We start from the raw sequence: 144179 nt of genomic DNA, 5'->3' as shown, positions 1-144179 counted from the left end.
GCTACTGCACAGTGAGAGGTCACAAATAATTACAGGCCAACTTTGTAAAGCATACACAACTAATCTGGCAGGAAAATAACCTGAAAGCTTTTTAGCCTGTTCAAGCTAAAAATAAAAGAAAAGAGAATTTTGTCACTTGCCTCTTAAAGTTTTTGGTTTGGGTTTTATATTCTGAGGAATTATTGAAAATTGTTATTTTATAATTGTTTTCTAGTTTTTTTCTTCATTTATATTGTTTTATTAATTTTAAAACTACAGTTAAAATAGAGCTAAGCAAAAACAGTTCAGAAAAATGTTCATTTTTTTCATACCCACATTTTCATATATGTTCTTAACTTCCTTTTCTCTGAGCAATCTTCATGACCTGGGTTGAAGTTGAGCACATACATTTGCAAAGCAGAACTGCCACCCCCCCCTGTATTTTCCTCTCTCCCAAACGAAAATTCCTCCTACCCCATGAATGTGCTTTAACATCCTTGTTTTTCAGAAGGCTTTTCGTGAGCACATCCTGGAGCCTCTCATCCCAGTGTCCTGCCCTCTTCCCACTCCTAGAAGATGCTTCTCACACTCAGACTACCCCAGCAACTTGCATTCACACTGTGAACTGGCTCAGACAACTAACGTGCCTGGGCACAAACCATGTTTCAAGTCATTTTTTAGGCTAGTTCAGCCCCATAGCTGATTCACTGAACGATGGCAGAAATGATTTCCCAACCCCAAAGGAAAAGTGAGTGGGAAGGGACCAAGTGGTGCAACCTGTTCAGTACCAACACTGAGTTATGCCACCCTAAAGTGGTTTTCCAGCTAATTATGATAGAACAAGTGATACACCAATATCAGGCTTTTTTTTTTCCTTGCTTTTTTTTTTTTTCTTGTGGTTTTTTTTTTTTTTTTCATCCTGACAAGGCCAGTTTTCCAAGAAGGAAGATGAGGTCTTATCCCACTGTGTGTTGTTTGTGCTCCTGCAATGCTGCAGGGCTTGACATAGGCTGCATGGGAAAGGGGCCACCACAATCACCCCATGCTGGGGCTTTCCTCCCCTTCCTTCTCAGATCCAGTAAACATATAGTTACAGGGCAAAAAGCTGATATGTATGCTTAATTTTTTATGCTGAATTAATTCTCATCCAAATCAACAAACTTTGTATACTGTATGTACATTTCAATTGAGTAAAGACCTTAAATGGCAGAGCTGGGCTCACACTCTACAAGAAATTCCATGGAAATCATTTTGGCATAAACTCAGTATTTAATCTGAACTGTGGCTATTGCTGTGAGCCAAGAATATCCAAATGTCACATATTCTGCTCCAAATTCTTCCTAATATCCATTGAAAATTTCATACTATTTTCCAGATAAACATATTTTAATCACCATAATTTGATCAAATGCAGGAATACACCACAAAAAGGAAAAATATCATCCTCTGAACATCATGGCCCAGCAGGCAAATGAGCAGTATGATATTTAAACTGTGAAGTAATGTGCACACCTACAGCACAAATATTCTTTATCAAGTATCAAATTATCATGAAGGTGATAGCAGTCAAAATATGTTGTATAACCTCTTGCAATCAGTGAGACAAATTCCAACATAAGGTAAAAAAAAAAGGATGAGATTCTCTGTTTCCCCTCAAGGCTGATTTTCTGCTCTTTTCCAAATGGAGGGGAGCAGGTGGAAAAGAGTTCATTCAAAAAATAAAGAAAATTTGTGGAAACTCAGAATAAACACCACCATTTAAAAAAAGTAATCCAATTCTGTGTCATAGTGTATGAATAAATACAAATATTAGCAAGAGATGCTGGAATGCAGCACCAAACAGTTGTGTGGCAAGTTGTATTCATTACAACATTGACAAAGAAAAATAACGGGGATGTTTTTACTTTTCACATTGCTATAATTTTATTCAAGTCATTTGTGTGAACTCATAGGGAAAAAGACCATTCTGGGTCTTTATTCAGCATTTTACAAGTAAGGGGAGTTTCATTACTGTTATTATTGCTGGCAACAGATGTGCCAGCAGAACAAGGGCAGTAATTCTGTATGTACATGTGTGTGTGTCCCTCCTTCAAATTTATTTTTACTGCATTGTGGGTTATTTAGTAACACTAATAGTTTCTTACATTGTAACCAAGAAGGTAAATACAATATATAAATAAAATTAAATTAAATAAATCAGATTTTTTGTGTCTCGTTACAGATAATAAAAGTGGTCATGAGAGTGACCAAAGGAAAAAAATTAAAGTCAGTAATTCAAAACACAGTCATCATGCAAATTCATCACAGTATGAAGTTCCTCGTGTCATTGGTAAGCAAGCTCAATAACTTGTTTAATGAACTCAGTCACAGATGGAGACTACACTGGAGACTTTTCAGAAGCAATTCTAAGTCCCTCTCAAAAAGTAACTGTGTCAGGCATTTGGGGAATGAAACTCACACAAGAACCCACCTTGAGAGGACAAAGAATTGATTGCAGGTGTCTGTGCCTCGTGCAGCAGTTTGTCAGAGCGAAAGAAGTAGGTAGGTAGTAGGTAGAAGTAGTAGGTAGAAGTAGTAGGTAGAAGTAGTAGCTTGTGCCTGAAGTGGTACAATTTGTTGGTTCCTGCTGGTTTCATTCTGGGGAAAATAAAACAACCATTTCTCAGGCAGGGTCCTATACAGTTAGTTAAAGATAGGAGTAGGAACTGAAAATAGACTGAGCTCCAGTCCTTTCTGACAATAATCTATGGTTTGTTTTGTTTGTTTGTTTGTTTTCCTCTCTCTCTAACCCCTCTCAAAACAATGCATGCCAAGAGGAAGTCACCAACAGATCCTTACCCAAAATCCGTGCAGCAGCCAGCAGCTAGCAGCCAGACTGCCTGCCCAAAACACGAGGCAGTGTGGTGCATCCTGCCCACGACAGGCTCCCGCGGACAGACTCCCAGCCTGGGCTCCCACCTGCCTGCCAGGCATCCACCCCCAGGACCTCTGCTTTCCGCTTTGTCTTAGCACATACAGCATGCTGCTTGTGGTGGAGCTGACATTTTATGGGCTCTTGGCTCTAATGCTGGTTTAAGATCTTCCGCGGTCTGCAAAATACCCTCTCAAAGGCTTCAGGTCATTGATTTTCCAGGGCAATTTCCCTGTGCTCGGCTCAGCACTCAAGTCCCATAACCCCACAGCCTGCTCACCAGCCCCAGCAGCAAGTTTCTTTTCCTACTCATACATCAAGCATGTCCAGTTTCAATGGCAGGGCCAGAACCATGCCACCAGCCGCATTTTGTGCAGGAGCTGGTCCCCTGCAGGGATGAGTTGTCAGCCACCCCATGAAATGTGCTCTCGAGGGTCTCCCATGCCCCAGTCCAGGCTCGCACAGAGGTTTGGGCAGAAGCTGGGTCAGCACCCTGCTGCATCCACTGCAGAGCTGCTGCTGTGCTGGGGACAGCTTTAGGTAATTGTGGCCACAGGCTTGGATCTAAATACCCAAGTCCACTGACATCTTGTTTTCAGGCACCTGCCTGAAACAAAGATCATTCAAAACAAAAACACAATTCTGAAGCCCAGACTCCCTGAATCCTGGCTCAGACATCCTTTCTAATAAATTTTAAAACAACGTTTTTATTGCTGCTGTTATTATTTGGAAAGTTTAATTTGATCCTCACAGTTCTCCCTGAAACTTTCACATCATTCAATCTACGAATTCTTTTTGGCAGGGAAATTGCAGTTGCTGTTTTGTTTTTCTTCTTGAGGGAACAAGCTCTGCTCTTTCTTTTTCTTTTTCTTTTTTTTTTTTTGATGTTGATAAGGACATTTCACATATCACTGGTGATGCAGGCCTGAAGCCCAGATCCAGCACAGAGAAATAGCTCCAATCCTTCATACAGGATGAGGCTTCAGGTTAAAGAACACTACCAAATCACAGGCTTGCCAGTAAAATTCCTTTTTCTGTGATTTTGCTGCAATGAAATAATCTCTTGTTGAAAAAATATGATGAATGATAGGGTTATTTTTATTCTAAATTTTATTTTATTTTTTATGATGCAGCCATCAGCAAAATGAGGATCCAAGAGCTTCAGTGTTTAAAGCCAGAAGGAATTATTTGATCATCTAGTCTGGCTTCCTAAATATCATAGGCCATTAAGTTTCATGCTGGTATCTTATATTAAATCCAAAGGCTTTAGAAAAACTAAAGAATTTCAGGAGCTTGCATCTTTTGAAGAGATTAAACTGCATGTTGCAGGCAGAATACCAGAGAGACCAAGCTGGTGCCTGAGGACCCTGGAATGGCAGAGAGCTGATTAGGTGAAGGATGTTCCCAGAAAGTAAATAGTGCCCTCATCGCCGAAGAAAGTACAAAACCTCTTTGTCAATCTTCCCTGGGAGTTAAGCTGCATTTCTACCCCCCAGCCTAAGTGGTCATGTTGGTGAGCAAGACAGCCTGTCTAAACACTGAGCATCAGCCCCAGGATGGAAGGGTTGGGCCATTCCCCCTCATTCAAACCTTGCACAGGCGTGCTGGGCCTGATCCAACACATGCAGCACCTGTCCCCAGCCTCCAGTGCTGCAGGGGAAGGCAGGCAAAGGGAAAATCCAGTCTAGACTGGGATGCACAAGTATTAAGGAAATATTCCCCCCCATGTCCTGATACGAAACTGTCAGGAAGGTTTGAGTAACAAAACCAGGAGCATACTGAGCATGTCGTGGGCAAAGAAAGCAACCTGTATCAGCAAAACAAAGGGCAATGGGGCAATACAGTCTTGCTGACTTAGAAACAAAGACACCTCCAGCACAATCAGCCCAGCACTCCCACAGAGTCTGTAGCATTTTGCTAAGACACAGCATTAAAGCCTCCCTTTTAAGAAAGGTTTCTAGGAGATCCTTTTGCTGATGGGAAATCAAGTTTGCATGGAGAAAATCAATTGAAAGAATTGACTTCAGTTCCTCAGTGATGCTGGCTGGTGGTAAGAGGTGGCTCAGGATCCACCTGACACAACCCCATGAGTACCCAGCCCCCTCCATCCTGCTGGCTCCAGGTGTAAGTCGCCAAGGGTGGTGAACTTGGTGTTCAGGTCACGCTATAAAGAAAATCTTTTTCATATTCACAGCTTTTGTCATCTCCATAATTTTAAAAGTTTAAGTGAGAAATCTGAATATATTTGACAATCAGCCACCAGAGCGTATCGAATATCATAAATTGAGTGGGAATATGTACAGGAGAGTTATCCCCTAGTGAAGACAGCAGAGGAATGATCATCTTGTTTAAGTATCCAAAACAGCCAAAACGGAAGTGTATGTTTGTCAGATATTCATTGGCTCCATCCTACTATAGGCTTCAAAAACCTAGCATGAAACTGTGCTTTACATTTTAGTGATTGCTAAGGAGTAGAAAGATCCCCCAAATCCAGAAGATGGATAAGGCATCAGAAAGGCAAATGATAGCCAGATGGATATGGACAGACCTTCATTATAATCATCTCACAGTGAGGTGGCTGCATTCAACAGAATTGCTCAAGGGAAGAACTTGAAGAGCTACTTTGTCATCTCACTGCATCAGGACCCATTTTCTTTGATTACAGCTACAGTCTGTATGCTCTGCTGATTCAGGAACTCTCAATGTATTTCTTAAGTGCTATTTTTTGATTATTGAGCAAGGATAAAGTAAACAGTAAATGCTCTTGGAGTATCAAAGACATTCTTCTGGATGATAAGTGAGCAGGAGTCACACAAGTCTGGCAGGCAACCACGGGGTACATAAAGTATAATATTCCATACTGTTTTGAATGTCCCATTATCATCAAGGGATCTTCATGCACATTTGCAGTTAGTCATCATCCACTTTTCTTACTGTCTTAAAGAGCGTTAACCCACGTGAAAGCAAAACACAGCAGGATTCAAGTTCCTGAAAGAGCAAAGGAGCAAGGTCTCTACCTGATATATTGAATATTCAATTACTCTTTACTCAATTAATTTCACAGAGCTGGAAGGGTGTAGTTTATGCTAGGGGCAAATCGACCTTAACACATCTTACCAGTATCTCTGCAGAGATCAGACCTTCATTTGAACCCTTGGCTCATTTGTCAGCTTTGTACATGTTAGAGGAGATGACTCTGGGCAGCTACACCAGTGGGCTGTGTTATCACATGAATTCAGTCTTCAAGCTCCCTGAGCAACGTGGTGCACTGCAACAAGGATGTGACTGGAATTTGGTTCAGCCTGCAAACAAATAAAGGCTAAATGTCATCTGGTGCTTCAGAATGAAAGAAAATAATTCCTTTGGACAGACTGATCTAATTTTATCAGCATTGACTTAAGTGGCAGGTCAGGGTGAAAGTCCTTTGAAATTTCTGTGTTAGAGCAGGAGAGATTTGCCAGTCAATACAGAAATAAACTCTACTCAAGATTTATCTTCTCTGACAGATTATTAGGATATGGAATCCGTAGGTGAAATTTCATGGCTTGCGTTACACAGGAGGTCAGACTAGATTATGATAATGGTCTCTTCTGAACCGAAGAAATATCCATTACTGTTATCAAAGAGGAGAACATGTTGTTTTAATGCTGCCAAAAATAAAAAAAAAAAGATTAAGAAAAAAAAGATGAATTTAATGAAGAAAAGAATACTGCATTAAGAGTGTAACATATAATTTGTTTACTATCTTTGATGTTATTTCTCTACTCTCACCAGATTTTGTCTGTGCTTTACAAGAGAAGAAAACACCACAATCTTCCCCCCACCCCCAGGCTCTGTTTCCACATAAATCAAAGAGTGACCTCAGCTCCACACAGCTAGGGTCAAAGAGCTGGGATTGCAGGTTGAAAGCTCATAAGCCAGTAAAGCTATTTCAGTTGTAACATGCATGAAAAAGAACAGATCTGAACAGCTGTTTACACTCTGTAAAACCTCTAAAAATCTTTTTCTATGTTTTGTCAGAGCTGTATATATAATGTATATTTATATATAACATATTTTATAAATTTCATCGGTGCCTATTCAAAAATTTTCTGTACACAATGCAGGCAAATATTCTGTTTGATTTATTATTTGATATTCTTTAGAAATATCCATAATGGGTCATTCTTGATATTTATATGCATACAGTTCATTGCAGGCCAAACTCAGTAATATATATAAATTCTGAATACTATATCCTTTTCATATGTGACCAGGGAATGACTAAACTATTCCTACTCTGCTACTGTGAAATGGACTAAACACTTGCCTCTTTTGCACAGTAGGTGAAGAATGACAGTAAAGGAATGCAGTTCTTTTTCAGAGTTATGCTACCATAGCCTCCTCCTACCTCTTAGTAACTGGGGAAAAAAAAAAAAAAAGAAAAAAAAAAAGTCTTATTCTGAAACAGAGCTGGCTTGCCATGGATAAAACTCTCCATCCTCGCTTACTGGCTCCAGCTGCATTCAAACACAACTGGGGAGACCGTGATCTTGGAGTATTAACAAAACTGACTTGCTACCTTAGTAATAGAACTAGTGAAAATTGAACTTTTCTGCAAACAAATGATTTTCATCTTAACTTTTTTAGATTTTCTGAGTTGTTAGTGAGCTACCTAAAGCTTGAGAAACATCACTTTTTGTGTGTCAAGAAGAAAAAAAAGTATTATTTTCAGAGATCCATCTTTCATGTTCCTAGGTGGCAGTAACAGCTAGGACTGCAATAGCATAACTTGGATTTGTAGACTATCTTCCATTCTACAGGCGGTGAATGAAAAAATGGTTATTAAAATAGCACATGTAAAGCAATAGCACGTTTTTACCCTGTTCAAAGAGAGAGATCAAGAACATAAAACCAAGCCTTTGTAATTCTGGTCTTTGTAATTCAACCAATTCTTTGTAATTCACAACAATTCTTTGTAATTCACAAGAGACTTCCGGCTTACTGTGGTCCATATAGCGTCCCTGTCTCACATTGATCACCTTAGGCACTGAGGCAAACCTCACCAAACTTCAGATCCATGAGAAGATATCAGAAGCTACTAGCAGAGTTTTGTACAGGAAATCAATCCACCTTCCCATTCTCATCTGCCAAATCAAGCTATGCGTCAAAGCAATCCTTCTTACTCCCTCCAGGTACCCAACAGAAGCCTCAAAGCAATGGATAGGGAACAGTGGTTGTAACAGGACAGATGCTCCCAGAGCAGGCTCAGATCCAGCTACAGTCTGAGGAGCTCAAAGCCAATTCTGTGAGCACAGCTCAGAAATGCTTGGGGTAAATTTAATGAGAGGCTTTTCTTGATGAAAATTGGCAGCTGGTGACAAGTTCAGTGATTTTGAAGGGATGTATGATGAGGGAATATGCAAACAGCCTTAACAAGGACCTGCTCAGATTTTGTGTGTGTCTCTGTCTGCACAACAACCCTGATTAGGTAAGGATAATAATAGCTATTTCTCTTCAAAGGTGTACATCTGAGCTGGGAGGTTTACATCTCTGCAATAGCACAGAATAATTAGGGTTAAGCATCAGTGCTTCCAAAACTGGGTCAGGTAGCTGTTTGTTTATTCTCATGCCATTAAAATCCTTGAGAAATTTGCTACCTTTTTTTTTTTTTAAGGCAGTAAAGTATAGCACTGATATCACAACCTTGGGCTGCCACTCATTTCACAGGATCCATTGACTTCATAACCTCTAATAGAGACAAAAGTATCTTAACACACTTCATTTTAGCTAAAGTGGAAAAGTAGCTAAAAAAGTGTCAGATATTATGTTCCTAAAATTGGAAATTAAGTCATTTGGACAAACTGTGAGACTCTTGTCTCGCTCCCTGGAAATCAGAAGACAAAATGTCAGCTATTTTCTCTAAAAAAGGAAAAACAGGCTAGATGCTAATTCTTGACTGCTACTGCTCACCGGGGATTGTTTTACTGCAGATGACTCACATAGCAGACATCTTTTATAAATACAGATTCTACATTGTCTTTTAGCAGCATGTTGTCAAGGACCATGATCAAAATCATACCCTTATTTCTATTTTCAGGATTTATTATGCACCTGCAGTGTCCTTGGATTAACTTGCTCCAGAACAAGGCTTTGAAACCACCCAAGTAATAGTCCCAGACAGTTCACTTCACTTTACTGAACACAATGCAATCTGGGAGAATTGCAATCCTCCTCCAGTGCAAAATGAACAATAAGGATTAGACAGATTCAATTATGCTGTGCCTTTTTTTTTTTTTTCTTTTTTTCCCCTTAACACTGAAGCTCTCTCTTGTTTCCCAGTTCCGTATTTGGAGCAATAAGAAAAAGTATAGGCAGCTGCACATGAAAACAAAGTCATGAGCTGCTTTATTCTTTTGGTTGTTTTTTTTTTTGGTTGGTTGTTTTTGTTGTGTTTGTTTGTTTTGCTTAGTCATTTCACATATTGTTGTGTTTACTACAGGATATTATGGCAAGAAACGTCTTGTAAAAGTGCTCTGGGGAAGAAGAAACCTTTACACAAAACACATAACCCACAGAATGTGTATATTTAAGCCATAATTAGGGTGCTATACACTTCTCACTCTAGCTCTCCCTGTCATAAAAATCTTGGTTTGTAGGAAGCTTAAAAGCAATCAGATTTGAATATCAAACTGCAAAGTGAGTCAAAAACACAGAATAGCTGGTCCCAAGATGGGTCTCATCTTCCCCAGCTACATTTCACAAGACTGAAATTTGAAAACTTTAGCACCTTGTACACCAAGAACAAGATAGGCTATCACATATAGGATTACTATTGCCACAGGCACTAGGCGCTGCATGAGTACTCACATAGCTGAAGACAGAAGGGATTCTTCCATTGTCCAAAGGACTCTTTTTAATATTTTGTTCATTTGAATGCTTTACAGTGACAAGGTCTGCTCTCCTCCTGTTGCACTGACATCTGCTTATCAAAAGCCTAGGACAGAATCATAGAATCACAGAATGGTTTGAGGACTTGAGTAGGAAGGGACCTTAAAGATCATCCAGTTCCACACCCCTGCCATAAGCAGGGACGCCTACACCAGACCAGGTTGCTCAAAGCCCCATCCAGGCTGGCCTTGAACACCTTCAGGGATGGGGCATAGACAGCTTCTCCGGGTAGACTGTTCCAGTGCCTCACCACTCTCTGGGTGAAGAGTTTCTTCCCTATATCTTCCTTATATTCTTTTGATGCAGACTGACTCGTGTCCAACTCCAAACTTTTCATGTTTTCAAAATTTTAAAGCTAAGTTTATAGCTACAAGGATGACATGACCACACCGATAAAATGGTTGACTTGGAGGCTTTAATTGTTTGTTCCTTCAAAAAAAAAAATGTTTTCTCAAGTAAGACATACTTAAACAACAACACATATACAAAATTATATTGCTTTTAACTTTAAGTAGCAGAGTTTCAAATCTTGTTAATTTATAAACGCTTCCACTGCATGTGAAAGTAATTAGCACTAAGGTTTATACCAGACAGTGCTGGTGTTCTTGCTTGCCTGTATCTCCCCCAAACTGCAAATAGGCTTGGACTGCAGTCTGCAACAATTGCAATTACTACTCTGGAGTGGTCCAGACATGACATCTCTGAGCAAAGAGCTGCAGGTGTGAAGTTTCCTATTGGTTTTGCCAGATCAACTAAAGCAAACTAGGAAAATGTGTCCAATGCACTCCCTGTTAAACCTTAAACCAAACCTTAATCACCAATTAGGAGAATGACAAAGTTCCAGACCACAGCATCATAGCAGCTTTCGACAGAGCTTGCCCAAATCTTTCTAACCTTTCAGAAAATAATATATTTCTGTTTCATACAAGCTGTTGTGTGAACAATGTTGAAAGCCCTTGCCCAAGCACCAGACTGGGACTTTCCAATTTGTTAAGGTGATTGGCAACATGTGTTCTGCTGGCTTTCTACTAGGGTTATGCCCATAGATCACTTGATAGTTGTGAAAATCCCACCTCATTTCAAGTCTATGCCTGGTTTTGGTCATTTAAAAATATTTTCAAAATTAAAAACAAAAACAAACAAAAACAAATATGCTGCTGCCTGGAAAGACCGAAAAATACTATGTCCAGTGTTGGTGTCAGTTCCAACTATGTAAGCCAGTGCTTTGACACTTGTCTGGTTGAGATCAGCATCTTCATTTTATCAGAGCTGGAACCCCGTTTGCCACTGTTACTCATAAGGACCTCAGTATTTTTTTCTTCACCTGGTTATTTAGTATTTCTCTTCTCCTACAAAGAGAGGCCATTCTGCAATGCTCATAAAAATGTGCTACATATTTCAGGCACATTTTACAAGTAAACTGTCCTGGATGCAGAAAATCTTTGATCAGCCTCTTTCTTCTCAGTTTAAACATCATGTTTCAAGTTATCACAATGAGCAATCAAGCATTGATGGAAACTTTTCATTTTAATTACACTCAATGACTCCTCTAATTTCTGTATTATTAATTTTCTTGCAGGCAATATTAGAAAAACAAATTTCATATTGTGACAAAAGTGCAATGTGAATAAGCTCCATGGAATGGAAAGAGTTCTGGGAGCTGAGCAAAAGAAAGGCTTTTTTGCATCTAGCCTTAGGCAATTTTCTGGTTGGCTCTTTCATTTTCACCTAACACCTTTGAACACGAGGCCCTCATTTTCTGCTCACAAACCACAAACACTTCCACTTTCAAACCGTGTGTCCCAGTGAAGACTGAAAATTAATGGCTATTTCTGTCATGTAAAATACACTGTTTGGGAAATTTAGAGAGAATCCTGAAGTCAAAGAAAACTTTATGAAGAGAGAAATGTGAAAGAACAAAAGGATGTTTCAAATAAAACCAGAAGCTGTTTAATATCAAACTATTAAAATCTGTATGTCATTAGCGAGACATACCCCTCAGCCAGACCCCAAAGTCTGGAAGTTTTAATAAACTCATACTTATGTTTCCATGCCTATGTAAAAGCCATGGACTTCAATGAGGCATGTCATGGTGTTTGCTTTAGGTGTTTTTCTGAATAGAAATGATTTTTCTTCCAACCATGATGTAAAAAAATTTTTTTTTGAACTTTCAGTGGGAAGTTCTGAGAAATCACATGCCAGATGAATTTCTGTTCAATAAGGCAGTTGCCATCTTCAAAAAATGTCTTGAAGCACTCCAGTCTTGTGACAACAGCTGCCTGAGTGATGTAGCAATGCATGTGGTGAAATAGAGGGCCATGAGAAGCATGCTAAGATATGTTTAAAGGATATGGTTTAGTGATGGGACTTGCTAGGTCAGGTTGATGGTTGGACTTAATGGCCTTGAAGGTCTTTTCCAACCTGGATGATTCTATGATGGACCTCACCTGAAAACAGTACAGGATCTGTGGTCCAGGCTAATGAGGTATGTGATATTGCATAAACATATCCTGTGGCTAAGCTTATCTGAGAATTTGTAATTAGCTGAACTGATGTAACCCATAAAAAATGTTATTCACATGGGCCTTTTTCTGTTTTTAGCTGTTTGCTTTAAGCAGCAGTCACTTGATACTAGGTGGTTGCTGTTTGTGGAAGCAGCTATCCAGATCCCCTCTGCCTCAGCGTCCCATTTGTGATATAGATAGCATTGATACTAGTGATGGAGAGGATCTCAGAGATTATACAGAATCTCTGTGCAGATTGCCTTTACATCATCCCACTCTTCAGATCCCTTTCTTTGCCAGGGGAGTGCAAAGGGTGACACACATGGAGCTGGACTTGCAGGTGAAAAGGCAGTACAAGATACAGACATGCTTTGGAATATTTGGATGAAAAGCACCATAGGAATACAAGCAATTGCTTTTGCTGTGTGTTTTGGCTTTTAATTCTAACTACTGATGTGTTCACATGAAGTGTGTTCTCTGTTATTTGCTGGCTTGCATGTCTAAATGAATCAGCTGATATAGGACCTTTGGTCCAGGTGTATTTTGCTTCTTGTGAGAGCACCACATCAGAGGTTAGCTGAGCACTTGGTGGCCATTTAGCTCTTATGTCTTCCTCCCTCATGAGAGTACCTATGGCAATTAAGTATCGCACGGTGGTCGGGTTATAAAACACCTACTATTGTCTCTTCCATCAATGTACACTACATGAGTCCTTGCAGCACTATATTCAGGGGCTTTGGCATTTCTGCATCTGTATGTTAATGACACATTTCAAATGAGAATTTTTCCTCCTGTTTTCTTCCATTAGTCACTTTATAATGCCCTGAAAAGACAGGCTTTTGATGCAGTCCTGCTGGCATGGGGAGGGGGTGGCAGGCAGCAGATAATGGCTTTGACAGCTTTTGAACAGGAGCCACTCAGCAGTAAGTAGTAAGCCCAAAATGTCAATGGTATGTCCCTTATCACAAGGTGTCATTATAGCTCTCCTGCACTAAGCAGCTTCATTTGGTAATTCTCTCACACAATCCCATTCTTCTTGTATAGAGTCATTATCTGGGATACTACTTCTCTCTTCTGTTGCAAGAAAAATATGAGGTGAGCCTTATTTTGGGAAATAAAGGAGAAAAAAAAAAAAAGAAAAAAGAAAAAAAAAAGACCAACTAAACCAGAGAAAAGTTTCACAAGTTTCAAAATGAGAAGGCATGATCACAGCTCAGTGGAACCATAAAAAGCTACACATTGCAGTAACTGATCTGAAGTCCTCCTTCATGTTTCTTCTCCAGCAAATGTAAATGGTCATGCAGAAAGGACTGGGCAAGGCAGTAGTTTGGACCCAAGCATTGCGTCCACACTACAACTCATTGCTGCTCTAATTAGTGGTTTTATGACTGTAATAGGAAAAAGGAAGAAAGATATAGGAGTAGGCTCAGGCAAAGGCTGATAATTGTCTAAGTGAATATTAAATTTACAGTGTTTATGCTGAAGCCAGGACACCAACAAAATTAGGTACCTACTCTGAAAACCGTTAGTGACTCATTAAACCATCCTATAACTTTATGAAAAGCTATACATTTGTGGTGAATCTGTAGTCTGATTTTTTTTATTTTTTTTTGTGCTAGAAGGCAACTGGAAACTGCTGATGAAAGAGGAGTATTTTTTCTGCTGTTGCAGCTATTTACAGTGTGTGTTTCAAATAATCTTTTCCCTCCATTACTCCTGCAGAACTGACTTATTTGTTCATTCAGTGAAATTTAACTCTCAAGTGGCTCCCTGGTCTCTGCAAGAGGATCAACCCATCTGAAGTCAGCACCAGCACTTTCAAGAAGCAGATGTGAACTACTCTCAGGGATTACTTTCAGCTCTCACTTTGTTCTCTACTGTCTATTTGAAATGTAACTTTAATAGAATCAAATGGCATTTGTCCAGGACTATCTTCAAAGCATATCAGACTCAAAGCAAAAAAGGTTACAACACAGCAACTCATCCAGCTTCTCTCATCGCTGAAAGACCTTACAGATGTTTCTGAGATGTAAGAGATTAGGAGAGGTGGAAGTTTTATACGAGGGGTTGGGGTGCTCTTGGGAGAGGCTATGGCAACATGGCTCTGTTGTGAGACCGCAGCTGAAGAGGCTGTACTTGGCCAGAATTTGTGAACAGGGCAGTCAGCATCAATTGGCCACAGAAAGATCCAAAGGGAAAAGACTTTCATGCAAGTCATAATGAACTCCTATTTCCTTTCCAACTGTAAGGGGAATATATCTCAAGTTACTGTATATTAACAGCAACACTGCTACTTGACAATTACTTTACAATAGGCTACAGTCTCAGCCACATTTTCTTCCTTTAGCAAATATATTCTCATAGTAAAAATTGCAAGGGAAAAAGAGAAATTACAAGTCTGAGCATAGTGACTATGGAAAAGATATATAGAAATTAGACCTTCATACAAAGAATGTAATTTTAAGCTTTAACAGTCACTGGCTTGATGTTGCAAAATGCCTGAGACAGATTATGTTAATCACATCTTGGCTGCATACAAAGAACAGAGCTGTCTCGTTCTCCTGGCCACAGTGGGCTTCTAATCTTTTTCATACTTTAAGATGGCACATTTTTGAGGATACCTTGATAACTCTAAAATAGTGTCTTGGTTCTGGGTTTACTTAAGATTTTATTAAACATATTTATTGAAGAAAATGGCAAAAATCTCACTGGTACCATGAAACTGAAGTTCTACCTGGTTTCTACCATCGTGCTCTAATGTTCTGCAACTTATTTGGCTTTTCCCACCTTAAAATGCATTAAGGTTTTTTGTTGTTGTTTTTGTTTTTATGTCTTTTGCATAGCAAAATGAGACAGTCTTCATATGCCTAAAACACTTGACCAGGTTTTCTTACTTAAGTTTAGACTAACAATTTTAGTTTACTCTAACAATTTTAGACTAAAACTAACTCTTAATTTAACCTAATTTGTCACCTGAAAAAACAAACAAACAAACAAACAAAAACACCACCACAAAACAGGAATTCTGAATATTATGTTATGATGCTTTCTCAAAATTACTCATTTCTTTACAGCTATGTACAGTCCCCTGAAATATCCAGCCAGAGTACTTTAAATTCATGCTTTAAATTCAAATGCATTATCTTTCAGGTAATCACTTTCTGTGCCACTTTTTTTTTTTTTTGAGTTAAGTTTTCTAAATACTGTGGCCATAGGTGTCCACAGCAATCTGCACCACTGGTGACAGAGATCACGGCTCAGTCCAGACCTGAGCTCTGTCTGGAACCATCCTCTAAAACCATCTCCTGTAAAGCTTTCTCTCTCCAACAGTGAGAAGCTTTTTTATTTGTATAAAGGAATTATAAAGGAATGGGAACATTATATATTAAAAAAAAAATCCATTGAAAATCCAAATTCCATTGAAATTGTGTTAAATTGACTGATGATCAAGTGCTGATTAAGTGCTGTTAAAAATCATACAATCTAACCTTGTTATTTACCATAAATGTATAAGATAAATCCTAAACTGCTGCTACATTAAGGTTGTGTAAAATCAGTTCTGCTACATGAACTTCCAACATATTGACTGAAGAACAAATGCTATCAATGACAAGGTATTCATGGACGTATTGGCCATTGCAATATCCCATTGGTTACAGACAGCCAATGAGACATTATCCATGGGATTTCAGCAAGTGAAAAGAGCTTTAAAACAGAGATGGGAAATAAAATAGGATAATAGAAAGTAACTGCAGAATGACCACACATTGATTCAGCTTATATTTGAAATCAAAGAATAAATATGAGTATGCCTTTTGCTAAGGATTTGGATTTCAGAAAAGCAAATTTAGACAAGCTAAGCAAGCTGATTAGTAAAATCAGCTGGACTGAGATGATAGAGCATCTTGACTGTGGAAAGAGAAAGGGATTTTCTACTGTCTGAAAAGCTAAAAATAACAAAAAAAATTACCCTCAGCCAGAAGAAAAACTTATAGAAAGGGGTTCCACAGTTTTTGTCTAAATAAATATCCACCTTTAAAAGGATTTTTAAAATATATTATAACCTTAAAAAGTATATAAGCAGAGGATAAAAGGATATAACCAAAAAGCTTACAAGAACTAGAAAGGGAAAATGACAGATCAGTAAGTAAAGCTAGATTTCACAGGTCAAGACATACAAGGGTAAAAAAAAGAACTGCCATCATTGATCTGAGTTAGATTCTGCAAGCAAACAGCAAAATGCCCTTTGGAAATACACAGCAGAAAGAAACAAGGGGAAAACTGTTTCTGCTAGTCCTGATGGTGGAGTAACCTGTAGATTAAAGATTATGTAGGTGTAATGCCAAAATTAAAGGAGTGATGCACCTAGATTTTCAATATGGATGGATGCAGTGACAACAAAGATAATAAATGGAGTGGAAATAAGGATATGGAAATTAAAGCTACTGCCCTGGAGAAGAAAGCAAAACTCGAGGAGAGTGGCACTTTCAAATTAGCATAGGGAGGGGGGAAGTGGGAGTAGTCTGCTTGCCAGAAATAAGATCTGGCACATGATGTAGGAGCATTTGTGAGCCATTTTTAGGAAGGGTTCCAAATCAAATGTGGTAACTTATAAACAGAAACTACTTACGAGGAGAAGGGAAGGGGGAAACAAGATGAGAAAACTTCTCCAAAAATGATCAAATCAAGTGTCAGTCCATTTATTCAGCTTTAGTATTATGACCTTACATCATTTTTGGAAGGAAAGGAGAACAAAAGACAAGGAGATAAACAAGAAGTGGCTTGCTAATAGCCTAATTTCAGTAGTAACTAACTATTAAATATGAGTGCCTCCTGTTTTTCCTGCCACTCCTGGCTCTGCTATAGTCCAGCTAGTTCCCTGAAAAGCCCAGAAACAAGGAGAGCACAGGAAGCAAAAGCATGTAGCCATGCAAAGCATGTATCCTCTGCCACTTGTCTTGTCATTGACATTGAAATCTACCAGTCACTTCCTCCAGATACACTTAAACTGGAAGTTTGTATCAGAGACTTTCTTCTCCTAAAGGTTTTTTGCTATGTTCTGGAGTCAAGTATTTTCAACCACATCTTTCTTTCATCCTTTCCCACTGATGTTCTCATACTATTCTGTATGATGATGCTTCCTATTTCTGTCAGTGATGCGTTTGTCCTATTTGTGCAAAGGTCATTAATGAAAATTAACAGGGTCAGATCCTCCAGGAACCTCCTGCATCTTTAAAAGCAGTGTATGTTCTCTGCAGTCAGTTCCTTGCTGTGCTCTGTTTCCCTGTGGTAATTCCAATATCTCCAACCAGACTGCAGTACTGAAATCTAAAACAAATGGCACTTAAAAGTGGTACGGAACCCCTAAACTCTTACTGAAACTGTCAGATCATTTCCAGCCTTTATCAGGACTTGTCTCTGTATCTGTTTCCAGCCCATAAGAAATGTCTATCATACAAACTAATAAATGTTTTTGTAGCAAGAAGGAGACTCGGGAACGTGTTTAAAATATAGAGACCTGGTTGTTTTGTAAATAAAGAAACAGTCTTCACCCCAAGTGCAATACATCATGGCAAAGGCTGAAAAAAATAGAACATATAGAAGCCAACAGTTAAAGACCAGAAAAAAAAATCAGGGCTTTCCACTGGTGTTTTTTCTGTTGTGTGTATGTCACGGTTTGCTGCAAATACGACTGCTTCCAGGAAAGGAAAGGGAAGTGCCTGGAGAAGAGATACTTGTTTGTTTTACACATGACAAGAGACCCTCACAATAAGCCTGGATGGAGGCATAAGCATCCCAGCCTGACCTCAGCTGAGCCTGCTTTGAGCCAGAGGGCTGGACTAGGGCCCTCCAGGTGCAACCTGAACTATCCCATGGTGCTGTGAGGCTCCATACACTGCCATGACCCTGGCCCAGAGCACAAGCAAAAAGACACAGCTTGCCCAGCAGGGGTGAACTTGCTGCAAAGTGCACCTCTGGCTGCAAGGTGAACCCTGTCTCAGGCACTCCTCTGACCTCCAGACCCCTCCTCAGTGGAAGGATGCCCATGAGGTGTTTAAGGGGCTCTATCACAGCCCCGTGAGACCCAGCACTAGTTCTGTATAGGGCCCGGAGCTGCATGAGGTGAGCAGTAGAAACCACAACACCAAGCAAAGCTGACCTCTGCCAGATGCCTACTCTCTGAGTACCAAACAGTATCCAAGTAAAAGCCACCCTAAGGCTGTTCTGACTCTCATGCAGTCCCCCGTCAGGTCAAAAAAACACAGAGAGACGTATAAAACTAACTTTTACTCATTCTATCACTGCAGACATGTGCTTCCAACTTAGCACAGAAAGGGGAAATGAGGACCAGTGTATTGCCTCTCTCCTTCCTCAACTGCCCTGCCTTCCCTCCTAGAAAGCAAGAAAAGAAAATAAAGAAATCAAATAAACACCAGATTACAGGTCTACTGACCCCCAGGGATAATATACAATGAGACAATAAACCTGGAGGGATTGGTGCCAAGGTTCAGTCCCCTGCCCGCTGCTTCTTCAGGTCTGCTGCATGACTTGAAGAGAGAGTGAAAAGAGAAAACTCCATTTTGGTCAATGCAGCTCTGCTCCAGCAAGTAGCCCAATGCCTGAAGCACCCCCTAACAACCCACAGGTGTATGCTGTCTAGACAGACACTGAAAGACAGCTGAAGAAATACTATAATAAATCCCAAAGGTTCAAAAAATGTATTCTGAAACAGCCAGTAAATTGTGCATACTGCCTTAGAGGAAACTTTGGTGTACATATTCAAAGAGGGCTTTCTTGACCCCATTTGAGAGAGCTGGTTTGTCTCCAAGGCTGCTGAAGTCCCAAGGATGTGTCTGAAGAGTCAGGAAGGAAGCAGAAATAAAGACCTTTCTGATACAGAAAATGAAGGCCTGGCTGGGTACGTGTTACCAGCTCTCACCCCTGCCACAGCAAGTGTTGCTTACCTCTCCTGAGGGTGGACAAGGGCATGAAGGGAAGACTCATCCTCCTGGAGAATGACAAGGGAAAGTGTCACATGCTCCTTAACTGAACAGGAAAAAAGATTTAAATCCAACTACTTGTCCAATGATATATGGCTTCCATAGAGTTGAAAATTCCTTAGGAAAATTCTTAATTTGCTCTTCTAGTTTTATTTTCTACCAGATGACCTAAATTAAACAATTTGTCTGAATGGCCTTGGCATTCATTTCTGTCTTATTTTTAGCCATTCAGTGCTTCATGGGTGCTTTTGTTAGGTACCTGACGACCCCACGGTCTCTGGACATAGTGCCTATGTACCTCATGATATACTGTGGCTGCACAGTCAGGAAGACTCATTGCTCCAGAATAGTTTAGCTCATTTCAAACATTTCTATTTCTTCTTTAAAAAGCTAAACCCCAAATACTGGAATTTGCCTCCAGGTAAAAATCTGTTTTCCCATCATTTCTACCTTTAGTTTGATAAATAGAAAATGAAAATGAGAACCTCTCTGCAAAATGCCAGTTACTTTGGCACAAAGACAGGAATGAAGGCAGGCTCATTTTGAGCTTATTTGAAATATTAGGGAACCAGGCAATCCCTCTTGGTCCTTTACCTAATGGGGCTTCTCATGACCTGGTCCTGGTCCAGACCACACCTGCAGCCCCAGGGCAGGGGGGTACTTTAAAACCAGTGGCTGCTGTTGAAATATTTGTGACAGTGTACTAGCTGATTAGAAAAGAAGTATCTGGTGGGAAAAATAAAGATTAAAAAAAAAAAAAAAAGGTACATAAAATGGTACAATAAAAAAAAATGGCTCAGAGCTGGCCCTCACCCCCTTTGATTAAACTGTCAAGAGATGTTCTTATATATATAACATACAGCATGTCAACAGTGTGGTGTTTGTCTTTAGCTCAGTGGCACTGGGAGGAAAGTATTTAGCTGACTGCAAAACAAAATCACAAAATAATAGCAGGTGAGACCAAAGTCACAAAACCCTCCCTTCTGATCTGGAGCTGTACAGTGCTTGAGAAATAATGAAAAGTGGAGTCAGAAGTACCTTTCTGATCTTGGGGCTAGCCTTGGAAGGCACCACAGTGCCACAGGCAGTCTGGCATCAACACAGAGGTATGGCATTTAGGAAACTGAGATGTACCTGGCTGAAACCATAGGTTGCACTGCTTTAGCTGAAGGGGAGCCTGGCCAGAACACAAGGGCTAAAACTAAGCTCACAGAAAATGTCATTGGATCTTTAATTACTGAAAGTAGGCAGCATCTCGATCCCTGGATGGGAAGGACAGGCGATACACACGTGTGCAGACATGTCAGGTATGCCTCTGTGCAAAGTTCAGTTGCATTCACAATAAATTTTAGATCATTGTCAGCCCTCCCTTCATTTGTGTCAGGTTATCAGATTTAGAGAGGACACTTGGCAATTATATTCCAAATTCAGACTTTATTTCCGTAGCTTACCTTAAAATAAAAATATTTAGTTTTTTTTTTTGTCAGAATTAGAAACATAAAACATGATTTTATAGCTGCAAGAAGGCATGCTTTCTGAGATGACACTCTTTTATGCAGAGAGTTCATTCAAACACTGTGGCAGTTTGTTTCAAATAACCAGAGGGCTACATTCAAGAAACAAGATCCTAGGGTTGCTTAACCTCTCAGGAGCAAAGAGGCATTGCCACCTTCCTGAAGCCCACGGCTCCCCCTCAGCCTTCCCAGCAACATGCAGTGGAGGGTTGGACTCAGGTGTGAGTGAAGGAGCAGAGGGAGCAAGCAGCAAGGAGAGTGACATTTCATTTTATGCTGTCCCCCCAAATATATGGGCATAGTGCAAGATCACATTGTTCAGCTCACTTTCACAACATGCAGGTGGGAGGCAGGTGGAATATAATTTCATTAGCCATGACCTGCAGTCTGCAATCAGTTGCTCTTTCCAAGTGTTTTCTATTGCTGTAAAATAAGGTCAGGAGATGCCGTGTTTATGTGGGGATGCTTTAACCTCACCTTCTTGGGGTGCAAGAAGGACCACAGAGACCACAGAGGAATAGCAGGCTCATTGGGTTGGTGGGGATCTGCATGCACTCAATGCAGATTTGTGTTCACAAAATCTTCTTCACGCTTTTCTGTTTTCCAAAATTTTGTCTAGGAAAGCAAATGTTACCGCTGCTAAATGAAGTACATTGAGGTAAACAGACTGTCATGGTCCTTCCAAGCAAAAAGAAGTAATCCAGCCACTGGGAGCTTTTGCCCTGCTCCAGCTGTTTGCTGGAACATTTCACATTAGAACAGACATTTGCTCTTTAGGCCCTAGTTGTTGTTTTTTTTTTTTTTGCCCAAGCTGGGTAATACCAAAAAGGTAAACATCTGGAGCATTTTCTTTCATGAAAGGATTTTGCAACAGTGGGAACATGGTGTTTAAAGTATATCTCATTTTCTGGATTGTTTGTTTTTAATTGCTTGCATTTACTTAAAATATATAGAGAGAAATTTATTTCCTAGTGCACTTACTGTCTCTGCTGATTACTGGAGGATTCAAAAGAAATTTTTGGACATTAAGCTTTTTCTGAACATTAATGATTTTCCCTTAGTATTTTATCATATATTACATACAATAGGGAAACGATTCCTTCTTCCTTTCTTATGTGGGAGTCACACAGCCCAAACCATTGCACTGAATCTAGGGAGTAAAGCCATATGAACCAGCTCTGTAACCAGGAACAAGGAAAGCTCAGCTCTCAAGGTATAGAGAATGTTCACAGAACATCCAAGGAGAGTCTCTGATTTCAGAGTTCAAACCTTCAGACTTTGAAATCTTCAAGACTGAACTGGGATTTCAACATGGAGCAGAGAGTGTGTATTGGTGTTCTGGAGGGAAGCAAATTGGGTGCAACTGTTGATATCTGCTGTTTGGGGTCTACAGCCGTGCATTTCTATGAGCTGAACATGAACACAGCTTGGTTCAGAACAACCCAGTTATTGGCTTATTGCTGTCTCTGTTCATTAGTGCCAATGAGTATCATACTGCTGTACCACAAGCTGGTACAGTGGAAATCTGGTTGCACCAGTCCAAACTCAAGCAGTAGTGGAGCATTTACATGAGTTACAAGTTTTACTCATGGACCTATTGGAGACACTGTATCAGGATACAAGAGAGAAAACAAATGGAAATTGCACTCCATTTTACTCTGTGAATATCAAGAATAAGTGAAATATTAAGGTAGGGTTGTTATAGCAACAGGATAGTTACTTCAAAAAATCCCCACAATCTGGTTTTTACAGAGATTGCTCCAACAAGGTAACGTTTGAGGGGTGAGGTAGTGTCTTTCAGTAAAACAACTGACACGATGGCAAAAATATATATATCAAACAAGTTTTGGACATATCAGCCTTCTTGAAGAACAGTTCGTGCTCTTGAACATTTGTCTCCTTTAACCAGTTATGTCAATTGCCCTCAGAAGACCTTCACATAAAACTCTTCTTACTTATGTCTTTAGTGTGTCCTGGCTACAACAATACACCTGTGATAGCCTGCCACAATGAGATGTACAACTGCTTTCGGAAGTACTGTGTGGTGGGAGAGTGTAGTTAGATATCTACAAAAAGCCTTTGGACAGGACTTATAGTGTCTGCCTTCAATACATACAGAGTCCAGCTCAATAGAAATATAGAAATACAGTGACTGTCACAGTAGTTTCCATAACAGAACAAGCAAACAACAACAACAACAACAACAAAGAGAGAGAAGAGAAAAAAGAAAAAGATTGTCTAATGTATGTTTCACCTTAGTTATTGTATTTATGAAGTGGTGTTGGAAAATCCTGCAGCAGCAAATTTGGGTGGGAAGCGAGCTGTAGAGCCTAGAGGGCTGTATGAAAAAGTAAGATAGAGTATGCAGGGAAGGAGAAGAAGAAAGATATCCAGTAAGAACTAAGGAGAAGACCATGAAATGAAAAGAACTTGGAAAAATGTTGAAGTCTAGCTGGCAAAAGGGGAGTATGTTGAGTCACTGTTGGGTGTAGGCACAGAGTCAAGAAATGTCAACATGAGTAATGCCTCTTCCATGTCAAGTGCTGTCTCACTTCAGGGAGCAGTGATAAAGCTGCTTTGGTGATACTCATTGGACCTGGTAAATATAAAAACTGAATTTGACTTTACGATCTGCACCACAGCTGTGTACTCCTGTTCTGCATGGAAATAACCTGAGTTCTTCAGGATCTGGTTTAATTCATTTTTCCATACAGCTTTGCAGAAAATAACTCAATGACTTTTCTTACTTTTTTGCATTACTACATTTTAAATATTTGTTAGCCTCTATGCATAATGGGCCTTCCACTTTGCTAAGCCAGTACACCAGCTAATGCCAAGAGACCAGTTAAACCCTGAGAGAAAACCTGACCAGAGTCCAGGACCAGCCAGTACAGGGAAGGAAATCCCAGTAGGCGCCAGCACCAGAACTTGTTGAGGAGGAGATTCCCCAGCTGGGCACAAACAACAAGATTCAGTTTTCAAGCAACAAACCTGTATGATGTACATATACACTCACAAAGTGATCCTTGCTGTGTGCACTGGCAGCATTATCCATATTTCTACCAAAGCTGGCTCTGGATGTAGGTCCATGCCAAGGGAATGACATATCCTCCCACTCCCTGGCTCTGCATCTCGGTGTCTCTCCCTTTATATCCCAGACTTGCAGCCATGGAGAAGAAGATGTGTGGCCATCTGTGGGTAGCAAAGGAGGACCTGTGCTGGTGTGCTGGCAGCAGTGTGAGCTGGGCTGGGAGCAAGCAGCTGGGGAAGGAGAGCAGCAAGGGTCAGAAACGTGCTAGCTGCTGCAATTAAATCTTCCCTGGAAAGGAATTCAATGCCCTGGCCATGGGAGTGACATTAATTTTGGCAGAGGTATTCAGCAAAGGCTGTGCTAAATGGTGACTGATTAGGAGTAATTTGGCTCAGAGTATGACACTGTAGATGTGAGAAACTCTCTGAAAATTTCAGATGCATTGGATAGGGAAAAAAAGTGCAGGAGATGCTTTGTGAGGAATAAGAGCTTCAGGTGAGCTCTTAGTGTGGAGCTGGGGTTAACCTGGGAATGCTATGCCCCACCACTGCCAAATTGGCATGGGACACAGTGAGCAGAATTAAACAGAGATTTGAAGTTTTCAGAGCCCTTCATGGGGTCAGCTCTCCTTGTCTACATCACTCAGAGCAGCTATCTCAGGCTGCACACCAGCCAGGCTGGACATTTTTCAAACTCTTCCATGAACAAAACGGTAATGGACCCATTTTCTCCCAGTACTTGTTCTGTCTGAAAACTGCAGCTTTTAAGGCAATGTCATGAAGTCCATTTAACAGCAAAAAGGAAAAGGTACACCTTTCTCTCCTTCACGTCTTGAGAAGTTACCTTTAATTTAAACAGAGGAGACAGTGCTTCAAGGGATGAAAACTCAGTAAATTGTTCACCTGCTCTTCCCTGCCTTGCCAATGTTTTCCTGTGTGACATCTTGTAACTGGTCAAAAGTTTTCCCACTTGCTGACCTGGGATATGTTTGAGCGGATTGATCTCACCTAGACTGCACTCCTAGTTTTGGTGCGTGATACCCTTAAATTAAAGGATGCTTCACTTTGCGCTTCAGCTATCATTTTGGAGATGCCCCTAGATTAACTTCTAAACAAGATGGATGAAACAGTACAAGGTGCTACTTTACATCCATCTTGGAGGGAATCATAATGGAAGACACCAAAATACAGCACATCAGACACACCAGCATCTTTTCACTTCTACAGGGCCACAGCTTGCCAGTGTCTCACCAATGTCTCTGCAAGTGCAGTCTATTTGGAGCACATAGAAATATTAGTTTCCGCATCCCTGTTTTAAAGACACTCTTACCCATCTGCAGTCAGCAGCTTCCTGTCTTGATGTTTACAGCAATAAAAATGCTCTTTCCAATTATTTTGAAAAGGCTTTATGGCATAATGCAGAGCTGGTAAATGTAATAATGTTGGTACAGGTGTAAAACTGAAAGGAAAATGAGTAAATGGACCCATAATTGCCCTTCAGCCCTTTGCTTCCTTTTATTTAAGTGGTGCTTTGTATACATTAGATATGAAAATGAAGGACTGCAGATATTCTGATTCAATTTTATTTAGTATTAAGTATGTATTTAAGGCAAGTCCTTGGGATGTTAAAACATCTTCAGACAGAAATGTTTTAATAACTGAGGACAGATTTTATCAAGCCATTAAATGACCGAACTAAAAATTGAATGATTAAAAGGAAAAGAACATAGATGCATTTCTAATTTCAATCAAATCATAGTGCTTCTCGTGGTTGTTTTTAAACCTGAAAAGGCAAGCTTTTGCTTCCCAGTTTTCTTGTTTGTACCACCAAAATCTGACCCCTAATTTACATTTATGTGCTGTTTATGCCTGGCCTTCTTAAGCAGTTATGTCAGTAATCACAATCATTGTCTTTTCTTCCACACTGAGCTTGTGCAGTTCCTGATCGGACATGAAGCATTTCTGTAGATATACCAGAAATATATACACCATTATAGTGTAACAGAACTTTATAGTAAGTCATGGCCTCTATAAAAAACATACCTAACCATACCATCCAAAGCATTTTTTACGTGTGTAATTTGGCATTACTTTTAACACACATTGAGGTAATTTCATATTAACAGCAGTGTGTTTTACAATCATAAGAATAGCATAATTAAATGATAAATTATGTTTGTTTGTTTGTTTGTTTTTCTGGTATCAATATTTTCTATCTAAGCCTTTTTTTTTTTTTCCTGGAGAAATTAGAGGATTACAAATATTTTTTTAGTGTGAGTTTTCTTTATCATTTTTCTTTTACTTCTACATCTTCCTGTTGCTAGTGTCACCATAAATAGATGCAGCAGTTAATATTACTGACTATGTATTATACCTGGAATTAAGCAATTAACCAAGGTGTTTTTTCTTAATTAGAGAGCAAAAATGATGTGTTTTAAACTGTGATATTAGTCATCTCTGCGACCTTAGAGAAGCAAGATGGCAGTCTAATTCTTCATTCCTGTGAAGTCTCCCTACAAAATTAATTTCATGGAGTTCCAAGATCAAAGCTTCTCTGAAATTATCTAAGATTACAAAGATGTCAAGTTCATCCACAACTCCCCTAAGCAGTTTCCACCAAAAAATAAAAAAATAAAAATAAAAAAAGCTGACCTAGCTTCTCCCTTTTTTTGAGAGTGGAAGTATAGCCAGATGGCCTATTCCTGGAGTTAAAAAAAATATTTCTATAGCTTTTAGCAGTAGTACAACTATCTTGCCAACAGCTCTGCAGGCAGTTTAACAACCCTTGTAATGCTGCATTACTGCATGCTTGGGGCTGGAGGCTGGTGTTGACTTTGGATCGAGGATCTTGGTTTGCAAAGGGAAACACAAGCTTTCTTGCTCAACATCCAGCAGCAAGTTGCTGAACCCAGAGATAGGGTACCACGGCTTCAGTCTGGGCATTGAATACAACCCAAGGTAGTTAGGGGAGGTGACTGGCCTGGAAATACCCAGGGATGCAAACCTGGGCCCTGAACAAACTGTTGAACACCATAAATCTCTACAGCAACCCCACTTTATATTCTTCTTTGGAAGCTACCCCTTCATACAATAGTCTTTCTTCTCCTGCTCCTCTTCTCATTCCTTCTGCCTATTGCCGATCATTTTCTTCTTTCTTGAAAGCAGGAGCTTCTGTTCTCTGATTTGAATATAAAACTGTTTACCTGCCTACAGCTGTTTTGTTTTGTTTTGTTTTTAAGGAGAATCACCATATTTATTTTAACTGAGTATAAATTCCCAGGCTTTGATAATGTACAGCACTCTGAATTTTCACATGAACAGTAAAAATGAAAACAGTAGGTCTTTTTGGAGTTGCAAGAGCAGAAAGAAAAGGTTAGGATGCCAACTTGTTCAGAGTTCTTAAAAAGTAGCAAAACAAAATTTCTTATTTGACTACTTGACTGGAGGACAGCAGCAACAACACAGCATCTTCATCTGGCATTGACATATCTGAGAGACTGGCTTCTTACAAAAAGGCTTAGAGGGAGAGGCTTTCCCCTCTTGTGCTGGAGAACATCAGAGAAGATGGATATTCAATATAGAAGTTTGTCCTGATCATACTGCTCATTAAACATAGTTGTTCATGAAAAATCTGTGTCCGGAATCCTGAGATAAGTATTTCCAATTAAATCTTAATGCAATTGTGTAAGTCTGGAAGGAAGCAAAACCCCTTTCATTGATTAAAGACATTGTAACATATGGCTTTGCCATCTCCTTGACAGTGCCTTTTCACACTTGTCAGCAGGAGAGGATCTGTCACAGGAGTCTAATAGTTTGGGTAAATTACTAGAATATCTTTAAAACTTTGGCTGTAAACTAAGGGATATGGAAACTGCAACTTTTTCTGTAATAGATCTATTGTAGCTATAAAAAGATGGAAGTGGCTTTTGAATTTAGGTTGAAAAAAATGTAGGCATTGACCCCCCAAACACAATATAAGGTCCAGAGTCTGCTTAGCACATTATCCCAATTTCAGCAGCGAACAATAGAATGTGCTTACCAAAATTTATATGAAATAGGGCAAGCCAGGCATGGACTTTCCCTGTCAGCTCTTCCAACCCTCCATCATAGATTTTGTATCCAGTCCGTCATTTAGGATATAGCTGGCCAAACAAGACGCCAAAGTTTTACTGCCCTTGAGGTGTCACATCCAAACAGTAGCACAGTCCAGCCTTGGAAGACCCCTCTTTGCAACTCAGGGCTGTTCAGCATCCCCTTAGTGTTTGCCCAGCTCAGTATATACAAGCTGGAAATAAATAATGAGCTGAAAAGATGAATTCTGGGACCAAGAATTTTTGTTGTTTGTTGTTGTTGTGTTTGTTGTTTTTTTTTTTTGGGGGGGGGCTGTTTTTTCTCTCTAGGATTTATGGATTAAATCAAACAGTGATCTCTGAGGCTGCAAGATCATTGTGCTTATTTGAAAAAGTAATGCACAGTTCTTCTCTTCCTGCTTGATTTATTGCCTATGAATATGAACCTGTGTGTGGGTCTTGTCGCCTGATACATGTGTTTTAGTGATTAGTATAATATTAATTGACTATTAGAAAATGTGCATTTGTTTCACAGCCAAGCTGCAATACAAAATATATTTCCAGCTGATTTATTCATGATATTTTTTCCTGTTTATTAATGTACAAAGTTCAATACTATTACTCTTGTTGAAGTCAGTGGGATCACCCAGACAAAGGAGCTGTTTAGTATACATGGGGTTATCAAACAGCCGCCTTTGTGAACAGCTTAAATTTAACAGAGGTTCTTGCAGCAGCCAGAGATCAAAGCAAGATGTGAATAATGAGAGAAGAGAGGGATGCTGCTGAGCTAGACAGCAGCAGGAGGGGCAGGAAGCAGGGCGTGAAGGATTTTACCAGCAAAAAAGGGTGTGTAGAGTTATGGTGTAGGTGTGAGGGGAGAAAGGACCAAAGGGGAGCTGACTGGAGGTGAAAGGAAACATGCCAGGAGATCGGCAGTAGAAAGAAGTAGAAATAATGGAGAATGGAGGGGGTGCCTGGTGTGAACCTTGCCTACCACTTCCCACCTTTAATCCAGGCAGATTATAATCTTGCCTATCATGCAAAAAGGGCATTGTGCCCTGACTTGCCAGCTGCAACGAAATAGACAGATGTCATATTTTTTTAGGTTAGCAGTTGCTTCCTTGAAGGTTTTTGGTTCTTAATCAGTGAGGAAAATAAACTTTAAGAAATGAGTTGCTTATAAAAATATATTTTAGTGTAATAGTTAAGTATAAACTAGCAAATTCCTGGAAAATGAATATGCAGAGTAGGTAAAAAGAATATGCATGCTTTCAGAAATAGTTACGGGAAGTGTTCCTGAGCTGAGGTTTGACGAGACTCACCAAGCAAGGCAGTTGTAAGCAGAGACAGGTTGGAGGTTAAAGCTGCCCTACCCTGTTGTTATGAAATAGTAAATATAAGATAAATTCAAATACTAAGGTAGCAACCCAAAAAGTCCACGAGGAAAATGATAACTGTGTTCAGCCCAATGCTTAAATAGTGTGCAGGAAGCAGCAGAAGGAACAAACTGACAGAGAGGATTCCCTTGGAAAAGAGAGTCAGAGATTGCAATAGCAAATCAGCCATCAAATACACATGGAGAGGCAGCTTTATACATCCGTACTTCCTCAGGCTGTCTTAGTTACTGGGACATTGTTCCTTAATTTCTTGTCATGATTTGGGCAAGACATGCATCTCTGCTTGAAGGGCTTCACAGAGATGTACAAGTGCTTTGTGCGTGTTTTAGGAAAACTGACCTTCAAAGGAAACACCACAGCTTTCAGAAAAGGTCTGAGAGTGTCAGCCTGGGGCTGTTCAGAGCTTGGGAACAAACTGTCACCCTTTGCAGGGACCAATGCTGGGGATGACAGTGCGGTCCAGCTCATCAGCAGTGCCAAGTGCACACTTTAATCATGCAGAAATTAGACATATGATGAGGGCAATGAGAACCCTCTAATGGAATAATTGCTTTAGCATGGGTAACTGATGCTGTTGGTGCTCGATGGTGCTTGGACTGGCACTGAGTCCTTGCTGCGCTGGTGAATCAGCAAAGTAGTGAAAGACAAAAGGGCTACCAGTCTGTGGAAATTGAAGCCATTGGAGCAGCTGAATGCATTAATGCCAAAGAGATCCTTGTTTCAAAAATGTTGACAAAAGCAGGAGGAAAAAAACACCAAATCACCTGCTGCTGAGTTCCTCCAAAGCTGGCAAATTAGGAGTTTTCAAATGTATTGCACCAATGTCTGATGATCAAATGTCTCCAAGATGCTGACATGAATAACACTTAGCTTGAAATATCACCCTGCTCTTCTCTTGGTTTCTGGGTGACATAAATACGTCAGAACAAGCACCAGGTAACACAGGTTAGCCAAGGCACTGCTGCAACTCAGATCCTGAGACTGTTGTTTTTAGAGGATATCGGTCTTATTTCTGGCTGCAGAATTTTTGTATTCTTTCCTGCATAAAGTGTGTCCTTTGTTGCATATTGCAATATCTTTATTGCTTTATAGTAAAGAACTACATCATCCATTAGCAACATTAAAAAAAATAAAATACAAATAAAGTATGTGTACATTTACATATTTATATTTAACAAGGAAAGTGTTATATAATTGGCAGGGTAATGAAGACACTTTTTCTCCAACAAGAGAATGAAGCTTAATGACTACAAGAAGTTTATTTTGTGCAGAGCTTACATGCTGTTAAATGTAATGTGAAAGTGGAAGAACAGTCAAATTTCACAGTAGGGGTCCTAGCCAGGAATTTGATTATATGTTCACGCTATAAATCACTATGTAAGTTCCTACAGTTGGAGTATACAAATGTTGTAAAAATTTACTAGACTTTAAAATGTCTTCCTGAATGAAAATACAAGAAAAACAACAGACAACAAAGCTCATGCTGCAAATATGTCCTGTAAAATTGTTATTAAAAGCCATTTTTTGGAGAAGCAGAAGAAAAATGAATATAGATTCAGGCAATCCAGGGAGAATTCAATGGTGAAACTGAACTCCAGGGATTCATTTGGGCCCTAAGTTATCACAGCAGTAGGAAGAGGAAATCTTTGAGTTGCAAATGGTGTTTGATGAGCCTGAAGCATCATCTTGATGCATGCTTGACTGACACAGCTACCACTGGGGTTGGTCGGGAGCAATGGGGTATCACATCCTTCTACAACGTTGCTAGGGCAAGTTGTAGGGTGGTCACTAGTAGGGCAAATAATGAGAGCCAGGAAGCTCAGGCAATTTGTTCTCCTCCTCTGAGGTGTTAACATCATCCCTCAGTGCATCCAGAAAGGAAACTGACTGGCAAGGATGCCAACTTATTAAACTTCAAGTTGTTCTTAAAATCTCAGGTTCCCCCTCAGCCCCTCTTACATTTTGCTTCTATCCCATTTCATTTTTTCCTCTTTCCTAGTCTTTCTTTCAGGAATATATTCTTTCAGGAATATATTTTATGTTCTACCTCCCCTCCCCCCCTTCTTATTTTCTGTTGTAAAGAACATCATCTAATCTTTTCCTACTTCTGAGAAACACCCAAGTTTCCTCCTTCTAAGTGTTTTCTTCTGCTCCAGCTTAATGTACTTACCTATGACAATTTGTAATACTGTTCTACACTATGTGGTTTCAGTTCAGTGAAATGCTTAAGTGCTTAAATGCTTTTCCATACAGCAAAGCCCTAATACGCTAATGGCCAAGCACTCATGCGAGTGTTTCCTTCAGTGAACACTCTATAAGCCAAACTAACCGAGCCAGAAAAGTAGTTTTTGCATACTTTGGCTATAAAGTGCTTTTCACCACACTACTAAAATCCAGCTAAACATCAATAGTAAAGAATCACAAATTACATTTTCTACAATATTTCATGACTTAACAAAAACTACAACTAGACAAAAATATTTGGTGTCATGAAAGATATTTGAGTATAACAGGAAAGTTACATTATATGTTAGTTTTAGAAATAATATCTGTTATTTCAGCCAAAATTGCATTGTCTGTGTAAGCAGAAGGTATTTTTTCCTCCCAATTTCTCCTCCTTTCAATAAATCTCTGTGCCAAGTACAGTGCAAAAAGTGGCCCTGATTTCAGCTGGTCTACTCACCTAAGTGAAAATTACTTTGTTGCATAGCACCTACAGTGTTGGGTCTGCAGGCTGAATTGGGTCTTCACCCTGTGAGAACTACACAGGAAACAGAAAACTTCACTGCTTTTCTTTCACCCTGAAAATTTCACTATATGCAATTTGTAAAGTTATACATATATACGCATTGTACATATAAAATCCACAAATATAACTTGGAATATATAAACTGGTTTTGTACCTGTGTGGTACGAAATACCTTGAATACTGGAGCTGAATTACCAAGACACGTGGACCCTCGTCCCTGTGTGGGCTCCAGAGTGGTGCAGGGTACAGCTGTCCCTCAGCGCTGTCCTCTAAGAGATCTTCAACAGGACATGGTGAATTCCTGGTCCTCTCACACTGCCACAAACAGAGTTTTAAAAGGCACCCATCAGTCAGCTCCATGGCAGCTTCTTATTCCATATATTTATGGAAGAAGTTATGTTTAGCCCTGCTTAGAGATGAGATGGAGATGATGATGATCACTTTCCTGAGAAGCAATACATTCTTCTTAGTAAAGCCATCAGAACCATCAAGTAAATCTGCAGTGCAGTATATAAAGTAATTTCAGGCATGCATATTATTTACTCAATTGCCTGTAACAAGCCTGGTTTGTTTTTGATTATTCTGTCAGTCAGTGTTTTAGAAATACTGATTACATTTCTTCTGAAAAATATATCCCATCTCTGTCATGCTGACACTTTTTTTGAATACAATTTTTCAGGTTACTGTAAAATCCCCTGAAGTCTCCACATGTGCTGAAGGTAATCAGCTAATGAGCTACTTCATACAACAAAGTCTCACATTTCTCTTTGTTTACATACACCATTTTGTTGGGAGCAAACACTTTCTAGGGAGTATAGGAGTGTTCTCAAAAACCCTACATCAGTAAAATATTACTATGCACGCAATGACCAAAAAGGATCTGGTCAACCTATCATTTTATTGAATTCTTGAAACTAAACCTTCCATACAGCATAGTGGTATGAATTCCAAGAGAATGAAATTGTTCACAACAAGATAATCCTTTAGCAGCAGAGAGTATAGATTTTATTTTATTTTTTCCTGAAACTGAGCTGAAAAATAATATTTCTGAACTGAAACCTTGCTGGCTTTTGTTTCAGCACAGAACAAACGGCTTACATCTCCATGATATAGTAACATTTTCTCTTTGAGAGAGAGAGAGGAGTATGCAGCTTACAATAAGAAAAAATGGTAAAAATATATTTAAAATTAAATAAAATTGCATTTTCCATTGTAATTTATGGACTAGCCTGACTTCTGAGGAGCCCACCAACTTGTTTGTCTGTCACTTATTCTTTTGGAAACTGCTTCCTGCAGAATGTTTTAAAATAATAAATTTTAACTCTGAAAAATTCAAATTGCATTAAAGTTTTCATTAAATCCTCATAAAATCGTCTTTAGAAGATTGCCAGTGCCATCATTTCAGCTTGGAATAGCCAAAATCAGCAGTTGTTTCTGATGGGTGCCATGTAATTTATTTTCTTCAATTATAAAATTCTGGGTATTCTCATTTTTATAACTTGAGAGAAATTCAATTAAAAGTCTTTCTTCTTTCCTAAATATAAAAATAAAACATTTAAGAGCACAGAGGAAATGCAGTCCTGAGCCCTCTTGCTCAGGGATGAGGTATACGTTTTATATATTTTTTAATATTCTCAGCATGAAATAACTGGAGTCATTTAAAGATGTTGATTGGAGAAATACTGCTATTTCTGAAATACATCTTCTTTGGCAACTTCCTTCACAAAATAAAAATAACGTAAGAAGCCAACAGCATTCCACCAGATGTCATGGAAGAAGGCACAGCCTTACAGTGTTCCCCCTTATCCTGCTCTTGCTGCTCATAAGCCAGTGATGGCTCCTCATTTCTCTGCACCCTTCTGAAGAGGGATATCAATCTAAAGGCTCTCCTGAGAGGTCCTCAGAGAGGTTGGGGAGTTCTTGGATTTAAGATGGAAGAATTAAAGTAGATTGATTTTATTTATATATATATATATATACACATATATTTTTTTTAAGGATGCAAGAGTATCTGCTCTCACTTTTTTTTTTCTTAGCAGAGTAGCTGAATTTACTTGTAGTCCAGTCACTTGCAGTAAAAGTCAAGTTCTTTGCCTAGTTCTTTATCTTGTTTTAAAGCCAATTGTTTTCTTCTGCCAGCTTGTAATTGCACTGAAAGGTGAATGTCTGTGAGTGTGAAAGAAGCTTTTCTATCATTATGTCTAATGGCTGTTCTGCTCTGCTGGTGATTATTCAACTACCTCTGATGTTTGCTGCTCTTGGCGGCAGTTACCAGAAGACTTGCAGCAGTTCGGGGTTTATTTCCTACATGTCTTTCACAGAATCATATGTTTTCTGTTCCAGCAAAATATCAACATCTTAATGCAATTTACTCCTTTGATTAATGGAAGAGGTAAATCCACCCATTTTTCTCACTTACACTCATTTTATTCAATAAGCTACAGTTGTACATATTTAAGAATATTTGAATTGATAACACATTTACTTTTTAATCCCGGTGTGGAAAATAAAGCATTTTTATCTAATTAGTCTCACTTTTTCCTACTACCTGCTACAGGAAAAAGCGGTATTAGGGGAAAAGAATTTTGCAATAATCAAATATATTTGGCAAAGTGATATTTTGTTTCTGTGCAGTTGCTGTGACCCATCGTGAGGCAACTGGATTTTGCCTGCCACAAGTAAGAGGTCTGCCATTGCAGAATTTAAAGGATGACGCTGTCTTTGTGAGTCCTGAGGCAGTGCCCAAAACACCACCGTCCACTTCAGAGACCAAAATTCACATTCCCTAACTAGTCCATTTTTAAAGTCCATTTAAAAAAGTAGTCTTTTCCTGCAAAGACAGTATAATTAAATGATTCCTTAGTAAATGTGACACTGGCCAAAACTAGGCCTGGTATTTATGGAGGCACTGCCACAGAAACAGGTGGAGAAATTCTTATGTATAGAATATACATTTGATCCTATCAATACTGATGGAAAGTATGAGACTGCTTTTTACCTGACTTCTTGACATCCTAAATACTTGAATTAGAATCTTCAGCTGCGAGGGGGACTCACCCCCCACCTTCGGTTTTAGCAGACACTTTTACACTTAAAGGAGTTTAATTTCTTTGAGCCTTAAAGATAAAGTGTTTTGCCTGAATTTTGAGCAGGAAGAACTGTCTCTTACTGAATAAGTAATGACTCAATACATCTTAATCAGAGCATATGTCCTTCAGAGACTCAAGGTCTTGTGAAATTTAACCTGCAGCCCATTTGTAATGTCTGTTTGACAAAGTTCAGCATTCATTTGGTACAATCAAAAATGCAGACTCATTTTGTCAACCCTTATGTCAGACCCTTATGCATTCTCTGAAGGACAGAAACTTACCAGACCAGATTTCTTTCTTGTCTGGTTAAAACAGGTATCAAATGTATAATTTCTCAAAGCTGTTACACTCCTTATTTACTACATCTTTTCTTGTAAAAAGTCTATTAATAATCTATTTCTGTACCCTGTCACTGCTCATCAAGGGGAATGGTTTTGGTACTGTTTTGTTATATACTTTACACGGAGCTCGGTATCTTTGACCCCAGTTTTCCGTGACATTAGAAATACTTGTTCAAGTGCAATCTCTACTGCAAAGTTTTTAAAAGACAATTGTTGAAAGACAACTCAATTTTCAACATTTAATTTGTTCCACCTCATGAACTTCACTTTTCTTCTCTAAGAAGTCAATCTGTTAATTAGTTCAACTGCCCATTCTTATTCAATGAAAAATAATTAATCCTCCGAAAACATTTCTTCACAACATTCTATCAGAAACTATCCATCATTACAGAGTGTTTTGCTAGTGTTTTGCAGAAGACTTCAACATACCATGGATGTGGTCACCAGCGCCTTCTGAATCCAAAGTGCTGCAGCAGAAACTGAGAACTCAGCAGCCCAAAACCTTCTCTGAAAAAAACAGCCATTTCTGTAGAGCAAACAAAAAGACAGGCACTTCATCAGGAAAGACACAGATTTGCTTCTGGATGAACTTCATTATGCTGTAAAATGTTCCTAAGGACTGACTCTGTGGGTATGAGCAAGAGGCTCAAAAAAACAAATTGGGCCATGCAAATGAATGATCTGTCACTCACCCTCCCTCGGTTTTAGTGCAGCTTGTGGGCCTCACATGGGGTTTGCTGAGATTTAAGGTTCTGGTAACATCGAGCAGATTTTTTTGTAAAGGCTGGAAAATTTCATGCAATCATTAACCACCTCTTGCTGCTTGGCATGCTGAAATAATAAGGGTAATTGAATAACACACTTTTGGGTGTAAGCTAATTGCCTGCAGGGCTCTCAAAGGATGTTTCTTCCCTGTACACCACCTAGAATAATTGGGTAGGTAATAGGCATTATGGGAGCCTTCTACCTTCCTCAAGAATATCAGTGCAGAAAGCAAAATGTCAGGTTAGATGAACAAATGTTTTAATCTGCTATGGCAAGTCCTCTGCTCCTGTAGTGCTGTGGTGAGCAAGCAGTTGGACTGCAGGATATGCACCTGCCATTATGTAATGACGTCCTGGGCAACCTGGGTCTTTATTTTTAACCTGAAATGCCAGCAAAAGCCCCCAAAATCTCAGAATGCTCATCTCTATGGCAACCTCCATGCAAAGTATTGTTCAGTTGTGAGTTAATATGTATTTATGCTTAAATGAGAACCAGGAGTGACTATTCCTGGTTTTACAAGCACACCATCCCCTGAATCCCTTTAATCTTCTCTGCATGCTTCTGAATGTCAGGTAATGGAGAGGCACAGTGTGAGCTCAATTAGTTTAAAATCTTATCAGTGTAATTGGGCAGGATGAGCTGTATTAGCTTGCCAAATAGGACTCAACACTTTGAAGTTATTTACTCAATTTTATATTATTCCAAATGCAATTAATTGCATAACCATTAGTAACTAACATTAATTAATTAATGGGGTTTCAACATAATTGCATGTGATAGACATCACCAAATGAGTCCACCGAGATGGCTGGAAGGAAGGGGATTGCTGCCATGAATACCAACTCTCTCCAGCAGAATCACCCAAAAATCATGTTCACAGATGATTAAAAAAATGGCCAATGCTAAAGACGACTCTAGAGCATGTAGTGCCCCCCATATGGCCTCAGCATGACAATGCTGTGTGTTATTAAATCAGAATAACCTTGCTGAAAACAGAACTCTTGAGAGTTTCTCTCTGCAAGAATGACCTAACTACTTTTCTCTGCATTAAACAAACAGCATTTCATTGACTGCAACAAATTTCTGCCCCTTTGAACTATTTTTTTTCACTAGGTAAACGTTCTTTGCTACAATTTCAGCTAATTGGGGCTGAAATCCTTCAGTGTTTTATGGCATTTGCTTTGGGGATTACTTGCCAAGGACCCTGCCCATACCTGTCAGCACGTCACTGCTCTGTTGCCTCTCATTCACCCCGAGAGCAGCCTCCGGGGGAGAAAACTGAGCACATCGGAGGTATGTTGTGGGCTGCCATGCTTGCTGCCCTGTTTTTCTGCAGAGAACAATGGGGAAGCTGCACACAGTCACATCACTGACCATGCAGCATTGAACAAAAGTCCCAAAATACTGCTGCTGCTAAGCTACTAGCAGTGCCATCGTAGCAGCTGGAGCCCCTGAACATCTGTGCTCATGTGGTCCTGAACCACCTTATTCCCCAGGCAGACTGGGATGATCCTGACCCATTTGCTGATGTGCCTGTCGTGCATTAACAGGGTACTGCTGTTATGATCAACACTTTCAGCAGTAAGCATGAATTTGACAGTCGTGACTTGGGCTATCTAGGGAGCCTGGGTTTTGGCGGGATGAGTATGTGGGTTGGGAAACAATGGTACCCACTGATAATATACAAGGAGTACCTCTGAGACTCAGAAAGCGTCTCCTACCTAAGGAAATTCAGAATCAGTTAGAAATTAATGGGTATTTATCAAAATACTAGCTCCAGGGTGGGATAGGTAGACAGGATACCCTCCACACAATACCTATAATACAAACAGGCTGAAAACAGGTAGGGGAAGAGATGAAGTGAGATGTTAATACGTTCAGAAATTTTTATTAGTAGTTGTTCATTTTTAGCTACACTTTTATCTAAAGGTTCCCCGCTGTTTCTATTGCATTCTGCCTTGCTTCTGTCTTTCACTGTGGGCCACTGTTGTTACACACAATTAAACACATTTCCTGCTTGTGCTCCTGAGACTGTGGCAGCTGTACTTCAACAGAGGGTGAGGACAGACCAGATGGATAGAAGGTGAAAAGCTGTCAGTCCTTTGGGATGGAAGATGCCACTGAAATGCAAACAGAACCTATAGTTTATAAGAAAAATAATGTCCCGACAGTCTGATGAAAGACTAACTCAAAAACCCCCTAGTCCTTCCAAAATTAAGATCTGGGAAGACTGATAGGTATGCATTGTCAGACACTTCATCATTTTTATCCTTCTATAGCTTTGTGTGTGTAAGAAACCATACCAATATAATCCGAATGAGCAAAGTCACCTTCCTTGGAGCTCAGTTTCATTTTGACCAAACAGTAGAAATGAAAATGAAAATTCCACTTTAAAAACATTTAAAAAAAAAAAAGACATCCTCTCTAAGGTGGAAAAAAAAGTCTTCAACAGCCCCACAAGGAAAACTCTTTAAAACTGTCACATACATCCTTAAAAGTGAAGCCCGGAAAGTCAGGCTGCTCAAAACCTTATGGGGGTTCTCCATATTTTTTTCTCAAAGACCAACAGAATCTGCAGTGTATCAAAAATACAACAAATGCATAGCAAGGGAACACTTGAGAACAGACGGAGAGAGGGGTAACAGCTGAAGTCAAGTTAATTTGGGAGGCACTTTAAGAGAAACGTACTGGAAGCATGTGAAGGCTGTTACAGCAGTTCTTCTGGGACTGCCAGTTCATTAGTAAGTAATGAAAGAAGGTGCTGATGTGTTGATCAACATTTAAATCCGTAATATTTTTGGGAAAGCATTGCTATCAGCTGTATCTTTTACTTCTTTCTTTGTATACCGCATCTTTTTCACATGCGTGCATTTGTATTTCTTACAGGCCAGATGCTGCAGAAAACAGTGCTAAGTCCCAGGATGTCAGTGAAACTTTCCGCCTACACTACAAAGCAGGGTACGATCCTGTTTTCTTGTGTTAATCTTTGTGATCGTCTTTTCCTGACCAAATTAACCACCTGCATCAGGGTGTGAACACCCCAGTCCCAGCAGTAAGCAGTGCTGCATCTAGCTGGTTCAAGCTGTGACAAAACCAATGAGCAGGGCGAATGTCTGCTCCACTCATGAATTCACAGCTCTACCCTTTGTGATTAGACTGCAGCAAAGATTTCCAGTCAGCCAGCTTGACAGTCTTCTACTAATTGACCATGAAATAATACAGATAAAGGGCGGTTTGTCCAGGAATGACCAAATCAAGCGTGGCAAATATTGGCTGAAACAGTATTTCAGATTTTCAGGGTTTGCCTGTATTTTTCCATAAACACCTGATACATACTCAGCATTTGCATTCTCAGCATCCCCGCATGCTTTACAGACACACCATCCAGTTGCAGCAGTGAAAGGAACTTGTTGCATCGGCTGCTCTACAGAGAACTGAAAATTTTGTCCCTGCACAAAACCATACAAAGAAATCTGAGTTTCCACAGGTACTAATTTTTTACCCAGTTTTGGAGAGACAAAAGAAACAAATCCTATGTCACTGAGGTCAGTGTCCTGAAATCTGCAGGGACAGAGAATGAATGAAGATGGAGGAAACCAAGCCACTTGGTGCTACAAGGTGCCCTGGGGCCACAGAGCCCTGTCCCAGCTCTGCCCTGCCATGCACAGTTGAGGCAAAAGCCTTTTCAGGTGGGCATTGCAAGAACCTGTCCTTTCCACAGCAAAGGGTTTTCCCCGCAAAATACTACCTGGGCATCTGGCCTCCCTTTTCAAGATCCCCCATACGGAATAATCACAGAAATGGGGTGAGATATGAGGAAAACTGTAGGAAAGTCTCATCCATCCTTCCCCTTCATATTAGATGTTGTGATGTGAAATATTATGATAGGAGAATGCATTATTCTATCAGGAATATCTCAGGGGAGAAATTAGAAGAGAAAATAGCTGAATTTAAGAAAATCTGCCAGTCACAAAATGGCTACTTGCAGGGTAAACAGCTGCTTTTTGCCAAATGCAAAAGCATTATCATATACTATAAAAGACCAAGCCCACGGCAAAGTCGTATTGTAAACATCGCAGAACTTGATATTTAAAACAGGATCTTCATTTGTGTATTTCTGGCAAATACCATATATCATGCATATTTTTCAGTCAGTGAGACACAGAACACAATAAAAAAATCTGAAACAGCATTTTGTGCTTGGAACTGTACATAGGCAGCAGGCTTTGGTGCATATGTGGGCGACTGAGTCTTTTATTGGGATGCCACAAACACAAAGATCTGTAAAGCCAGAGCCTTTTATTTCTACCTTCTTGGTGCTGCTGGGAACACTTTGACAAAGTTGCCAACCCACACAAGCCCAAGAGTGTTTGCATATTTTCTTCTCCTGGTGCGCTTTGCCTCACTTTCTATGACTTTCATTACATTTTCAAGCTGGTTTCTCCATTTCTGCAAAATTAAATAGCGAGTTTCATTGCAATATCCCAAATACATTTTGTGACAACTCTCACAAACTTACTCATATAAGGGAGTTCACATTATTTGTTTAAACCTTAATCTGCCTCTATATTTGTGCCAGGCCATAACAGCTGCCATTTCTATAAACTCCCCCTAATGCCAGCCCCTGCTGACCGGTGCAGCAACACACCATGGTGAGTAATGGGCTCTCTGCACTGACTTGGCTCTATTTTTCTCCCCTTCCTTCTCTCTGAGGGCAAGACATGCACCATGCAAGGAGTCAGGACCACCGGTCAGGACCAAAAATCTGTGGCAGCAGGCATTCAGTAGCTTAGGCCTGGGATATTTAAAGATCATTTACAGCGCTGAGGTGAGGGGTCGGTCTCTGTTGTGAGGCTGTCATCAAATCTGCTCATGAAGGCATTTTCCACCAGGAGAGTGTGGCCTGTCTGTGCAGGACAGAGATTGCAATGAACTCCCTCAACTGAAAAAACATCCCTCACCGTGACATCCACTGTCAGGTTTTCCCTGTTTTTCAGTGATGTGTTTCCTGAGGGACTTCAGCCCAGTTCAGGATTCCCCAGCTGTGGCACCAGCTGTTTGAAGGTGGTAGATGAAGAGTGTGGGGATGGTTGTAAAGGCACTTGTCTTTCTCTTTTCTCTTTACTTTGTGTCTTTCCCCAGAGCTATCAGTTCTGGAAATCTACCAGTAAACTGGTGTTGTCAATGACTGTCCTGCCACTAAAGGTATAGCTTTCTCCTTTAAATTTTTACTTAAATGATTTGGTTATTTGGTGGAAAGAAGAAAAAGACATCAAGAAAAACAAATTCTTCACATTATAAACTCGTAATATTTCTCCATTCTGAACTATAGCTTTTGCTGGCTGTTTTTGAGTATCTTGTATGGAGGACTAAGAAGAAGAAGAGAGGAGACATTTCCTATTTGGTGAGGCAACACCCCATCTTCCCTCTCTCTGCTGCAATATATCTTTTCTTCGCCCTGTTTTTCTTCTTTCTAGCAAACGTTTGCAAGCTGTTGAATAAAACACAGGTTGCATGTATACACTTTTTTGTCTGTTATGACAGATGACAGCCCCAGAAGGAGATGAGATCCAAAAGCCCACCTAGGTTCTGGGGAGTCAGTGCTGCCAGCTCTGAGTGCTTGCACACAGTGCATCCATTAGCCACCAGGGACAGGATTTTCAACAATGCTCACACTAGACTGTCTAGGCTTCACAGCACAAATACCACTTGTTGACTTTGAGTTACTTATTATGTGAGCAAATGCCACCATTTCCCTCATTTCTGAAATGCCAGAAGTTGTAGTGATATCTTTTGCATAATGAGATATGCAAAATATATAATATTATGTATAATGTTCTCATGAGAACGCTTGCTTTAGAAAGGAGCATAAAATGCTCCTTTAGAGCTCCTTTTTTTTAATTTTTTTTAATGCTCCTTTTGCTCCTTTAGAAAGGAGCAAATAAAATTTAGAAAGGAGCATAAAATAAAAAAATAATAGAAGGCAAGAAAGAGGAAAAGCACAAGAGAAGTGTTGATGGTGGGATCTAGAAACTAGGTTGAGAAGGAGTCTGGTGTTGCGCTACCTGGTCATCAAGATGTTTTTGACTTGTTAAGGCTCTTTAAAATAAAGTGTCTTTGTGGGCAGTTGAGTGTCTAGGACCACATCCTGATAGATGTTGTCTTGAAACATTTTTGGCTGAAAATTGAATCAAGCCTACACTCTCTTTTTCTAGGTCAATATTTTAAACCCTGGATAATCACAATGAGTGCTACAGCCTCCACACCACCCTGCAAGACAAAGGAGAGGTGTTTACCTGAAGTGCTTCCCCGCTTCCCCACTCCCCCACAACCCCCTCCCAACTCTAGGGGGAGGCATTGGATTTGCCCTCAACCTTTTATTTTCTATTAGATACCTCCAGGTGACTCCTCATTCAACATATAGATGGCATGTGGAGCTGGGACACCTAACACTGTAATAATCTAACTCTATTGGTCACTAAAACTCATTATATTGACTGGGTTTTTAGCTGTTAATTAAAAAAAAGGGTGGGGGGGAAGCTTATTAAGAAAGTTCTTGCTGCATGCTCTGTAGTTAGGATATTACAGTGTCTGCAGGCCACATACCCAGAAATAAAGCTTTGATGAAAGGGATGGGGACTGGGAAAAGGACTTTGGGAAGCTTTAATCAGAGGCATTCTCAGGCACATACGTGAAGATTTTCAGTCTTTTAAGTCACCGTCCTTTACTTCTAGGCCTTTATCTATGCATATACTTATCAGGATTTTTACAAATAAAATAATCCACCAGAATTAGAGTAGTGCAAGTACCAGAGGAGCCACACAGCAATGCTCATGTAATGGTTGCTTTCACTTGGTCGTTTAATCACTCACAAGCCTGCAGGATTTTTGCATCTTCAGGCCTCTGTGGGACTGCCAGCTGAGTGTGCATGCTCACTTTTCTCCTCGTGCTGATTGCCTCTGACTAGGGGCAGTGAACAAATGGAAACTGGAGGTAAGCAGGAGTTAGAAGAATGCAAGGTTTGTGGGAATGGCATGCACACTGTATTTAATGCCTTAATATGCCTGCAGGTTTTTGATGCAGCACGTAACAAACAGGGATAGAGGGAAAAAGGTTGTCTTTAAGAAAACAGGTTTAGAAGTGCCTTTTAAATGTCTAAACCCAAACAAAGGCTCAGAACAGGGAGTTCCGCTTTAAAACAGAACAAAATTAGTTTAGCTCCACAGCAAGGATGCTGGAGCCCTCATGTTCAGCAAAGCATTTGCAGATGGGCTTGTGTTTAGGCGTGGGCTAAGGTTTTGTTTACTCCCATTGAGCTTCATCAAGCATTTAATATTCTGTTATGTGTGCGCTTAACAGAGCACATGCTTCTCTGGTGGAGAAGATTAATTGCACTCTGTATTCTTCAGTACAAAAACTAAGGGGTATGAAATGATCCTCAAAACAAAATAATGCGGCTCTTCCTCCACTGCGCAACAGACTCACACAGTTTCTTGCCAGAGGCCACTGTGAATGCTTGAAGCTTATGCCCATGGGAGGCAGAGCAAGCACTTCAATAAAGATGTATTATAGATTGCTAACAGAGAAAATGCACCAGCTCTAGAAACCCCTTAAACTATAAACAGTCAGAGGCTGAGGGAGCAGCCTCGTGTTTGCTCTGTTCCAGCCCTGCCTTGGGCTTCTACTTGCAGCCACTGTTGGGGTCAGGGTGGGTCCTCAGCATGAACACTACAGCATAGTCACTCTGTAAGTGGATTGCTCTGAGCAGGTATGGCCTATGGGAGAGCAATATAATAATAATAGTAATAATAATAATAATAACAATAATAAATATTAATAATAATAATAAATGTTAATAATAGATATTAATAATATTATTAATAATATTAATAATATTTTAGGAATACAGAAGCCAAGGTTAAGTCTCCAATCCTGTTTCCAGGATATCCCAGAGATGCAACTTACGTTTTTGAGCTGATAAAACAAGGTAGCTATAGGGATGACCACAGAAATCAGAAAAGTATTGCTATTCTGACAAGCCACCAGGAGATACCAAGTACAAAGTAAAGCAAACTCAAGCTGTGGGTGATCAGTTCTTGTTGACTGTTCTCACATAGCCATCCACTTCCCTGTAGAAGCTCCACCAAACAGAGTTTCTTCAACTTCTGCCACTTTACCAGGAGGGATATGGAAGAAAGGAAGTAGAAGACTAGAAGAGTAAATTTGTACAAATGAAAATCATGTTCATTCATAACACAACAGAAATATAGCTAAAAATTGCAGGCTTACCCCAAGATGCTGCAGAGCTTATCTGTGCTTCCAGCCGTGGTGTATCTGACCTGTGCAGATTTATTCTGTCCATTTGCAGCCCTGAAAACTCCAATCTTTGATAGGTTTTCTCTTAATTTAATTTCTTTTTCAGATAGGCATGTGGCACATGAACATGGATGCTTAGACAGCTCTGCTGTTGTGCACTGCAGAGTTTTTGGATATTGTGTTAAAAACGAAGTGGGAGAGGTTCCAACACCTATTATCACTCATTCCCTTGACAAATGAAGTGATTTCACTTCACCACCTCGCACAGCTTGCTTGAATCACAGAGTCATGCAGTAAGCAAGTGTCTTTACCCTTTTCTAAGAGCTGATGACTCACAGCATGTGCTGGGGGCATTTTGGTTACAGCAATCCACCAATTTAGAACTCATCTCATCAAAAACCCAGGTAGAGTATGCAGAAAAGCACTTGGGCACCAAGTGTAAAATTTTCAACGTGAAATCCCCAGGACTATTCTTGTACTCAAATTTCCACAAGTGGCAAGTGGTTTGTTAGGTCACTTTCTATCTAAAGGAGGTGTCCCTTGAGTGGAGCATTTCAGTCCATGGGAGGGAAATTGTTTTCCCTCCTGTCTTGTCATAGAAAAGCAGATCAGTGGCAGGATAAACATTCTGGTAGCTACTGCTTTCTCACTAATGTTCATTTTCAAGGGTGGTGTTGTGGTTTGTTTTTTTTTTTGTTTGGTTGGTTTTGTTTGTTTGTTTGTTTTTTCTATCACAAATTTTAACACCATGAACTTTGGGTATTTACAGCAGCACAAAAGCATAGCAGTTTCAGCAACAGTTTCAAACCTGGCTAATTTTCTTATTTTCTGTGCTATCCAAGCATGTGTTTTAGCCTAGAATATGAGACAGCAGAGAAGTAAAAGAAGATAACTGCACATTCTAAGCTCAGTAATGCTCCAATAAACAAGGATGTTCATCGAAAGCACAGAAATTACCTTAAATATATATAATTTATAAAATTTCTGGTAAGATGCTTCAGGTTTTTTTTTTTGGTTTTGTTTTTTCTTTAATCTGGATGCCACTGGAAGACACACTGAAATTATTGCTACTCAGGAATGTAAAATAAGAACCATGTTCACAGCTAAAATAATGTTATAGATTTCAGTTCCATAAGCAGAAATGCACAAATGGCATAACTCAGCATTTTCTGAAGTGTACTCAAGTCATGTTCCCAGCAATCAAGAGAGACCTAATCAAATTTTTTCCTCTCAGAAATAATGATCTTGGCAGATTTTGTTGAATAGTTTGCCAGGCTTTGCTATTCCGGTGGATATCATTGTGCTTTTATTGCTCATTGGGTGTTGCGATGTATTTGTGTCTCACTGAGCTCTGTCTAATCTCAACAGTTCACTTTGTTCTTCAGTTCACATATTTTCCCACTCCTGCTTCTAAATCTTTCTCTGGTGTTCTAGTACATACCTTGTTCTCACCTTGAGAAAAATTTTCTAGTCCTTTGCATGAACCTTACTGCAAAATAATGCATATGCTTTACCATTTAGAAAGGGTGGAAGACATCAAATACTCAAAGCAGCATTTTCCAGTTTGGTTGCCTACAGTGGTGACCATGCAGGCACCTGCACAGCCATTGTGGATGGAGGCACTGAGAACAGCAGTAGTCCCATACAATTACTGATAGTGGACTGAGGTTAAGTATCCTTCATGTCATTGTCAGACACCAAATAACTCAAATAAAGAGAGTTGAAATTATTTCATCCATTTCACCGGTAGTGTCAGAGTGTGTGCAGGACTTGTCTCTTGTTTCTCCAGTCCAACCTTCTCCTGGCTGGATCATGCTGGTACACCTTAGTCCTGCAAGACGATTTTTAGCTCCCACCTTTGAGTGCCTCAGACACCCACAGAGCAGTCTTCCTCTAAATTTGCTCAGCTCAGCCAAACTTGTCAGCTGTCTGAATGATGGCATTTAACGATCAACTAATGGGTGTCAGGGCCACTGCCACTCACTTTTAAAATTTCCCATCATGGTGCTCTGGCTTCAAGCACAGGTTCTGCAAGGCAGAATACCTCTAAGAGGCTGTTCTGTTTCAGCAGGATGCATGCATGCCAAGAGAAAGACTCCATCCCTTTGTCTACACCTCCATCTGCAGCTATCATTTAAACACATTTTAAGGTGTGCCCTTCCCTTTAGTTCTTCTAAAGAATAGCCTCATTGATCCTGTTTCAGAACAACACATCTCCATGGAAGGGATTTGTTTGACTGCCAAACCACACTGCATCAGCAACCACTTTTGTGCTCATAAAGCTCCACCTGCTTAAGTGCACTCCATCAGTTGGTTGCCCAAGGGAGGGTGTAAAATAGGTCTGTGTTCTTGAGAAATTACTCTTCTACATTTCTTTCTCTATACCGCTAACTATTGTAACTGTATTTTAAGTCTAAATATTTTGGTAGCATCCCTTTAACAGGTTAACAAATTTTAAATACCAGCTATACTTCTATCCAACATATTGATCATGTTTTCAAGTGAATCGTGGTGTTTGCTATCCCACTCCAAATACTTTTCCCTTTGACATTAGACACAATTATACTATATATTTATGTATTTTTCCCCTTCTCCAAATACAATCCTTACATTAATTTAACCTCTATGTTTATGTATTTTATTGAATTTTTGGAGATTAGATTCATTTTCAGCATTTGATTTGTTGCAGTGACTTTGGGCTGGCTGCCCAACTTATGGCTGCTACTCTTGGATGATAGCCTGACTGTTGAATATTTCCCTGCTGAAACTGCATTAGCACAAAACAAATTTTGTTATAATGACATTAAGTAAAGACCACAGAAACCTGCCCAGCATTAGAAGTTTTTTCTTGGCATCTGCTCTATGCTTTTTCCTCACATCATCTAAATCAAGAATGAGGTATCATTTAATATTTTACCAGCACATAAATAAACAGGCCTTCTAATTTCCTTGATGTAAATATAAAAACATCAGCATGGAAATAATTACCAAATCACAGACATTATCCTGCAATCTTTACAAATTCAATCTTCCAAACCGGACAACATGTTTAAGTGCAAAAAGTTTGAATTACATAGGGCTAGGGCTCACAATGTCACCATGCTTATTTTACAGGGCATAACTGTTCTTATTTCCTTATCCCCAGACAAGCTTTGATACTTATAAAAGGGTTTTTTAAATGCTCGTTATTTATCTTTACAAATACTGTAATTTTTAGTCAAGACTCCTAGTCAAGACAGAGATGAATCATCTTGAGGTGAAAGTGTGGAGCAAGAAAATACGTATCTAACTGAGAATAAATACCCTATAGGTTCAATGTGATCAAAGCTGAAGGGCCAACAACATGTATTTGGTTGATTATATCACAACTATGCAATTATGCTAATATACGGTAATGTCACTGCTCGTGAAAAAATTGCTTTCCTTTGTTAATTTAGGAAGAAGATCAGTTATGAATTAATATAGTTTGGTTTCGTTGGTGATGTCATTGTTGTGTCACGGAGCAACAGGAAAAGGGTTAATTCTTTGACTTCTACTGTTCAAAAGGCTGCTCCCTCAGAGCTGCCCCTTTTCCTTTAAGCTATATAAATGTGGATAATAAACATTTTTTCCAGCAGAATTTGTTTAAAGAAATAACTGCAGAGGTGCTGATTTAACACTGAGTATGCAAACAGCTGGACAGCTGGAGTTGGAGAAAGCCATCTATATTCTACCCTCTGTTCCATTAATCCAATTCAATTTTTGCTAAGGGCAGCCTGATGTTCATTATCCTTCAGGAAGTTAGGGCTTGCTTGCCAAATATATGCTTTTGTGGTAGTTATTATGCTTCCAAATATTTCTTCACAGCCTCCCAGTGTATTTATTTAAATGGATTATATTAATATATATATATATTTAACACTACAATTGATATGAAACCTCTCACTGCAAATTAATGATGAAGAATGAAAGAAGAGGTGAGATAATAAAGTTGTGGCAAATTTATTTGATGACTTTCAGTCAAACTCTTTTTCTCAGCTGCAGACCAGGAAAGTCAATGTGTTAAACTATAAATTTGAACTCAGAAAGAGTTGACCTTGGCACATACAGAGTTGCCTAGCATTTTCTTGTGTGTTGAACATTCTTGTTTTAAATAGGGGGTATATTACCTGCTCCTGCACAACATACAGCCTAGACTTTTCTATTATCTTTGCTCAGGAGGTCTTGGTTGGCAGTTCAAATCCTAATTCTACCCCAGAGCAGAGAGTTTTGCATATGTTTTTGTGCAGTACACCCAACTCAGTTAACAGTTGTAAGACTTTTCAGTTACTCCAAAGCACAACCTGGTACAAAGACAGCAGTCCTGGCCTCATCCAGAGCTCCCCTGTGCTTGACAGTGTACGAACAGACAGGGAAGACTTGCAACCTAAGCACCTAGAGCAGATAAGTGCCAAAAGGAACAAAGTTCGAAGTGTGCAATAACCCATAAGGAGGAAGGGAGAAAAGAAGGTATTTAGCAGCCCTGCCAGCCAACCCAGCCTCCACCACCGGACTGCATTGCCTACCTAATATCTCATACAAGACATCCCCATTAGTCACCTTCTGATGTCAAGAGGTAAAAAACTCATGAAACCAGACCACTCAAATCCCAACCCATCCTTTGAGGGGCTTTGTTTGTTACAAAATTGCTCGTAAGAGCTACCTGTGCATAGCTTCGTCGTCTGCACAGCCCTGGCTAAGCCTAATAATGCATTGAGGTATCCTAAGTACCCTGAAACATAAATAGTCTCATCCCATGTAGCAAACTCCACTTCTTCAATTTCACAAAGATAAAAAATCTGCTGGAACAGGTCAGAGAATACTTTCATACCAGCTGTATTTTCCCCAAACAACGTTTTCCAATGATGAGTTACCAAAATATTTATACTTGGTTCCCATTATTGTCTATGTATGTATGTGTTTGGCTTCCTGGGTGCACTGTAAAATAACTTTTTTTTTTTGTTTGTGATTCCTTCTATAGGAGTTGTTCTTGTCCAAGCATCACAGCACTTTAATGACCAACCTAGTGAAGAAGTATACAAGGATAGTATCAGAGCTGTCCTCATCCTTACATCCAAATTGCATAAGGAGGCTAGTATGTGGAAACAGCTAATGATCCAGTCAGCAAAAGAACATATTACAGATTGCAATTCTAACAGATAAGCTCTAGATGCAGCTCTATCATGTAATTATATAGTTGGAGAAGTTGAGTATTTTTATATGATTGCTTTTTCTGTTGCTGTAGCCTCTTGCAACAATCTCTTTACCATTTAAATTGCTGGTGGCTTTCAGCAGACAGAACTTTGAATGTTACCCGACAGGGTGGTCTTCAATAAGAAAAGCAGGAAGGTGGCAATGAGAAAAAAAAATAAGTAAGCTACAAATAGGTACAAAGGGACTGCAAGCCATGAGAACTCTTTGCATTCATTGTTAACATGATGTTGGCAAGTCGTTTTCATGTTTTTCATCAGCTAATGCAATCTGTATATGATATTGCCCCCCAAGAGTTTAGCAGACAAGGAAGCTGAAATGACAATAAACAATTAATTAATGACCCCTTGCTAGGCCTTCCTTGAATGTATGGCTTCTGTATAATTTGAATTTTTACTCTTCAAGAGATGAAGCACAAGTCTGCTTCCACTGCCAACAAAATCAGCATTAGGGAATAGCCAACACAGCATGGTTATACCTCTTCAGCCATATACTCACTTCTTTGTGCCATGTTATGGACTGTACAGTCCCAAGAGCACTAAAAAAGAAATATAATCAGCTGTGAAACAAATAAAATGTCAGGAGCAAAACCACAAGTGCTGGTCCCAACGTACATTACAAGTTGCATCTAATGAAAAGGACTGTCTGTCAGGGAGGCTTTGAAACACATTTTAAGCTTGGGGTTTCAAACATATTTCAAAAGAACTGTAAAAATTAAGTGAGTTCTAGTTTCTACTTCTCGTACCATCCTCCTGTTCTCAGTGCTTGATTTGGAGGGGCAGACAGCAGCAGCAGCACCCAAAACAACCTAGGAGCAGCACCTATGCACCCCTTCTGCTATCTCATCAGGCTGCAGAGCAACCCTGGTCTCTGAAGGTACCAGAGGTGCCTTATCACCCACACATCTTTGCTGGGCTCTGCTTTTTGAGATTTCCTTCTCAACAGTCCATCAAAACTGACTCAGCATAGCAAACAAGCAATGGATCATAACCATTCAAGTGGCTGGTCCCACCTCCATATAGAAATATCAGCCATGGCCCTTCTTGCTATTTATGAAATTGGGAGCCAAAGACACAGGACAAAACGAACTTCTGGAATTGTCAGCATGTTGTTATTTAATAGTGAACTTTTGTCATCCACTTTCTAAACAGGCAGTGTTATTTCAAAGCAAAAAAAAAAAAAAGTAATGATCAAAATCACATATATAGAATAACTTAAATAAACATTTTTTTTTCCTTTTGAAAATGATATAAATACAGGGTAAACAAAACATTGTATTATGCTGGACATTATTCATTAACGGTTCATATCTAAACAGGCAATGTTATTTCAAAGCAAAACAAAAACAACAAAAACAACAAAACACAAATTAATTCAAGATCAAAACCACACACTTAGAATAACTTAAATTGCCATCTTCCTTTTGAAGATAATTAAAGATAAATAAAACATATTGCATTATGCTGGACTTTCTCCATAAACAATTCAAATCCAATAGTTTTTCCATTAAGTATTCAAATAATCAAAACATATCAGCTAAACTACTCCGGCACTGACTGGTTCTTTAGAGGAATATGATGGCTGGCTGAAAAGTAAAGAGATTTTACTGAACTTATAGAAATGAAATTCATATGTTGATGCATCGTTAATCCTCTGTTCCTTAGGGAATGCTTTCTCTCCCTTGATCTCTCTTGGACATAACCTACAGCAAATTGATTTTACCTGAGCAGGGCTGGAAGCTATTGGTACCACTTCTTAGTTTATCTAAGGCACTGAGCAGCTCTGGAAAACATTAGGAATCATCCACAGAGCCAACACTAGCCTGACCTAGACCACATTCCTGAGTAAACTGCCCAAAGACTTTTTCTTTGCTCCTATAGAGGAACACACTTGCCCCATTCGCCCCAGAGACAGCCCACCATCATCTTCCACAGGCTGAAAAGATTTCTTCCACATTAAGAGATTTTTGCTGTAGAGAAGAAATCCATCTAGGTCAACAACACAGAGGCTGTACTACCAGTCATATGCAGAGGCTCATCAAGTAGTTCCTACACGTTCTGCTTTAGGCTAGTGGTCACTATGTCACTAATTGACATAGCACCCAGAGATCCCACTTCACAGCACTGCATGTACCAGAAGAGCAAAACGTACCTGTGACTTACAGAGCTCACAGACTAGGATAACGTAATAAATAGCAGTTCTTCTCTGCAACACAATAAGACTCTATTAAGTGGAGCTGTTTCCTCTCTTCGTGTCACATTGTAGCTTAACCTCAATGTCATAAAAGAACATAGCTGTAACTCATAATATTTAACATTGACTGGATAGGCAAAGAAAGCAAAATTTAGTTCACTGCATTAGCTATCAGTTTTTGTTTAAGAAACTCAGATGGAAAATCAGTTTCCTTCTGGTCTTTCTCGTTAATACCATTCTTCTAAAAATTACTAGAAAACATTTCAATAATGTACACTCTAAAATAACTGAGCAACTTTGACTATCAGCCCCATCAAAACTTGAACATGAAGTCAGTCGATCTTTGTATCTGTTTTTCTGAGAATTCCTTCCCTTTCTTCTCACTAAAATACTGCCAACACTAATTATTTTATGTCTTACCTTATTTAGTGTCTACCCTAAGAACCTAGGAACCTTGCTTAAGTTCCTGTAGGCAAGTAATTAAAACAGAATCTTAGTTTCCCTTTGCAGAGCTTCTAGGTCTTGTATTTGCAGCTAAAGGCCTGAAAACATGAATCGCATCAACTTAAAGAAGGCAAATAAAAACACTCAAAGGCACTTTTTAACAAAATTTTCAAGCTGTTATGACAAGTGTATAATCTGATGAGGAGAGGCAGGAATTTGACTCATGATTTCTAAATCCTTGGGGTTCACATGCAAGGATTCCTCTTCACCTTCCTTTTCCTCTTCCGCTTTTCTACTCTTGCACTTTGCATGAGGAACGAAGAGGTCCAAATTTCTGGTAGAAATCATCTTCAGCACGAATCAGGGCTTCCTCGTCTATGTAGACAGCTGGTCTCCGGGAAGCCAAGAAGTACTGCACCTTCCGTAGGTTCCATCCCATTACATACTTCAGCCAGCCACTGACAGCAGCTGTAGACCTGCCAACGCCAGCGTTGCAGTGAACATAGACAGTGTGTCCATTCTCCAGCAGCCCATGCAATAGGCAGACAGCTTGTGGCAACATCTGTATTCTTCCTAGGGATAAAAACAAGGCACAGTCACAAGTATTTGAGAAAGTTATGTTCATGGTTGAGATTTTTTCTGTATAGCCTGATTCACTGTGAGTTACAAGGGCAAACCTGATGTATTTATTTTTTTCTTTCAAATGACCTTCTACTTTAACCTTCATTTCTTCTTGCAACGTAGATTTGGATCACACAAAATCTGTAAAGTGCTCCAAGTCTTCTCTAAATACACATTCTGATTAACACTGGATGTGTGTAGCATATTCATTTTCACAGGGCCTGAGATAAGGCAGCAAATTACATCAAGCAGCACATCTTATATATCATTGAAGTTACCAAGCCAAAAATAAAATATTTTTTACCACCAGTTTGTGTATCTACCTACATACTGCTGCTTTCCAAACCCTTGTAATGAAGACCATAATGCCAATAGTAAGGGAGGGAGGGAGAACAAAAAATCATTTTGCTGTACTACTTAACACTCTTATGATATAATCATGTACTAAGGATATGTTAAAAAAATGCAAAACAGCCTTTCTGACTCCCTTGGGAGTCAGAATACCATATTTCTTGATAATACCGTATTTCCTCATACCTCTCCCTACTACTCTGCAAATTGAAGCTGCAAACATCAAAATGTAACTTTTCCTCATGGCACAGATGAGCATTGACATTAAGTCCTTTCAAATCCCTGTCTTAAGGTCTCCTGTCCTCCCTGATATCCTGTTACAGATATGACAGCTCCCTATTAGTGGCAGTGGAACTTCACTCTATTGAAAACACTCTGCTCAGCTGGTAGGCTACTCTCTCAAAAACATGCACACTTCCTAAACTACTAGCTAAAACCAAGATTTTGGACTGAGCATTCTAATGCAGAAATTAAATATATTATGTTATGACACAATGCACCATGGGTGTTCTAAATAATGAATAATTAATAATTATATAAATCACATGATCATAGAATGTCCTGAGCTGGAAGGGACCCACAAGTATCATCGAGTCCAACTCCTGGCTCCACATAGGATCACCCAAAAATAAGACCATGTGTCTGAGAGCATTGTCTACACACTTCTTGAACTCAGTCCAGCAGGTTTGGTACTGTGTCCACTGCCCTGAGGAGCCTGTTCCACTGCCTGACCACCCTCTCAGTGAAGAACTTTTTCCTGACACCCAACCTGAACCTCCCCTGTCACAGCTCCATGCCATTTCCTCGGTTCCTACTGCTGGTCACTACAGAAAACAGATCAGCACCTGCCCCATCACTCCCCTCGTGAGGAAGCTGTAGGCAGCCATGAGGCCTACCCTCAGCCTCCCCTTTTCTGTGTTGAACAAACCAAGGGACCTCAGCCACTCCTTATACACCTCCTCTAGATCCTTCACCATCTTCATAGCCTTACCTTGGACACACTCTAATAGTTCGTGTTCTTCCTACATTGTGGTGCCCAAAACTGCACACAGTGCTCGAGGTGAGGCTGCACCAGTGTAGTGTAGGGTGGGACAGTCACTTCCCTCAACCAGCTAGTAATGCCATGCTTGATGCATCCCAGAATATGGTTGGCCCTTTTGGCTGCCAGGGCACACTGTTGACTCCTACACATTTTGCCATCAACCAGAAGCCTCAGATTCCTTTCCAAGGGGCTGCTCTCCAGCCTCTCATCCCCTAGGCTGTATGTACAGCCAGGGCTGCCCCATCCCAGGTGCAGAATCCAGCATTTGTTCTTGTTAAACTTCATATGGTTGGTGATTGCCCAGCCCTCTAATTTGTTAAGATCTTTCTGCAAAGCCTCTCTACCTTCAACAGAGTCAACAGGTCCTCCCATTTAGTGTAATCTCTAAACTTAGTATACCTTCAAGTCCTGCATCCAAGTCACTTATGAAAACTTTAAAGAGAACTGGCCCAGTTCACATCTGGCAAGTCAAAGTCACCCATAAAGACAAGGGTGGATGATCTAGAGGTATCTCTTAGTTCTTAGTATCTAAAGAACAATTCATTGGTGTCATCATCCTGGCTGGGTGGCTGATAGTAGACTACCATAACGACATCCACATTATTTGCTTGTCTCTTAATCCTTACCCAGAGACTTTCAACCCTGTCATTACCAGCTCCATACAGCCCAGCCCCTCCATTACATGCAGCAGCACCCCCCTGCCTCATGTGCCCTGCTTGCCCCTTCCGAAGAGCCTGTAATTGTCATAACAAACCATTCACAAGACTCTTCTTCCCATCAGGTTTCACTTATGCCAATGATGTCATATATCTGGGACAGAGCCAAGGCTTCTAGCTTCCCTTGCTTGTTCCTCATGCTGTGTGTATTTGTGTAGAAACTTTTCAAATGTGCTTCATTGTACCCAGCACCTCATGGAGCTCACCAAAGGATATCACTAGCATCCAGTCCCTCAAATTTTGTCATGTTGTCTCATGGCTTATCACTGGAAAGCCCGGTTTTATCCCTTTCCCCCTTTAAATCTAGTTTAAAGCTCTATCAATCAGCCCTGCTAACTCCTGCACAAAAATCCTTCTTCCTCTCTGAGAAAGGTGCAACCCATCAGGTGCCAGCTGGCCTGGTGCTGTGTAGAACATCCCACAATCAATTATCCCAAAATTCTGCTGATGATCTTAGCCTCAGAGCCACAATTTGAACAGCTAGGTCTTCCTATTCTTTTCAATATCATTTCCTGCTACTGGAAGGATAGCAGAACACACTACTTGTGCCCCCGATCCTTTAATCAATTGCCCCAAGGCCCTGAAGGCCCTCTTGTTTGCCCTTGGACTTCTCTTTGCTATTTCATCGGTGCCAACATGAAAAACCAATAATGGATAATAATTATAGGGCTGTACCAGGCTAGTGAGCTTTCTAGTAACATCTCTTACCCGGGCCCCAGGGAGGTAGCAGACTTCCCTATGTGTTGAGTGCAGTCAGCATATCAGGCCCCCCTGTTCCCCTCTGAAGGGAGTAACCATTGACACCAATCCTTCTTTTTTTCATGATGGAGGTTGCGATACAGAGGGTAGGCTGACTTGCTTAGGTGACCCCTCTAACCTGAACAGACCTTCGTCCACATCATTTGCCTGCCCATCAAATGCCAGAGCCTCACACCTGTTGTGTAAGGGCACCTAAGAAGGAGAGGTAGGCAGGGAGGGGATTCACCTGCTGGCCGAAGCAGAAACCTGCTTCCATTCCCTGCTGCCCCTTAGGTCCCCTCCTGCCTGGTGGAAAGAGGGTAGGGGATCCTTTGTTTCTTGTGTTGGAGAGCACAATTTCACCAGTCGATCTCCTCCCCTGACTCCCTGATGCTCCTCAGCCTGCCCACCTCCTCCCAGAGCTCTGTCACCAGGCTGAGCCATTCTTCTACCTGGGTGTACCTCCCACAGGTGTACTCACTGCTGCCATCAGACACTGACAGAAAACTCGGGCACACCCTGCAGCCTGAGACCTGCGTGGCCGCATATTCCCTTGGGTGCTCTGTCTGGGTAGCTGTGTTGGTTGGTTCCTGTGGCTGGAGAGGCCACAAGGGACACAGAGGACACAACTTTCTGTTGGGTGGATGCCATGACTGGAGCTCCTCACAAGCAGGTTGCAGCTGCCATGGTGGCCGCCATTACTCTTGGCCCTGCCAGGTCTCTGCGCTCCCCTGGGCCTTCCCCAGCTCAGGAAACCTGCCTGTGCGCTGTGAACCCCTGCTCCACTGCAGAACATGCCTGTACCAGAGCTGGTGGTCTTGTCAAGAAATGACTGTGTAAAGATTATCAGGCTGGGATACACTATAGAGAAAGATAAATGATTTGCTAGGGGAAGGGAGCAGCTGAGCTGGACATGCAGCACTGCCTCTCCGTTTTTAACCAGCAAGGATGGCAAGTTGTCCTGCTGTGCAAGCTTGCAGTCTTCCACCTACACAGCACATTTTCATTATACAGGCTGAATTCAAGCTGAAAGCAACAACAGCCAAGCAGTTATCAATGTTGGCTGGCTTTAAACTCAATTACACATATACTGCAGATACGAAGTACTTTAGATGAGCTCTCCACCTACCAGAAAATACGAATAAAACTAAAAATGCACATTGGGCTCTAGCTATATTTTCACACAAAATTTACACAGGGAAAAAAAAAAAAAAAAAAAAAGAGCAGCCATGAAAGCAACAGATTAGTAACTAAGAGATTTTGTTACTATTAAGTTAGCTGCAAGATTGGTCTGAGCATTACCTTCAGTGCTCATATCCGGAGTTGGCATCCAGACATAGGCAAGACCTTCCTCTTTGTATAGTCTCATGAGTATTTCAGGGCTCATGGGTTCTGGGTAGCGGTTGCAGCCCCAGGAATTCTGAACAATGTCCCACTCAGTCTGGAAGTTCATCACCGCTGTAACACCCAGCTCGTGTTTTAGCTTGACAGTCACATGCTCCAGCTGCCGAGGGCAACTTCCTAGCCAGATGTTTGGCAGAATTCTAGCATGGAGAAGACATTGAAGTAGGTTTGATTAAAATATCTAAATGCAGAAACTGCCAAATTAAGTGGTGTTCCAGCTCAAAACCTGCTTTGCATCATCGCATGAATACTCTTAAGTACAACATTTCCATGTCATACAGTAAGCAATTTCCTAATTTATTACTGTTTAGTTTGTAATGTTTGATGCTGGGGATCAAGCTTCTAACCTACCACAAAGAGCCAGAGAGTCTAAGAAAAAAATTAGAGCATAATTAGTAGCACAGGTCTCCAAGGCATCCATCATTAAGCCTACAGAGGAAACTTATTAACATCACAGATTAAGAATAAGAAAACTCTGAAGATTTGTGCAATTTACACAAAAGAAAAAGACCCAGAAGATTCACATGATCCAAATCAGAATTACGCTAGTAAAAATTCAAAAGCATAGGACTCTTCCAGCTTTGTAGCTGCTGGTATAATGAGGACAGTAGACAGGGAGAAAAACAAACACACACACACACACAAAAGAACAACTTTAACCACCCTTCCGTGAGAAAATTCAAAGATGAATTAGTAATTTTCTTCTCATTTTCCTCTTCACTTGTGGAGTCTAGTGGAAACCAAATGCAGAATTACAGTACATGTCTAGCTTCCCTCAGGGCTTGAAGAACAAGAAATTTTGTCAAGACAACTCAAGAGATACGTGTAGGTCATATAAACATCTGTATTTCTGATAATTCTCCAAATCAAACTTCAAGACTTCTATGGTTTCCCCATTAATAATAATCATAAAATTATCCCATGTCTCAACAGATTTTTATATAAACTGAATATTAAGAGCCTTGTTTTCAATGGAGATATTTAATCTACACAGAATTAAATTGATGTTATCTAAAATGGATTTGAATCTATTTTGAACATATAATCCATAAACTACACTAAATACACCCACAGTAGAGCATCCAATCTTGCAAACTTTATTAGCTGCAAAAAAAATGCATGCAAGCTACAACAAAAGCAAGATCCTCAAAAATAAAATATCTACCATACATTTCTTATACTTTTTTTTCCCAATTTTAATCTCAGGGACACATAGGAAAACTTTTATTCTTACTGAGGAACAGTTACTCATATAAACAGACCTTAATCAGGTAGCTATTTCCATTTGATAAGACTACAACAGAAATAAGTACTAAATAGCATTTAGCTAAGCTCTGCAATTGGTAATGCTTAAATTCTGCAATGTTACTACTGAAAGACTGTGAAAACCAGAAATTCACTCTAGGAAACACATTTTAGTATTATTGTTTCCTGTATTTCAGCTGCATCCACAGTGAGCAGCCTACCAGCTACCCAAACACAGCCATCGGCCCCAGCAGCCCCTACTCCAGTGTGATAAAGAACTTGATGTCAGGATAGAGTGACTGAGTCCCAACTTTCTGGATCACAGACGATGAATGATAACCCTAGAATTTAGACAAATATAGCAAATAACCATTTCAACTGTGCTGCATAAAAGAAAAAAATGGCAATATCATTAATGCCTTGTGACAATACGAGGATAGTCTTTTAAGAACAAGAACGTTAGTATCGTTCCATCAAAGGCTTTCCTAGAGACTCATACATATGTAATTCTCTTGATACTTTGGGAAACATCTAATACATCTTATAAGTTACCTTGACAGGAGAGAAAAAGCATGTTTTCTAGCATTTGATTGAATTAGGAGTGACTAAAGCATTCTTGAGACAAATAAAATTCTGGGTAGTACTCTTGCTTACAGATAAAGCAATACCTTACAATTTTCTCCCTAGTGATTACTGAATGGGAAAACATCACAGATGTACTATCTGCAAGACCACTGGGATATAGACCATTTATTTACTTTTTTTTTTTTTTTTTTTTTTGTAGTCCAGCAAGTCTGGTCCATGAGAAAAACTCTTTTATTTAACAATAATAATCACATTTACTGAGCAACTGATGGTTTACCAAGTTTTTTATCACTGTATTTCCCTGCAATTAGCCAGATCAGTGGTAATATTCAGAAAATGACCACAACAACAATTGATATTTCCCTCTATTTGGGCAAACAACTCTTGTGTACTAGTCTTCTGATCACATCCTACAGTTTGGCTTTTGACAGGATAAAGATACAGCATTGATCTTGGTCTTCAAGCTCCTTACTTACCAATGACTCTAAAGTCTTGGTCTTGCTGGACGTAGCTTTACTGCTCTTTTTCTGGAAAACAGTCCCTGCAAAGAACAGGAGTGCACAGCTGCTGTATTGGCCAGTTTATATAAAAGTTCTGGGATAATCCTACTGTACAGTACTTGTATTTCTATTTGGCTTTGTCTGGTTCATACCTTGACTTTGTCTTACATGAGAAGGAAAGAAGGAAAAGGTCTGTGCAAATGCAAGCACAGCAACTGATAAAGAGTTTAGCAGCTATATTTCATATAAGGACTTTTGATAGCCCTCCTGAGGGCTTGATTGTGCTAAGGACCAGCAAACACACCTATTAAAAACACGAAAGTGCTAATTTCATTTTTACATCTCTTACATGAGTAATAGGTTTTTAGTTTTCTTTTTGCAGTATGGCCTTGCTTCTGTAAACTGCTTCTGTGCTTCAGTAGGTAACTAGATTTTAGCAATGAGAGTACCCGGCATGGGAAAGAGACCTCTGTTATTTTTTCTCCTCAACTGTCATGTAATACTGCTTTGAATTGCCTAGAAGCTGCTGCTTTCCAGCTCACATGCGGCTGTTTTCCAGCAGTAGATTAAGTGAAACCTACATACAGTTAAAACAAAACAAACAAAAAAAAACATTTAGGGATTATGTCTGTTTGGTAAACCTATAATCTTTCTATAATCTTTTCAGCCATTAACCCTTTTTATATTCCCCAAATATCACAACAGGATCATGTTTTAACAAAATTTTACTTAGAATTCTGTTTTAATATTAAAATGACACTTTGTTAGTGTATTGTTAACTTATGTTACTAAGGATAGTATACCATGGTTGGTCTCAGAAGACATGGTCAATTCAGTCACAGTTTAGCAATGAAGAAATCACCTAGAGCAACATCAAAAATATTTGGCTAACTTGGGAGATTAAGACTTGCAGATTTTCTAAAAAACCTTTCTTTAAAGCTGCTTTCTGTACAGTTACTTTCAGCCTGCACTATGCCTCAGTTCCCAATAGGTAATGTGAACATGATATTTACCTACCTCAAGGGAACTTTGGGGGATTAAATGAATGAATGAATGTGAGAAGTTTGAATTTGTAGTAAAAATGATTAAATGTTAGGCAGGTATCTGCTTGATTTACTTGACTTACAGATCCTAGACTGAAGGCTGACATGTTAAAAAATCTGCATTTTGACTTATAAACTGAAAAACCCAATAACAATTTATTATTACTAGGGAATAAATATGGAACACCCTGAAATCACTTGTACGGTTATTTTCCAGCTGTCATCACACTTAAATTATTTTTAATGATGCAGATATATATCACACTTGGCTGCTTCCCCCGAGGACCCTGCACAGCCTAGATTAAATTATAACTATTCACTATGAATGCATCTGGAACAAGAAATACATTCCATTTAATCAATGCACATGCAAATAGTCTTCCCATCCGTAAGGAGAAAATGAGTCTGAGGCAATGGAAGATTAGCATTCTCACACTTTTATTTATAATGGAGCAGATTGTCATTTTCAGGCTAGAAGAAATGTTCCCAAAGAATGATGCACTGGACTTTTAATTCCTAGACCTCCGTAGGCAGTACAATACCAACGCAACCGCTGCAGCTGTAGGGGTCTGATTCACAGCATAGGTGACTTAGGGGAAGGCACAAAGTTGCTGCATCTGGCTGCCAACTGCTCCTCCATCACACCGAAGTCGACACTGCTTCTTAAGCAGCTCCTTACTTTTGTTGGTCATGGTTTAAGGCAAATGGGCACCAATTTCAGTTTTCCTCAAAATGCTGAGCTGTAAATAGAGATGACTCAGGTACTGTTTCCAGATCCATTCAATCATCAGTACACAGGAGAAGTCATCTTACAAACTCTCCTAAAATCAGTCAGCCCTTCTGGGGCGTCACAGCTCTTACATAAGCCTAGGATTCAAGCCTTTGGGGAACACATTTCCTTAGAACATCTATCAGGTACAATATTTCAGATGTCCATTTATCCCTATAGTTGCCAGACTTAATCAAGAAAGAGGGCTTTGCCAAACTATAGGTATTCTTCACTGGTTATTAACAACAGAGTGATCCATTAGACATTCCATCTGTTTATATTGATAATACTTTTGGTCAAGGTCCAGCATATTATTTTAAATGGAAAATGATGGATTCATCCCTTAGCGCCATGTCAAGATGTAGCCCAGTGTTGAAGTTTGCAATTCATTTTAGTTGTCTGCACTGCACTGCAGACTTCTCTTAGATCTTATTAAGAATCTGATGACAGCAGGATGTGTACTAATATATACATATAACAGGGTAGAGCAATTTAGCTGAAACAACAAACAAAATACTGATTAAATTGGCTGTGCCCTCCCTTAAGGCTTTGATTTCCTAAAGGTGCAGCATGCAGCTACAGCTACATGTAACTTACAGCAAAACTTGCTTTGCATTCCCAGAAGATTGCTCCCAGCATTTTGTGGTGCTCATAAGCACATGGAGTGTTTTTGTACTGATGCAGTGGTATTACCCTGACACCAGTACAAGCAAGCAGCCCAAGGGAAATGTAGGCCTCAAGTGCAACTCTGTTAGAGATGGGTTTGCAGCACCGTAACTACTGAAGACTGCTTCAAATTACAGTGCACTCCCATTTCCTCCCCTGATGACAGTGGAGGAGGAACTGGTAGAGAATTTTTTGATAAGGTGGAATTTAATGGAAAATGATGATCTGTCTAAACCAAAAGTTTGCACTGAGACTTTTTAGTTTTTAACCAAGTTTAAAATAATTCAAAGACTAAATGCCTGATGAGAAATAAAGGAAGACCAAGGGATACAAGCAAAAAAATCCTACCTTTCTCTCCCTCTCTCTCACTTGACTAAAAGGAGATTTCCAAAAGCATTGCTTTGGGCATGTTAAAAATGAGAATATAGTAAATTTTACCAGCTGTAGCTGAGATGCTCTTTCATCTTTCCTCCACTCTCTGCCTTGTGACAAGGCACATCATTTTAAACAGTGACACCACTGGATTATGATGACCCACAACCATCATCCTATATGTGCTCCCCCTTTTGGCATTAGCATTTTTTTAATGCCACATGCAGTATATTCTTAAGTACATGCATGCCTTTGCTGAAGTACCAAATTAGACATCTCTCTTCTGGACCTTACTTGTTCCTTCCTTCTGATCTTGTATTGATGAAAGTGATAAGAGAACTTGCTAGAATTCAAATAAGGTTTCTGTACCTTTGCTAGCGCCATATAAAAAAAATGGTTTAGATTGCTATCTAACATACTGAAATGCATTTACAAACAGAGAAAGATTTTTAAATGACTAAATTCTGCTCTCCAATGGATAATCTGAACATTTTCAAATATTGCTTGATATGTAGAAAGCACACTGATGATTATTCTTGCCTCCAGAAATAATTTCCTAATGTCTAATATGAATAGTGCAGTCACAGGTCACAACGACTTCTTGTCTCAACAACAGACATGAAGAACAGGTTATTCCCTTCCACTCTTAAGAATCCTTTTACATATCCAAAAATTACTAGCACACACCCACACAGCTGTGGCTTCTTTATACTAAAAAAAATAATAATAAATTAAAAAAAAAAATCAATCTTCCCTTCCTTGTCATATATTCAGAGCATTTGACGATTCTTGTTTGCCTTTGGACTCTCCAGCTGGTCAACGTCTTTCCTAAGATGTTATGCCTAGTACTGGAAAGAGGTCCTACCAGTTCTGAGCAGAAGCAAAGATTAGTTACTTCTTGCGCCCCAAAGGCTATATCCCTATGTATAGTTCTCTGCGTGTCTTTTTATAGTATGACCCTGTTGGGCTACTTTCAACATGAAATTCTGGTTTCAAGTTAAGATCTCTCACAAGAAATTAGGCTACTCAATGACAGAGTGAAATCTGCCTGAAGCAGAATTATTTAAGATCTTATTAGTTACAACTGCCAGTGGTATCAAATGAAACTAAATGAATATGCAACAAAAGAGCAGATGAGATTCACAGTTGATGGATGCATCTCAGTAATACATATTGTAATAAATAATCTCACACACATCACTGGGGTTTAAATTAACTATAATCAGTTCCAAGAGGAAAAAGTGTATACTTGCAATTATGCTTGGTGTGTTGCTTTGTAGAGAGGTCAAAGCAGAAATATTAGCCTGTACAAAGAAGTGGACTGAAAGAAATACAAAATTTATAACAACCTTCTCAAACCAATGATCTCGGTCTATGCACTCAAACTTTGAACCTTTTATTAACTATTGCACTGTATCAAAAAAGATATAGAAAAATTAAAACATTCAAAGTAAAGGAGATGCCAACTATTACCTATGAAAATATTTCCATATAAGGACAGACTAAGAATGTAGAGTATTTAAGAGAGAATGAGATTACTGCTTAAGGATAAGTCACATGGGAGAAGCAAAGCAAGTGGCCCTATCTACATAAAAGAGGTAAAGAATCTCAGAATCTCAGCTTCCATATAGCTTCACCTACAAAGCAACTGCTAAGAAATAAGTAAAATAGTGGGTTTTCTTTGATTGGTTGGTTGTTGTTTTGGTTTGGTTTGGGTTGGGTTGGGTTGGATTTGTTTTAATTCTTGAATCTTCATCCAAAATACTGTCAAGATAAGCAGATGAATCCCTGGTTTGGTCTTTTACAACAATATTGGTTTCATTCAATTCTCTTTAAATAAAGGACAGAGAGAGATCCCTCACTAAAATGTATCCTTACTATTACAATAATAATGCAGAACTGAGGAGTTATGACCCTGACAATTCATTACATATGACATGGGGGTAAATGACCATGGTCTTAATACCTTCTCCTGCTGACTTACTGATAAAGTCTCCTTGCAGAAGACAAGCTGACTGAGGCTTTGAGATGAGAGGCTTGATTTAAGCAGGATTGAATGAACACAGTCTGATGCACTCCGTTGCCCAGCATGTGGACAAGCACTACTGGCCACAGTTGGAGAGCAAGGTTTGATGATAGTATGGGCTAACTTGCAAAACACCAAGATCTAATAGCCAGGCTTAGTAACATCATTCTCATCAATAAAGATGGATTAAAAGGCCATAATCTTAGCAGAAGTCATCAGAGTAAAGCACCGATTAATGATAAAACTACATCCTGCTGAAAAGACACAGCTGCAAACCTTGTAATAACTACTTATAGGTAAAAGTTATTTTTTGTTCAAAATAAATGCCAAACATAGAAGGAGCATAAGTCATTGTTAATAAAATATTCTGCTTTACCACTGAAAGAGTGCAGTTTACTCTGAGGTTAAGAATTCTACCTCAGGGCTTTAAATGAGGAGAATTAAACAGACTACAATGTAGTTCCAGTTGTTTTTTAATTATTATTATTATGATTTGGCATTGTGATGAAAAGTAATTATGCTGTGGCAAATTTTCTTCTTAGATGTAATTTGGGCTACTTATCGAGCCTCTCACATGGGAGCAGACTTGGCAACTGAAAAGAAAAACCTGCTTTTATCACCTTAGAACAACACTTTGTCAGCTTAGCAATACACAAAGTTTCTCAAGCCCTTGAATTCTGAGTGTTATGCTTAATAATATCACATTTATTCCATGCTCACAAATGTATGTATGAATGTGGCATCAAACTACTTCATTTGCTGATATGCAGAGTGAACAAACTATTAAAATTTTACCTCAAGCTGACAATGTGCTAAAATAAAAACAGGTAATACCAGACTATAACTGAAATATGCAGATATTCAGACACAAAGCAGTTCCAGTGGTACAGTGTCCTCAGGTTCTATTGAATCTTCTTCTTAGGAGAAGAATCCTGCAGCATCAGGGTGATGACACAAAAAGGCCAAAGTTGTCCTCTCTTCACCCCGTAGCCTGCATTTAGGGACCATGGGGATGATCAGAGGGCTGGACAACCTTTCCTATGAAGAAAGGCTGAGTGAGCTGGGATTGTTCAGCCTGGAGTAGAGGAGGCTCCAGGGAGCCTTTCAGTACTTAAAGGGAGGTTATAAAAAAGATGGAGAGTGACTTTTTACTTGGACAGGTAATGACAAGATAAAGGGGAATGGTTTTAAACTAAAAGAGGGATGATTTAGATTAGAAGTTAGGAGGAAATTCTTCACTCAGAGGGTGGTGAGATACCAGAACAGGTTGCCCAGAGAAGCTGTGGATGCCCCATCCCTGGAGGTATTCAAGGCCAGGTTGGATGGGGCCTGGGCAACCTGGGGTAGTGGGAGGTATCCCTGCCCATGGGAGGGGAGTTGGAACTGAATAATTTTTAAGGTGCCTTCTAACCCAAACCATTCCATGATTCTATGATTTACAGATAGTGGTATGGTATACTCTTCAGGTTATGAGACAAAGAGCAGCCGCGCTAATGACTAAGCATAGATCGCCACCTCATTCATAATCTTTTGGTGGATTCTGACTCTGGGGAAGCCTGTATTCTATGTCTGTCTATGAATTGTTCTAGCTTTGAATGTTCTAGGAACACTGGATAAGAAGGATCCACTTGAGAAAAATTAAAGTTATTCATGTAAGAGAGATTTATTATAGGTGGGTCCATAATACTTTCTGTTTATGGCCTATTTTCCCCTTCCACAGAAACCCCACAAATTCCCTTAAAAGGAGCATGAGAGCTTTATTATAATATAAGAAACTCACAAAAACATCACATGAGACAGTAGCAGAGATCAAAGGTGTTTCTAACATCCTCCATCCTGCCACAGCAGGGAACTTATTTGATGAAAACACCTGGATAACTGGGAAGTACACCCTATCCCACATCACAGAGCTAGGTAACTCTCAGGTGCTGTGCCCACACTAGCAGTTTGGTCTAGCACATCACTGTGGTTCTGAAGCTGATTTGAACTGTCTTCACTCATGGCAGGTTTGTTCTGAAAGTTGTTGTGGTGCGCACAACCCAGATACCATTTGGAGGAACAAGGAAGCTTCACTCCAAAGACACCTTTGTGCCTAATGCTGATATGCAGGAACAGCGCAATAAGCATCCCACAACACAAGAGGAGCCTTCAGCGCACACAAAATTCAAATGTACTAGTAAAAAACAACACTAAGCACACGTAAGTGCTTCTGAGATGTGTGAATATGAAATACATTGAACCAACTCCCAGGAGATACTCTTAACTGTGTCCCTTCACATCTGCTGCTCATCATCCCATGACCTAAGGTGAAGTGAACACAACGGCTTATTTCTCTGGGTCATGAGCCCCAGTTAATTGCAGTCAGAACTGCTGCAATGGCATGGAGTCCCAGAAAATCATCATATTTGCCTTGTTCTCCAGAAAACAGATGCCCAGGATACAAGTTATCGGTTCTCTCAGTATCCTTCCTGAGTACCTATTGCAGCTGCAAGATTAAGTAGTTCATGGCACTCATCCCAGTACCTTCTAACAGATATTGTCCAAAAAGAGTGGGAAAGGCATTAGGTACCAGTCTCACTCAGAAATGGCATAAAATAGGAGCAGAAACAAAGCTTCACATGGATAATCAGGGCCACTGATATGTTACCATCATTTGTGCAACATATAAAAGGGCAGTGTTATGCATGCTAGAAAGACAAATTAATCTGAAGTCTTCTAGCACTGCACATAATAGAAATGTCAGGAGCCTATTGTCTACTAACCCACTTCTACTGCATTGAGTTATTTCTTAATAAACACATAGACATGAAGTCTCTGTTAACTGACCCTGTGCAACTTAACCTCAAAAGGATGGAAGCACAGAAAATTAAAAAACTACAAAACTGCTGTGCAGAGGAAAAGAAATGAATTGCAGCTAGGGAGACTTAAGTTAACATTAGGAAAGCTTTTTAATGGCAAGAATAGTGAGGTAATTGAATGGAACAGTGACAGGGCTGTAGAATCTCATAACTGAGATGACATCATATTTCAGATCACACTGGATAAAACCGGAATAGTTTAAATGTAATTGAGAATAAGTGAGAGCAAGAAAATGGACTGGATATTTTCTGAGGTCTCTTTGAGCCTATGACCTACAATACTATAATCCCAAACTTTGATCTCCATCTCTGGGATCACTACCTACATTTATTTATCAAGATCCATCTTGAAATAATTTAGGTTCCTTGTCCTCCCTGCCCTGTTTAAAAGGTTGTGCCAGAATTCAGACATCATTCCTTTGATGTCAGAAACCTTGTTCTACTTTACATTCTAAACTCATTCAGAACCAATTAATATCCATTTGATCTTAAAGCAGGTTCAATTTAAACCTGGAATTGTACTAATTCCTGAATGTCTTTCTTAAATGATAATATATCTTCTCTCTCAGTCTTCATTTAACTATGCTATCTCAAACACCAGAAGTAGTCAAACTGTAGAAACAGAGTTCCTTGCAAGCAAACTTACTTTGCTGCAGCTTCAGTGTCATGATTGCTACACAGCCTCTGGATGATGCCCTCGGTCATTCCAAGCTAGCTCAGGTATCTCTGCTTTTCACTGCAGTTTGTGATGAAGGCATATCTTACATCACAGAATACCTGACATGGAACCAAAAAAATAATGTTCTGTCATTTCATATTTTAAATGGGTTTGCAAAACCAAATCTCTCGTTCCCATTGATCCCATGATGCAAAGAGGATGTGAAGTCCTTCGAACCAGAAGTATCAGGGATTCTTTTTTGTGGAGTGTCACCTGACCACAAAGTTCCTCTGAAGAAAGCAACACAGATGAGGAAGTGTATTCCCATTAACAGTGATTACAACATTACCACAAAGGTTATTTACTGATAGAATTGAAAAGAGAACCTGATACAGCTGACTTCTTCCATGCCAGAATGAATATATCTATATATTCATTCTATATTCTAATATATCTATACTAGAATATATCCCAAATTCATCCCCCTTGGGAAACAGAAGTGCAAAGGGATTGTAAACCATCTTTGCTCTTCTGTCACAATAACAGATCAAATGAAACCTAATTTTGCCTCAGGGATTAGTGGGCATGCTTCACTGAATTCAGTGAAATTGTTCTTGTTAAGCTCACAGTACACTGGAACCTATACAGGAGAAAAAAATGAAGAAAAAAAAAACCACCACCACCATAAACTCTTCTCCTGCCTCATTCATCTCACTCTATTAGAAAGCTTGAAGCCAATGAATTTATAACTTATACATTTTTAAATACTCTATTTTATCTCTATTCTAGAAATGATATAACTTGGTCACACAATACTTTATGTACATGAGTAAAACTAAATTATGGAAGATAAAATTTTATCCTCCTTGTATTCAAAGTGAAATACTTTATGTCATATTTTACTGTGTATTTCTAGCATGAGGATAAGATACCATGAAGATAAGAAAGTAATTTTATCATCATCTTATATGCACACTGATAGGGACAGTAGGAAAGTGTGTCCAGATCTAGCCTTATAGGAGTTAGTCAGGCTTTATTTTGAAACATACATGTAAAGTTTCTACTGATTCTAGGAGCACACTGCAGCCAGCAGAAAGCAGCATTTGCCCTGGCAGGGAACGACTCTTCTCATACCTTCATTTGTATAAACATGATCTGAAGCAAATGATGGCCAAATGCAAAAAATACAGCCTGAGAAGAGAAGCAAGTTCCAAGGCTTGTACTGAACAATCTCAGGATCACATTCTGGAAATGACTTCTCAGTTGGCTTGTAGGAATTAATATTTAAATGCTCCAGTTATAGAATCTTGTCTGATGTACTGGTTGCCAATGGTTACTTCCTACATATGTCTCTGTTACGTTGCCAACATTCCCATTTGTTTTGAATTAGAACAAATACTTGGAAACACAAGAACAACAGGCTGCTAAACAACGCCAGAGAGTAATGAGCCATGAATCCCTTGGCAATAGTAATGAGAATTTCTAACATTAATGCTTAGTAATGGGAATGATGCCACTGCTGGCATCTAAGTTAAAGCAGCTTAATAAAGTTGACTTGAAACACTACAGATGAACTTTAAGTTAGTACCTGAGAAGTTTCAGGAAGCGTTGGTAAAAATATCTTTTGCATTCTTTCAGGTTTTACTTTTTAGTAGCTGCTTAAAAACCTAGACTGCAAAAATAATAAATAATGACTCTACTTCTCAAAATGCAGATTTTCAGATCCAATATAAATTTTACAATGCTTCTGAAACAAGTAGGTATTTGTGAAAATTTTATAACTGCAAAACATAGCTTATTGAAAAGTGTCTTCATGATCTAATGGTAATAGATTACCATTCCAGCACAGAGTACTGGAATCTCCTCAGAGCTGGGAGACAATCAGAGGAAGAGACACATTCATTTCTTGTGGTACCGTCCAAACACAACAGTCCTGATAGCTTCTGCATCTGTGTCCATTCAAGTCAAAATATTTATCCAGAATTTCCAAAACTGCAACAGCTCATTTGTATTCTTTTTAAAGAGGGGCAGATGCATTCTAGAGTACCACAGACCGAGTAATCTAGAAAATGCTTTAGAAATATGGAAAAAAAATGAATCATCACCACAGTCAGCCACATAAATATCTAAAAGAGCAAGCTCCCACCAAATAAAATAAAATAAAATAATAATAGTAATAATAATAAAGTTTTTTTCAGCTTTATTTCTTTTCCTAGTAGTATATTTTTACCTGCTTGGAGATGAAAATTGCAGGCATTTGAATAAATGTATTAAAGTCATCTACTCTTACAGAAGTTCATGTAAATATCTTTACATTCTCAGCTGAAGCATGACTTTGTAAAACATTACTCAATACTGTATAGCCTTACTATCCAGAGCATAAATATGTACAAGAAGGTTTTTCCTCCTTTCACCTTACTAGATTGAAGCAACTCAGTATTAGAGTTCAGCAATTCAGTCTTCTGCAGTGAAGGCAACAGTTAGTTTCCTGTGTTTAGGAATGGTCTGTACAAGACCAACACTTCAAGATGGCAGCTGGACAGCAGAAAGAAGGAACGCTAAGGAAAGTATTGTATTAAGGAAACCGCATATCCTCCTCATCAGACCTTCATCTTGGGACAATGAAGGCACAGACTATAATTGTTCTGAAGAGTTTTGAAAAGGCAGCCCTGGAGAAGCTAGATAAACTAAATGGAAGGCTCCAGAAACCCACAAACTTCAACACTAGCACCTAGCATCCAGCCCCTAAACTGAAAGACAGAGCCAAAGAGAGTCTTGTTGCTGGTCCACGGCTGACTTTGTGCATGAATGCTACCATCCTATTTCTGCTGCTACTCTTCATTCAATTACTTTAAACTGTAATAAGGTAGATAGACATATAGATAGATAGATTAAATAAATAGATGAAAAATCAAGATTCTACTTCATTATTTACATAATTTATATTCTATACATTGTCTCTGTATTAAAACTGAAATGTGTATTTCCCCTTTTTCCTCTTCCTGCATGCTTAAAATCATCTTTTCTATTATTAGTCTTTTCATATCAAAGGAAAAAGACATTTTGCTTAAACTTACAAACCAGTGTTGTTTGAGCCAATAAAGAGCAAATCCATATTTCTTATAACATGGCAACCTCTATGACATTGAACTCAATTTTTATCATAGTTCACAAGAGGACACGCATTAAACTTCTGAACAGTATCATGGATTATGTACCTGACTCTCTGAAATTAAATTTCCCAAGCATTAAAGAAGGGAACAAGAGGTTTTCTGTATAGTCTCTTACTATGTTCCCCTGGGAAGACAAACACATTTCTTTTTCTTTTTTTTTTTTTGTTTTGTTTTCAGAAAGAAAATTATAAATGCGAAAATGCAGCAGAAATTTGATAATGTTCATTTACTCTTGGGAAATTAAATACTTATGTTTCTGATACAAACTTCAAAGAAACTATAGGTACATTCAAGTTTCCTTTCTAATAAGTTATTTTTTATCCTTTAAATAGTATCTGCCACATATATGGAGGACCTTTTTTAAAATCATCTTGTAAATATCTAGAGCATTCAAACATGAAAACTTGCATTTACATCCATGAGCACCTATAAAAAATTAAAATAGAGGTAGAATTCATAATTTAATAACTTCAGATTGCTACTGTTTTAAATTAAGTATCTTTTAAACTTTTCCCATGTCATTTACATTGAAACAACTACATGGTGTTTTTTCAGATATTTTGAGCTGGAGGCTACTGGTTTCAGATATGCGGTGTACACTCAGCAAGCAAACACCAAAGCAGTTGGTGGTACTAAACTATCTGATGGCATCACCTTTCCCATTTGCAGACTGAAAACTCTTTCATTTTGAGGATGTTTGTCTAAGAAAATTGTCTTTGCAAGAGATAGCCGAAGGCTTGCTGGGCTACCCTGGCCCAGGAGCTGTACCTGTGAAAACCACAGAAAGGCTAGGCAAGGGGATGGCAAACAAAAGCCGCTGGTTCATCTGTTTTGCTGGTTGTAAATTTTGGAGTTTTCTCAGTTAAGTTCTTTCAATAACAACCAAATATCTAAGTATCTGAATTCCCTCCCTCCTGGTAGATAGCAAGAAGACTGAGTGCACAATATCTGGTCTTGAAAAAGCATTTCCACTATCAAGAGGTAAACTATATTAAGAAATGCCAGCCATTATAGGGCACCTGATAAACATATGTAAAAGATAACAAGCAATAAATATCTGCAAGACCACTGAAACATCCTCTTTGGTGAAAAAGCTGTGCTGCCTCCCTTCCTCACAGCCCCAGCTGTGAGCTAAATGGAGCAGGATTTCACCATCTCAGGCAATTTTATTCACAGTCGGCACCACCAGCAAATTGCTTTCCAATAGAGGCAGAACTTTATTCTCTTGCTGACCACCTGAATGTTAAAGAGCAAAGAGGCAGGAGAAAAGGCTGAAGACGTTCAGAAGAAATACAGGCAAAAGACAGGTAGGCTCGGAAAGAGAAATTAGGATCAGCAATAGCTTTTGCTCCCTAACAGTGATCCTCCACATAAAATTCATACTTATTAGACTATCAACATTTGTCTGTTCTTTCCCACAGAGAAAAAACAGAACAAATAAGTATGTTTACTCCTCAGGATTTTTTTTCATGCAGGGTTCCCAGTATTCCTTCTGGCTTTTGCTCCCATAATAACACAGAATTGTGAGTTTTTCTTACAAGGTAAGGAAATCATTTTGTGTAGTGACACAGCTATGAAAAGATCCATTTTAAAGAGCAACAGTAGTTTTAAGAAAATATTACCCAATACCAGCCAGCTGATGAAAAACATTCATCTAGCCATCAACAGCCAGGCTCTGCTTGCTGCCATTTTATTAACAAAACACTCATTTCTGAACAGTCACCCCCTCCAAATAAATAATTCTCAATGAAGTGCCAGTTCCAAATACCACATATGAAAGGTAGAATGGAAAAGAAAAATCCAGATAAAACTCACAAGACTATCAAAGCAGCACACTAAGCTCCCTTTAGTGTACTGTTGCACACTCCTTGTTTGGAAATTACTATAGCTCTTTTGAGTTGAACCTTCATTCCTGGTTTCTTTCTTAAGCACCCTGCAAGCCATAGGTTCTTAGCACATGGAGAAAAAACATTTGCTTCCATGAAATAGTAGCTGCTCTTTGCAGCTTCCTCTCCCCTTGCCATGTCACAACACTCAGCTACAGACTTCCTACTGGGTATTTCTGTACACAGCATATCAAACATATTGTTTAATATGATCAGGGTAATTCTTGGTGCTGGTGATAAATACAATTTTTAAAAATTCTGAAAATTTGCCACATTCACCTAGCTGCTTAGAAGTACGTTGTGCCATGCTCAAGTTCTGTATTTAAAAATTATTTGTTTTCCAGAGAAATGTCACATCTAACAATTGCTGCCCTTCAGAGCTTTGTGCTGATGTGGAATTACAAGCATCAGAATCAATACGGTAGTCCTGTTGTTTCTGTTTCTGCCATGCCCATGCTGACAGTGGCACTGCACAGACCTCGTAAACCTCATCCTATCCCTGTGACAGACAAAATTATATTATCTTCTGAGATGAAACTACATTAAGAGCTTTATTTCTGCAAAAGCTCTCCTGTGCCTGCAGGGCCTTACTCTTAAGGTTTCTAGCAATACTATCAAGAAACTATTGCATATTCATAGCACTTTGCTAGCCACCAAAGTTTAGGGAAGCCAACTGGTTCTTTGTTGGCTTAGTCATGTGGAAGTTTAAAGGACCCTGACATTGCTTCTGAATGTGATTCAGAATATGATTAGGAGAAAAAAAAAAGAAAAAAAAGAAAAAAAAACCTTTTTCACATGTGTAACATCCAAAAGGTTTAGTTCCTTTATGTTTCTTTGCAGGGATCAGAAATGGTAAGAACTTCATAAACTTGCTTACTCTCAAAAGGAGAAGTATATCAGAGTTGAGAAAAAGAAGGCAAACAAGGTGCAATGAAGGTGCTATGGAAGACATTTTTTTTCTAGTACAGATGAGTGACAGACATTAATTCGGGGGATTCAGTAATTTCTGAACTGTGAAAATATTCTGTGAATCATTAGAAATACTTCGGTTTTCACCAGAAGTGAAATCCGCATATCAGCGTGATGTGCCCTTGTTGTGCTATCAAGAATTATTCTAATTGTTTCATAACTTAGAGCAATGTAAAAAAGTTCAAAAATATTAATTTATCGATAATGCTGACAACATACACTGTAGCTTTATAGGAACACTCAGAATAGTTGTTGAATATTAACAAAGCCTGACATTTTAAAAGTAGCTGACATTATTAGTTCCCAAGTTTGATAGTTTTCAGTCTCATTTGCTGCCAAAATCATTTCCTCCCACAATTTTATCATGTTTACATTGATAATTTACCATTTATCAGTCATTACTTCAACAGTGTCATCTCAATGTCTAGACAATATTTCATGTCCCTCAGACACTGCAGTACACCATAAATCTGACGGCATGTTGGGTAGTAGCTACTCACTAGAGTTAACAGAGAATTTACTGTAGCTAGACATAATAATGGGAATTCAGACATTGATGACCATCATGTAAAAGTTTTTAATGTAAAAGCTCTGTGATTTTTTCTTCTGGCAAATTTGCATCACCTGTTGTAATGCCAGATTTTGTTTGTTACTATGGCACTCACAAGAAATGTGGTTAGTAATGAACAACTGAGATCCAGGAGTTCCCATCCATCTCAACCTTCTCTTTAATGCTCAGGTGGTAGGTCACAGTGAGGGAATCAGAGCTATGTTGACAACAGATGCTTGCTAATGCTCAGGAAAAGAAGAAAAAAACAGAAGGAAAAAAAAAAAGTCCAAAATGTGAGTTCCCTCAATCCAGATTACGGACGGCATTACAAAGGTTCCACAGTTTGTGACTTCCCTAACAACATATCCTAACTATTTCTGTGCACAGTTCATGGGATTTAGTTTTGTAGCGAGCCTGGTTTTTAGGTTTGTCTGCTAGCCTGGCTTAGACTACACAGCCAAGTGCCATTCTGTTCTTGCAAGATCTCAAAACTTGGAAAAACAGAATCAGATTTCAAGTTTACAGACACTGCTGGGGAAGGCTCCATGTGGGGAGTTCATGAAAGGACAAAGTTTGTGATTTTTTTTTGCATCGCCAGCAAATGTGGAAGAAAAATGCATTTGTTACCCACTACAGTGATAAATTAAATGTAAACCAATAAGGACTTTAAAAATTGATAAAGTTCTGAGCTCACAATATGGTTCTCTTCTCACTCTTGCTCCTAATCCCTCAGACGGTATCCCACCATATACATTCCAATTTTTCAAGAACTTGAATGTAAAATTACTTAAAAGTCATTTTTTACACTGATTTGAAACCTGCTTTCTTCACATCAGAGACTAGTAAAAGCATTTCACAGCTCCACTTGAGAGTGATGAAAAAAAGGATGATAAATATGAGACAAAATAATAATAATAATTTTTAAAACATTATATAAAAGATTATTCTATTGCTAAATAAAGAGTGGATCTAATTTAAACTACGTTACAGCTCGGTATAATGAAAACAAATTCAAACAAATGGTTAAATGTCCTAGTTTATGGGGTAAACATATCACAAAATGTGCCTTAGAATATCATCATAATTTAATGTATAAAAAGGCCAGATAACTTTACAGTTAGAGCCCCAAGTACTGAAATCACAGGGCAAACTCCTATTGATGTTAAGTATTTTTAATCAAGATTATTTTACTAGAATACAACGGAAGACTTTTGATCTGGAACTCATTAGTTCTTATTCTTTTCTCTAATATTTTTACCACAAGCCTTCACTAGGCACGGGGGACAGCTAGCTCTCAGCTTTTAATGTTAATTGTGATAATCTCAGTAGATATCATCACCTCTTCTCTTAATTCTGAATGTAGGCATAAAGTATTAGTTCAGCTTTCTACTACAGTAGAATAGTTCACTGAACTCTAGTTGTTTTTTTTTCTCTTTTTTGAATGACAGCTTCCTCTTTAAAGCTTCTATATATGTATATACAAAGTTCAGTAATTAAAAAAATTGCTTTAGAATGACACTTTAAACAGAAGGGTATTTTATTTTTGAATGAATTAAAAAACAGTTAAACCAGAAATGAAATTCTTCTCCAGTTAAAGAGTAAAAATAAATAAAAGCCCTCTCTTGTATTTTTCCAGTTGCAAAATTCAAAGGTAATTCTGACTTCATACTGAACTGAGATGGACATTACTCATTAATGTAGGCTAGAGTTGGGGTACAATATCAAGACAACGACACTTAGCCCTGAGTATCTACAAATGTGGGTGTTTTCAGAAACAGCATTGCCTAATTGCAGCTTTCCTAAGATCTGAGATGTCCTAGAGCATCTGGATCATCTGTGTGGGCCTCACAGATATAACCAAAGAGCTATCATGAACTGTGTTCCTGTAGTGCAGCAGCTGAAGGCCAGACAGTAAAGTCTAGATCATCTCAAATAACACTAGACATCAAATTTCAAGCAACAGAATCGGACACGAGAATCGGATGTTTAAAGTATCATTATAAATCAATAAAGATCTCATCAGCATAGTCGGTGTAGTTTGGAGATCTATTCAGTCCTTCAATTCACTCTAAAGTAGACACCTAGTCACCAGTGAGTTGAACTGCTCTATATAGACATCCAAAGTTAGTACTTAGCCTCAAACCCAGTCCTACCACAAATGTCTTTTAAGTATACCTTTAAATTCATCAATACCAACATTGTTGCAACACTCAAACAGCAATAAATGCAATCCAGTTAAGTTAAATGAAGTTTTCTTTTCTCCAGTGAGCCTCAAGCAAAACATACCCAACCAGATTCTTGTCTTCCACCCAAACTAAAGATTCATATCAATCAAGTAAACGCTCATTTCTTCACAGGAGAATTACTAAACTGTAGTTTAGCTTTATCTGACAAGATATCACTCAAATTCACTAAAAGGATTGTTCGCTCTTAGACTGCTCTGCAATAAGAAGTAAACTGTGGAGAGTGGGGATGGTCAGGAGAGCCACATAAAATGTGTACCCCTGATCTGCACTAAAATCTCAATTTAGATATGCGAGTGAATGAGGTATAACCCAAGGCGAAATCCAGATGCTTCTTGTTTAGCTTCTTGAGGCATTAAAGCAGTATTCTGCTGATAAATGCTGACCTTTCTTTTGCCTCTAGTAATTCCCAGAGGTGGGAGCGTGGTAAATATGGATCTGGGGACCTAACAACAGTCTGAAAATAGAAAACTGTAACTAGATGGCCCTTGCTCTCAGTGATATGCGTTCCTCTATTACCTAATTCTGTCATCAAGCATCACTGTCTCCAACATATTATTTAAGGATTTTGAAATTTCAGGTGTCACTCCCTCTTTATCCTTACACAGAGCTGTTCATCTGAGAACTGCAGAAGAATATTAATAAATATTAAGTCAGATAACACTTTTGAATTATGATGTTCCACCTTTCACAAATGGAACTGATACAGAGTTAAAGTGACCCACATTTACAGACTTTTTGAAACCATCTTCTCACAGAAAAGATGAAATAACTCTTCTTTGCTTTGGAAAATTAGTGTGTCCTAAATGAACTCTTCTGCAATTTAAGGCATCTTATTACAGTAATACCTAACACAAAAGAGAAATGGACTGTTGTTTTTTTTCTTTTTCTAAATCAGATTTAAGTGATGTGTGTCACTACATTTCAAAAAAAAAAGTGAACACTAACATTACAGAAGTATCAGTCTTGACTCTAGCTGCAGGTGAACTCCATTTCACACTTAAAAAATAATTAAAATCCTAGTATGGTTAAAAAATGCACCACATATTCTGCAACCTGTAAGTCTAAAAAGTTCACTGATTTATGAATGAATACATATACGCTGAATAAAAAACAAACAATCAAAAAAAAAAAAAGATTCCTCAAAGCATCACTGTCATCCTCAAAATTATTCAGAACGACTTTTGGCAACATCTCATACCACTACAACCCATTTAAAATTTAAGCACATGTTTTAAAAAGAAACAGTTAACAGCAGCAACTGCTTTTAATCATTGTGATTAGACAGATGACAAGTAAAATCATTTCACCAGCTCACGTAGGAGGCCATTTTGTCAGAGAAAATCTTTCCTCTCTAGCTGATTTGCACCTGGCAATCCTATTAACTGTAACAGATCAGCACCAATGTAGAGAACAGGCACATCACAGGTTTTCCCCAATAAATAACTTCTTTCCAGGTGCCACTGTTCTTTTCAGCTCTTACAGCTAGTGGCAGTACTCAGAATCCGTGCTCCTAAAGCTCCCTGTGGTACCACTGCTTTACAACATGGGCAAATGTAATCTCAGCTGGGGAACTAGACCAGACCATAAACTAAGCTTTCAGCTGTAAAGACAGAGGGACTGCTTCTTAGCTTTTGCTTGTTTGTGTGTTGTTAGGTTTTTTTGTTTTTGTTGATACTAATGTCCACAGCAGTCTTCCAAATCAATAAATCCATAAAAAATAACGGCATTTTCATTAGCTCACTTTAACTGGAAAAAAAAAAAAAGAAAAAAAAAATCTCAACTAGCCAGTAGCTTTGGGCTGCTTTGTTAATAACCAGTGGAAGGGTGAATCTGCCCCCAGCTGTTAACAACTGAAAAATCATTTAAGGGTGCATATCTTCAAAGTATTAATAATTACATGACAGCACTGTTACAGGGTATGCTTACTTAATACAGCTTCAAAAAATGAGATAAGAATTACTGAAGACGTGCATATACGGCTTCCTTGCAGTGAAGGTATGAGACATGGGAACGGAGGAGATCCTCATCTGGAACTGACTATGCAACACAGAAAATTTTATCCAAATATTCTTTAGTGGAATCTGCAGCTTTTTACCTCATCTTGGAAACATATAGTCATGCAGATAAGGCAGTATTAAATGGATCACTGCTGCCTCTGGAAAGAAAGATAAGTTAGCCTTTGGTGTTTAAATATTCTCTTTCTGACAGCTGTTCCTCTTTCTCACAAACTTCCTCTGCCAAGTGAAGATTATTTGGGATTGACAAGTTTCTGCTTTGGAGGAAACAAGATCTTTTCTCTGATAGGATGCTGGAAATGGATGCTTAAGATACAGATAACAATCTGTCAGGAGTATTATATATCTTGAGGAAGTCTCTGGGAAATGGTACCAAGTCACATGAATACCCACATATGCCTGACACTATTTATGAATCTGTAATATTCCAGAAGACACCAAGAAAAGAAAATCTTTCTGTCATACACTGCAACTCTCATGAGAAAAAAACAATTCTGCTTCCTACACTGCATAAGGGTTCAGATAAAACAGTAGAAGAAGGAGACAAGAGTGAGGCTGGAGTAGCCGAAAGGGTAATCTGGAGAAATTCACACAAAGGAATGCTAAGACCCAATGAAAGTATAAACATCTGTTTTTTTTTTCAAAAAATAAATATTCTTTTAGGATCATTAACTGTTCTGTAAGCAACATCAGCTGCACATGGCATATCAGGGTTGCCAGTATTGATGTAACCATTATCAATCAACAAACTTATTGTCACATCCACAGCTGGAGACAAGGGCAAAGTTACAAATGGTCCCCAAGTCCTCAGTGCACAGTTAGCCACCAGTGCCAAGCCTGCCGCTCTAAACACAGCCTCTGCTTTATGTACAGCCCTGAAGGATGCATACCATCTTCACTTTAAGTCTTACTGGTTCCTAATTCAGTCAGGCTCATTTTCAGTGCAGGTTTTGGAGGTATCTGTATCTTATTCTGCTTTCCCTCACAAAGCAGCAGTGGCTCTAGTAGCACTTCTTGAACCCAGCACTACAAAGATGAGCTACAATTACAGGAACCCAAGTTTACAGAGGTCTTCTAGACACAAAAAGCAGCAGGAATCAGTTAGACTCAACAGAATCCCAGGGAAATAAATGCATTTTAAGACTTAATTAAATTTTACCTCCTTTTTTTTTTTTCTTTTCTCTTTTCTTTTCTTTTCTTTTCTTTTCTTTTCTTTTCTTTTCTTTTCTTTTCTTTTTAAAGGGAATGCATTCATTATGTTTAAGAAGCAGAAGTCATCTATAAGAGCTGTCACTAATTGCCATTGTTTCCACAAATAAGCAATAACACAATGCCCTAAAGTTCTGGTCCAGGAATATATTCTTTTTGTTTCCCCAAATTATGTACTTCATTAAAATAATCCCAAGCACAAATATATTGGTTATACACGTGTATAGATGCATATTGACAAACACTTGTAAATAAGAGTTCCTCATAATTTTATCCATAAATTACTGATAAGCATTTTCATATGTGATGCAACATAGAATGCAGGTATCCTTGAACTCCAAAACTCTCCTTATTATCGAGAAAAAAAAAAAAAAAAAGACATTTAATTGCAAAGAGGTGTTTAATCTTTGTTCAGCTTTTCTGGGGAACTTTTGCGTGCATATTGCCATTCGCCACTTCTAATTCAAAGTTTGCTAATATCATACTGATTTTCTGTTTGAATACTTGACACTGGCCAAGGCATGGACTTGTGTTTTACCTGGAGTAATGGATAGCCTGATGTCCTGCAATATTAAAATAGAAGTCAGTTGTATGTTTCATCTCATCAGTATGTCCAGAGACTTCAATCCAGTGTGTTATTGGGAGGCAGTAAACTCCATCGACTATGTTGCTCTCATCGTAAACACAACTTCGATCATGATGGGGCCCATTACCTAGAACAGAAGAAAGGACAACTGCAGTCTACGTATCCAGAAAATCTTCCAAATGATCTGCAGGTGCTGTAAACTGAGTATTTAAGGCAAGGAGTGGTGTTTGCTACCTGTTCAGACTACATTTCTAGAACATATGCTTAACACCTGAAATAACTGGAAGAGCAGCACTTCCCCCTCCCCCCCCCAAAAAAAAAAAAATACAGCATTTCAATCACTTGTTGCAAATGATTTAAAGAAACATTAAATCTGTATAAGTATCCCAAATCATGAACCATGGCACTTGCAATTTCAAGAATAATTAATTTCATTTAAATTCCTCATTTGATGTCTGATAATATTTGACCTTTATGTTTAATGTTTGTGCTGTGTGACCTCCCTCTCCGGGGTTCAGCTTTCCATGATCCAAGGCACAGCTGCTTAACCTTGCCTCAGACTTCTAAGGAAATTGCTAAGCTATGAGACAGACCTTGGAGAAAGTATAGAGTACAGCCATGCGAGACAAGAAAGATACAACTGCAAGCAAAGGTAGGGCTGTTGATGCTGGAATGACCAGCCAGGGATTCAAGAGGAAAAACACCAATGTGGAATGACATAAAATCCCAAAGAAGCAAAGTAAGCAGGTGGAAAACAGCAACCCAGCAGCAATGAAGACTTGTTTGAAGGAGCAGTGAAGACTGGCTCTCCCCCATCTGATCTGCAACTATCTGGCCAGCAAAGACTCTTCAAGTGTCGTACTGGGGATTGACAGCATACTAATGCCTAGCCTAGGAGCTCATTACATCCTGCCTTTAACCAATAAAAGATTGCTTTGTGCTCTTTAGATGCATATGTCACACTTACAAAGCCTCTTCGCACACAGGAAAATTGTCCAAAGTGACCCTGAGAGAGACTGGTACATCTGCAATACTGAGCAAGCACTCTTGCCTTACGTGGCCTTGTGTAAAGTAAGAAACTTTTGTTACAGCTATGGACTACCTAATATCCATTACACCTTCAACTTCTCTTATATCAATAGTTTGAGCTTTATTACAGACAACCAATTTTTAATACCATGCCAGAGTGAGCAGTTTGAAGTGAACAGGGTTATGGCAGTAATGGAAAGGTTATCTAGCCTCCAAAAACTCAGTACATGAATATTCTTCCTCCTCTGTTTTTACAAACTTATTGTAATACTAATTGCTATGCAGGAATTATTGTGCAGATCAGAAGTGACCTAGTCTAAGGCTTGTTTTTAATGTAAACCTGTTACGTTTATACATTATTAATAATGTTAGAACATTTCTGAGTAAAATGATGCCTGAAGGAATGTCTTTGATTTCACACTGCACATAAATGCATGACCAGCTTCCAAGCATCGCATTTAGGGAAAATTTCCCAGAGAATAGCATTTTAGGAGATTTGAAATGCAATGATTAGAGAATAAGACTAATATTTAATAGTAAAGCTGAAACAAACTCCTTATTGCCAGATGAAATGCAGCACATTTTACCATAATTGTGAATATTATTATTTACCAAAAAGAAAAAGAAAATATGAGGCAGAAAACTAGTTTCTCTTTCGATAGTGCTGAGCCATTATGTATCATATGCAATGGTATGGCACAACTTTTGATAAATAAGGTGAGCGGTATCAGTATATAGCTCCTGAAACAATCAGTCTTATCACTTTATTTTTATCTTACATTTCTAATTGCTTACACATTCTTTACCATGTTTAAACAGTATTTGAAGAAAGAGGTTTACTTCAACAAATACAACAGTGCAACAAAACCTATGGATGTTTACACCACTTAACTGACTTCATGCATTCACCAAAATCTTTACAGCCACAAATAATACACCTTGCCTTCCCTGCTTTATACTCTGACAGCTGTAGCAATGCACATCACCATGGCCCTGCCCAGCCATCACAAGGCTGGGTCTGATCCTGACCCTCACCCACCCGCAGGCTCACATCGTTGCCTGACCTGTCCCTAGGTGCCCTGCTCCTAGCTGGGGTGGGCACAGGCTGCCAGCCCCATGGGGTATCCTCCCCGTGCATTGCTCGCACTTGTTCCTCCTCTTCCACCAAGGTTTCTGCATCAACTTTTGCAATCAAACCATGTTCTCTCCCTCCTGCTTAATTTCTCCTTTCCCCAAGGTGCTAGTAGGTCCTACAAGACAAGCAAGTCTGAAGCTTCATGCTTGCGATCACAACTGCACCACTCCATACCTTGTATTTGCTCATTTCCAGCTGCTTCTGCTTGAGGTGAATGTACTTCTGCCATCCACCAGTTCTACTGCCCATCGTACTCCCTTAGCTTTAACTATTAGCTCTTTTTTTTTCCCTTTCTTCACTATCATCTGTTCTCTTAAATAGCAGTAACCTCCTTGCCTTGTAATCTTTCCATCTCCACCATCATTCATTTCCTTATCTAGCCTACAACATGCATGCAAGTGAGGCCAAAAGTAAATTGCCACTAGGCATTTGCTTCATTTGTTCCCTCAAACAGGTTTTGTCAAATCTCATTCTTAAAAGCTTCCTCCTCTAACTGTTATTTATCACTGTTGATTTTTCTGAACCACTCAACCTCACATTCCTGCTGTGGCCTACAGTCAAATGAGCATCCCAATGTTTCCGTTTTCATTTTAATACTCAAGTAAACAATAACAGCTTGCATTCATAACATTTTTCATGAGAATTACACAGCTCTTTACTTCTCCTTATATTCTATACTGGTCTATGAATTAACACCCCTCTTACTGAAATATGACGTCTGTGCAACAGAACGTATACGAATACAAAAACAAACAGAGTGAGATGATTTCAGAGACAAATAGGGCTATCATATCTAAAAAATACTGCTATGAAGAAGGAAAAAAATGATCATACTGAATTGTTTAGGATACTGAATACTAAGAGTTCTTAGTCTCTTGCAAGAGTTATAAATGAAGGCATTTACCACAAATGATCGTGATTTCACTACCCAGGTAATATCCAAAAGATCCTACTTCCCAGATAATATCTTCCCACACAAGTGCTTCGTGCCACCACTTGCTTCACAAGATGCATTATAGAAACTTTTATTATTTTTTTTTAAGTGAAAACAGTTGTATCAGTTTACATCATGCTTCTTCTAGCAGAGTCTGTCAGAGGAAAACTATTTTTTTTTTGGTTGCTATAAAATAACAATGCAAGGAAACAGTTTTAGATGTAGAGCCACATGACAAGTTTGCAGGACTAATGCAGAACTCATCTATCATTTAGAGCTGCTATAAAACAGCTAAAGAATGAATTTTCTTAACTTTTATCTTTCAGAGTCATTTTATACAAAAATAAAAGTCAGCCAATTAAACCAGCTTTTATTTAAGTTAACTGATCATAAACAATGTTTTAAATAGAAAACAAATAGGATCACTTAAATTTTCTGTTATATATTTGCAGAGCACATACAGCTACAAAAATGGGCGCTGCTTGAGGCATGAGCAGAAATCATTAACTAGGCAATCTTCAGCTCTTTCTTTTGTAACCCTATCTTTATAAACCTTTCCTCGTGAGTTCCCTTTGCATCAACCTCATGATGCAACTTCATGGACATACACTTAGTACGTCCAGGCAATCATGCCTTAGTGGCACCTTAGCCCCTGATGGAGCAAGCTCCTTGCACCTAATCTGTGGTAGAGTTCCTCGACTCCATCCCTCTGACTCCAAAGACCCAGCTCAAGACTTCTCAGAAGCACAGGAAGAGTTTGTGCCAAGAACAAAACAGCTGTCAGAGGCAGGATGAAAATTTGGTACACTATGTGAAACAATTACTCTCCCCTTCCTTGCCATTATAGGCCAAGCAAATTATTTTCTGGATTTGAATCATTGAAGCAGGGGACTTTCTCATGCCTAGCAGAGGGAGTTGGGCAGGGTACTAGCTACAGGCAGTGACCAGCAGCACCGCAGATGAAAGAACATCACCTCATCCCTCTCTCTCTAGTCCAGGGCTGTCTGAGTGCTATGGTTGGTTAGTCTGGGAGGAAACAGACCATGATGAAGGCAGTAGGACCAAGCTCAGCAGAATCCAAGTCTTCTCAGTGCATTGGAAATGTCTTGGTGCCCTTTCTAATTTCTTACCTTCTGCTCAAGCACCAGAAAGAAAAGTGCCCAGGGCAGAAAGAAGTGCCATGAGACTGCATGTGTGCAGAGTCCAGACATGTCTCCTTACGGCTGAAGCTGCTCATATCCACACCAACTTCCCACTCCACTTGGGCTTGGATCCCCACTGGATCTTCTAAGTGACCTCACGAAGTCAGTCAGCAGCATTCCACACAGAAATGTTATGCTCAGCACAATGTATTATTTACTTGTTTCTCAAATACACGAAGCATTTCATAAACTAAGTTACCAAAACTGAAGGTCTACTGCTGAGATTTAATCTCTGTACCTGAAGCTCTAAATTTGCTGCAATCCAATATGCTTCCAGGACCGCAGGTGCATATCACATCTTTACCAGCAATAAGGTCTGCACCACTGGCCAGTCCAGTGTGGAAACTGAGCATATGGAGGACTTTGCATCCCAGTTACAAGCTGGGCATTCTAGACTTCACTCCATTTGGAGGGAAGCAGCTTAAAGCTGAGCATAAGGGCATACTGCAAAATCCCTATGTGAGATGCAAGGCAGGCTCTCACCAAAAGGAACCCTTTGGTGCATAAATACATCAGTCCCCTTACACTGGCTAGTCTCTCCAAGCTTAAGCAAACATTGTACAAAGACCGAGATTATTTGAATAAACTCCCCACGATTCGATCAGTCTCCAAGAGCAGGAATTCATCACAGCTCTCATTTAAATGTTCTGCTCAGGCAAAGTAGCTGTGCATCCCCTCAGCAGCATTTACAAGAGAAGAGCACGGGTCTCAGAACTAAATGCCGTTTTCTCACACGTTGCTCAGAGCACACAGCACCAGACCACTGGGTAGGCTTACAGGCACTTTTTACAGGATATAAACAATTATTTGAGAGGAATTCTAATTTTTGAAGTCAAGAAAACATTATGGATCTTCAAATATTTGGGAGAATTTTAATGGCATTTCATCTTTCCTTTTCCTGGAGACAGTAGTAAAGCAAAAAAAAAAAAAAAAAAACACGTAAAATCCATTTTCTACTGTTCATCTTTGGGGAAAAGCAAGCAAGCATATATGCACTTTGAGAAAGGACAACACACAACAGGAAGGGCATGTTTTTATAGCCCAAGCCACTTCTAAATTAATATTTTTCTTAATCTTGTTTTTATTGATTTTTTTCCAAGTGGCAAAAAAATAGTTTATTTGTTTATTTTGGGGAGGCAAGTATGCAGATCATTTGAAGACACATATAATTTAGTCATGAAAAGCAGTGAGTTAAACATCTGAACAGTACCAATCCTCTTGTTAAACGATTGTGTGGAGTTTCCTAATTAAAGTACATGAAGAATTTGGAACAGCTTATTAGAAGATACAGGACCTAGTTTAAATGATAGGGTAGCATTCTTTTCCTTCAATAAGGTCCAGAATGATTTTGTTTAAATTCTATATTTGTGACACTCAGAGCAAAAATGCTTATCTGACAGAGAAATGAAAAATAAGTTTCTAGAGGTTAAATTAACAAATCCCACTGCTTTTGTAACCTACTTGTTGCTCTTTCTACTGCTGATACTTCCTCAGTGGAATCCACTGATCTAGGGAATTGCTCAAGAACAAAGCAATCAGCAGTCATGCCTACAGTTCAAGCTTTACAGAGTGCTCTTTCAAAATCTGCATGACTGCACATATGGCTCCTAGTTTAATGCATATGAAGGATGATCAAAGTGGCATGCTAAGGAAGCTGGCTGTACAAAGGAAAAAACAAAGATTAAAACCAAAGACCTTCACATAACTGAAAAATGGGACTGGCAAAAGACTAAGACAAGAATAAAACAAAGAAAAAACAGATGAACATATACGTAAGAAAAATATGTCCAAAGATCAAGGACTAGAAGAAGATCAACAGGGACCAGAAGAGGATCTTCTGAGATTTGAACTAACCACATACAGTAACAGAATACAAAGAAGAACCTTCAGATACTGTTTTACTACAGTTGTACCACAGAGATTAAAAAAATATGATCCAACAGTCTGCCAACACACAGACTCATTTTGGCACAATTGAAATAATTTGAAATATTAAACTAGGTCCTTTAAACAAGGTAAATGAATATCTTGAGATCACACTTAGAAATTCCCCTGGAAGAGTTTAATAACATCATAAGCTCTATGAACATTCTGAGGATAAGGAAATGGAATAAAGGAATAAAAGATTAAAAAAAAAAAAAAAAAAGAACAGGAACTAAAGGATACGTATAAAAACCCTCTGAAATGAAGAAATTAAAAGCCTAAGTATGCGCTAGCTTCATCTTTCATGCCTACATTACAATAGAGGAAGTCCTCAAGTTCTGGTTTGGACCTCATTCCTATAGTTATCTGAATGTGATTCTTCAAGGTGTTATTATCAGACATGGTTATAACTGGACTTCCACCACTACACTCAAAATATTCAAATTTACTCACCCTTTACATCAGACTGCCATGAAAGCCTCCCTGCTGCCTGTTAGAATGAAATTCAATCTTTCATGTCTGGAAATAAGACCTGTCTCAATCTCACCAAGACTGAAATGCTATTGATTGTTAAAAAACAGATATGGGAGGCAGAAATTTCCCTCACTAGGTCACGTATTCTGGCATTCAGAGGCTGCCACAGACCCTTAGACGGGAGTCCCACCTTTCCAAAGTCTAAGCAAAGCTCCTACACAGCTGGCCTTTGTTTTTACCTCTCTGACAAATACTGCCAAATAACACATTTTAATTCTGTATGTCATGTAGTAATCATTACTTGCAGGCTTAAAAGTACACTTACCCTGCTTTTTAATGTATTTTTCTGCTGTCAATAAACTGCCTTCCCATTAGATTCAGAAAACAGTAGGCAAATTTATTGAATTATTTAAATAATTACTTAAATCGTTGAGACAAAATTGTAACGCCACACTTAGTTCACTAACTTCTTGTTCATGACTGGTTTTATTTCCAGAAAAGTTTCCTTGCATTTGCTAGCCCCAAAGAAATATCCAAAAAGCAAAAGACTATTTCATTGCACATTAATTTTCTGTCAGATTTAAAGCAGACTGCTTCAACTGCTCATGTTGTAGTGTTGTAGGACTAATATGCATAACCTGGGAAATAAGTTCTAAATCTATTAAAATCCAGACTGAATTCACGATTTTTTAGCCTATTAGTCTAATTCTAAAAGCATTCTTTTCATAGATTTTAATTATGCCAGAATTAGAAGTAAATGGTTTACAAGAAAGCCCTCTTCAGCTGCTAATCAACAAGGCCTTTTTTTTTTTTAAAAAAACCATAGATGAGAAAATAGGAATTTTCAAAGGCAATTCGCACAAACACCTGCTTTATTTCTCTCTCTAGGTCTGCTTAGGCACAGGTGTTTCTCAGTGGGAGCTGCTACTATAGTCATAATTTTTAGCCAAATGTCCAGTCAGATGTAGATTAAGCCAGAGAAAAGCAACTCAAAGGGAATTCAGCTCATGAAAACAAAGGTTCTTCTTAGACAGATGGTGGAAATAAGTATAAAGAAAATGCAGATGATAGAAAAATGCCTGATAATAAAATGCATAATGTAACACAGTCTTACTGCTTCGAAACTCTCTACAGCATTGTACTGTATATTACCGATTGTTACTTTTGACCATACCAGAAAAGATCATTAAACTATAGGCAGGAAAAAAGCTACATCAGGATAGTAACCATGGCAAAATCTTAACCAAAGGCTCATGCCAGTTACTTATTACTGCTCGATGTTTCTCACCATTGAAAATAAATTCTTGACCCATATTGCATGCTGCTGTCCCTTGGGAGTGAGGGCAGGGAGTGAAGTGGATGATGGCAATAATGGTAAATAAGGCATTTGTTAAATGATACATTTATTGTAACTTCATCACTATAAGCACAAATGTTTATCAGCCTTTCACGGCAGCCAAAGCTGGCCCCTGATTATCCCTCTGGGTAGTAAATTACACATACCTGCCAAATCCAGAGAAATGCATGTGCGCATACTTATTTTTATTCTTTTCATTTTGCACTTTCTTGGGCAACTCTGCATTGGTTCATACGTCTGCTCGGTACAAGTCGATTAATGTTGACATACAGATAACATACAAAAAAACTTGTTACCAATCATCTATGATGACTGTAATCTACCATAAGTATGTCTTGAAAGGGTTGAATAACAAAATAACAGGAGCTATTGTACTCCTCTCCATTCATTAAAGAGGGATTTAGTAGCAGACTCCAAAATTATTATCTTTTACTCATAACAAGTTTCCTCACACCTAAAAGGTGCTAGGGGATCTAGCGTTGTTCAGGAAGCAATAGCCTTGGATGAACAAAAAGCATATTATACATAATTATTCAACTATCAAAACCCAATTGCACTTTATGTTCCTTCTCAGACATTACCTACTTAAAAATGAGGTTGGGGTGGGGAAGTAAAACCCTATATTATTTTCAAAAGCGGAACAGATTACGCTAAATACTGATGAAATTTGTAAGCAGTTGCTGGCTATACACAAGTAAAATGGCGACACCCAGTGGGAATAATGCTACATAAAATAGTTCTTTTAAAAAGACTGAAGAAATGTTATCCTCTCGTTTTGTGTTTTTTATTTGTTTGTTCAGTAATAGAAATTCTATGTAATTTCTGGATCTGTAGATTAGCTTTGGGAAAGAAAGAAAAGAGGTGCATGTCAGTTACAGAAAAATAACGTTGCATTAAATTGTACTTCTCTAGAATTACCTCAAAGTTTTCCGGTGCCTTATCCCACTACAGTTTAGCCCTAATTTTTTTTTATTTTGTTACAGTCTCTTGAACTTGAATGGCAACTAGGTATTAACTTCCCTTGCTGCCTTTAAAACATCACCCCATTAAAATCAGCAAGTATTCTTGTTCTACAGAGTCAAGGCCAAGAGGTAAGACTGGTTTCGGTTGCCACATTAAAAATGAACACCTATTAAAAAAAAAAAAAAAAAAAAAGTTGCTCACCCTGCTTTTGTACGCAGCTGGACTAAACTTTAAGAAGAGCTTCCATGAAGAACTCTGCCATTTCCAGGAAAATACCAATAGCCCCTATCTTCTCCAGCTCTGCACAGCTCAGATGCAGTGTTGCAGGCCTTACTTACCCTAGGACATCTAATTCAGCCCCTGCAGCACCAACCTCCAGGCGGGCAGATCCAGCCAGGAAGATCTAAGGGCAAAATGTTCTTTAGAAGCACTTTGTCTAGAAAGCGAGTGGCTGCTGTCAAGAGACAGGCAACAAAGCCACAATCCCTGTAGTCTGGTGGATCAGGAGACATAACTGGTTCATCCAGATGGTCCGACCTGCACTACAAGCAGGACTGGGCACAGCACCCTGCAGCCAGATGTGAACAGGGACAGCAGGGACCCACACCCGCAGGCTTCCCCCCGAAGCCACAGCACCCCATCCTCCCTGCACCCAGTAATCCCTGAGGCATAGCTACGATGCAGTTACCTGGAGGACAGTGATCAAAGCTCCTAGTAGCTCCTTTTCCTATTTGCATGCAAAAGGCTCTTGATGTACCACTGAAAAAAGTAGGTAAACCAATTCATGCAACATGGGGAAAAACTCAGCTCTTCTTAACATCCAGTGGAGAATAAGAGCCCACTGTCACATACCTGTTTCTTTTTCTCATACAGACAAGAGAAGCAGAAAGCTGCCACTCCTGGATGGCTGCATGTAAACCACAGAAGAAAACCAGGACACATGCACAGCAAAATGTGCAAACTGCTCTAATTGTTACTTGAGTTGAAAGTTTTGATGTACCTTAGGATCGCCGATGTTTTCAGCCAATCAGGTGGTTTATACTCGAAAGTTAGGAGCAAATTTTAGTTCTGGTTAATATTTCCACTAGTTCTGTTAAAATATTATGAAAAATATTATTACACCCTAACTTTACCAGTCCTTTTGAACTATTATGAGAAGCATACATCATCCAACAGAGGGCTTACACTGTAACTAACAAGCTTGCATGAGCTGGAAACATTGGAAGGTCAACACAGGGAGTCACAGGCTGTGCAGCATAGTTGTTTCTAAATTGAACTGCGTTGTGTTGTTTGCTTGGGGCCTCCAAGAAACCCCAGAGAACAATAGTTACAAGTGAATTCAAACAAGACATTTCCTTTTCTCTCCTCTCCAGAATTGACTTTTTTCTGGTAAGGAATAAGGCTCTGCTCACATTCACAAATTGCTAGAACCTAGGTTCTAAGCTTTTAACTGGCATGACTCTATCATTTACAAAGCTTCAAGCAAGCACCCCCTGTCTCAAACCAATGCTTATGTGAAAGTGTGTCAGGAGATTGAATTTGATCATATCAAAACATAGTTTGGGGCATACCCTTGGCATTTTGTCCGTTCTTTTATGGAACATTGTATCTTACATAGTACCTATACCTTGCATAGTTTATTTAGACCAGAGATAAAGAAAAAAGAAACAAACAAACAAACAAAAAGCATGGTTAGTGTTCAGGCATAAACTCACAAGAATAAATGCAAGCATAAGCTCCATCTTGTATTTATTTAGTTTTGACATCAGGCACAATATACTTGTACTTTCCAAACTGAGAAATGCATAAACCCAGTTCTGAAGAATCTACATCAAAAGCAGAGTACAGAAAGCTATGCAGGATATAGTTTAAAAAAAAAATATATTACATACATTCCCTTCTTTTTTTATTCGGTAAAACTCTTCCCAGATTCTGAGGCTCATTACCATCAACCGGTTTTCCACAAATACTGTGGCATAGTTCAAAATCCTTTTGAATTTCAGGCCTTTCATCTGGACTCACAGCAGGTAAACAAAGTACCATTCCCAAAGAAACCTTATTTGGACCACAGCGCATGCAGGGATCGTGATTTGAGACAGAAGAGCCCAACAGCTTTAGAGGCCCTTGATGCAGACCAGCATCATCACCCTGGGACAGTCTGCACCAGCAGAGGTAAGCATCTGACCCTCTGGGGGCACAAGTCTCCTCTCCCACCCCATTCTCCTACAGAGGGAAACTAGCTCCCCCAAGACACAGGTGGCAAGCCAGCAACCCTCCTGCAACCCAAGCCTGATCCAAAGGCTTCCTATCAGACCATTTGGCAAAACCCAAAAGCCTGAGACTTTGACTCTTCCAGTCCACGAAAACATGTAGGGTTGTAAAAATAACATGCATAATTTGCAGTGGAATTCTTATGCAAAGTATATTAATAAAAAAAATGAAAGTAATTTTCTTAAATACAACACTTTGTCAAGTTTTGTATTATTTCACATCCAAAATATGTAAACCTCTGACATTCATAACTGGTCAAGAGTTTCTCTGGTTATACATGAATGCCTCAACTTATAAATTTAGAGCAAGTGTCATTCTGCACCTTCCTCTATCCCTCATGCCCAGGTCTTCTTTCTTGCAGATGTTTTGTAACTGCTAAGTGTCTCCCAAAGCACATCTTCATTCTGAACACATAGCATACTAAACATAGAAAGCACAGAATTTACTTATCAAAAAAGTGTTTTTTTTTTTTTATAGTAGATGTCTTTCTTCAACTATAGCTCAATAAAATCATTAGAAAAAATGACAAACAATATCTTGCAATTTTTTTTATTTTATTAAATAGAAAAACATTCTTAAACTCCCTTCATGGGAGCTATGAATAACAATAGATTTCAGGATTTAGGCAAATATAGTTCTTCTTTGTAAATAACAACTTAGGAAAAAAAGGGGTTAATATGAGTGACTAACTAAAAAAAAACTCTGCATTTGGATGATATTCCAGTTTATCTTCTATCATTCTAGCTAACCTGTAAACTCAAACTGCTGAGCATGTACAATGACACAAAATTCCACACAGGTTAATCCTAAAACTGGATCAATAGTACTACTGAGTAATAAGAATACTCTGTTTTAACAATCTACTACACGTACTAAAGGCGCTCCCAGGTATGTCCCCAAGGGAACATTACTCTGAACTGGATAGTAACTTGTACCTTACAATTACAGGTTCTTTAAAGACTGGAACACCTTTTTTATTTTAATTATTATTTCTATATCCTGAGTGGCGAAGAACTTTCTCCACACCAATATCACTGACATGTTATGTAGAACTCAGCACCTTCAAAAAAAATACCCAATTCTGCTTCCTTGGACAGATGCAAAGATTTTTATTTCATAAATTCACTTTTCCTGCACGTCTGCAAAAGAAAAACATGGTTAAAACAAGCAGAATGTACCGTTTATTGTAACTACAAATAAAACATTTGCTATGACATGACGTACGTAGTACTTCATGACGTAAACAGTATTTTCACAGAACAAATGTGGTAGTTATGACGATATCCATGTTTAAGTTTATATGGCAGACTGGCCATATAAAAGTTTGAAAGCATGGTACGTGTCCTTAAAATGGATGAAAAGAAACAGCTTTATAATGTGCCACTTCCGTGCATGGACTGTAAAACTATTTTATGTTATGCAAGTCATGAATTCTCGGGTCATCTGTCCTTCGTTCACCAGGTCTGATCCTTTCCTTAGCGACAAGAGGCAAACTGGGAGCTCTGCAGGTTATTTTAGGCGTAGTATTTAAACGAGGCCTACTAAGCCAGCTCACGGAGCCTCACGTCACCTGAACACTGAACTTACTCAGCATTTGACAACGCAGGGGAGATGCGCGGTGTGAGCAGGACTGAAACAGCAAAGGGACTGGAAAAGGCGTGACAGAGCTTTTCCCTATTTTTTTTTTTCTGTAATTCCGATGGTAAAGCTAACCAGCCCCCAAAGGCCCTCACGACAGCGCAGCTCAGCGTTACCTTCCCAGAGCAGGCGGCCGCCCTGCCGCCGCAGGAACTTGTACCAGAAAGGGCTGGCGGCCTCCTCGCCGGGCAGCAGCACCTCCCCCAGCCACAGCGCCGGCTCCTGCGCCGACAGCGCCGCCGCCGCCCGCGCCGGCTTCATGGGCACGGCGCGCTGCGGGTCCCACTGGCCCAGCTCCGGCCGCGAGCCGGCCACCAGCACCGCGCCGTCGCCCTCCGCCATGCGGCCGGGCAGCACCACGCCGAAGCGGAACAGCATGGCGGCCCCACGGGACTGGGGGGGAGTCTCGCCGCCCTTTCCTCAGGCCGCCCCGCCGCCGCCAGGGGGCCGCTCCGTGCCGCGGGGGCCGCCGGCCTTCCGGGGCGGGACGGGGACGGCGACGGGAACGCCTCGGGGCGGCCCTGAGGGGCGGGCGGCGGCGATGAGCCTTACCCGGCTGAGCTCCTGTGAGCACACGGTAGTCGTCGTGCAGGGAGTGGGGCGGCTGCAGTTAGGCCTGAGGGACTTGCTTCCCTTAGTGCAGCGCACACGTTATTAAATTCCTGCTGTCGTGCAGCGTTACAAGCAATTCTCAAGGAATAGTCTCAAATAAAGCCTAAGTGTTCAGGGCGTTGATATCTTCTCTGTTTATATCTTCTCATCCAGACACAGGAAGCACAGGGGAGAAATGTTAGCAAAGCTTCCTTAAAAACAACTCCCAGCTGCATGCATTCAGGTCTGCCCTGCTGGCTGTAATCTGGCAACTCCTGCCCATAGCCATACTCAGGGCTTACACACAGACTGAGAAAAAAGGATGCGATCCAACCATTTATAGGACGGTCCTTGTCCGAATACACCCGCTGAAGAAGGATTTAAGGACAGAAACAGAGGAGCAGTAACTTTATGTAGGTCAAGTTCTGGGAACAGGATGAAAGCCATTCAGCGAGTCAAAAGAAACCCTGCCTCAGAAGGTGGCTGCTTGCTTCCTGAGTTCTGTGGTGATGACACGCCAAAGAGTATGTGCAGCCAAATTTATTTTTAAGAATGCTTTAGCTCGTTTTCCCTGATCCTCATTGAACTGGTTTAAGTGACATGCCACCACTGTCCCAGATGTCACCAAAGCTGAGGGAATTCTGGCAGTCCTCCCTGCTTTTCTGCTAGCACCAGCCCTCACTGGAGCACTGCTGCTTTTGTCGAACAAAGCAACACATTTTAATCCTTGCTTTTGCTCAACCTTACAGTCAAGTCACCCATAACCTATCTCATAATCGTCTTTCAAATATCTACTCCTTTAGCATACACCTTCATTTTAGTATTATGGGCAATGAAGAATGTAACGATAAACTTAGGTTTTCTATCCCAAAAATCAAGCCTGAAGGTAGTCTTAAAAGCATCTTGCATCTATCTAAAACCATATGCTGCCGTTCATTCCAGACATCATTCAAGCCAAGAAATTAAAGGATCCAACAATCTGATAATGTAGTTCCTGGCTGTTGTCTAAACCTTAATGTAAAAAGACCAGCAACACATATGTATGTTAAGACAAACATTAACTTTTTTTGTGCCTGTAAATCCTGAGTCCTCACCTTAGACCTGTAAGCCATGGGGAACCATAAAAGATTTTTAGTCTTGTGCAAAATCCTAGGTTTAAAACTAATTTAATTCATTTCTCCTCCAGCTTCTGCTTTAATCAATTTTGGGCCTGCCAATATTGGGTGTTGGATTAAGGTTAAAGATGGCAGGGAGTGTCAAGTTTGACTCCCTACACATTCCTCAGAAACCCACACGGTCAAGATGAGTGTTTGGAACTGAGAGTGACTATCAGTTGTGAGTCTCCAGGTTATACCTAAATAAATGAGGGGGCCATTCTCACAGAGTAGTAAGTGAGGACTTAGGCTTTTTTTTTGGTTGGATTGTCAATGGACTATGGCTGTATAGCTTTCCAGACTGCGGTTATAGTTCAGATTAGGGTTAACACTGAGAGAGAAAACAAGAAAGGATGAAAAATGGTATTTATTGCCGAATGCTGCAAGACTGAGATAAGAATTAGAACTGGAGATTGGCTTGGGACTCTGGAGTCCTGTGGGTTGGGGACAGCACAGATAAAACAATATTTATTGAAGAATACTACCAAATTGTGGAGTGGGTGAGGTCTGCAGGCAGGATGAAGGGGATTATCATTAGATCTGGTGATCTAATTAGTTCACTTGTGAGCTAAAGGAACCATAAGGTTTGGCTTCAAGCTCAGAAGCAAATTAAAATATGTGGTTTTTCCATTGCTGGCTTTGCACGGTCTATGGATTTCTCATCTCTAAACTGGCAAGAGTCAAAGGCCCATGGTGGAGTTTACACATGCCGTTATTATTTGGGATTGCAGGAGTTGAAGAAGTACTTTCACTGTTGGGCCATTGCTATAACCTAAATTTAGTTTTAAGCGTGACCCTAAGGCATTAACAATAAACCAGTTTCATTTGCCAAAATGACCCCTTATCCTTGTACTGCGTGACCAGCACTCTTTCCTTACAGTTCTCAACACTATTCTCAAACCCAAAAGCCTTCACTATAAGCTGGTCATCTTTTGCAACCACAAACTTAGACAGGACCATTTCCTGGTTTTGTTGTATTAGGTCCTTGTTCCAACGTGGCAAGCTTTATAGGTCCCATCAAAAAGCTTTGGCATAAACGTACCAGAACTCTAATAATCAAATTGCTTTTAACTGTCCCAGAAGCTATTGTTAACCGTTCATTCCTGGGAGAATAAACTACCATCTGAACACTGTGGCCTGTCTGAATTTTGATAATATATATTGTGCCTTTGTGTCCTTAACACCTCTTTAGGATCTAGCACGATACTTGGACCAACACTGTCTACTGAGTGGAAACCTAGAGCTGCTGCAGATCTAACAACAAACTAGCAACACAGCAATGTTTGTAGTTTCCTAATGCTACACAAGTCCCTACAATTTCTTCTACTGTCTTTTCATGGCATAAAATTGTCCTGTTATTTTCATGAACTCAAGAGTTTTGAATCATTTGTTACATTCAGGAAACTTGAAAAGGCCCTTACTTACAGCAAAAGTATCATTGGCTGAAATTATAATAAAGACAGTAGTCAAGAATTTGACAGTCCACAATTCAGCTTCCCAAGTTGAATTTTTCTTCACAATTTTCTTATTTGAGAAGTGTCTACTAAATATAGAAATAGCACGCAGCTATCTGAACAACATGAACACTATTGAAATGACAGATGAACTTAATATTTCCACGGTAGGGTAGCCTGTGTCTGTAGCATGCATGTCCTTTACTGATTGCAAACTTTTACACCATGGGCCTGTTTGCAGCTTGGCACAGCTTTATCTGTTGTCACTGTAGAGTGATCTCAAACGATAATATTTCCAAGTAGGGAAATCTCTAGTGAAGACAGAGTTTGAAAAACAAAACCAAAACACAGATCCTGAAAGGATCTGGTTGGAGAAGGGAAGGCATTTAGGCGTGGTTGGTTTTGTTTTGTTTTGTTTTCCCTGATTGCAAGTTTTGGTTGATGTTTAGATTAGCTGTGCTCCTTCCTAGACTAGCCTTTCTTCCCTTTTTAGGTTATTTTCTTTCTTGCAAAGATACTGAGAAAGCATTATTGCAATTTCCAAATGTTTGCTCTAATTATAGGAAAGAGAAAGGCAGCACACTGTACAGTCTTGCTGATAAAAAGAAATACCTGTGTATTATGCAGTAAAGTGTGGAGACTGAAAACAGCTTAAAGATTTTAAGAACCTATTGCCAGATAAGCACTATTATTCCATTTCTTTCATTTTAGGTGCTGTTTCAGGGGAGTGATAACTCCATGTGCAGTTTTAGTTACTTAGTGCTAATAGCAGCCTTTTATGCAGACTAAGCTAAGGAATTCTGGCACGACTAATCATTTCAGGAACTGTGTTGGAAAATTGTATTCAAATAATAGGTAGGAGATTTTTTTCACTTTTGCACAGAGTTTGGTATAGCATATTTCCTTAACTTAAAAATAATAGTTCCTTATTTTTAAAAGTAACTAGGCAGCAAAAATATGCAATAACATTACAGTAACACAGAAATAACTGTTCTAGTGGATGTGGTTTTTGTAAATCCAGTAAAAATAAAAAGCCATCTCTGCATCCTCCCCAGCCTGAAATGTGTTGGAAGTTGCAGAAAGTCCCCATATAATTCACCAGAGGACCCTTTCAGTATGCCCTATCAGCCTCATCAGTGCCCAGATATCAACAAACGTCACAGACAAACCCAGAACACAGCTAAATTCCTGCTTCAAGCAAAGTTACCCACATGGTTCTTGGATGGATGCTCTTGGGCAGCCTTATGTATTTCTTGTGGGCCATCCATGCCAGGGAAGTACATCCCCAAGCAGAGCTGGAGTTCTGGTAGCCCTAGCATCAATGTGGCTCCTTGACCTCGCACAAAGGGACAGAAAAGTGGCCCCGGATTTACTCAGAGGGCTTCTGTGAACTCTTAGGGGAGGAGTAAAGATTTAATGATTGCAAAGTACCTTGAGATTCTCAAGCGAAAAGTGGTATGGAAAAGTAGATTGGTACTCATGGTCATGTACGCTATTTGAAACCAGCCTTCTACCACCAGCGGAGTGTGAGGTTTCTCATTAAAATACTTATCTCAGGAAAAAAAAGGAATTTCAGGCCTTTTGCAACAAGGCACAATATAAAGCATTTGACATGGAATACCACAATTTTATTCCATTAAAGCACACTCCATAGAATGCAATCTGACCCAAAAGTAACATGCCATATAACAGTTTAAGTAGAATAACGTGCTTTCTTTGTGGAGACTGACGCACTCCCTCCATTTTCAAAAGCAGATGCACAGACTCTAGTAGCTGTGTTCCAGCCTAACTAATGCACCATCTGTAACTGAGCATAGCTTCATGGATTTTTGGACCCCCAGCAAATCGCTTGTTGACAGGAAGTTCCTGTATGTTATATTCCTGTGGCCATGTTAAGAAAAAGTTACTGTTTTTCATTTTGTGAATGTTTTTCTTGCAGCTGTTTTATGCGTGACTTCACCACGTCACACACAGCATTAGAGGGCAAAACATTTGGCATGGTCTTTACAGTCTTAGCATCACTTCAGTGTTATAAATTTTGCTTAATTAGTTATTTTCTGAATATAAATGACTAAATTATTAATCTGGAATTCAGGAACAAAAAAAATCCAAAACAGTTTCTGTTGTGTAAAAGGTGAAAGAATGTTCCTGTTAGTTTACAAAGCAGCTGTGGGAAAGTTAAACAAGAAAAGTTTGTCCTCGATATACTCTTGAGCAATAGATCTCATTGTTTTTTATATGCTCCTCATAAAACAAGAAATCCATTTTATTGGTGACTGACCTTATCATTTTCTTTCTTCAATTATATTAAAAAATAATCACAACTTAAAGCCTTTTCCTTAGGCTGAAACTGGAGGAAGATCAAGCAATTATCTTTAAAGTGCAAGTAAAGGGGCAAGAGGAGTGAAAAAAAAAATCCAAAAAATCACACTGCCTCCTACCTGACAGTCCCACCACACACACGAGATTGCATCACAAGCCAAAGCTAGTAAAGAATTAGATTTAGTGTTTAGGTAGATAACAGCATACGGGGATCTTGAAAATCTACATCTTCTTTCCTTGTATCAATATGATGCTGTACTACCATATCAATCCAACATTGCTGCTTCCTCATCTTCTTGGTTTCATGCATTCACCAGTCTGTCAACTGTAGTTGTCTTTCTTTTAAATAAACTTTATTTCAGATGATCTGACAAGCTTCACAGAATTCACTTAACGGACACAGAAATAATCCTTTCTGAGGAACAAATGCTATTTTCATCCAACCATTAAAAAAAACTTGAAAATATGAACCGCAGCTTAGAATGAGTGCATAAACAGCCCAAAACATAGCAACCTTCCACAGGTCATGGCAACAGTTTGCAGCCAAGAGACAGAAGATGTGTATGACATACTTTGGAGACTAGATCATAGACAGGGGACTCCTACTACTTAATTTGGTGTGTGTGTATTGCTGTGTACCATAGTGACCTGTTTCCACTGGAGCTTGAGTTCTCCCACAGATGCCTTTCCATTAGCACAGCCAGTCCCGCAAGGTAGTCCCAACAGGGAGCCACAGCTGGCTACTCAAGAGCTGTACCTTGGCTGTAAGTCACTAGCAGACCATTTCTTGGTTGCTTTTTTTTTTTTTCCCTCCACCTGTTTGGAAGGAATTATGTTTTGGGCATCCACCTGAAAATGAATCAGTCATGTCAAAGAGCAATACTGTAACAGCCTCTGAAGTACAGGAATATGTACTTCATTGGCAGCATATGAGTACCCTCCTTGTAGAGTTATGTTTGCACATTACACGTACATATTACATTGTCTTGAGCAGGTGTGAGCACAAATTACAAGATCTTTGCAGTACTTACTTTTTGATCCTCACTGCATAAAAATATAATTGTACAAACTCTCTCAAATTTATGACTCTCCCCCTCCCCGTGCTTTTAAATGTATTGAAAATTAGCACCTAGAGTTAATTATCCTAGTTAGAGATTCCTTCTTGGTTTCCATTATTTTACCTTATCTGTACGCTTACATAGGCACAATATTCCCAAGCTAAGATCATTATGGAAGACTTGGTGCTATAAAAAACACCTCTTTTGCCAAAAGCCCCTCTGGTTCTGAGGTACATCTAAAGAGAAAAGCTTATAGGCTCACAGATTAGTAACAGACACTAATTTGACAAAAATTGAATAGTCCTTGAGTATGTCACTCATGACCTCAAACATGTTATTACTGTGATTACATGCTTTTATAAAACCTGACTGATCCCCCTCGCGTGTATAGAAATACAGGTAAGTGAAATTGCCGTCTTAAGTTTTCAGAACTAGTTCTTGCTTGAGCAAATTCCTTTTCTGGGAAACTTGTAGAATAAATCCTGCTCTGATCTCTCACTTTTCAAGGTCCTACCCGTAAATCAATTAAACGGATTTTTTAAAATGTATTTATATAGAGATTGTTGGAACTAGTCCAATGCAAACTTCAAGCACTCTTCAGTTTCTGTCAGCCAAGCAAACATTCCTTGTAGCATGCAGTACTTGTTTTACATGCACACGTAGTAGAATATTGTGCTCCAAGTTCCCAAGAGCTTAATCTTGTTTAAAAAACAGTTCTTTACACTGCATACGTTTATGAGTTCTTAATTTATTACTATCTACAGTTATCCCAGTGGTTAAAATATTTTTAAGGAAGAAAAGGGAAAGCTATTAGACTGGCACGATGGCCAGTCTGAATTGACAGGGGCAGCACAATGGAGCACTTAATGACAAGCAGTTCCTAGATTTCCTTAGCAAACATCAACATTTAAAATGACTTAAAGTGAAAGCAACAATTAAGCTCTCTATTTTCAATTATACTGTAGGTTTGAATGCATAAACAGACTTTTTTTTTTTACCTTAGTTATCAGTGATATTGTAAATATTCACTACCTTGACTGCATTAAATGGCACACAAGATGAACTATCCCTCAGCATTTCAAAGATCTAGATGTGGTAACTCCATCTGTTGCTTCCATAATCAGAACTTCAGAGTATCAGTCCCAACCTAGTGAATATTACCGTGCTGTTACGTAGTTCTTCCTGTCAGGAACAGTGGTAAATTAAGTGAGGTACTGACTCTGCATTACAAGTATAACAGACTACTTATTTTACCTTTTCTCTCTTAACTACCTCATTTTCTGCTGTTCACTTTTTTCCTTCAAACTATATAAACTCTATTAATATACAGAAATATTTAAACAACCTAAAATAATTGACAGCATTTTCTTCAACTATGTTACCAACAAGTGATTATGCATGTGAAAGGCACATTTAATATTTGTATGTTGATATGCAAGTTCCCTTAGAAACCATCTATGGATACTTGTTGGTATTTAACAACCATTTGGCTGTGGGATGGAACTAAACAGTTTGGCAAAGCTGCCAACATCAATAGCTTTTACAAAAATCAAGCCTGTTGCACCACGCGATCAGTTGAATAACCCATGCTATAGGCTGCTCAAAGCCAAGCACTGCAGATGAAATGGCAATTGCAGGCTTACCACATCCATACACAACAATCATCTGAAGGAGAACTTCAGTGTTCTTTTATTCCAGAAAGATCTCCACTGAACAAGCACGAACCTTACATCTCTCTAGACTTTATATTGTAAAGGCTGAGTCCAGTGTAGTTTGCCTGTCAAACTAACTGAGTCAAGGTAGCATTTTCTGTTGGAACAACTAAATTAAATTTATTTTCCAATGCTCCTCCTTTTTGTATTCTTTAAGGAGAGAACACAAATCAGTATTCATGTCATTCTGGTCTTCATGTCTCCATACAAAATTAGGTTCTCTGACATGTTTAAAACACTAAAACTTAGAAGGTGGGTGTTTCTTTCCTTGTATTTAAAAAGTGTAAAATTAAAAAATACTGGCTGTCAGTGCCTTCACTTAACAGGAGAAAGATTCAAAGTGACTCTAAGGAAAAGCATTCAGATTTAGAAGTCTAAACCTAAGACTTTAATTATTAGAGGTAACAGATAAAACAGTACCCTCTTGATTTTATCAATACATAAAGGATTAATTCTCTTTAGAAATATACATTTCATTTTCTAATTTTTATCCCATATTTGGCTATTTAACATTGGTGAAAGGTTTAACTTTATGAAAACGTAACTAATTGCTACTTATAAACGTATTAAGTGTTGTACGTTTGTAATTTAGGTTAATATGACTTCAAATTAGGAGTCTCACTGGGGACAGCCAATGGGATATTATTGTTTAGAACAATGCAAAGAAAAGAACAGATTTTGAAGGAAAAAGGAATAATGCAAACAATCTGTTCACTGTCTGGACTATGTAGAATTCAAGAGAGGCTAAGCATTTCCCTGCTGAACTGTCTGCAAAGCTATATGGGTTTTGTTGAAGTTCGCATACAATCAACTGAAAATTTTAAGTGGCTAATGAAATTTCAGGTAGTGATTTGGGTATTATATTTTTTGAACATTGCAAATCCTCTCTGCTTTTCACGAACACTTGCAAATATAACAGCTTTTTCTTTAGGGACATGTCATCAACCAGAAAAATATAAAGAGAAAGCTACTGAACTGTTTCTTGGCAGCTGACTAGGGCAATGGATGAATTGCACATTATCACCTACAAGAGCTTATTTCAGACTTAGAGAACTACTTTGTGCTAGAACTGAGACACATTTTAAGCAGCAGCCAGTCTGACCTGGATTAGACTGCTTTAAAAAACTGCATGGAAATAAATGGAATCCACTCATTTCCTCACAAACACCTCTTTTCTGTAAATTTACTAATAGAATCATCACGTGCCAAAACATGAAAACGTACAGCACGTATATTCCCATAGCTAACAAACTAAATGCTGTTCTACTGAAACCAAAAATACTCAAAAATCTGTTGAAAGTTTTATTTACATAACAAATCCAGCTGGCATCATTTTTCACTCAAGTACTTCTAAGTCAGATAAACAAGTTGCTGGCAGTCTTTCCCAAGTAAACAGGTTCTGTTAACATTTCTGTGAGTACTGCTGGAGAACGATTACTTTTGTCTTACATTTATTTTTCTGTATTAACACTTGTTTTGCTGTAGCACATCTTTGTTCAAACATTGCCACCTGCATAAATTCAGGGAAATAGAAACTGACATGTTTGATATATTGATCAAACTAAACATAAAACGAACTCTGCATGAATTTCACGGAATTACTTTAGTCATAGCTTCTCACTTCATTTTAATGTGATTACATTTATGTGCTCCATAGGGAGCAATAAATAAAAAACTATTTTTTCCTCACCCAAGTTGCATTATGGATGAGTTTGTCAGAACATCCCCTTGAAGCACAACAGCAGTGTTAGTACTGGCTTGAAATAGTGTTTTGATAAAATCAGTGACTTCTACTATTAATCCCACTTACACTGATGTAAAAAACAATAGATCAGCAACTAATGTCACAAAGGGAAACAGAAATGACAGAGTAAATCTGCATTTGGTTATGATGGGATCACTGACAGTACGAGCTAGATTTAGGCTCTTGGCACATCCCACAGCAATTCCTCGATCACATTATTATGGAGTAACGTGCCATTAGCTGGGTTGTGGTAAACGACCAGATAAATTCCATCAGTCTGCTCCAGCTGCGAAGTATAACATTTGCTGACTGCCATGTTGACTCAGCTCATGAGTAACTCATTATACAGCAGTAGCTTGCAATTATAAACTCTGTGGTCACCACAGGTCTGGGAGCAGATAACTAACTCCCTTGTCAAGGATGAGGTCCCCAGATAACAATGTACAGCTGCTAATGTTCTCTGTACTTTCTCCACGGGTTATTTTAAGCTTGATCACAACTCCAGAACATTATCTCCACAGATGCAAGCAGTCACTCTAGCCAGCTGTGCTTTGAAGAAAACACGCTTGTAGTCTTCACATAACAATCAGGTGCTTACCCACGTAGCACAGCACACTTCAGTTGGCCATTTGTTATCCGTTTCCTCTCTGTTAGGTCACCACAACCAGCATGGTATCCTCAACCCCTTTGGTTGTTGTTCTCAGGAACTACCATAATTAACACCAAGTTTTTAATCCAACTGCTGTCAATTAAAAAATGTCTTCAAACAGAATATTCACGAGGCAGCTGTGCCCTAACTGTCTAGAGTAGCACTTGGCAAACCCATTTTTGTTGAGAGCCTACCTGTGGTCACACTAAATTACCATTTACCTTTATTAATTTAGAAAGCTTAAGTTATCACATTCTTCGCCTATTTTGAAGATTCTTACTGACTTTTTATTTCAGTTACAAATGTTCTGTGTGACCTTGTAACACACCTATGTATAGGGTATTTTCCACAGGTTTCTCTTGTGTCTTGCTTGCTTTAAAAAAAAAAAAAAAAAAGGCAGATAAGACCAAAAAAAACAAACACTAAAAAGTTTGGTTTTCATTCCAAAGTAGAAGGAAAAAAAATAAACTTTTTTTTTCCAAAACAATTACAGCTTTCCAATTGTCCAACTGAATGATATTCTGAGTTATGTTAAAATACACAACCCACTTTACCCCATCAACACAATGGTACTGCAACCCTGATGACAAATATAATTAAGGCTTCAACACCCACTCTGCAACAAAACCCTGAAACAGAACTGTTCAACCACTTGAATAAAAGGAAGCAAGAAAGTTGGTTATTAAAAAGTGAAATCTTTTGAGTAATGCTATTTTTACTGATTCGTACTACGAGTATATATGCATCCCATAATTTAGAACCAAACCCTTTTTAGTCTGAGCTGGGATGTGCATGGGCATGGTCAGGCCCTTCCCTCCCACATCTAGCAGGAATGATGCTCGCCTGTCTTGCTGAGTCACAGGACCCTGCAGTCTGATATATGGCATAAGCCAACACAGTAAACCTTGAATCTCATCCTCCCAAGCCCTTGTAGGTTCGTTCCAAGTCCCCTTGGAAATGGCAGATTGTAAAGATGCAGATGAATGGTATGTGTCAAGTAACCTCCCAATGACTAGAGTAGTCCTTTTTCTACATGCACGAGATTTCTTCTGAGTGGAGACAACTACACCTGAGGAAAAAATTCCCGCAGACACAAAAAGGAGAAGTGTTTCCTAATGGGTTTTGTCCTTGTGGTGGGTTTGACCTTGGCTGGCTGCCAGCATCCCACCTAGCTGCTCTCACTCCCCCTCCCAGCACATGGGGAGACAGTAAGACAGCTCATGGCTCAGCAGAGGATGACTGGTTAACAGACCAAAAGAACTAGGTTTTTGTTGCCATCTGTAGTCATTTGTGTAAAGAGTGCACACACACACACCTCCCTTACTCCCAGAAGGGCTGAGAAAGTTTTTCGTGATCTCATTGTCCACTAGCTTGACAGGCTAAAAAGCATTTGCATGTTCATCATTTGTAAGGCAAATCAACAGTAAGTGTAACCAGACACATCAGTCCCCGAGGTCAAACACCTTTTCACAAAGAGAGGAGGGGAGAGGTAGTACCAATGTGTTTCACCTTGAGTGGAAAAGAAGATTTTGATATTGGTTAACGTTTGTTTGTGATATCCACCTGGTGCATGTTCCAAATTACTCGAAATATAAACGCTCAAGTATATAGGCAATTAAGTATTCTGCATTTTTTGTTAAAACTTCCCTGTTAAGTAAAAAAGCATTTTTTTAATGAAACCTGGACAGCACTTAAAACTAAAAAGACATGAAGTACAAAACACTAAATAGGCAAGCACTGACGTGAAGTAAGACTTGTAGGTTCAACATGACTCCTAGAAAACTGAAAAGTTTTAAGATCATATAGAAGATCACAGCTATCTACAAGAATTGCCCTTCTTCCTGATTTAGAAGAATTGAGAAGACTATCAGATTGCCCTGGAGCCTGGAGTATACAATAACCACCAGAATCTTAGCAATGACCCCCCTACAATCAGAAAGACCATCAATGGTAGCATCTTGTACTTGAAATGGTCTCAGCCTATTACATACCTCTAAAAGCCTGGAGAGATTTTTCTCAGCTATTTGCATGCTTGAACTAGTCAAACAAAATAAGCAGCTGGATCAGCAATTCTGACATCATTTAAGCTCCACCTGAAGATCAAAGGGACAATGAAAAGTTAACACTGCCAATCACGCAAACTTTGTAAAGAAAAAAAAATCAGTAAAATGATACACTTTCTTACCTACATGCAGATTTCATAGGAACAAAATAAAGAAATTGAGTTTTCCGTTTACTTGCCAGGCTCTCCTACAAAAGTTGATGAACACACTTTCTATAAAGAAACAGAAATCCATCAAAGAGAATTTCTATTTTCTAAATATTTAATGTAAATGCTGCTGTGTTTAATCAAAATTACATCAGCTGAAAAATATGATTACAAGTTGCAACTGCAGTTAACTAAGTCCAAGTCACAGGTCACTTAGACTGAACACATTTTATAACAAAATACAGAAGCAATTTTGTGTCGTGTGTAATCCCATCTGCTGGGAACTTAATCTTCCTGCATTGTTAAATCAAGAACAATCAAGCTGCATCAAAATCCACGTGCACAGTGAGATACCATATGAAACTCTTCTCGCTATATAAGTAAAGCCACTTTTCTCAGACAACAAGGCATACACTCTTCCGTTACTCTTGAAATAAAAAATGAAGCTGACAGCTGATGCTTATAAACAGCTGCCACAGTGCATAACAGCCATAGTTTTACCTTAACCAAGGTTCAAATCTCATTAAGCAACACATTATTTCCTGCTTTGTTCGCTACCAATGCCTCCAGAATGACATATTGAACACAACTACATAAATGTAATACTAAAGAGTACACAACACTCAAATGATTACACAGTATGTTACTATCAAATATTAACACTTCTGAGCAAAGTCCAACGTATATTCATGCCAGGTCCTTGATTGCTCCTTTGCTAAACAGTCACATAATCGGATTAGTTTTGTCCCGCAGCCTACTGCTTTGTCAGGATGTTCACGTGAAAATAACTAATGCAACCCAACTTCCACCTTGCTAAGCAGAATTCCCTCCATTTAAATCACAAGAAGCTTGAAGACAGCTCTTTATTACTTGCTTCAAAAAGTAGCTTAGGGAAAAAAGGTTATTAGATTATTTTTTTTAAACTTTCAGATTTATGTAGTACAGGTGCATTTTTTATTTTTAAAGACCATCGGTATACTTATTCTAACAGATGGCAGGACAAGAGATCAGTTCCTGGACAGAGTCTTCCATTTTAGTGAGGTTTTGTTTTGTGTTTTGTCTTTCCACAAAGGATCTGAACTACAATTACTCTCTAAAAGCCACTCTGCATGTTTACTTCTGGATCATTTTAAGCAACAGCTTTCTACAGGAAAACTTTATCATGAGCCAATAAACTGAAAATGTTCTTTGCAAACAGGCATCATACATGTATACTATCTTCATCAGATAATCTCTACAATTTATTATTAAGAAAAAAACCCACAAACCTACAAGGTATGATAAGAGTCAGTGTTACATAGTTTAATTGTGGAAGAAAATCTACACCACATAACAATGCGAGACAAAAGCAGCAGAAATGGGCCTACAGTCTAAAAAGGAATGCCTGATCTTCATATTAAAGTGAATGTATCTCAATCACGTTCAAGTTATGCAATGTTTAAATGTTTGTAAATAGATTCCTTTATGCAATTTGATTTTTTCAAGTACTTACTGGAATGCTATAGACAGACATTAAGCACCATGTTTGCACACTGAAATGCTGGTGATAAGCTTTAAAAAAAAAAAAAAGTAGTCATACTAAAAGAGAAACTCCAAAAGTTTTATTAGGATTTTAACAGACATTGCAAAAAAAAATATTGCATAATGATTGAAAACATAATATTTTAAACAAAGTAGCAATGTGGTATCAAGTAAAAGAAAGACTGGAACAGCTGTCTATGTATGCTGTAAGGAAGATGTACCAGGAAAGGGATACAACATTTTTAAAATTCAAGGGCAAATGTGAACAAGCCACATTTTGACAGACTGACTATACACCGTAGATGTTTTACAGACTGCATAGCAGTGTAAAGAAATAGTTTTATCCTAACTATACTGTATTCCTGCATTTGCAGCAGTTTACAAGGCAGAGATTTTGTTTACAACATCGATATTTTAATAGCTCTGGATTCTCATAAAAAATGAACTAATTTAACAAAACAAAGCCTGTATCTACATTTGAAAACAAAAGTGCATGTATTGAGAAATAGTGTTATTTCTTAAGAAGAACACTGAGTACTTAAACAGTTCATTTTAATAGAGCAACAACAGAAACTTTAGATGTAGATCTGCACTGTGCTACAAGTGAGATTCTTCACCAGCTCCTATAACTGGATACCCTCTTTTCCTAAGGAACCAAGACACATGCCCACCTACTATCACTTATGGTTCTGGGTAGTTACAAAGAATGCCAAGTACCAAAACCACCACATTGCTGACTAAAAAAAAAAGTATCAGTAATCCAAGACAGATGTTTTAAAGTAGATTTAGCTGTAAACTCGACCATAAACTCCTCAGCATTCAGGATCCTTCCAGTCACACAACTACTTTTAAACATTGGAGAGCAGCAACGAGGAGCCATTAGAGCTAAAAAGACAAGAACTGATGAAAGCCTGTCTCTCCTGCCTTGTACTGAAGAATTTGTGGGTAATGAGCATTTCAATGAAACGTGAGAAAGGGGTGGTGGGTTTTTTTTTCCTATTTTTTTTTTTATATAATTCCTACCTAAAACCCAGTTGGTTTTAACCCCATTTGTCAGATTTGTACACAAATCCAGATTCTTCTTTCCACATAACCGTGGTAACAGCTAAGAATTACCAGAAATATTAACTTCTCTAGATGGTTTATTTGTTTCCTCCCTCCAACCAAAAAAAGAGAAAGCGTGGAAAGAGAACATCTAGTTTCAAGATCCAGGCAGAGCTTCTGTTTAAGCTCTTGTAATTTCAACTCATGGCACTAAAGGACTAGATTTTTTTTTTTTTCTGGGCACCCTTAGCACTCTGGATAGAAAAAGGCAGTGAACGTTTAGCTGGACCAGACCCAGCATGGGAAATGCACAGATACCAAAGTTGTGAACTGCAGCCAGACTAGCCATAAACAACTGTCCAGTACAGAATTTACAAGTAATAAATTTAGCCATTTTTGTAAACATCTCCTCCTTACTAATCTCTTATTTTTTCCTATAATGGAAATACATACTGTATTTCTTTGTTCCAAGCTCTGGTCTGTTTCTGTTTTAGCTTTGTGGCACAGTTGCTAAGTGCAACAAGCTAGAGACACCAACATTAATACAAACAAGTTGGAAAGTCAGTTCAAGTTATTACAGTTTTGCTATACCAGGGCATTTTTCATAGCATGTATTCTCTATTCACAAATGCTTTGTAAGATCTTTTATTATGGAAGACTGGAAGCAAACTGAAGTTGTTCATTTAACGGATGTGGTTGAACGTACATTTCTGATATGCCTTATGCAATTAACAAATGATGTCTCATCTTATGAAGATGATACATTTGATATATATACCAGTAATTTAAAATGCTCCCCCAAAAAAGCAGCATTTTTATAGACAAATTAACAGAAAAGGAGACAGTACATCTCACAATACCATAAAACAAGTAAAGCCCTTTCATTAGCTGCATTATAAACTCATAACTGTTCATCACAATTTGAATTTCTGACTGCTCAAGCAATTTAACCCTCAGCCAACTGCAGGACAAGGAGAAACATTTCAAGTCAGATGTCATTGTAGGTGTGAGAATAAAAACTAGTATTCCATGTTTTTAGCTCTAAAAGTTTTGCTCCCAAACGTGAAGTAACTGTTAATAGTCCAGAAGAAAAATAATCATTTTTGACATGTCAAAAAAAAGTTGTACTAAAAATTAAGCTGCTGTAAATCTGAGCTCACTTAGATCATTCCTAAAAATTAAAAAAAAAATGTTTATCCTAGATCACCTGTTAACTAGGAAAAGCACTAGAACACTGACTTCATGAGAAAAGATGTGCTTAAATGCTGAGTGTTTGAGACATCTACTATGAAGTTTTAAATTCTTCATCGTCTTTCAAATAATTGGATTATAATTTGTTAAGAAAAATAGACCAAATACAGAAAGTGCATTTGGTCAGGATTTTGTCTCACTACAGTTCAGTGTTTCCTATCTAAATGTGCATACCATTTAGAGGCCATTTTTGAAATGTTATCAGTCAACAGCAACATGGGCACCAGTGAATAAGAAAACACACCTTAGGATTCCTTTTTTAAATTATATAAGTTAGATAAAACTACCCTGTCCAGCAAGTTCCAAATTTTTCAAACGTTAAGGCAACTTTCATTACTTTCCAGCTAAACAGAATTATAAAAAATAAATGTCACTTCAAACCTTATATACACAGTGACAGAGTAGATTTAGCTAGAAAGTATCTTTAGTACATTAATAAAGTGTCACATAATATTACCGAGGTTATATCAGGTGCTTGAGTGTATGTGCAATTGGAGTGGTTGCAATATTTAAAGTACAGGTTTCAAAACAGAGCGCAGTGAACGTCCTTCTTTAGTGAGTTCTCGTGTTACACACATACATGGCAGTGGAACAGCCTCCTCTCTTCTCTCTACAGCATTATAGCTACATTTCTTCAAGTGGTCAGCCATGCTTATGATGTCAGCAAACTTCCACTCATTCACAGTACAGAAAGCTGTACTGAACCGCCAAACCTAGAAAACAAGTTGTACATAGGCTCAAAATCTTTTAAGATATCTGAACTCAGAGCAGGAAAATAAGTGTTTGTGCTACACATTCAGGATGTGCTTTGGATCTGTAACAACATGACAAAACCAGGCAATTCTAAATTTTGGATAGTCAGTCTCAGGCTGACTCAGATTCCAAGTTAACTCTGAATACAGGGAAGAAAGGCAGGCTATATATATATATATGTATTTTTTTTTTTTTGTCTACAAAGTAGATGCTATCAGAAGTTAAATGACAAAGTACTACATGACCATCAGTACTGGTCATGACGGTTACTTTATCAGAAAATAATCCATTTGTGAAACCATCTTCTGCAATTCCAAATGATTGCTGCAGATACTCTGCACTTTGGAGGGGGGGCGGGGAGTAGGAAGAATGAAAAACCAAACATATGAAGGTTTAAAGTTTTAAAAGTTTAAAAATTTTTTTACATATTTAAGGCATTCAATACCATGGCAACAGATAGGATCTGAACAGTTGTACAAAAAAATAAAAATTGCTTTAAACAGTATAAAGGCAAGAGATGCAAATTTTAGACAACTTTCTCACTGTCACAGAATATTTAAAATTAAAGAAAATGAAATAACAACTAAAACCTCCAATTTTCCCAAGACTTAAAAATGTTAATTTCCACCAAATACAAATTGAGCAGACAACTACTTCTACTTCTTGAAGGGTGTGGAAGACTCAACCAACCTGCTAGCCATTTTGGCTAATTGTTCTATTTGACAATGTATTTCTTGAAGGGATATTATATCAAAAAATAGTAACAACAATAGTGACAGGGGAAAATATTAAGAGAAAAAGCAGAAACATAACCAATTAAATGTTTTTTCTTTCACCATCAAAAGAAAATATAACTTACCTTTTCTTTTATTTGCCAAGAAGAAATTCCATCTGGGTACTTTTTCTTCTCCCAAAGCAGTATCACCATTCCACGTGCTTGAAGCAAGCTTCCACACACATCTCTCATTAAACGTGACACTCTTGAAAGCTGACATAAACTAAAGCCATCTAGAAAACTAGCGATGTGCTGCAGAACCTCAAAAGGTAGACTACTCAAATGGTCATTGTGTAGTCCAATTAAGCAGCTTTTTGCTGGTTCTACTAATACTGTAGATATACAAGGCTGAACTCCAAATGACCGTAAGTGGCGATCATGAATAATTTTTGCCCCTTGTGTTGAAGGACAAAACCTTCGTTGAGAATATGTACACCCATAATAGGCCAACGGACACCTCTGCTCCATCCAGCCATTAAGGCCAGCGTGAATGTCACCATGCACATTCTTAAAATGCGAAGAAAATTCATTCCTCCTAAACAACTGTCCACAAACAAATGTAAACATTGAACGCTGTTTTGTTTGGTATCTAGCCACATATTCCAATACCAAATCCAGTCCAAGGGTCTGGAATGGACTTGGATTTGAGAGCTGTGGGTTGGCATGATCACACGCAGAAGCTGAAGCTATTTCCCCCACCATTGTATTTGTGGCCAATATAGCTGATGGGAGAGAAAATGTTTGGGTCCCAAAGTCAACGTGATACACATCAACAGTGCGACTTTCCGATATCCCCCTACCTCCAGGAGAGTCTCCTAGGCAAAACAACAGAGCTGCGGTGATTAGATCAATCCCCTGAAGACCCATGGGATCTTCTGTTATCTCCAAATCTGATGTATCAACAGCTTTGTCTTCTTTTGGTGCTGACCAATAGTGATTAACAAGGAATTTGTATGATCGATGCCGCATAAGTGAAAATGCATCTACGTTTCTCAGTCTTTCCTGCTCCACCTGTCTCTCTAAAATTTCTTCTGCATTAGCATGGGGAAGTAGGATATGATTAACATTACCATTAACTAAGTGATCAGCTGGTATTACTTCTTTAAGTTGTGCTGTTACAGGGAAGGAGCTGCAAGACTGCAATGCTTCATCATCACAAGACGCAGTACATTCACCATTTGCTACACTGGATGGTTTTGAATTAGAAACACCAAGATCTTCATTCTGGTCCAACACCTTTGAACACTCGTTTTCTACATGAAAGCCATTACACAAGAGTGAGGAGTCACTGAGGTTTAGATTTAAGTCATGATTTTGTACTACATCATAACAAATATCACTAGAACCATTTTGCTCCATTTGTGAATTTTGACTCAGGCTATCCAAGTCAACTCCCCCAGCTGCTCCTATGTTTTCTTCACCTGGATATTCGTGATCAGACTTATTATCCTGAATAACGCCATTAGAGGCTTGTTCTTTAATCTCAGCATCTTCTTTCGTTTCATGTGAAGTGCAGAGCTTTGAATTTAACATGCTAATGTCCCTGGTTGCAGTGTTCAGGATATCCAGAGCAGCAGCTAAACTCCTTGTTGTTTCTACAGTAGCTTGATAAAGTGCACCATAGGACTCTTCATCTACAGGTATCAAGCCATTTGAACACACCGTATCTGGGGTGTTTGTTTTGACAGAGGTTTGTTCTCTGGATTCCGACATCTGATCAGCTGCTTTTGACATCATAGTTGCTACTTTAAGTGATTCTAGTAACATGCGCTGGTCTTGAAGGGCTAAAGCCATATCTAGCTGCTCCACTTCATCAACGTCTTTACTCAGATTTTCGTAAGATTTTCGGTCTGCATAACTGACCGGCCATCTATTCCACTCCATGGTGCAACATACCACGCTTGCAGGACAAACTTCTAGATGATCAGCAATTTTATTACGGGCTACTATGAAGGGACATCCAAAGCCACTATTCAAACAAGGCACTCTTTCAAGTGGACATAAAATGCGGTGTTCCTCAGCTTTACATGAATGAAAAACTGCTCCACAAACCAGCGGGCAGCCTATCAAATCACAGGAAATGCCAGGCTCTGGTCTGGTCATACAACGACGGCTGACACAGTTTACGCAGTGTACATGTTGCTGCTGTTCCTCCATGATTGTAAATCCAATTCTGAATGAAGAAAAGGGAGACAAAAACATGGAATATTAACTCAATATTGTTAATATTTAACAACAGTTATTTGCAGTTTTGCATTCTTCAGGTGTGTGGAGAGATACATATTAACACAACATGAACTGATCAGAAGCCATTTTAAGAGAACGAGTAGGTGATGTTTTATCTTAAAGAAATGATGTTTAAAACTTCACCCCAAAATTTAAGATAACATATTTGTATCAGAGTTCAACGCAGTCCACACACATATTCACCAGACATGAAACATGCAGCTTGGAAAAAAATGTTGTATAAACTTCTCTTGGGAAGAGCTCTTTACTCCTGTCTATTCCAAATAGATGATTCAACTAAAAACAAAGCATGCTCATTGACTATGGCTGATTACCTAAAATCATAAACTACACAACTTACACTAGAAGGAGACAAAGGAAGCCAGACTCACTCTCATCTGTGCTAAATCTCCAGACCTTTAAATTAAACAGAGGCATCCTATTGCCTGGGCTGCTTGCTACCACCTATGCTTCCAGCACCATCTTCATGCAGTTCTCTTCAAGACACATCTCAATCTCCATTTGTGTCCCATTCTCTCACACACACACACAAATCTAACAGGCAGCAGTCCTTTATAACAGCTCTTCACTCTTCTGTTTTTATTTCATCCATAGCCTGTAGCTCCTCTATAGTTTTTATACAAGTTTTTGCATAAATGTAGCAATTACACCACACAATTTATTTCACTCAAAACCTTTACATCAAAACTATCCTGCCCAACACTGTCCCTGTATCTATACACCTCCGGTTCAATCCACAAAAGGAATTTTTGTTAATCCATCCTCTGACCTGCCCTAATTACAATACCAGCAGTTCAAAGTGTAAGGGTAACATGGCAACTTTACATAACTAGACCAAACAGCAATAAAAATCCAAATAAAATTTAATTGCATAATCTATCATAATATGCTGATGCAAACACAAACCCGATTCTTTGTTGTGGTAAGGGGGAAAAAAATAAAAATATAAGAAGTGTTACATTTTTGTACCATACTTCCAGAAGCTCTGCAACTCCTCACTAGCTCGAGTGCAGGCCCACTCAAAGGACCAAGCCTTCCTCCCCCTGTGCTCCAATAACCTCCCTTGCAGAAGTGATACCACTGGGATTACAGTTCAGAGATACCAGAGTGATTTACACAGAGCCAAACCTCAAATGATTGTTTCAAAAATACACTGCTCAGTTCCATCTTTTCCTCACTACCTATACTGCAAAAAGAAGTTAAAAAAGAAAAAAAGTGCTTGCAGAATCAGATTAATAGAACAGAAACAGTTCCTTATTTTATTCTAACAAATGCTCTCATGAAGTGTTGTCATACTAAACACGTCAGTTTTAATTTATTAGAACTTCTTAAATTAAAATTGCTCTAAACTGTAAAAATAAAACTGATTAGTATTATTCCTCTTGTTCAAACTGAAGGTAAGAGGAAAGAAAACCGCCATTCAGACACTCCGCATTAATTTATTTAAAGCATTTAAATAGATTTTTATGCAATGCTTCACTCAGTTGTATTCTTTCAATGCTTTGAAATTCATGCCAACTTTAAGTACCAATCAGCCCTCATCCCTCCATCCCTCGTAATTTGGATAACTCAAATGTTTTAGCCACCCACTCTCCTGAACACTAACAAAGAAGCATATGTGCTTAGCAGGCAAAACACAGCTGAATTTTCCCCACCATACCTTAGTATTTGAGTAACAAATAAGTTGCTTCATCATACACTGACAAGTGCATCAGTTGCTGAACTCTGTAACTGACAGATCTGCTAAATGTTTTAGCAAAACCTTCTGGCACACAACCCGCTTTAACCTTGCGTATTAAGTCAGGTGGCATCCACTGCAAAGAGCTGAGAAATGTTCAGTAAAGAATCAAAAAGGGAAACTTACTGGACTGAGAATGCAATTTAATTTGCAGTTCTTCTACCAAAGCCCTCGTTTTAAGTCGTTCCTGCCAAATACAGTAGCCTGTTGCTAGACCAAAAAAAAAAAACCCTTTGTATTTTAAAGTGCTTGACACAAAATGGAAATAGCCTTGAAAAAGACCAGTGCTGGTTGATAATGCAAAAGCCTTCATAGGGCCCTGCCCTAGCTTCATATGTCTAAACACAGTCATAAAACAAACAGTCTGTTAGCAGCAAGGCTTAATTTGATCCGTACCCCACAATTACGTTTAAAAGAAATAAAAAAAGATCTACTTTGCAAAAAGGTATGCCCCTGCTCGCTTTAAGATGGCCAGAGCTGAGCCGTTCCTAGACCAGGAGGTAGGTTTGCCAGCTAGAGCACACCCCTGTGCTAGCTCTGACTGCTGCCTTGCTTCTGGGCCAACGCTGGCTCACACTCACACCGCTCAGAACTCAGTCAGAGCTCGTGTTTGCCTGCACCATTTGTGTAGACATACCCTAAATTAGTCAACCATCATTAAATACTACCTTTAAATAGCTCATGTGAGCTTCCACAGAGGAACATTCTATTAAGACAGTAAAACATCCTCCTCCCTAGCACACTATCTTCGTCTCCACAAGCCAGATTGTGAAACCTGAGTGGTGTGACTATACCGCCTTTTCTCAAGCTCCAAGACTCCTTTTGCACATAAGCTAATATTCATCAAAACTTAATCATCTGGTACAAGCAAATGAAATTTCGAAGTGTGAGAAAAGGAGAGAGAATGTGGTAAAAACATTAAATAGCACTAACAGAGTGTATGAAGACGTATCACACAACAAAAGCCCATGTTTTACTAATAGATGGACGCTAATTTAGTTCTGTAACAGATGCCTGCAGTTGTTTTTATAGAGAAGCAGTTATGCATGTGATCAAATAAATAGATAAAATAACCTATGCTCTCTTTGTAAATTCAAATTTTATTGGTCACTAAAAAAGGAGGCTATTTCATGTTGTTTCCCTTAAGATTCAAATCCTTTGGCTCCTTAATTAAATGTATGATCTAAAATCTCTTTGGACATCAGTAGACCATCAGCATGACATTCACTAAAATTCTGCATCCTGCGCAAGTCTTCGCAGCACCTGCTGCAGAACTTTAATTTAGTCAGAATATCATATTTATTTATAGCTTCTTATAGAGACTATACACACACACAAATAAAATGTCCTTTTCATGCATTTTTCAATTTGAATACCTGGCCTTCAAACTTAATGTTTTGGGCATTAAGGAGTTCTGGGACTTTCGATGAGGCTTTCAATATAATTCAATTACCAAAACATAAAAGAAAACCCAAGGAAAAAAATCAGCCAAACTACCCTATCAAGCTGGATAAAACCTCACGAATTAGCATATTCATTTACCAGCAAATGGTCACTTCTCACTCAATTTTGTAAGCTAACTTTGTGAACCACCGAACTTAGCACTGCCTTGATGCACTGACTAAGAAAAAGGGAAGATTAACAATTTTTTTGTTGGACATAACTCCAAAGCTTTCAATTACTCTGATACTCAAAATCCTAGAACACCTGTCATTAAAACACGTATCAGTAAGATTTACTGTCTATACCCTATTGTGTTCCTTCCCACAATTTGGTGAGAATACAGAAAGTCACATCAATGACTATAGCAAGAAGGAACAGCTGTCTTTTTCTGATAGCACAGCGTCAGCAACTAGGTTCAGTTCATACGAGATGCTTAAGTACACACACTTGACTGTTACTAGCAGAGAAACCTAAAAATACATCCAGTTCCAATGAGGTGACCACTGCTCTCAGAATTTGTGCAATCACTTGATGTTATTGTACATACTATACAGTCAGCTGACCAAATCAGCCAGAACATGCTTTGAAAATCTGTCATAATTAAAAGGATTAAAATTCCAGCTGCTACAGCCACATGATTTTCAGTTGCTGTTTTAACACAAACATTAAAATAGCATAATAAGAGTTTCAAACAGTCACTGCACAATACTTCAGCTGTGAGGGCTCTGTCTCCTATACCACGAAGTGTAAGGAACTGTACTCAGCGTAACCAAACCCGTCTGCTTACTTACTCTCCCCCTACATGAACTCTTTGGGACAAATAAGATAGGAAATCACAGCAACTATTCCCACAGTCAGAACCTCCATTACTTAGACACTTTTCATTCACCAAACCTATAAAAGCTTAACTATCTTTGAACCTCTTCCCTCTATCAAATTTGACTAAATAATAGTCCAACAGGTTCTTAAATTACTGGTTCTAGGAAGTAGAACACAGGTACACAAGCAGTACTACAGGTTTAAACTCCTAGGAGCATCCAAATCCACCCACAAGCAGCCAAATATATGCAAACCATTCTAAAAAATTCCCTGTTGTTTTGGAGATTGTACAAGACAACCCACTATTCCTGAATCTTCCATCTTTTACCCAGGTCTGTGGCCAAAAGAGTAGGTAAGTCTGGTAAGATGTGGAAACTATGCATTTCAGAGAGTAAAGTGCGAAGTGAAATGGAGATAAGAGATATGTGGTTAAATAGGAAAGAGGAAGAGTGCAATATAAAAAAGAGCTTTAGAATATTCTGCTAGAATTTGTAGTACTATAGATAACTATTGAAAAAGGTATTTTATTTTTCCATATCCTACCATGCACGGGAGAAGTATGTCATTAATCCTGACTAATAAATCTAACTTCAAAATATGTTACACAATTCTCACAGTCTTCAAGAAGATAAGCTTTTCTCGTCACAGCTACCTTGCACAAAATGTGTAACAATTTTCCTATCTACAAGACAGACACATTAACTTTGTTATGCAGGTCATGCTCACTTTTTGTTTTTTTTGTGGGTGTTTTGTTTTTTGTTGGTTGGTTTTAGGATTTGTTAAGTTTTTGTTTTGTATTTCGGGGGTGGGAGGATGTATTAGTTTTCAAATGACCAATGGATGACATGAACTAGCGGTTCAACAAGATCTATTCTGACACCATTTCAGTCAGGGGAACAGCAGTTGCCACCACTACTAGTTGCCATTCCTGCTTGAGGTGAGCAACAAAAGGCAGCTCTGACTCTAATCATCAAGACTCCACAAAGACCAAGGTTAAATAGCCCCATTCTCAGGCTTCTCCAAAAACAGTACAGCCTTTATCCTCATGTTAGGGAGCTGGGTGCCTCAAATCTTACTCTAAATGTCTCTCTACAGCAACAATGGACAACGGAGCAAAGTTAATCTAATGCTATGCCAATTTCCAACTACATTTTCAAGTGGCAAATTCAGAAGCACAACAATAGACGTTGCAAACTGCTAGAGCCTAACTTGAAATAACATGACTAACAGGTGACAAATTTAGAAGGTATGTACCTCAGTTACACAGGTAATAAGTACATGTGGCCATCTTATACAATCTTATATATGGGACAATAGTTCTTTTTATTGTTTTTCTGATATCAAAGAAATTCCTGACACGGACTTTATGAACCCTTATATTTCTTCAAACTGGTTTACATCACAGACACTTTCAGGAAGTAAAGTTCTTTCAGATGCCACACTTAAAACGTCAACTTATGGGATACAAATACTGTTGATTATTTTGTTAATCACTGAATACATAACAAGAAGCTTCAATTACTAAAGCTGAAACTACTCGACTAGTAGGATGTTCCTTTCACCATTATCATCGTAGGCTACGGCAATTTACACATATTACACAGAAGAGGCACCAAAAGGTCAGGCTCAAAACATGGCTTCTAATTGCAAGGAAAAACACAGGGCATACATATTCCTGCAAGATCCTAGTTTTATCAAGAGATCATCTAGGATCAAAGGAACAAGCAAAACCTTGGTATGTACTAACTGCTTTGTGAAGCATAATTTAGTTACCCATCTACCTCAAAAAAAAAATCTAACTAAAACAAAAAACAGCGAGCAGTAGAACTATAAAAAAATGCCACTTTTTACATTCCAACCTTACCTTAAAACAAACATTTCTGTATCTATACCTCCTCCCCACCCCACCTCCCCAAAACCCCACCTCCTGTTAAAGGAGCTGACCTGTATTTCGCATTCTTTTGAGTAACACTTTAGGAGTTCCTTTTTCCCTAATAGCAAACCATCTTCCTCCCGTTCATAGAATTCAGTGAGATAATTCCTCCCAAATCATTGCAGACAGAAAATAGATCTGAATGGGAAAAAAATCCCAAAATAAAGCAATACACTGCTTTGACTGAAGTGGACGCTCCAATGACGCCCCATGTGTTTGGATTACTTCCAGTTTACAACAGATGCTGTGACAGAATGATCCAACACTTTCCCTATCGCTATCAGTCTCCAAGAAAGTTGAAAATCAAACCCTGAACTACTAAGCTTTTCCTTAGAGTACTTTTGTGACAGATCTGCCATGCTTTCTTTTATACCTACACATTCCCCAAAGAAGAAACCAAAAGGCTTCAATGTGCCTTTGGCCTCACACTGCCACAGGACAACCACGCCAGGACCAGCTACGCTTGCTGCATGGCTCGGGCACAAAAGCACTCTACCTGTTCAGCTGGTGACAGGGCAGACTCAGCTAGAGAGCCAGTAGATTTCATGTGTAAGGGACTTCTGTACTTGAGCTCAGCGCGACCCCTGGACTGCTGCAGACTCTGCAAGAAACAAGATCAGAAACATGGTTTGATTTCTGGTGTACAGATTACTTGCTGTATGTACAATCCTCTGAACAGGTCACCTGCTTATACTATCTGGAGCTACAAGTGCTGAAATATCTTGCATTTTTTAGGGAAAAATAAATATGTTTTTAATAGACTTTACAACTGCAATATAAGTTCTGTCATTCTAGCTTTTTGTTAGCTGTTAAGTCACACCAGACTGTTACTCATATTTAAGGCTAGACAAGACTTTTAAAAGTTATTACGACAACCTGCTTCACTTCATTATTTGGTTTGGCTCACCAGGAACCTTTTAAGAAAAATATGCATGAAACTTGAATTAAAGACTGCAACAGCTGGAGAACTAGGAAAAAAAAAAAGATATTTAAAGTTGGATTATTTTATAAACTGCAATTTATTCTAGTTAAAATTTGTGCAGCTTCAGTCTACAGACATAATTCATTAAACAGTTGCTTGATATTAGAAAGCTCTTTACTGTAACAAGCTTCTTCCATGTATTTGTATTCATGAATTATTGTTAAAACTTAAAGAGATGGAACAGAGGTTATATACTCAAAGAAACAATGTTATCCTCGTCCCCAGACATCATCTCACAAATCCTACAGAAAAACAGAAAAGAAAATAAGCCATTTCTGAGAAATCAGAACCTAAACTATTGCAAACAAATAATGTAACCCGTATTACGGTAGGTAGTTTCAGCCACCCGAAAGAAGCCAAAAATAAATCCTTCTTCTTAAATAATATTTTAATTCATACATGTTGCTGCAGAATTCCTGACCTCTGTATGTTTACAGAGATCTGGCCAAAAATCTTTGTTAATATACTACTTCAAGTGTTACTACACAAGTTGAACCAGTTCCCATAGCAAAATAAGAAAGCAAGTTTAAGGTAAATGGAACGTGAACACAACTGCTCTCCAAGAAGACAAACTGAAATGCAGATGTAATGTACTCTGCATGTATAAGGGTTGGTTTTTTTTTCCTCTTAAAAACATATTCTTGTTAGTAGCACAGAGCCTGACCAGCGTACAGCAAAAGCAGTTAGTACACAAAAATTTTAACGGGCACCTCCACTGCATCAGATAATACTGAAGTACAAAGATGGGGACTGTCCTAAAACAGTTTGAAATTTTTAAAGTAGAACAAAAAGAATTGGAGAAAAAGATCAGAGAAGGTATTAGGAACTTTAACCTATTCCTTTTCCAGGTACTTAACTTTGTTATCAAATGAAAGACTTTTTGCCATACCTGTTTGACTTCTCCCCCTTCTAAACTACTTGGTTTTAAAAGCAATGGAAATAGTACAAAATACCAATTTCAAACACATAAGCAAAGAAACAAACAACAACAAAACAACCAAACACTATTTTCTAAACATAACAAAAACTCACCAATCTCAAATAGTTGATGACAAGAAGCTAGGAAGGAACACACTACACCAGCTCTTTCAGTGTTTTTAACTTGAATGAAGAACTGGAAAACACAGATCTGCACTGCAAGTTTGTGCAGGGTTTGTGGACGTACAGTGAGTCACCAATCTCTGATCTCTAATATAATTTAGACTGCCTTCTCCAAATGTCAGCGGGCACGAAGCTATTACTTTTTCCACAGACTCCAGCTGAACATTCCCATCCAAATACATTCCATGGCCGATGACAATAGTGACTCAGCTAAAACAAGTTTTTGTAAGAGCATTACAGCTATGAAAATACAGCACACTCCTAGAAAGATCCTATTTGCAAAGAATCTGTCACTCCAACACACTTCTCTATCCCACAGGATTTTTGGAAAACTACCATTTCTACTAGAGATACTTTTAAATATACAAAGTTTAAACTTCAAAAAACAACAAGCATCACATTGCCCACCTACCGGCACGTATGTAACTACGCCTGAACCAGGTATTGCTATTCAACAACCAGCCTGAACCAATAACTTCAGTTTTATACGAAGAGCGGGAACCACACCAGTTAGTTTTACCTCCCTGTACCTCTTGTTCTCACGGCTTAAGTTTGCACCCATCGGGGTTTCATTGTGATTTCACACTAGGAGCTCAGATCAACGTTTGGCATGTGGTAAACAGTGCTGTCTACTCAATTCAATATTCTACAGATTGTAAAGGTTTGCAGCAGGGTATTTCAGATTCAAGTAGCATTAACAGATTATAGTGAAATTAAAAAAAAAAAAAGGCAGACCAAATGTCACCTCAAAAACTATTAAAAACAGTATCTTGCAAAGTCAAGATCTAGAGCTCCCCTTCCATTTTAATTCCCTTGGCCCATTTTAGATCAGTTCATATTACAAGATTTTTCAGTCTCTTTCCTTCATTCAATAGTGAGTCTAGATAGTGCCCAGGCACTTAAAGCTTAGGTAGGATTCCTCTGTAACCCTCACTTAATTTTAAACTCTCCCTTAACTATTTGTGGTCTTTTCGGGAATACTTAAATCTCACCTTTAAGAATTCAAGTTATGTTTGCTCTCATTATCCAGATAAGGAAATTGAAAGAGAATTGTCACCAGTACAATGATCACTAGACACATGATTCGCTGGCTCTCATCTCTAAACCACTGGATCTCATTGCCAGAGACAAACAGCATTTGCTTCATTTGAGACACAGCTCGTCAAAGAATCAGGTCTATCAGTATGAAAGAAATTAAGCTTTTTTTTTTTTTAATTATTATTGTTTAGTTCAACTGGACTGAATACAAAAGCATACGTTTGTTACTAATCTGAAATCCACAGCAGCTGCAGGAGTTGACTCAAAGACAAACATTCATATGCTGTTACAGCCATGCGCTTAACAAAGGTACTGGGAAAAGCCCTTTGGAACACAGGTCACAAACTGGATTGCCTACAAACGTGCAGAAATCTTGCCAGAAAGTTTCCAACCAGGTACTGCTAGTTAGACTCAGCACCTGTTTTTCCCATTAAACTTCTAACATCAAAGTACGAGGCATGAGCAATACAATCCAAACCTAAGACGTTAATTGAGTAAGAGAATAATTTAGTACCAAACAGAAAGAACATCCAAGAAGCAAAGACATCTCTGTTGCATAGTCTTTGCCCATTCTGATGGGATTCTCCTATTTTCTAACACTTTCCAACTCTGGGAAAGAATGAGATGGATACCCCACGAAGTCTCAGCTAGCAATACAACCCCGATTCACCCTCTGAATCCATTCCTTGTCTGAGTGAAGCTGGACCAGTATGGAAAGAAATACACAGAGGCATTTAGATGCACACAGAGCAGAAGACATACTAAGGTTGCCAATGTAGTTTTCAGTCTTCCAGCTTAACTCACTTACCAACCAAGGCTGTTTTAGTAGTATTTTTGTACTTTGAGGAGAGAGGAAGACCACAGGTAAGGATCACTAACACCCTCCTCATCACGCATCGCCAAGGGGCCTGCACGAACCTCACCCCTCCAAATCACAGCCCAGGCTGCACGACAGTAACACGCAGCAGGGCCAGGAGCTAGCGGCCGCCCAGGGCTTTCACAAACAAAAGCGGGGGGAGATGTCCGTCCTTAAGCGGCAGGACGGGCAGCGCAAGGCGACGCTGCGGCCACAGCAGCACAGGCCCCGTGCGAACGAACACACGCTGCTCCCGGCACGCCAACACCACAGCCAGCAGAAGGGGAAAGGAGGATGAGGAAAAGCGCCCGGCGCCGAGCCCCCGCGGGCTGCCGCTGCCCGCCCGCCCCTCGCACCTACCTGGGGGCCGCCAGCAGCGCGGCCGGGCGCCCTCCTTCACCTCCGCGCGGCGGAGCAACCCCTCCGACGAGGCCCGCGGGCCCCCCGCAGGCCCCACAGCGCACGGCCGCCCCCCCTCCCCTTCTCTCCCCACCCCGGCCCTCCCCGGGGCTCGCTCCCGGCGGCCGCAGGCCCTCGGCGGGGCCGGGGCCGGGGCCGGGCCCGTCTCCCCGGCGCCCGCGGCTCACCCGCGCCCGTCGCTCGCTGGGCGGCCGGCAGGGAGCGGCGCCCCCCGCGCCTCGCTGCGCGCCCCCGTCCCCCGCCGGCCTCCTCTCGCCGCCTGCCCGGCGCTGCCCTGCCCTGCCCTGGCCCAGCCGGGCTCCCCCGCGCGGCCCCGCTGCCGGCCGCGCCCCCCAACGGACACGCGCGCGCGTGCCCGCGGGGCGGGGAGACGGGCGGGCGCGGCCCCGAGGGGCGGGGACGGGGGGCGGGGGGGCGGAATGCCCGGATGTGGCGCGCGCGCGCTCTCCCCCCCCCCCCCCCCCCCGCTCTTCTCGCGCGGCGGGGGCGGGGGGGGGCCGGCAGTTGCTGTGGGCTTTAACAGGGCTTTAACGTTACCGCTCTGGTACTGCCTCGCTCCGTGCGGCCTTGGTGTATGGGCGCCGTGCTGCGGGCTGTCGGAGCGCTGTTGAGCAAAATGTTTTGTTTTGTTTTGTTTTGTTTTATTTTCCTAGAAACCTGGGCCGCCTCCCAGAGGCGCAGGGTGCCGGGCCGGCCTGTGGAGGATCCGTCCTTCAGAGGGTGGAGGCCGGCTGTTGGGGCTGTGGGCGGGTGGGATTATGTGGCTGTGGGCGGCCTCGGGATTATGGCTTCAAGGATCTGACGGCCGGAATGTTATTTTATTTTTTACAATAAACGTTTTTTGAGTGGATATAGTGTGTTTTCTGGTACTGGGAGAAAACCTATTTTACTTAGAACGTACACACTTCCCCCCCCCCCAAAGAACATATTAATGAAAGCATACTTTATGTTCACAAAATACAGATTCAAATTAGTTCGGGAACTCACAAGAAGTAGCATTACTTTTGCCTTAAGCTTCCAGTTAAACACCTTGTTTGCCTACTCCCAACTTCCAGACTATATATTCTCATGTCATGCATATAGACTTCTGTTTAAGAGTGAGCCAACATGGAAGATTCTCGAAATCTCTTCAGTCTTAACAAAACTTAAACGGGGAGTAAATAAAATAAGCGACTGTTACAAGTTTGGACATTTAGAATCTTCAAAAATTCTTCCATTTTGCTATGCTAAAAACAAGAAAACATGGAAGGAAGATGTAAAGTATTTCATCATTTTAATGTTAGGCACGTAAGAGAAAACCTAAGATGACCTCAATAGGAGGCATCATTGCCAGCGCTTCCTTTAATAAGCACTCTCGGGTTTGCCTCACCCTTATACTATAGCCTTGATCTTCCTTGATCCTGAGGACAGGCCATTTTTTTCTTCCTTTATAGATTTGATTACAGGATCAGGACATAGTCATCTAGCCATGTGAGCTCCAGAAGATGGTAGGGATTGGCTCTGTGACTCACAGAAGCCAAGCAAAATAATTTCATCTTCTCAGCAGGCAATTAAACAAATTGCTGGGCAGAATCCTTGTAGGCAGCCACTGATTTTCACAACTGCTGCTTATTGGTAATGTCTTCAGTGGAACAGGTGAAGTTTGCTTTGCTGCTGCTTCTCACCATGGTGGAGTATATAGTCTGTGGCTGACAGATCAACCTGCAGCAACAGTATTAATTACAGAGGGTGTTGTAGAGCTTTTGTCTCTGATGGACTGCGTGCTGGGACCAGTCTTCTATGACAGGAGTATGGCTTTTTTATTTTACTTTTTTCTTTTGAGCAAGGAGAATGGACTTCTGTGGCTTAGACTTCTCTCATGACTCAGCTGACTCTCATCTGGTCATTCAAGGAAGAGTCTCCTTCTCTCATTCATGCTTTAGCGCATAGGCTTGCCAGCAGTCCCCTTCTGCCACACCTGATGACCATCGTCATTCTCATGAGCTGCCATTCGAGGTAATCAGGCAAGTTAGAATCACACACTTTGGCTTAGTACCATTGCCCTCCAAGCCAGAAGGTCTTTGAGGATTCAGTGGGTGAACAACTGTAGAGGCTATTTTCTACTGGTTTAAGTCCAAAATGAATGAAACTTCATTCTGGTTACTCGTGCCTGGAAAATGAGTATCTGTATCTGGTTCAGTATTGGTCTGTACATGACACTGTCGCTGAAGTCAGCGGAAGAGGGAAGTGTAAGTTGATTCTTGCGGCAGAGTAATTCAGTTCTCTCCCCTAGTCTGAAGCAAAGCCTGTACCAAATGCCAAGGCAGTTGCTGAAGTGTGCAGACAGTCTCCTGTAAACTGCCAACTGTACGTGAAATAAACCAGATTTGTTCCTGAGGTTATAAAAAGCTTGATCTGTTTGCTGACATACTTTCTAATCAAGGTGAATAATTTAAGCACTTTCCAGTTTCAAATCCTAACAAATCACAGGTGTTTTTCACTGACAACTATTTGTCTCTGGGAATTCTTTCTACATGGAGTTAAAGGGAAAAAAAAAAAAAAAAAGACTGTTTCCAAAATGCATTTGCAAGTAGATTTACTAATGCTTGAGCGTTCATATTTAGCAGTGTATAAAAATAAACAGCTAAGATCTGCCCACAAAGCCTCATATGTAATTTGCACTGCACAGCTTTGAGAGCAGAATGTTTCCAAACAACGGAGACCTCAAAAGAAGTTTTTTGTACCTCCTGGGTTTGTATTTTCAGTTTAGGCCCATCAAGAGATTTGATACTTACTTTAATACCTTTGTGATTATGCATTTCCAAGCAAAGCCTCTCCTCTTTAACAAGGCAGCCCTTCTATCATTAAAAAGCCTATAAACTTGAAGTGCCGTAGGAATTCAAGTTCTCTTTTGAAAAGATTTCACAACAGTAACAGTTACACTTTTAGATCTTCTAGCATATGGATTATAAGAGAATCAGCTAGAGAAACTCTTGTGAATTTGGGGGTTTGGAATTGTTCTGCATTATTCAATCTTCAATATGGGAAGGTTTTTTTTTGGAAGGATAGTCTATGCTTGCATCCGGTCAGATGTCTCTATTTCAGCATAATTACCCGCCTACCTGGTTACAGCCAGGGAAGCTGTGGTGGGTGGGTACCGCGTGTGTTTGTTGGGGATGTTTGGTGCTCTGGCCCAGGTACTGGGCTATAAATACATTCAAGTCAATTTAGTTTTAATCACGTCAGACTGGACTCCCTTTGTTGGCTGTAGACTTATGAAGTAGCAAGATAGAAAGGATCAGTGCTTTCTCACAGAGTGGAAAAATCCTGTGCTATTGCATGGAAACCTTTTTTCGTTCAAGACAAAAGTGAAAACTGTCAGATGATGGTTATGTTTGGAGTACTTTTTCATAGGTTAAACAAAAATCACCGTATGATTATTATTAAATTACACTGTTTATAGTGTGTAGTATAAATTACACTGTTTATATTTCAGCTATTCTTAGTAAACTACGCAGGTCAGAAAGTAAACAAAATATTGAAACAGTTCTCTGACACCTTCAACTATGAAAATAAAAACCATAAGTTTCTGCAAAACAAGGCTCAATTAGATATTCTTGTGATTCTCTCTCATGATAATTTAGACTGAATTCTGGAAGACATTACAGAGGAATCAGCAGATCATTAAGCTATTTCCAAGTTGTGAAAATATGTCATAGTCTGCTGTGCTGGCAGAAAAAAAAAAGAGAGAGAGAGATTGTCTCCTTAGATGAAAGAAAAGTTTTCCAAAGATTCCAGCTATGATTAAACATGCCATCAGTGCTCCTCCAAGGAATCAGGTTTCAGTTGTCAGAACTTTCTTTTTATCTGGAGAGAAAACAATAGGCAGGGTTTACAGAGGAGTCTCTTTCAATGAAATCTAACTAATAATGTATTATCTTACAACAGATCGTGTTTACCCAGTTCAAAAGCATTTATAAAAGAACATTTTTCAAGCAAAATGTCAGTTCAGAAACAATGGGTACTAGTTCATTTAACTTGGGGAAAGAATACTCCACCTGAGACTCTGAGGAAACAGCTAATGATGTAAGACGTGAATTTGTGCAAAAATTATTTATTATTTACCACATTCTCTTAAATTTTGCTTTTACTTTCAGTTGTCATTCAGGCAGGAGGAATAGAGTGGGGCTGTTAAAGGAGCTAAAGGATAGTGCTGTTCTTCTAAATAAAAGATACCCAGCACACTTTTGTGCAACACGCATGTGCAGGGTACAGCTGTATGGGATACGATGCTGCCTCTTCAGCTCAGGGGTTGCCTTTGTGGGGAGGAGGCTGTTTTCAACCCCATGGGTCTCTCCTCTTGTTTCACAGGGGCTTCGTCCTCCATCACCCAGCTGGGAGGACGAATTGGTCTCCAGCTTAAGGGGAAGACTCCACCAAGAGACGTTGCATCTCTCATTATGGGTGGCAGCTGGGCTAGACAGTGCTTTAGGATGGAATGCTTCCTTAAGTTACCTAACAGTGTAACCACAGGGAACCTGATGGAGCAGTGGCTGATTTTGTAGTGGAAAGCAGGTAGTGCTGGGGCCCCAGACCCCACATTTGCAAGGAGCTGTGTGAACGGCCAGGATTTACATGGGCACGTCTCTGAGCTAGAGACCAGTTTGGCCTGGAAGCCGCAGAGCTCAGGAGGACTGCTGTACCTCCTGGGTGTAATAGCACAAAATCTATTTTTACTGGAGGTGGAGTTCCACATCAAACAAATAAAAAGAATAATGATATAACACCTATACTCAATGTAATTGTCTTTTGGACTAGCCAGTTCTTTATATGACTTCTTCAGCAATATTTATCTGGCAATATTTTTATTTATTGCATATGTTTTGGGATATTCTTACTAGACAGTTTTTCCATACTGCACGACCTTTCTATTTTCTTTGATTCTCAGATGCATCATTTGTTTTATAAATAAAGATGCTATATGAGATATTTTGCATTTTAAAAGTAAAACAGAGGTTAGCTAGCCTTGACTCAGATGATTAATTCTGAAAACTTTGCAAGATTGAGTTAGCCTCTGGTGCTTTTCCCTTCTTTTCAGTTTTCCCTCACAAAACTGAATTGGCAAATGACACGTAATGTTTATCTGAGGGGAAAAAGAGCTCACTTGTTTATCTGAGGGTCAAGTGACAGAACTACATCAGGTGATTGAACTTGGGAGTACCATGGAGGGCTGCAAGGGAAGCAAACTACTGCTTGCTGTGCAGCCCTGTAGCTTATTTCTGGCTTTGGCAGCATCACGATAGGGAAGAAGGAGCAGACAGAACTGGAATGCAATTAGAACTGGTGGGTCCCCCAGCAAACTGTCAATAATATTTATCACAAAACTTCTAGCTACAGTTTTGATCACAATTTATGCACAGGACAGCATGGTAGTTCCCAATCATTAGGACTGATCAGGAAGCAATATTCATTAGTCATTACAAGAACATCTGGCTGGGTTGTGTGCATACATGCTAATCCAAAAGAGTACACTGGCAAAGAAATCACGCCCCTTCATGACGTGCATAAGTACATTAAAGTTTTTGGATTACAGTAGATTTCAACTTCAATCTCCTCAGTGATAAAAATCAAACTTCAAAGCAGTGTCACTTCCTTTTTTTTCCTTTTTATTTATTTATTTATTTATTAACTTTAAAAACATACAGGTGAGTTGTACCAGGCTGTCTAAAACATTACATTTTAAATGAACCGTATTATGAATTACTTACTTGGAGTTGCTTCCCTGTTGTCTGCTAGCTTTCACTTAATGGGACCGTGAGACCATGTGAGTGGGGAATGGAACTGTATCTCTTTTATTTCTGGTCATTCTGCCATAGTTAGTACAATTCTAATAAAAGAAATTGCAAATCATCAGACTTGTATATGCTTCTCTAAAAAAAGTCAATGAATTCATGCACAAAACCGCTTGTTTAGAAACAAAAGGTCACCAGAAGGTTACCAGCAGAGCTCTACATGTCTGTGAGGCCCTATAGAGGAGCTATTTTCTTTGAGGGCTCTGACACCTATGTGTGCAAACCAATACATCATGTACTCCAGAGACACAAGACACAGCTTGTCCTGAAGCCAAAGCAGGAGTATCTGCTACTCAGAGGACTTGAGTGGAACACTAACTTTTTTTTGTCAACAGGCTGGTTGAAAGTCATTTGAGGTCAGTAGTGGCCTGAACCTGCAGACCAAGTCCAGGAGCTGTAGACAGCCTGGGGAAGCTTGCATGGGCACAGCTATACCACGGGTCATTTTCTACCACTCCAAATCAAAAGGTTTATAAGAACTAAGTATCATTCACAAAGAGATTCTGTCTGAGAACAAAGTCTTAGTCGCATATGCTTTTAGTCATACAAGAGGATACACTCAGCAACGAGAACAATGAAAGAAAGTTATGGGGTTTAAACCTGAACATTTCAATCTAACACCTCGGGGTTTTTATTAACTCCTCCAACTGTACTTACATTTCAGAGCCATTACCAGCAATGCCAATGCATTTGCTGGTCACATCCTGAATGGGAAAGGTTGCTTGTACGTAATAGAGTATGAAACAATAGGATGATAAAAGACATACTAGAAGATATTTGAGGAATTGAAGTCAGGCTTGAAACATACCTTTTTAATTCATAAGCTTGAAAGATTTCTGTTTTGTTATGTCTAATATTTGCAGATATGACAAAAGAAAATGTCCATATTTGCCTTTTCAGGCCTATATTTACGTCTGTAGTATATAAAATATTTATATTTATTTATTATATAGAAATAAATATATATTTGTCAGAGCTTACTCTCTCATGTTGAGCAACTTTCTACATGCAACTGAATTTCTCAGCAACATTGAATTTTGGTGAATGGCAGGTGCGAGGACAACTACTGTGGCTATTACAAAGAACAATTAACACAACTTTTGCCTCTTCGTGACAAAACTGGAACAGAACTATCATGAGCAGATAAATCAGAGACAGTTTTAGCATTACAAAGAGAGATGCAAAGCTGTCAATGTGATACTGAAGAGAACAATTCTACTAGGAAGAAAATGTAACCAGGAGAGCAATTTTACAATGAACGCTCAGATTTAGACTTTTATAGCAAAAGCAGTGTACAGTAACACTGTATTTTTAAGCTATTTGTAAATTTGGCCTTTAATAGTAATTTCCCTCTTTCTTTCTTTCTGAGCAAGCTCATTCAACCAATGCTCTCTGCAAAGAGAAGATAGGCCGCTTATTCATATTAAATGCTTCTGCCTGTAATCACAGGTCAAATCTGGCATCCTGCACACTCCTTTTTTCCAAGGACAAAGCCTTCCCTCTCTCCAAGCCCCATATATAGTGATCTAGTTCTTGAGAGTGATGCTGGGGAACTCCACTGAGCAATGCCAATGAATCTCTCAGCATCTTGCTTGGACCAGGGAAGGGAATTCCCAAAGTGCTTGGTCATCTGGGGAAAGACCTTGATATGCATGGCATTGCCCTGGTACAGAGATGTCCAGTTCTCCAAAAACAGTGAATTTCAAAAACAAGGCTGAGGATTAAGGAAGACCTTTCACTATCCATAATAAAACAGATCAGGATTCAGAAATTCTACCCCTTTCACACCCTTGCAACATACCCAGGACTGGACATCCAGGTCAGCTGCAGAGACGAAAATAAAACTTTGCTTCATTGGTTGGGCTCTCAGCCCATAATTCCCTTCAGTCACAGCTGTGCAGGGAAGTTACTAGGGCTTTAGCTATCTCTTCTCCTTCATAAACACATGTGCTGGAGGTTTGGGAGTGTCCAGTTAAAGATATTGTGCAATACCAAACAGAGAGGTCTGTGGAAAGAACCAATAGGCATAGGGCTTCATTTGTAGCCATAAGATTTCCTGTGGCGGGCCAATTTCTTGTCTGGAAGCAAGGGAATGAATCTTTTCCAATTTATGGCCCTAAGACATTGTAAACACTGACAACTAGGTAAGACTGAAGAAGGCCTGTGCTCATACGTAGAGTAAGACCTCATTGTCACTTTGTTCCAAAACAAACAAACAAAAAATCTCCATGGCAAAAATCTGCCTTGCTCCACAAAGAGAAAATGGGGTCAACTACAGTGAGTCGGTGCTGACCACATTCAGCTGCACATTTTGAAAAAGATGTAATGCCATGCATTTTAAGGATCTCTTACTATCCCCCACCAGTTCTATTCATGTGGCTGAGTAACGGCAACAGAGCTGTCATTATACTAATACAAATAAAAGGAGATTCAAGTCCCTTTAAGACAACTACTGCTGGATAACTGTCTGTGATTACATGAAGACCAGGTCTGCAGATAAATCCTGCAGGAAAAGCTGAGGAGCCTTTGGGTCTCACATTAGCAATGGTCAGTATGGAATATGCCCTGCTTGCCACGGTGCCATAACATCCTTCTTTTCCCCAGTGTTAGAATAGGCTAGGTTAGGTCCTATTAGAAAAAAATAAATGCAATGGTTAATCACTTATTTATGCCGTTAAATGCATTCTGTTAGTAAGGTGACATTGGATTGCCAGATTTTGAATCACAAGATAGACTAAACAGTGATTTAATAGGATCACATGTTTTTAAAGGTTTTCTGCTTTGTCTTTTTAAAGGAAGTCCATGCTGTTGTGTGGACAGCTTACATAACAAGGTCTGAAGCAATAAATAGCATTTATATCCGGAATCAGAAGCATGCCCTAGTATTGTTTTTGTCAGACTTTGCCTGTTGGGTACATTTGCAATCTTGTGACTTTCAGACCCAGCATCTGGTTTTGAGTCAATCTCCAGAACGTCCTTCTAACTTCTTCAGTTTCTTCCCTTGCTTGATGCCAGCATGCTGGCATTTCAGATATATCTTTAAAAAAACAAACTGGTTCGTAAAATCTTGTTGTCATGAGGCAGCTGCCATTAACATCTAAACATCTACCACCTGAAACCTGTCGAGAATATATTGTATTTTGTGTCATAATATCTCACAAGCACTGAGAATATCGTATAACATTTTCTCTTCTGATCTACGGAATATTTTTCCTCTGTGCTTTGACTAATAAATCTTCTTGCTGTTACCATAATGCTGTAGGATTCCACAACATAAACACTTTTAAAGGAATCTGTTCTTCTGGATGGAATATTATATTGCTCCCATTAGAAAACTCCTCTTCAATTTCAAGAGCACATAATTCATTACTGAATGCTTGTAAATGTCATCTAGTTGTAACTCCTCTAGGAACAAGTAATAGCCTGTGCTTTCTGGTCCCACATTACATTGTCTGATCAGAGAGAGACAAATTCTTTGCTGTTTGTTTTCCTTTGGGACTACAGATGTATTATTTAAGATATGCACTACTATCAGTACAGATCGTTTTTTTCTATGCACAATGCTGGACATGCTGCTCTAAAAATAATACGAAGTATCACTCAAAATAATATAGACAAAACTCAAATTGATTTTGATGGGACTTTTGCCTGTTTAACCATGGTTAAATAGTTTGATATCTAGCTGTAAACTTAAGGCTAAATTACAAACCTTCACTATGGCTCCTTGGTTGCATTTCTGCTGAGTCACTGCACAGGCTTGCAGTAAGAATTATTGTTGTAACTGGGAATGCAAGGGCCCCGTGGCTCAGTGCCTTGCTCAGGGCTATACACCAATGAAATGACTACAACTGGGGTTCAGAAACTCCTAGGTGAGGAACCCCCTCTCAGCTTTTCAGGGTGACCCAGCAGTAACGTAACTTTATCTTTGTCCTCACATCACACACACACAGAAAAACTTACAGGCTTGCAGACAGCTGCAGTATTGTGACAAATCTGGACTTTGCAGTGTAGAAAAATGTAGTTGTAAGAGACACCAACAAATCTGAACATCTGGATCCTAAACATTGCTTCCGCTCCTTCTCCATTCATTAATATAGATAGTGTTTCATCCTTGACAACTTGTGGGCAGCTATATAAAATCAAAGGTATGGAAAAGTTAGATTCAAAGGTCACAAATCTTTTACTGTGGAGCTGATTGTGTCAGACATTGAAGAGACTTAACTAAACTGCAAGATCCAGTGGCAAGACTTGATATTCACGCATCCCACAAAATAATCAAAATTAGAATTCCAGGAACCAAAATTAGGTTGAGAAAAGTAGAAGTGAGAGTAGACTTTTTTTTTTAAATAATAAAATGGTTTATTATTCAGAAGAATATTTAGCAAAATTCATTGACACCACTTCACTGTAGAAAGCCCCAACTTGCACTTCATTTTTAAATAACCACTTTGAATTTTCACATCACTTTATAAAAAAAATTTGTTTTTCCAGACTTGACAGAAGATACAAAAAGTGAAGGACTGCAAGGAAAAGCATTTCTCTCGTTCTTCTGTATCATCTGTTTTCTTTGAGCAATGGAATAAGATGAAAAAAAAGGCAAAAAGGGAGAAAATGTAAATTATTTGAAATAAAAATAATAATAATTTAATAATTAAAAGTCTGAAAGAATAATTCTATGAGTGTTCAAACTAAAATAATCTTCTGAAAAGTAACAGTCACATGTTGACGATGTGCCCTATTTCAAGCAGTACTGAACTAAGCTAGCCTCTCTGCACCAGGTCTCCTTCAGTAAGTACAAAACTTACCTTGAAAACAGAGAGGCATCTAAATACACACCAGCGCAGGTCTCAGGTTGGCACAGACATACCTTTAGCCTTTTCAGCAGAGCATCTAAGGGAAATCAAACTCTAGTGCCTGCCTGTAAAAGGGCTAATCTAGAGTAAATCAATTATTATGTGCCTGGCCCTCATCTTTGGGCTTAGTGGCCAAGGGGGCTACTTTGGCTCAGCTGCAGCAGGAGATGGAGCAGGTCCTCTCTCTGCTGCCATTCCTGATGCTGCACTGTTGAGATATTGATGTGATGTAATGCTGAGAGGGAACAAAGCTCTCAGAAGTGTTTTGATGCCAGTTGAAGAGTTCAAGAGAAACACTGGGTTCATTTCAGCTGCAATCAGTCTTTGTGTGTGACATTGCAAATAGCTGGCTTTGTAGTAAGGAACATTTGACATCATTGCATAAATTTATTGTATTCTAGGGAAGAATTCAATATTGTAAACTCTTGGTATCGAGAAAAAATAAAAGTTTTTAATTGTTGGGGTGATTTGATGATCACAAAGGAAAAAATATGGTAAAATGTTGGCAAAATAATTTATACATTTTGTTCTTTGACATACTCACAGAAGGTGGAATACTGAGAATACTGATTCCTAATGGCAGGTGTAGATCCAACACCTTATATTCTGTGTTCTCTGTCTGCATTGCAAATTTCATGATACCTTCCATATTCCAAAAATACATAGCCAGAAGATCTTGTCTATAGAGGAGAATTGGATCACAAAGTAAGCAGACTATAACTCCAGGAAACATCGTGCCATCCTGAATCAAAAAGTTTTGCATTTGAGGTTTCATGTTTTATCATTTTTAATGAAATATAGAAATAGGCAGTATATTTGGAGAGGGGCAGAAAAGAGTGATTGTCTATTGCAAATAAATTTGCCTCCAAGAACAACTTTTTCACTAGCTGAAATGTTCATTTTTTCCTATTTCTTTGTTTTTGGTTTTGTTTGAAGCCTGCACAGGTGTTAGCTTTTCTACGCAAAGTAAAATTTACAATTCACAGGTGAAATCTGTGATGATCAGTGTGTTGAAAGGTTTAACAGTAAAACTGCAAGACAGACCATCCTAAAATTACTGGAATGCAAATCATTTGAGTGCTCCTACCAAGAAGTTCCATTAAGTTCTGTTAAGGATTAACATGCATCCAGTTACAGGTCCTAAGGGAAAGGACATACATTGTAAAGATATCTGTCATGGGGAACAGCTTCTGCTAGCTTACCTATTTGGCTCATCCATCAGTAACCTGCTTCTGCACCATGGTCCAAATTAAGATCTCCTGCTATTTAAAACATCTGTTTTCTTTTTTAACCCAGAGGCCTCAGCTGAGTTAGTAGATCAGCACAGGGGAGGATTTGGAGAGGAATAAGTGATGAGCAGCTGGGAGGTAGCAATATCCTAACCTGGATCAAGAGCAGCTGATAGTTTGTCAGACTGCAGCCCACGTCCCCACAGTCTGCAGCACCAGCTATTGCTCATCCCCTGCTTGTCGTTCCATTCATTACTGGCAGATAAACACATTAGCTTAGTGTTTCCGCTCAAATTATCATCAGTGAAAAGGCAATATATTTAAATTATTATCAATATTCATGTTAATAAATTGTACAGATGAATTGCAAGCTCATTGTAGAAGCTTGTGTTTTGTAAAGGTTTATGGATTGCAAATCTACATTTATAAAAATCTACTCTTGCACAGTACAAATCTACATTTAATTAACATGTTTAAAGCTCTCTTTCCTACCTTCATTAGCTAATGACTGTTTTAATGCATTCTTAAATTCTGGAAAAGAAATCACATGGGAAGTTACAGTAATATTAAAATATGTGTGGCTGCATGGTCAGACTGTACATACAGCTCAGCTAATGAACTTTTAATAAAGTTGGCCAATACATAGAACTTCTTCTCTATGGAAAATTTATACTTTGACTTTTCCTTTTGTCATGGATTTGAAGGACAAGTTAAATTTTCAAAGTCTCCCATAAAGTGAGCATTCAAGAAAACATTATTTGAAAGTGTCGAACAGCTCTTGTTGAAGTATTTCATCTCATAAAGTAAGGACCTTTGTTTGGAAGAGTTTCAACCTTGTTCATAACCCATTAAATCAAAACACAATACACAGAATTTCATCAAAGCAATAATTCTTTCCATCATTTTTTGAAGTCAATATAGTCCTTTGAAAAAATAATTAGCTTAATGGCATGTTTTTTTCTAACAAAATATATGCTGCTCATGAAAAATTCAGTGAACTTTGGTATCAAAATAATGTTTAATGTGTGATATAGGAATACAAATCTGTCTTCTGTAAAGGAGTACTGGGCAACATAGGAAGGGTCTTTTGTTGGTGTAGACCAGCAGCTTTCAATTTGAATTATTAAATGCCCACGGACCTGCAAGGGGACAGATATATTCTTGTGATGAATATAAATCTTTAGCTCCAAATCATGTTGGCGCCATCACCTAATTGGTGCTTTTGACAAGCTCAACAGAAGTGAGGGTAGTTCTTTTTAGATGAAAATTCATGCAGTGTTAACTGATTCAGATTTTCACTTGAGTTGATACATTTTTAAATATGACAGTTCTTTATAATACATTCCCTTGAAATTCCATTTGGAGAAAGGCTGAACCTAACCCACTTCACTTCAGCAACTAGTTTAGGCTAAAAGGGGAAAGATACTTTGTGAAATCTTTTTCCGTCATTTTTCAAATGTTTTTACGATTGAAAATGCCAACTCTCACATTTAAAATAGTACTATTTTCAGAACTCTAAGTTCCACTGAAAGTTGAAAATAGATAAATGGGGAAGAATGAACAAAAGCTGAGAAAAGGACCAGGGTCTGAGAGCTTGAGGTAGTCACAGTGGTGTCATTGGTGCAGCAGAAAGAGCAGAGGACACTAATGGCAGGGCCATCATGATCTTCTCTGCCTTCTCCTTCTTGCATCAGCTCTCTGGCCTCACACAAAATATGGTTGCCATAGTCCTTCCAAAGCTGTTTTCTTCAGTTCATTATTAATAAGCATTTTTATTTAAAAAAAAAAAAAAGGTGTCTAACAACTGAAATTATTCCTTCATTGTATCATTTAATTCTCTTCCCTTGGTTAAATGTTGATGTTGACTGAATATCAGTGAGAGCTCCCTTACGTTCATTGTGAAGCCCAATGGTGTGTTAGCTGTTTGGCATCACTGCCTCTCTTTCAGTCCTCCAGTCAAAAGTATTTGAAAAAAGATTTAGTCACATAACACACCAAATTTATTTTGACAAAAATATCATCCTCCACAGTCAAAAAGGATGTAGTAGTCCACATATCCTCAAACTTCAGATCTTTGTACAACAACATTGAGAAATTCCCATCTTCTGTGTTCAGTGTAATCCTTCTGTGAATGGTTCAGATCAATCACATGGTTAAAGTAAGACCAGATCGCAGGAAGCACCTCTGAACTCAAAAATCACTCTTTGCATACTTAGTTCTATAAATTTTAATTTTGAATTTCTTTCTTGTGTGTTTGAAGAGCCTCTTACTTTAAATAAACAAAATTACTGCTTTTAAAGCAGTGAAGCGCATGAAACAGCATATTTTCTGAACTATGATGATGCCAGACACGCTGTGCTTCTGATGCTATCATTTGCCAGATGATACAGGAAAATGAGTTTGTTCCAGAGCCCCATCTAGCAAAGCCATAAATTAAAACCCCACATCCTACTCAAGTCACTAGGACATGCGCTGTATCTGCAGCATGTGTTCAGTGCTTTGCTGAATTGGGATCTGTGGAGTGAAAGGCTGCCCTGAGCAACTCGCAGACACACAGACCCCAGCCATCAGGTCCAAACGGATCCGTGCAGATGCTGTAGGGTGCCTGGGTTCAGTGCTCCCAAAGCATATGGTCTGTGCATGCCCCCTCCATGTCGTGGCTGTGCTGGCTCTACCACAGCTTTGTGAACCTTCAGCAGTCCCTTCCCCAGCACGCCACCCAGCAGCTCCCCACTCAAGACCACAGGGTCACTGTGAGAAGGAGAGGTGGCCGGCCCAGTGTACACCGTGTCTCGGCCACGAGCAGTGTTTATGGCTGAGGTGACTAACCCTGGCCTACAACGCCTGTGGCCCAGCACTGCGTGCACGCATTTGGCAGATGCCATGCCGAGGGTGTGGAGAGGCTGGGGGTGTGGAGATGGCTGTGGGGCTTGTCTGTCCTCACCTGAGGGGACACGTCTGACCAGATGTTTGCAGGTGTTTGTTGCAACCCCTGTGGCAAGTTCAAGAACTTTCTGACTGTGAGACTTTGATCTACAGCATCCTGGAAAATGTAGGGAAAATTTGTAAGGCTGTGTGGCCTAAATAGAGGCCACAACTGAAGCTAAAACCCCAGTGCATCAAGCATCATAAACACATAAAGCAATAGCGAGATCTTACAGTCTGAAACAGACCAAAGTGAACCCTATTAGCCTCAGTCCTCGTTAGAGCAGATGAGGAGCTGAGGCGCAGCACGATGAAGCAATTTACTCAAAGCCAGACAAGTGCATGGCAGAGCCAGACAGCAGATGTGGGACTGAGTCAACCCAGGCCTGGAAGCCATGAGTCTGCCCTGGGCAACATCAGCTGTCTGTGGTCTGTCGACAAAGCTTCAGATGGACTCTGGTAGAAGGGCAGGTGGGTCAGAAATATCACTCGACCTCATTTTGCTGTCTGTCTTCTTTAAGCAGAACAGTTCAATAGCTCCAGTTAGGAAAAAAATTACCTGATGTCAACAGCGATCTTATTCTTCCCATTGGGCTTTTGTGCCATGTAACTAATAGGGTATTGGCAAGCAAACGTAATATTGATGAAAGTTCTTGCAACTATATTGGAGCAGTTACTCTGTATTGTGTTTGCGAAGACAATATGTGCATCATTGGAAGTCTGAAAGTTAATAAAGAAACATTAGGAGACTTGCCAGCAGTTGCTGTTTATACGAAACCATTATAATGGGAACATTTCTATCACTGCACTCCACACAGCTCCATTACAAGTAATCACCATTAATAACAATTATGTTTATTTTGTTAGCATGAGACACAAAAAGAGAGCTCTCCTCCCACTGTGCTCAACACAGACTGCAGACAGCCTGTGCTGGAGAGTTTCATCCTCACGTACAGGCCTGGCTCTGATTCTGCAAAGGGAGATGGATTTTTGTCCTTTAAATCCCCCAGAAGACGGATAGCTGGAGGGGACCTTAGGCCAATACTCCAGGTTTGCTTTTGCTCTCACACTAGCACATCCAAGGGGCACAGCATGTTACAGTGATGCACATAAAGCAGCAGACAAGAGTTGTAGGGAATAAGCATTGAGCTGAGCAAGTGTTGGCATGGTTCAGCCAGCTTTACTGGCCAGGGTCAACCATGTTTGACAGAGGCACAGCTCCCAGAGACAGTGAGGTTTCACACATACTGCATGCAAAGAACAAGTAGATAGAGAAGGAAAACCTTGTCAGTACTGACAGAGAGAAGGGTCACATCTCTCTTTTCCCTTTTGCAATCTGAAGTTGAGCCACTGGTAGCTCCATTGGCACGTTGGCACTGCTACCACCAGGCTCTCTGGCCACAGGCTGCCACCCGACTGGCCACAGCCCATGGCAGGATAGGTGGTAAATGCTGGGGTGAGCTTGTGAGGGACCAAAAGGGTGGTGAGGGAGAGCTGAGGGTATCACTGCACAGGGACCTAGGGGAGGGCACTCGCCAGCCATGGCCAGATGAACACCCATCTGCAGACCAGCTTTTAACATGAGCTGGGATCAGATGATCCCCATGGTCCCTTCCAGCCCAGCTGCCACAGGGATGATTCTCCAAACGCTTGGCAGAGGGTGGAAGCTGCAGCAGACTTGAAAGCATTGTGGTGGATGCATTGACAGAAGCTGGTGCTGCAGCAGTGGAGCAGAGGCAGGAGGTAAAATGCAAATCCTTAAGGAGCCTGGCTTTGTTAGCTCTGAAACCAGAGCCACCTGAGATGAGAAAATGAACATTCATTAAAGTAATTTCAAGCTAACAGTTGGCTCCAGACATGATTAAACTGACAGTGCATAAGGTAGCAGAGCCAAAAGGACCCATGACCTTATTGGTGATAGGTGTTTAAAATCTAAAACTCAGGAACTTTCAAATGCCCCTTCTTTCTGTATGAATAACATCCAGAGAAGTACCTTTGGTAAAGTGTTTTTCTCTTCTTTTTCCCAATATGCACATCTGTTTATCCTGACTTTTTTACATATTTCATTAATTCAGATTGCAAATTATAATTATGTCTATTAACTCAAGGAATGTAACTGGAGAAAGCTGCTGTGCCTCATTTAACTTTTCTATTAAGTTACACCTTTGGTAAAGCTCCTGCACTTGGCCTTTTAATAGCTGTGAATTTCCTTCTTTAATGTATATTCTGAAACAGCATATATAGTAAGTTTTTGTTCTCGACTGCAGGAAGATCTATTCCCATGGGCTTTGGGCAACATCAGCTTTTTGATTAGTGTCTGTCAGTCTTTTAAAGAAAATATAGTTTTGCAGCATAGGCATAATTGCTTTCATTACCTAATGCTTTCAATATCTTACGGATGATACTAGTTCTTCAAACCGTGCATTAAGTTTATGGAAACTCTTCATTGTCATCAAATTTTCTGGAAATATCAGCAGTTCTCATGAATATTAGAGTGAATAATAAGAAACTATTACAGGGCAGCAGCAGCAAGAAAAGACAGAGAAAATGCAGAACTGTTTGCTTCAGCATCAAACACGTGCTATTCTGTAGCTTAAGCCACCACAGCTGCAGCACCAGAAGAAATAAACATGGCATTTAGGAAAAAAAAAAGGTTCCTTTCCAACAGCAGGCCTTTGTGCATATTACCACTCTACTTCCGCAGTCTGTCAGATTGGTTTTAATGCTGGACACGTAAACATTTCCTTTTTCAGTACCACAGCATTCAGCATTGTTCAGGTGTAAATCAGAGATCTGGAACTAAATGATCATTTTTAACAGCTTACTATGTTTTAGCATGAGCTCATTTTTATCTAGATGGTCATTACCTTATTTATACATATTCCAAGCTCTGAAACAGAACATTTCATTTCTAAGAAATAGAGCAAACAAGGAGTAATTAATTTGCTCCTTAGGAGCAAATAATTATTTTGTTCCAGAATCTTGAAATGGGGGCTTGGGTCTTTTCTTCATATCAGGCTGTCAAATACTGCAAGACAAACTGCAGCTCGAAGAACCGTTGACAGCTAAGAGCTGCGCTAATGGAGAAAGGACTTTTATATCCCTGTTGCCCCAGAATTTCCTTGGTATCTGCGTAGCGCACCCACTTAGGCTCAGTATACAGCTCTGGAGTAATGCAGGAAAAAGTGCTGGAATTTTTTTCTTGCAGAGTTTTACTGGTGAATTATGAGAGGCAAATCACTCATTTCTAATCATCTGCCTGGATCATCTGGGCTGGATGACAGACATAATATAATCCTCTAAATTTGATTTAGGGAAGCTACGGCATAAAACCTTGCTCTGTTCTTACTGTTTGGTTTATGCTGCAAAATGGTTTTCCTAAATATCAGATAACATTTCCAATAACTTAGATATTGTCAATATATTTGGACAAACAAAGGAAAACAAACAACCAAAAAGTTGTCTGGATAAGAATTAAATGGATTTTTATCTCTGGTAAAAGAAGCAGACCAGCAAACAAGAACATTTTAAATCAATTCAAACTTTTTTTTTTTTTTCCTCCTCAGATTAATTGCAAAATGAGAAATCTTATTTTAGAGGCAAATAACATACTTCTTTCTGAAGGCATCGCAATATTTTTTGACTTTTCCAGCATGAAACAGGTCATTAAAAATGTCAAAACAAAAATTTCAGTATTTTCATAATTCTGTTCTCCATGGATTTGACTGAAGAATGCTGCAAAATTCAACTTAAACTTGTGTATAGCTTCTGCCTCCCTTCTTACCACACAACATTTCATGTTTTCAACCATGTTTCATTAATGGCTGAGACAATAATAAATTGCCAAGCAGTAGGTAAGAGGTCAAAGCAAGACAGTAAACACTATGTGGAGATAGTAAATACCATGCAGGTGTTCACTCTACAGCTCCAGCAAAATGCATGCAAAGAAAAGCCAGATTTTACCATATTTGTGTGCTTTTAAGCGTCATCATACCAGATGGGAAACTGGTCTTATTGTGTCCTATAAAGTCCTTGGGAAGATCAGGCTGCATTAAGTTAAAGAGGTTTGCAGGTGTACTCAGGAAAGTGATGGGATGGATGCTCTTTTATCTTTTTTGTTTTAACCTGTTCTGTTTTTTCACCATGTTAATAGCCTGGAGTTGTCTCCACACCACCACCACCAATTTTTATTTTCTTTACTATTGACAGGGGGAAGGATGCTAGAAAGAATTAAAGAGAGAATGGTTCTGCTCTTTCTTCTGGCACAAAGAAGACTAAGCACCCCTTTGCCCACATCTGTGCCTGGTTCAGGGACACGGTGTACCCAGAACCCAGACGGGAATGGCCTTGAGCATCCTTTGGGTTTCCGTGTCAGACGCAGGACACTTCTGTCCAGATCTCAGCAAACAGTTTGAGGAGCAAGTCCTAATGTGGAGCTCTTATTAGGGAAATTGCAGCTCATTTTTCAGGTTCTTCCCTGTAGCGATGCTCTCGGTGCTGGAGCTGGTGAGCAACAGCTCACGCCCATTTGCAGTGCATGGACTGACTTAGGTGCCTGTACATATGTCAAGAGACCCAGAAAGCTCTTAAGTGCTTACAGCTTTGGATGGGATAGGGAAGAGCGTATGGTTTAGCACTGACTGTGCTACTGAAGGGACGTTCCTGCCCCACAGTATGAGATGTTAACTTTGATGAACTGCCCAGTACAGCTGCTGGAAGCAAAAGGCTCTGGAGGCGTCTACTCTGAAATCAAATGACACCTTGGCACCACTCCACATAAGTATTGCCCTGAAATGCCCTCTTCCCATCCACGTTTCACCCTCTTTTACAGGTAAACCAGCAGAAAGGCAGCTCACTGCCAAGTGCCAGAAGGCCTGGCCCAAAACAAGTCTCCTGGAGCACTGGAGCAGG

At 39.3% G+C, this 144179-nt stretch overlaps 2 protein-coding genes and 1 long non-coding RNA gene across 10 annotated transcripts in view; all 3 read right to left on the bottom strand.

Annotated features, from left to right (window-relative positions):
- Positions 1 to 50916: 50916 nt before the first annotated feature.
- Positions 50917 to 106387, bottom strand: EPM2A (EPM2A glucan phosphatase, laforin). 3 transcript variants are annotated; one of them, XM_035538302.2, is made up of 4 exons: positions 93733 to 94053; positions 80643 to 80817; positions 57233 to 57474; positions 50917 to 53035 (listed from the first exon to the last, which is right to left on the bottom strand). In XM_035538302.2, the coding sequence occupies exons 1-4, from the start codon at positions 93992 to 93994 to the stop codon at positions 52755 to 52757; spliced, it is 960 nt and encodes a 319-aa protein (XP_035394195.1). In that variant the 5' UTR covers positions 93995 to 94053; the 3' UTR covers positions 50917 to 52754. The 3 variants fall into 3 exon arrangements, with proteins under 3 accessions (XP_035394195.1, XP_035394196.1, XP_035394197.1); XM_035538304.2 differs by lacking the exon at positions 93733 to 94053 and adding an exon at positions 106292 to 106387 and having other exon boundaries at positions 50925 to 53035; XM_035538303.2 differs by lacking the exon at positions 57233 to 57474 and having other exon boundaries at positions 50919 to 53035.
- A 1701-nt stretch (positions 106388 to 108088) lies between these two features.
- On the bottom strand, positions 108089 to 124731 carry FBXO30 (F-box protein 30). Of its 6 annotated transcripts, XM_035538299.2 has the most exons (5): positions 122048 to 122081; positions 121211 to 121257; positions 120530 to 120634; positions 111938 to 114026; positions 108089 to 111038 (listed from the first exon to the last, which is right to left on the bottom strand). In XM_035538299.2, the coding sequence occupies exons 4-5, from the start codon at positions 114008 to 114010 to the stop codon at positions 110835 to 110837; spliced, it is 2277 nt and encodes a 758-aa protein (XP_035394192.1). In that variant the 5' UTR covers positions 114011 to 114026; positions 120530 to 120634; positions 121211 to 121257; positions 122048 to 122081; the 3' UTR covers positions 108089 to 110834. The 6 variants fall into 6 exon arrangements, with proteins under 6 accessions (XP_035394192.1, XP_035394189.1, XP_035394191.1 ...); XM_035538296.2 differs by lacking the exons at positions 121211 to 121257; positions 122048 to 122081 and adding an exon at positions 124598 to 124731; XM_035538298.2 differs by lacking the exons at positions 121211 to 121257; positions 122048 to 122081 and adding an exon at positions 124371 to 124495.
- A 955-nt stretch (positions 124732 to 125686) lies between these two features.
- Positions 125687 to 144179, bottom strand: part of LOC118243836 (uncharacterized) — a 23789-nt gene continuing 5296 nt past the window's right edge. Inside the window, exons 2-4 of the long non-coding RNA XR_004777352.2 lie at positions 134222 to 134390; positions 130178 to 130296; positions 125687 to 128276 (exon numbers count right to left, since the gene is read on the bottom strand). This is a non-coding gene — a long non-coding RNA (uncharacterized LOC118243836). The remainder of the gene's footprint in view (positions 128277 to 130177; positions 130297 to 134221; positions 134391 to 144179) is intronic.

The sequence above is a fragment of the Cygnus atratus genome, chromosome 3 (assembly GCF_013377495.2).
Source record: "Cygnus atratus isolate AKBS03 ecotype Queensland, Australia chromosome 3, CAtr_DNAZoo_HiC_assembly, whole genome shotgun sequence".
NCBI classification, from domain to species: Eukaryota; Metazoa; Chordata; class Aves; order Anseriformes; family Anatidae; genus Cygnus; species Cygnus atratus.
The sequence above is the reverse complement of the archived record's forward strand: the minus strand, read 5'-3'. Positions and strand labels throughout refer to the sequence as shown.

Coding starts and splice junctions, on each gene's coding strand:
- FBXO30 (XM_035538296.2), bottom strand. CDS start 114,010: ATGGAGGAACAGCAGCAACATGTACACTGCGTAAACTGTGTCAGCCGT. Junction 111,039..111,937: donor CTTGGCAAATAAAAGAAAAG/GTAAGTTATATT, acceptor CTTGTTTTCTAG/GTTTGGCGGTTCAGTACAGC.
- EPM2A (XM_035538302.2), bottom strand. CDS start 93,994: ATGCTGTTCCGCTTCGGCGTGGTGCTGCCCGGCCGCATGGCGGAGGGC. Junction 80,818..93,732: donor CGGCCGCCTGCTCTGGGAAG/GTAACGCTGAGC, acceptor CTTCTGTTCTAG/GTAATGGGCCCCATCATGAT. Junction 57,475..80,642: donor CAGGCTATCCATTACTCCAG/GTAAAACACAAG, acceptor TCTCCATGCTAG/AATTCTGCCAAACATCTGGC.